This window comes from Electrophorus electricus, chromosome 8, assembly GCF_041902795.1.
Source record: "Electrophorus electricus isolate QZ-2024a chromosome 8, ASM4190279v1, whole genome shotgun sequence".
NCBI classification, from domain to species: domain Eukaryota; kingdom Metazoa; phylum Chordata; class Actinopteri; order Gymnotiformes; family Gymnotidae; genus Electrophorus; species Electrophorus electricus.
The window spans coordinates 22,394,086-22,533,407 of record NC_137504.1 but is presented as its reverse complement, the minus strand read 5'-3'; the positions used below and the strand labels follow the sequence as shown (position 1 = coordinate 22,533,407).

The following is a 139,322-nucleotide window of genomic DNA, read 5'->3' as shown; positions in this document are numbered from 1 at the left end:
TGCTGAGATGCCTTTATCCAACATGGCCGTCGGCTCTTCAGTTTCCGCACAAAAAAGTAGGCAGGAATGCAGCGTGGCCTGATAAGGCAGATAAGGGCAGACGGGCCTGCAGAGCTAATAGTTTCCACTGCAGGACAGGGGAGGGGAGGTTGGCTTTCTTCTTTTGTAACCGGTCAGCACAGGGGAGTCTGTAGCCCGTCAGGGCTCCCGGCCCGGGCGTCTATGACGTCCTCCCAGCATGGGGCTCGATCCCCATCTGACACCGTCCTGCGTTATGGCTCACAGCTGACGACTGGCGAGTTCGAGGAGATGCTACAACCACACACTGCCATTCGGGATGTCTGAAGAAAGTACAATATTCGAAATGAACAAATAAAGCTCAAGTGTAGCAGTGTGTCTGTATGTAGTTCAGAAAATGTTAAACAGTGCTGGGAACAGCAAAGGTTTTAATGGTTTCAGCCAAATGTTTAATGACCACGGCCATAAGCTGCCTGATATCTTCCTGCTGTTCCCCCTAAGTTATAGTACAGTCCTACTGAGATACAAGTTATAAAGACATTCTTTAGTAAATGCAATCCAGACAATACTAACTGCTTTGGAAGTTATGGTGTCGCCAAAGGTCTGTGTTGGCGACACGCAGAAAACAAAACACACAAATCAAAGGTGCTTTATTGTTAAGTTTTATATTATCAGCCAGGGCTTATATTTCCAGAGGCTACTGTAACTGAAGTGTAGGCACAGTATTTATAGTTAGAATATCCCCTCTCTCCAGATTGTGAAGTAACGAGACCTGCTTACCGTCCTGCTGCAACACCTTCAAAAGAGCAGCGGAGGTGACTGCACCAAGATAACAAACTGGCTGATGTATGTGATTGCTTATCTTATGCTGTTTCTGTCAAGCTGCAACAGTCCTGCATCTCATCCACTAAAGTGGGACTGTCGCATTTGTCATGCCATAGCTGAGTAATACTACGGCTACGCTACACGACGTCTAACACTCCATCGGTCATAAGGATCTTGTCCTAGCTAAAACAACATGTCCGTTCTTTGGTACTGGAGAAGTCGATCCTCCAGTCATTCATCTTCCAAAGTCCTGCAACAGTAGAATATTTCGCCAGTGGTGAACAAGGTGCGGTCTACAAAATTAAGTTTTAATGCTTTTTGGGATTTTTGTACATTTTGTGATCTGGTCTTTGGTGCGACATCTGTCTTTCCATAACCTCTGTGCACCTGAAGCAAGGCTCCAGCAGATGGGTGGAGCCGGCATGCCACGAGACCCATTTACCCCAGCTCGGCTCTCAGTGCAGTTTCGCTCTCTCCTGACCTGTTCCCTCCCACATGGCTTTACTCCAGATGTCTAGCAACACACACACCCTACATTCTGCATCTTAGCCAAGACACACAAAGGTGTCCATTGTTTGTGGGAAACCCTCCGTGCACTGACCAACGGAGAGCGCAGAGGCAAGCCCTAGATTTCTGCATTATCAACCGCCTCGTTATACATGCATGCACTTACTATTTGCTCGACCACTCACAGGTGGAGACACACACATACACGTAGGCATGCATGCACACATGCGTACGCACCTACACAAACCACTCTTAATCATTACCCCACTGAAACACGACCTTTGACCTGCAGTACATGCAAGGAAACACAGGGCTTCCTGGCAGGTGGGCCAAAATGAGTCTCAGAGGAAGGAGGTTGTAGTGCTTGTGCTGCAATGTACATGAGGTCATGCTGAGGCGGAGGCAGTGGTGCGAGTGAGTGGATCTGCAGGCTTACTTCACACCCTCTAACTTCCCCACATGGACGCCGCGACGCATCCCCTGCTCCAGCACATCCACTGCAGAGACACGACCGTTAAGGTCATGAGGGGTGGGGTGGGGTGGGGGTGGGGGGGTTGAGGGGTTTGGCTTCTCAGGTACAAGTTGCCCTCTGACACCAGCGTGAGACCGTCCTCCTGCGAATGGGACAGACCTGGCTAGGCACGTCTCAGAGCAGGAGGGAAAGGTCCCCACCCTGTGAAAGCTTGACTTTGCTCAGAGTCGGCTTCTTATTATTCACACATGGACAATCGCAGGAAAGGCTCTGCTCAGCAGCCCTTTCCTGGAATCTGATCAGCTCTGGGAAAAAAAAAATGTAGGAAGGAAGGAGAAAACAGGCTTATCAGAAAGCGCACCAAATAAGGACTGAGGCGAAACCATCTGCCGAGTGGTGTGAGGTATGCATGGGGGAGACCGAATGAAACCAGTCTTGTGAAGCCGGTCAAAGTTCAGCAAGTGTCTCTATGCACACACCTGTGTTTTGGACCAAACCATTTTTAATTCATAACAGGTAAGCAAAGCAGCATTTCCAGTGTTGTATTTTGCCACACTTTTTAAATATCCCCTCTGTCATCTACAACAGCACCAAGATAACATGAACTTTGCCCCCGCCCCATGATAACACTGCAGTCTCACTCTAAGTAGTTTTGACGTTTAATTTACAATAAATGTCAATTTAAGGCGGACTGAATACATTGGGGGTACATGATCGATATTTGACACAAGAGTCTCGACCCTTCTAAGTGGGAACACATAGTGGTTGCTATAATTACGCAAATTAGGGGTGACACATTGAAACTAATTGGCCCTGAGGCACTGAGCATAACTTAACTTACAAAGTGTTATTCATCTTCTTTGCCGCAAAAAAGGAATGTGTCAGACCGAGAAACTAGGCTTGTACCACAGGGAGAGGAGCGACATCTGCAACTTGGCAACTCCCAAAGACAAAAGGAAAATCAGATGAATGAACATAGAGCAGAGCTTTGACTGCTGTCACTGCAGCACATGGGTTACGTGGACATTCATACTGACCCTGCGTCTACAGGATGTCTGAGTCATTGTTCCTTGGCATTCGTGTGAAGCATGCGAGTCTGTGTGCAATAAGAGAATGAGGTACGGCAAACAAACATGAATGGAATTCGTGCCCACACATCAGAAGAATGTATGGCATTGGAACGTATGGCAACATGGAGCTTTTCACCTCAGCTTCACTATCAGGCCCAAAACTAGCTGCCAAAAGAAAAGAGAAGAGGTGCACATACATATTCACTGTTCTAGATACAGCATCAAAAAGCACGTGCACTGCACTCATTTTGTGTGCGCTGCATATCAATGAAGGTTTCTATGAATGCACATGGGTCCAAAGCTCATTTATTTATCTGTAAGGAACATTCGGAAAGATGGGTGCATGCTTTGAGTTTGTCCGACCCCTAAAATGATTTTTCGTGTAGATTTCATATTTCATATATTTTATGAATATATCACACTTAAAACTAAGAATTTTGCTTAACAGTTATCCCAAACCAGGAGACAATAAATCTCTTTGATCTTATTTATAGTGCTGGTTTTAGACTTGATTGTGAAATAATTTAATTGTGAAATAACTACTATTTAGGTTCGTGCATCACCTTAATACAAACAAAAAAAGGCCAAAATAGCAACAACAACAACAACAAAATAACCCACCTGCTGTCTCTGCAACTGTTTCATGTGTTGTATTTACACATTCCTGCATAGCAGCTATATTATGAGACCAGCTTGACCAGTTTGAGATCAAATCTGATTCAGTCTCAGTGTGAAACACTACTCAGTCAGCTACAGTTACAGTTATTTACTTAGTCTAATGAGAACTACTACATTCCCTCGTGTTGTGAATAAATTTGGCCTCAGTGACTCTGTTCTGACAGTGTTAGCTCACACTATGTTATTATTGTGTCATAATATTGGTGGATTATACACACTTGATATTGTTACCAGTGTTCTGGTGAGTTTAGATGAGCTAAAGTGAAACACATCCAGGAAACCTCATCAGTGTATTTACTAAAATGAACAACTGTCATTTCCACATGACCTGATTTTTTACATTGCCAGCATAGTTATTAAATTATGAATTATGAAATGAATTACCACTCATTGCAAATTATGTAATCCAATGTCATAAAATCACACAAGAGAGAATGGAAAGTTGTGAAGTAATATAGTGCACAGACTGCAGCAATCATTTAGGCATGTCACAGTCACTGATAAGTACAGAAGTGGACTGCAAACATTGGAAAATAATTAACCAGTTGCAGTTTTGGTTTGTGCCAGCTTATGAAAGTCTTTTGGTTGCTAGTTCAATTCCAAAGAAAGTGAAGCTGGCTAAACCACTCTTGGGTTCTCAGTGTTTGTGATTGTCTTTATTAAGGCACTTAGTTTCATCTTGAAACTCCCACCATTCTACAGTTCACTCTCAACAGCCCTGCCCTGTTTTCCCTCTCCCCGCCCTCTCTCTCTCTCTCTCTCTCTCTCTCTCTCCCTCCCTCCCTCCCTGTCTCCCTGTCTCTTAAGGCTCTGTCAGTCCTGGTTTAACTTGTTTGAGCCAGGCTGTACTCTCTCTCTCTCTCTCTCTCTCTCTCTCTGAAAGAAGGAGAGAGCTCTGCCAGCTTTTAATCAATAACTCGTGGAATTCAGAAATAGAAGTAGGTCCTGCCTGCTCCAGTCACACCGAACGCAATCTCTAGGGCTTTGGGCTTCTCCTCTTTCACATTCCGCTCCCTCTCTCTCTCACTTTCTCTCGCTTGCTCTATCGCTCTCTTTCTCTCTCTCCTGCCCTCACACAGAGGGACACTCTCACCCTTACTAACTCAGCCGTCTGGATACAGCAACACTTGTGCACTCTCGTGCGCCAGGCGACCATGGCCGAGCCCATGTCCCCGGATTACTTCACCTGCCATCTCTGCGCGAGCCTCCTGAGGGATCCAGTGGCGATCCCGTGTGGTCACAGCTTCTGCATGGACTGCATCAGCGGCTACTGGGATGAGGCGGACTACACGGGCATCTACATCTGCCCACAGTGCAGGATTACGTTCACCCAGAGGCCTGTGCTCAGGCCCAATGCCACCCTCACCAAAGTGGCAGAGAAGATCAAGAAGACGGGCCTGAACTTGGCACTGCCGACCAACGGAAGCCTCGCCGGCCCCTCGGACGTGCCGTGCGACTTCTGCTCGGGAAAGAAGCTCAAGGCAGTTAAGTCATGTCTGAACTGCCTGGCATCGTACTGTGAGAAGCACCTGAAGCCCCATTACGAGTCGGCCACCTTCAAGAGGCACAAACTGGTGGATGAACTGGGAAACCTGGACAGGAAGATCTGCCCGCAGCACCAGAAGAGCCTGGAACTCTTCTGCCGCACCGACCAGATGTGCATCTGTGCCATCTGCACAGTCAGCGAACACAAGGGCCATGACATTGTGTCGGCCGAGGCGGAGAGGAGCGAGAAGCAGGTGAGTAACGGTCGATTCTTCTGAATTGTTGTGATGGGAGCTGCCACTGAGAAGTTCAAGGGTGCTTTATTTACACGAGTGACAACTGAAGTGTGACAGAGGGCGGAAGGGAGGAGGTATTTTGGTTGAGATCTGTCAAAGTATCCATATGTCATTTAGGAGTCATCACACTAAGCAGTGCAGAAACTTTCCAGTATGGTTTATCTCAAATGTTGCTGTATCTCACGTTTTGTCTGAAGATCTGACAAAACTTGTTCTCAAACCAGTTCAGTGTTATCTAAAACAGGCTGGATGAGAATACTATGCCTGGGACAAAAATTATGAAAATGTTGCAGAGGAAAAGAAAGATATAAGATGTAATGGGGACAGACTTCATGGAACAACAATCTCTGAGACTCATAGCCAAGTAAAGTAATCACACCCTAGTGGTCAGCTTGACACAGGGAGTGCCTCTACAGTGTGCTAGCCAAAGGTTAAGTGACTCTGTGTGGGCTTCTCTCTAAAAATGTTTTTGGGGTTTGGTTTTTCCTCAGAAAAGAATAGCTTTCGTGTTGTCAGCGTAGCGAGGGAAGGGATAGAGGAGGGATGGTCAGGGCTCATGGTGTAGGGAGAGGCAGATCCCACGGATAAAGGAATGTGAGTGTAAGGAGAGGTAGCAAAAGCGTACACACCCCCCGCCCATACTATCAGATAGAGAGGAGAGTTTGTGCACTCTGACCTTCTCCTAAATGGCTAAAGCCATCATCCACCTCAACAGACACGTACACCTGAGAAACATTTGGATGGCCTACAATTAGCCTTTAAGAATTCTACACTATTAAACTGAAGCGGTCTCTTCACCATCTTGTGGAATTACCTACGGATCATAGGTTGTGCTGGAAGTTAGCTAGAAGTTCTAGCTTTGGAAAAGTGAGAGGAAGGGACCAAAAACTATAAATAGGATTTCTAACATTTCACAGAATATACACAGGATGAGCGGTGGCAATCTTAGTTTAAAAACTCAAATTGGTTGATATGTTTATTTATTTCCATTCTAACATTATGAAAGGCTGGGCTTCAGCATTGTTTTGGTACACCATGGAGCTGCTTTAATGTTTCTTGTGATCCTCTGCCAGAGAAGGAACCAGCAGGTACCAACTACGAAGGGGTTGTTTATTCAGTTGTGACTAGAGGGACCATTCCCTCAGCCTTATCCTAGATTTAAGAAGCTCTGTTTTTCATCTCTTGCTCTCTCTCTCTCTCTCTCTCTCTCTCTCTCTCTCTCTCTCACACACACACACACACACACACACTTTATTCACCCCTTCCCAGATTCTCCACATTCCTTTAAGCTTATCTTGAAGAATGGTTTGGTGGGTTCGCTGAAATGCTGCATTTAGGCCTCCCTCTCCATTCTGTGAGGGGCCGAGGGGCATGTGCACCTTGAAATGCCTCTCCACAGGGCAGGCTCTGCTAGTTTCGCATTCCTGTCATGACTGGCATTCTCGCACGCTTCTTTCTTTATTCTGTCTTTGGGGATAAAGAAACCCACATTAAACAGCATCACCTAATAATAATGATTACCAGTGAAGTAATGTTTACTCTACATGCAAAAGTTTTCATTTTACCAAACATTGCTTCAAGAGATAAATGTAGTGAAATACAGTAGAAAGGTCAAGGACACCATCTAACATGTAAATACTTTGTGTAATTCAACCAGTGTACAAGGAGTATTTTTTGTGGGTGTGTCCTTCTCTGACAGAAACTTCTTGGAGTGTCTCAAGCAGAGATCAAACAAAAATGCCAGCAGAGGACCAAAGAGCTGGAGGAACTAAAGACAGCTGTGGACTCCCTGAAAGTAGGTCACAATTTCAATGTATCAGTACAGAATGGCCCATGATTGCATCATTGACAAGCAAACTGTAACATATCACACTGGGCTACAAGGCCCAAGGGCATATCATTATCCAGCCCACGAGTGACAGTGACCTATGGTAGAACTCTTATCTCTTTTAGTAACTCTATAACTGCCTCGACTAAGGGAACACAAATAAACCTTGAGGCTTGGCCATAATTGTACTTTTAGATTGATCAAATAGAAATGGGCTGTTGATACATAGTGTCTGATATATGTTAGGTCATGACTTCAAAGGTCAGGTGAACGTATCCAAACTATACAGAGAAAACAAAAAAGTGTCAGATTGTGACACCAAACATGCTCTACAGTTTCTATCTTTTTATCAAAATGCTAATATGTTTTTAGAGTTCAGCCCAAAGGGCCATGGCCGAGAGCAAGAAGATGTTTGATGAGATGATCACCTCTATTGAGAGGATGAGGTCAGAGGTCACCAAGCTGATCAACATCAACGAGAAAGCTGCGTTTAGCCAGGCTGAGGGCCTAATGGAGCGGCTGGAGCAGGAGATTGAGGAGCTCAAGAAGAAAGAGACGGGTCTGAAGCAGCTCTACAGTACCGAGGACCACATTCACTTCTTACAGGTACAACCACAGATCATTGGTTCAATCCGTTACTCCAGCCATGTACTGGGACCACAAACTCAAAACACCATGTTGAAAAACATTTCCATGTTTATCATGCGATTTTATACTTTCACAAGTCTGTACCATGTCTGAAGAAGTAAGTCATTTAGTCTAACCCTGCACTCTTCATGAACTTGTTTAATCCCTTCCGAACAGAATTTCAACTATCTTTGCACACCGACCGACGACGGCTTCATCCCCAAAGTGTCTCTGAATCCTGACTTCTCATTCAGCGCCGCTAGGAAAGCTGTAGCTGAGATCAAAGAGAGGCTAGAGGAGTTGGGCCGAGAAGAACTGCTGAAGGTCTCAAAGACAGGTACGAACACATTTCTCACTTAACCAAACAGGGATTTAAAAAAAAATGTTTAAAAAATTTTAAAAGGCTTATTGCTGAGTGGTAAAATACTAGTGACAAACTTCAATTTTAGCAGTGAATTGTATGTTCTTTAACACTAACACCCGTAAAGGGGTCACTTGCGCCAGCTGTACACATGACTGCAGAGTACAAACGCCAATGGTGCAGTCATGTGATCGAAGAAGCCGGTTAAATTGTACATGAGGGCGCGACTGGTGTGTAGCACACAAAGGCCACAGCTCTGATTGGGCGAGGCGAGGTGTGTACACACGTCCTTTTATTCCCAGGTAACGTGTTACCTGTTAGGAATTGAAGCGCCACCTCCAGCCGCCTAGCTCTCACGAATTATACCGGTATATATCTTCGTGATACAAGTCGAGATTAAAAAAAAAAATCTAACCGGCATGCGCCGTACCGATCCAGGCGGCGATCGGTCGGCGCAGCGCCGCCATAAGTCGAACAAGCCTATATATAACGAAACTTCCTGTATTTCAGTTAATGAAGTGCCTGTTTACACTGTGGAGAATCGTACCTTTCGAGAGAAAAGCAGCCGAGGTGAGGCGCCATCGTGACGATTACTTCAAACTACGTTTCATTATTCAGACATTCAAACACGTGAACTCATTAAAAGACAAGAACACAAGTTGTATGAATAACATTTGTAAAGACATTTATTTCTGCTTCTGCAGTCAAAGAGATCCATACAGTAGACAGCGCCCCACCTCCCCACCCCAGGAGCAGGTCAGAGTTTGTGAAATGTAAGAACCCTGTCTAATCATTTCTGTGAATGCTTTCTCTAAGCTGAAGGACTCCATTTGTTCTCAGATAACATCCTGTCTTTTGTATACTTCCACACCGACTTCTTGACATCCTCTACCAGTAATATTCCAATACATATACAATAGGCATGAGCGGTATAGATACTGACATTTGGCCAGCTACAGCTACCAAAAGAAACCAGATTCCCTTGTCCCTGTTTGTAGACTTCTGCCAGCTCCGCCTGGATCCCAGCACAGCTTATAAGGAGCTCTACCTGTCCGAGGGGAACAAGAAGGTATCGCGGACCCGCAACCTGCAGCCGTATTCCGACAACCCAGAGCGCTTTGACAACTTTGCGCAGGTTCTATGTCGCGAAGCTTTGTCTGGTGGCCGCTTCTACTGGGAGATTGAGTGGAGCGGGGAGTTCTCTGTGGGCGTGGCCTACCGGGGCATTAGTCGCAAGGGCAAAGGCTCCCTGTGCTTGCTGGGGTACAATGATAAATCCTGGAGCCTCCTGTGCTCCGACTCAGGCTATTCCGCCTGGCACAACAAGGTGGACAAGCCCATCAGTGCACCTTACTCTCCCAGAATAGGGGTGTACCTGGATCACAGCGCAGGGGTGCTGTCCTTCTATACCATTGGTGAGACCATGACGTGCCTGCATCGCTTTGAGACGACCTTTACTGAGCCGCTCTACCCTGGGTTTGGTGTCGGAACATCTGTTAAGATCTGCCAACTGAAATGAACACTGAAATGAATGTTTTGCATTTTCACAAAGAGCCCAAAATGAAGGATTGAATATTCTCAGAAGTGTTTTTTTTTATTATTGATTTTCTATTTTTCTACATCATGTTTTGAATTTTATGTTGCTTTCAACTCTCATTGAAGCTATTGTGTGCAAAAACTAAATTTTTATTTCTAAATTGCTACAATTTATTTAGGTCTAATCCCACCCCCAAATGTTATTCAAACATGCCATTTTATGCTGTTCTTTGTCTATTAATATTGTTTTAAACACTAACCCTTGTATTTATCCAAACACTGCGTGCCACAGTCCTCTTTCTGATAAACAAAGTACACTATTTGTGAACAATGACCTATTAATATTCAAATTAAAGTTGTATTAATTTTCAAATGTGTGTTGTGCTTGTATAAATGGTACCATTTTACTGATGGACATCTTTATAAAACAGCATAATCTCATCTGAGAAATCTACTGGTGAATAAGTGCTGTCAATACAGAGTTTCTGATTGAGAATACATTGAGTACTAAAAAAATGAAAGAAAGAAAATACTATATACTCAAAATCAAGTTCATTTCTCTCAGATTTATATTATTTTCCAAAGAGTTTTTAATGTGTCTTTGTAAATGAAAATCACAGAAGCCATAGAACCAATTCTACATAGAACCATTTTCAAACAAAGCAAACCACCTCAGTCTGGCTTTTTGCCAATGCCTGTTCTTGCTTCCAAAGCCATTAGGAAGGAAACATGCTCCCAACCCCTTCCTTTACAGTAGGGAGAAAAAAAAACAGCACTACGGCTGACAAACTTCTTAAAAAGAAGTAACGATCTGAGTTGCAAGACAATTCGGACAAGCCTGAACAGTGCCAGAGTCAGGGATTTCAGGCACTATATATTTTTGTGTTTTCCAGACTCTTAAATTTGATTTAGATCGTGATGCCATTGATAATAAACTGAATTGGGTTTGTTCAAGCAAGGAAAGTGCAAAAGTGAAGCGGACATGAAGAGGCTGAGAATTGAGCAGCTCTGTTAAGGGTCCATCCTGCTCCTGATGGAGATCTATCCTTGTCTACCATCCAGCAGTTAAGTTACAGCTGTAGGCTGTCTTGAATAAACTGTTCTGATGGTCCTGAGAACTATGAGACGCTAGGACTGTTGGAACTGAAACTGGGGTCATGATCAAATAATATGGGGATACCCCGGAACACAGTTTAAAAACGAAGTGTTTGTGAACCCAAGTAAGTACGTAGTAAAACTAGACAGATTATATAGATATACAGATCTAGACTGATCTCTCGTGTGCCCTCTGTTGGCTATATTAACTTACTTGTTCAAGCCGTAGGTTGCACGTAAAAACGAAACATTTTATCCACTATATAAATACATATTCATTAGAGTTAATAGCTAATTACACATTTCGGGTACATAATGTATCACTCACATTCAGACAAATTCTACATTTAACTTTGTACACAGATACAAGTCAAAATTAGTGAATCTGTATCTGTGAAACACGAGATTCGTTTTCACACAAGCTAGCTACAGCGCCTTGACAACGAGATGTTTAGTTATCTAGCTAGCTTAGCTAGGTAAACGTTTCCTATTTCTAATACTGTGATGTTATTTTAAGTATAAAAGCAAGACCGGTATGCTTCTAAGACTTTCACGGGTTACATTTTAATGGCAGGTACCCCTACTCCCATAAGAGACCAGTAAGAGAGATCAAAAGAGACAGATAGCTAACCTAGCTAGCTCGCTGCCAAACCTCTGCAATAGCGTAATTTACCCATACTTTATAACCGATAACTAGCTTCCTAACCTAAGTTCTAAAAATGTTAAAAGCGAAAATACTGTTAATTGGACCTAGTGAGGTGAGCACGGTCTTAATTCTTACTAATATTAGCTGTTTAGTAGAGCGATCCAATTTGCTTTTGCTCGAACTGGCTTTAAATACTTTAATGTTGACAGTGTGGGAAGACGGTATTGGCAAATTTTCTCTCTGACACAGTGGAGACAATTGGGTCGGATTACAGGCCGACACAGGGTGTGAGGTAAGAATACTGAAAACGTAAAATCAAATAAAACTGCAGTTCAGTATAATCGTCATCGAATACTGTAGTATAGTTTTGCTCTTGTGGGTTGTTGTTTTTTTTTTGACAATTTGTTTATATGGTCCGTGTTAGGATACTTGAGTTTGAATCACAAAATCTGGGAAGTAGCACCAAAGACACTGCTTTTGAGGTGGAACTATGGGATTGTGCTGGAGATTTTAAGTGAGTTGCTTCCATCTTCATTCACGTTGCTCTTTTTCCACACTCGTATAGACCTTCTTTCAGTCATTTTCATGAGAATGTTCTGTTCATAAGTACTTTTTTCAAGTTGCAATTCTGGACAGTGACCCTTTCCATACTGATCACAGTGCTATGCATGTACATTGTATTGCAATGTATGAAGCATAAACACTTTGCTGAAAAAGTAGAATTACTGGCTAAACAGTCTCCTCTAGTGAGTCAAAATGTTCAAAGAAATTGAGTAATTGGTACTTTATTGATTTTCTTGATTTTTGTTATGATAGTGAAAGAGCGCTTTGTAAAGGTCTTTCCTCCAATAAAAAATAAATAGGGATTATAATTAAATACATTATCATATTTCTGTTCCTTAGTTTTCTCTATAATTTGTTTCTCTATAAAAGTGACTATAATTTCAAGAAAATTAAATTGAGTGAAAATATGAGACTGAAACTTTGAAAACTTGTCCTGTTTTCATTGTTTTTTCTAATTGGTAATGGTAACAGACTTACTTGTATTAAGCCTAGTCATTCATATCTTATCAGATATTAATGATTCAGGCATGTAGTTAATGCTATCTCAAATTTGCGCAACTGTTTTCAAATATGGTCTTATGTTGACTGCTTTGGTCATTGATATAGGTTTGAAGTATGCTGGCCAGCTATGATCAAAGACTCCAGTGGGGTAGTTATTGTATTTAACCCTGACACACCAAGCCATCTTAAAGAAATAGAAACCTGGCACTCCACATTCATCTCATCACAAGGCCTGCAAGTAGGCCAGTGCCTGCTCATAGCTCACCACAAGCCCGGGGATGGAGCAGATACATCACGTCCACAATTGGGTAAGACCGAAAAGCAAAAGCTTTGCAAACTTACGCCAGTATTACTATAGAACAGTAAATATTGGCAGCATGTACTATTCTATAGTAAACACTAAGTACTGGAAAACTGAGTGTGAAAAATCCATGTTTTGTTTTTTCTTTGTACAGCTCCTCAGTTAAATAAGATACCTCTCATTCATTCCAATCTGGAAGACGACCCTGAAGGGGTACGGCAGGGTTTCCGCAAATATTTGGGAAACATCGCACAGACTTTGTCAGAAAGTCAAGAGCGTGAAGAGATGTCCATTATAACATGACCTTTAAAATACTGCTTGTTTTTTTTTATATTCCATGTCCTCCAGGATAATTTGTAGCAGTGCTATTTAAAATTTCAAAACCTAAAATCAAAATTTCCAAACTTCAGAAATTTATTTTTAACCAGTATGGTCATATGAATGTGATTTAATAGTTTATTAAACAACTGCGCTATTGTAGTTTATTTACACTTGTATCAAATCAATGCTACCTTAATAGTAGCACAATTTGGCTCAATATCCCCAAAATTCACTTGCATCATAAACCTTTAAAGACTTCCATTATAGCTTGTTCTTTGTACTTGGTCTGCCATAGTTTCAAGTCCACAATCTGGATAACTTTTCACCATCAACATCAGTTAAAGCCAACAACGCACATTAGGTTTAACATTACAACAAAGTTTTAAAATAAAATATTCAGCATCAGTGTACATATTTCATGGTCAAAGGGGCTGACAAGAGAACCACAATGACAAGTGCTCAATATGGGACTTGGCATTTGAGAGATGATTTCTGATTGGACCCTATGAAAGTATGGCATAATTAATTGCATAAGTGAGATCTTTACATTAAATGCTCATTTTGCAACGTGCAAAAGCAAACAAGTAATTCTGTTTAATAATAGACATTTATTTAGTTCCTGGATTCCAAGAAGTTCAAAATGGAAAGCAACATCTTAGACAAAGGAAAGATGCAACAAGGACAGTCCACATTTATACATCATAACCCACAATGGCTCTCTTTCCAATAATCTCGCCAATGTAGAACCACATCAGAACTTCTGTGGCAACAAGACCATTCCTCAAAGCATCCTGTAAAAACATGGTTATGCAATTTTAGACTTTTAGAATGAATATTTTTACTTAAAGCAAAACAGCCTAGTGCCATGAAGTATACTTTACTAATTTGCTTAACAGAGGCAGAGCTGATGCGTCCTTAACACACTTTTGACTTCACCTGTGGTGTAGGGTTTTTGCCTGACTCGAGCATGACTTAAAAGAGTAAACCACAGTAGCTACATGTCGAACAACCTTTTTGATAAAGCGTACTCACCCTGACTGTCGTATGACCGAGACGTCCGGCTTGAAATCCTTTTATGAGCTCCTTGGCACTAGCAACTGCTTGGGGGATCTCGGCTGGGGAAGGTGGCACCAACTCGACACGGGCGTAATACCAGAATGTTGCTAGCCGAGGTCTCGAGTAGGTTACAGCGGCTGCAAAACCGGCAAATTGAGCCGTGATAAGTAGTTTAATAGTTGATTAGATCATAAGCACTAATGTAGCTAGACAAATAACTGTTATAGTTGCTGAACTAACCTACTGCATTTACGTTGACATTGGCGAGATGAAGAACAACGGGCCGAAAGTAGCTAGCTAACTAGCTAACCTACCTATATTCTAGCTCAGCAGATAACTAACATACTAGACGTGTAACCATAACGACACGAATAAAAGTATACAGTTTTCTAAGGCAAATAGCGCCGTGCTGGACAACAGTCAGCTATGCTATGAACTCCACGACGTACACATTGTTGCATCTTATTCATATAGCTTTCCCTAGATAGCTAGCGCTTAGCTTCCTTGCTAACTACCGATTGACTTTCTATGCTTGTCCACAAGCACAACCAGTAGCAGCTAGTTAGCATTAGCTAGCTAGCCCATCTAACAGTAGTAATTGGTTACTATATGCGTTTATCTTATATAGAAACACGAAATGTCTTACCGCTAACCAAAGTTGGTACTTTAGCAACCAGTTTCTGTACCGCCTGTGCCATTTCGTCTTGTTAAAAGAGTAATTTCGACTCCTCTGTGCAATCGACGCCCCTACAAATGAATGTCACCTACAGCAAAGGACCTCTACAACAAGACAAGGTTAACTAAATGCCTGACGCAAATTCAAAGAATGCTTTCAAAAGGCAAGAACAACTAGCTTGATGCACTGTCCATACACACAAAAATCCACTTATTACTTTTTTATTTTTATATATTATATTTTTTTTTACTATATTATTCAGTTGAAAATATGCGCTATGGAATCGACCGGTGGCGTATGCTTGGCCTACTATTATGGGAACGTAGACCCAGTACAGATCAAGCGCCTGTCACTAAAATAAAAGACGGCGGGTCGCGTATCTTTATGCAATCTTTGTTGGAGGATTTACGTTGTACGATTTATTGGTGCATTTGCATTTGTACCTTATTTTCAATATAAAATAACATAATTGTTATAATGCAATAGTAATATGAGCTTATCTGCAAATGTTTGAATCGAAACTTAGAGGAAAAATATGAGACGTTAAACAACTCGAAGGACATTTTAATACTCAGCCGTTTAACTGGAAGTTAAGGGTTTGCTCAGAGAAACAATTTTAAAGGAGCTTTGCTCAGATTATTTATTTGTTTATTGCACATTGACAAAAAAGTGAAACAAAATCTAAGCATAGTCCTAACAGGTTATTCAAGCTGATAATTACATTTGTAACACTGAGAATCTGTAAGATGGGGATGGGCTACAACACTGATACTGAAGCATCATTTAAAAAGCATGATTCTGAGCTTGTGATGTTGGAAAAAATAAATATAAAACAGTCTGTTAAGGAAGATAAATCTGTTATCCATCAGATATTACAATTAATATCTCATTATTTACATTTATCCAAAGCAACTTACAATTATGACTGAGCACAACTTGAGCAATTGAGGGTTAAGGGCTTTGGTCAGGGGCCCAGCAGTGATAACTTGGCAGTGGTGGGGCTTGAACCTTCCAATTACAAAGGTACCACTACCCTGTCAGCAGATATAACAATAGTGACAACAATACATCTTGTAACAAGTATAATTATGTTTCTTATGTTTGTTTGTTATGATGTTTTCTTTCATTTAGAACTGCAACAGTGATGCAAAGATGATTACAATTTTTACTTGTGTGTGGTCTAAACTCTTTGACAAATTCAGCCCAGCTAGAGAAAAGGTCATAAGCAGCTCAAAGTCTTTCTTCCCAAGAGACACAGGACAGCTTTGATTACACACCACTGCGCCGGAGTTGAACTAAAATCCCCTGCTTGTTCACAAAATGTTAGGCATTTCTCAGGTCAGCTGTCCTATGGATCCAGAAGCTTTTCACAAGTCTTCAGAAGCAGCCTTGCATTTTTAGGGATTAATGCATCTGCTGTGTGGACAATGGACTCCCATGTTCCTTTACCTGCCATAAATGAAATTGCTTAAATTTATTTATTTAGTTAGTTATTTTGTGTGTGTGTGCGCGCGAGCGCGAGCATGTGCACATGTGCATGTGCACGTGTTTGTGTGAATGCCTGAATATCACACCTCAGACGTCTTAACTACTGTTTCCGCCGTGATGGGCCTTGCATTCTTCTTCATCCACTCATAACCTGGTTTGTCGATCACCAACAAGGAAAGAGAATGTCCTTCTTTCTTCATGAGTAAAATCACATCTTCCATACACTCCTCCTCTACATTCTGTCCATTCACTTCCACCACCACATCACCCTGGAGGAGGCCAGAACTCTCTGCAGGACCACCTGCTGCCACCTACACATAGAATAGAATAGAATAGAATAGAATAGAATAGAATAGAATAGATATGAAATGAAGGTAAGTCAAATCATTACTTTCACAAAAAACAGTCTAAGGGTGTTCTGTTACCCATGTAATTATCAGTTAATAACATGCTGAATTTTATCTGTGTAAAAGTAATCACAGATGTTCCTGTGATTACCTTTTATACAATAAAGCCTTTATTATCATGTTCTAGGATCTAGTCATTAAAGGCCTATGAATTGCCTAGTCAAAGAGAGCCCGGAACCGGGAGCCTGTTCTGTACCTGGTTTATGATGGTGCCAGGTTTCTGTTGGCTGCAGTCCAAATGGAACCCGAAGCCCACAGAGCCTCTCTGTAGAAGACAGAGTCTAGGACTGGGCTCATCCCGCAGTTCTTCCTGGCTTTCAGCAGAGGGTGCTGGCAGCCTCAGAGCTGCTGGACTCTGGTCCTGTGGAGCAGGACTTTCGTGTTGCTCATTGCCAGAGAAAAGATCCTCACAGAAGAGCAGAGGGGATAGACCCAGCTGAGACAAATGTTAAAGAACAATTTTTTTGGACTATTAGTTGGAGACAAGTTAAAGGGATATTTCATCCAAACATGCTAATTTTACTAATCATGAATGGAAGCTGGCAGTGGCATGTTAGCATGACCTTCAGTGAACGATGCTAACCAGTCTCTGCTAGCTTCTGTTAGCAATGCCATCACTCATGGCTGAAGTATTCCTTTAAGCATGTAAGTGCATGTTGAGGCAGAGTGTATAGTTACATCTCATTTTAAGAAATGAATTCAAATGTATGATGAATTATTTACTGGTTTAACAGTTGAATAACTCTTATATCTGATTCTAAATTCTGATTCTGAGTCCCTGATTAATGCATCCACCTCACCCACCTGAGTGTACAAGTCTTGGCCGTGGACAGTCATAGTGGTGAGGGTGACATGCTTTCCGCTCTGTCTGATTTTGCTGACGACATCCTCGTGACCCAGGCTATCAGTGGACTCCCCATTAACCTCCAACAGGAGCTCTCCATCCTTAATTCCTGCTGCCTCCGCAGGGCTGCCTGCATCCACCTCCCGCAGCATATGAACTGCACACATACACACACACACAGTCATATCGATGGTGTGAAACATTATGAATGGCAGCCACCGCATGCTGAACTTAGGTGCCTTGGTTCTGCGACTTCATGTGTGACAAATTCAATGCCACAAAGCCTTCAAAAAAGAATCCCATAAAGTCCTTGAAGCCTCTAAATCTGCTACTCTTGGTGAGCCTTGTGAGACTCAGGCGTGATCACAAAGACCTGCACGCTTGCGTCCCACCTGGCCGCCCTGCTATGATCTTCTCCTGCCTGAGCAGGAAGCCGTAGCCTGAGTGGCCCTGCGCCAGTCGCAGTCTTCGGGGCCGGAGTGCCATGTTCTGGGGGTCAGCCAACACCGGCACGATGGGCATCCCCCTGCGGACGTAGCTCTTCTCACTCTCGCTGTCAATCACCAGCACGGTCATGTGATCGCTGCACTTCTTCACCTGAGAAGGTCAAAGGTAATCAGTATTGCTTCATATGCCTAAAGTTCTGATAATGCAAACATGGGTTAGGGTTGGAAATATGGTTAGATACATTAATTACTTTGTACCTAACATTCCATCAGATTAAATGAATACTATATGAAATGATAAATAATACATCTTTTATGGGGATTTGCTGAAACAGCCTTGCAGCCACCTTGCTACAGGCTACATGCTCTGCTTTGGAACTTTTGCAGTTTTTAGTATTATTGTTAATTTCAAAGCCTGTCGCTATAGCACCTATTCTGTCAGCTCCAGCAATGCCGGTCTGGGGCTTTACATACGCATATACTGTAAACATATGTGCCCACCATCTTGATAATAGCAGAATGCAGAAATTCACTAGCCATGGCACCATTGATCCAGACAAGCCGATCTCCTTTCCTCACTCCTGCCTTCTCCGCAGGTCCCCCACTTGCTGGACTTATAGTGAACTTCCCTTTCTCACCTACAGGGGGCACACATGGAACAAACCTCTACATCACCAAAGATTTTCACACGATGCTCATACGATACTCATACTCACAACTATGATAGGTGAGGGACAGAAGGCAGAAAAGCATTAATGACAAAACTGGCGGTTGATACACTGGCTGATACAAGGTGTGTGTGTCAGGTTTCTGATGGAACATAGAACCAGCTCATGGAACATAGAACCTGCTGATGGAACATAGAACCAGCTCATGGAACATAGAACCTGCTGATGGAATATAAAACCGCCTGATTCCCACCCTTCACAGGCAGGATGATGATGCCCAAGCCAGTCACGGGGTCTTTTGTGATGTGGCAGAGGCGTGGATGTCTCCAAGCGTCTCCCCGCTGGGCCCTGGCCACCTCTCGTAGGTTCCAGCCCTGAGCCATGGCCTGCTCATACTCCTCACTGCCCAGAACCAGGAGAAACAACTGGGACCCACTGACCAGGATCCTGCGGACAACCTGAGAGAGAGCCAAAGAGAAAGTAGAGTCTCGACTACAGAGCGGAAGGAGAATGGAAAGGCAAGCCATACAATTTGGCCATCAAACTATTGATGATATCATGTCCATGACAAAGAACATACGCACAAAAGGTTGTTTGTTTTGCAGAGTAGCCGTGTTCCAGACAGTGTTCTCAACAGGGACCTTGGGGCGTTCATTGGGAATGTTGACCTCTCACCTCCATGTGCTCCATGTCATCCACGAACAGCTCATTGACCTCTAGGAGGTGGTCCCCATCCCTCAGCCCGCTCCGCCCAGCCACGCCCAACAATTCCACCTGTCGGATCACGTGACCTGGACGCCCTCTCTCCACACGCAGGTGAAATCCAAAATGCTCCCCGTCCTCCCTCTTCAGTACACACACCCGGGGCAAGGGACTGGCCACACGTACTACAGATGAAGATTACTCTTAGAGACAACATGCTGCACTATTAACACTGTATATTTAATTGTTCTGCTGTCTTGTCTCCTGTCTTCAACTTACAATCAAAGGCAGGATCTAAATATCTCGACTCAGGAGCAAAGCTAATGTATATTTTATTTCATACTGTATAAGAAAATGTAATAGACTAGCCCGAAATAAGAAAAGATAATCAAGCGTGCATTACATACCTGAATCTTCAACATGGACCATGGCTGGATTATCTACTCCTTCCTTTGGATTGAAGACAAATCTGTTTAGTGCACATAAAAAGAAGAGACTGTCCACTTGATAAGATCTTGCGGTGTTCATATTAAGAGCCAATGAGGTGCAGCCCAGCACCCTAAAGCCATAAACCAGTTAGGTGTCATCAGAGGTTGATTGGACGTTGGACGGTAGACCATCTTTACAGATGTCTGTGCCCATGTGTTCTGACAGGAGCAGAGGGTGCAAAGTCTTGATGTTCATAGCCGAAGGGTTAGTTAGTGTGTGCGTGTGTGTGTGTGTGTGTGTGTGTGTGTGTGTTTGCCAGTAAAAAAAATAACAAAAGGAATTCAAGAAGTATCCAACTGGGTCAATACTTACTTATTCAATTCCATAGCGTTTCCTGGCACTGGAAAATATAAAAACAAACAATTAAGTGACTCAGAAGTGAAGTAGTGAAAAACACACAGGATTTTACTTTTACATTATTCAAACAAGGGACACTTTTAACATCTGATCAGAGATCAGACCTGTACTATTCATGGTCATATACTTGTCTAAGGCTTTTGCTTCAGAATACTGAACAAAAGTCAGTTTGAGCAAACCTTTATGTAAACTCCACAGCCCTAACCTGACATTCAACGTCCTCACTAATCGATCAGCCACGGAGCCGTCTTGTGTTGTTACTTAAAGGCCTAAAACCCCAACCTGCTAAAAATCCTGAAAATGTAAAATCGGATATTAGTATATGGTGTCTTTACACCTTAGTCTTGTCTGGCAGTAATTAACTATGCCATTCAAGAATGATAGGTGGGAGACTTTTATCTATGCTTTACAAATTCCCTAACAATGCAGGTTCATTGCTACACCTAACAGAGCATTCCAAGCAAAGAGAACAGTTTTGCTCAGAATTTTGGGTATGTTTGTGGACGTTAAAACAGTTATATTGGGTACAACAGCTACCTTGTGCTTTAAGTTTGACAGGACTTTCTTAGAAGCAAACAAAGTATATATGTAAGTATATAAGTATAGAAAATAATGGCTGTTTTCAGTTCATTGTAAACTGTATAATAGCAGGAACACAGAAATACACAGAGTTGCACAAATATATCTAAAGGTAACATTTAGAACTCAGCTCAGTAAAAACTAAGATGAGCAGCCAATCACTGAGCAGCTCCACAGATAAAACACATTGTGTGTGCCCAAAACAAAGGCCCTGTTCATAACAGAATGTTTCCAAAAGATTTACAGAGAATTCACTGCAATCTTATGAAACTTGGGAGCAAAAAAGACATTTTCCATGAGGCAAAAGAGTAACTCTCAGTTTGGTCCTCAATGACAAATTAGGGTTATGGTGTAAAGAATATGAAATGCTATTCTAAAAGTACATTCCTAAAATGTTTGAGCATCAAATTGTTATTGTTTTTGTTTTGGTTATAAAGCATTAAATCGAAATGACAAAGAACAAATTAATTTTGCAAGCTATCGCCTATCTAATCTACCTAGCTCTCTACCCTAACAACTGGACTGAATTTTAAAAGCCTGAAGAGAAACTTCTGGCATGAACACCAAACTACAATAAGCACAGTGTTATCAGTGAAAGCTGAATAGCGGCTTCACTTCTCTAACCACATAGCTTAGTAAAGTGAAGATGGGCTCATGGGAAATGGAGTTAATTAGAATATTATTACTGTTCTGATGACTACGGAACAATGGGCATCTGGGACAAGTGAACAGATGCTGAGGCATCTGAGCGTACACAGCCGACGTCGGCCTCTCACACATCGCCATTTACATCGTTTTTATTTTCCTTGTCAAATGTTCACAGTGATTTGCATATTGCAGATTTGATCATGCCAGCATAACAAATTACCTCAGATAAGTCTTTTACAACATAGCTATGTATCAGTCTATATAGTTCTGACTCTGTGTTACTGAAGGAGGGAGAACGTGTGGTATTTCAGCACATGAGAAAACAGAAGACTGAAGCAGTACTAATAAGACTGAGTCCTGTAACACAGAATCCTGAGAGGAGAGAAGGCAGGAGATGTGAGGTAGAGTGAGTGGACCACACAGTCTACCTCACAGCTCTCAAACTATGGCAAGGAAAGGAAGAATTAAGGAAGTTACCTGTGGAGTGCCGTAATCTCATAGTGGCGTGTGTGTGTGTGTGTGTCTGCGTGTGTGTCTGCATGTGTGTGTGTGTGTTTTATTTTGTGTATTCTGTCCCAGTCCAAGTGGAGGAGGTGTTAGAGATGAGTGCATACAGGTGCAGTGCAAAATTCATCTTCTTGAACTTAGATAATACACCTACTTTTTCTAGTTTTACAACAGCTCCATTTAATGGTTGATGTGTGTGTGTGTGTGTGTGTGTGTGTGTGTGTGTGTGTGTGTGTGTGTGTGTGTGTGTGTGTGTGTGTGTGTGTGTGTGTGTGTGTGCACATGTGTGTGCCTTTAATGAGAAAGGGGCACACATTAGTAACTTATGAACATGTCTACACATACATTCACACAACACAGACATGTATAGATAGTGCCTCATAATAAAAAGGTTTGCCCCCCTAAACCATTTATGTTTATATTAAGGATTTCTGCATAATTAAGAGAGCAAATTAAAGGTGGACTGAGATAGAATTAGATTCAGTAACATATAACATACAATATAGCTAGATCATACAATAATGTAGCTTAGCACAGACTGAAAACCTTTGCTTACCTTATGTATTATGCTACATTAGCACAGTTGTGTGTCCCAAAGTGTCTGGGACAGCAACAGAGAGGGAGAGCGATAGATATATATAGAGAGAGAGAGCTGGAGAGAGAGAGAGAGAGAGAGAGAGAGAGAGCTGGAGAGAGAGAGAGAGAGAGAGAGAGAGAGAGAGAGAGAGAGAGAGAGAGAGAGAGAGAGAGAGAGAGAGAGAGAAGAGGAAGAATTCTACTACATTCCATTAGTGATTCACTCCCATGGTCGCTGAAGGCCAACTATCACACTAAAGCTCCAGCTAAACCAACCACAGGAATGACACCTGACCTATGGTGGAGGAAAACCTCCCTTTATCCCAAAGTTGTCCTATTTCCCTTTCTTTGGTTCCACTTTCCCATTGTTCACTTTACTATGTTATGAGATGGCATGGAGGGAAAAATAAAACATGCCACAACTACTGTACGCATAATGAAGCACAAACAGAACATGAAAGTCCAAGCTAACGTGATCTTTGGTGTCCAAGAGCTCGTCTGCGTCTGCCTCTTGCTGTAGTTGCGAAAAGTTACCACAAGAGGTCTCTGTTAAAGCGAAAAAAAAACAAAACAACAAAAAAAAAAACAGGACTTATGTGCCCTAAAGAATTAGTTCAACTTACTCCAGACACAAGAGAGTGTATAAGGGTCCTACTGTACCATTTTGCAAAAGGTGCAGTATCAAAATTCTGTCTTGTACGTGAGCTTTGTTTATAGATCTGGGAAATGTCAAAGTGTATGTATCCATGAAGTGATCTGTCTTTGATGTGGTGTGAATGACCAAGCAGAAATACAATGGATCATTAATAATGCATTAGTCAAGGAATGTGCAGTGATGACAGAAATAAGCAACCAGGCTGGCATCTTTTTTTTGGGACATTTTATCGCACACAGTCTAATCACACACAGTATGACACCTTGGTACTTGAAATACGGTGTGACTGACAACCACTGGAAAGCCCATGAATAGTGGAGAATAAGATATAACACAGAACAATACCTTTGCTATTAGAAACAGGTATTACCCAACTCCCTACTCTAGAGGTTCTAAACATATCTTTAATCATTAATCTCTTAAAACCTACAGGCAGGGTTACATTTGTGGACTTTTGTGTTGCATTAAGTCCATCATCTGGTAAGACGTCACCATTGCACTGCAGCATTTCAGAGGCTGACTAACGTGAAAACAATTAGACGTGTGTAGTGTACGTGCTCATAATAGGCAGTGTATGTCCATTGAGGGGTTTGCAACAATCCATACTGTTAAGGAGGCACGAACTGTCCATCCAGCATTTTGCAGGGCAACTGGTAACAGACACAATGTTCCTGACAGCCCGGGTTTGCCCAAACAGTGGAGCTGACAGACAAAAAATGACACATGACTGGATTGCATGAACTCCACCTTAAGAGGGAGGAGCCTTGAACAGTCTCAAGTGAATCAGAGAGATATAGAACTAGAAGGAGTCCTGACCCCAGATGAACCCATACTGACTCGCCCACCAGAGGAAGCATTCGGTTAGTTCCTTCCCTGCGTCTGGAAAGGAAAGCTCAGCAGACAGTAGTTATTCTCCACATTTTGGATGACTGACTGACTTTCGTGTTCCTGAATTTACGAAAAAATTGCATACAGAATTTGTTGCACTGTATTGTAAAATTCTTAATTGTATTCCTGCAATCATATGAAAGACAGTACTGTGTTGCATGTCCAGATAAACTTGAGGAAATGTTTTTAAAAAATGGAAAATTCCTCAATATCTTTCATGCCTAAGAGGGTCAGGCAAAAATAATTTGAGGGGATTTATTCATGAGACAGATGGAGCTGTGAACAGCTAAAGAGTTAATCCAGGTTCCCCCTTCCCAGTTTGTCTATGTCCTCAGGTAAACAGATCATGTGATTCTACCCCTGTAGTATAATGGCCTATGTCAAGAGTGTGACTTGGGCAGTTTTATTTTGTCTAAGGCAAAAGACAATATGACTTAGGCAGTTTTAGGTGCTTTTCAAAATGGCAGCTGCTCTAAAAAGAACAAAACTCTACCTAGTCCATGAAGTTATTTCCCACATTCAGGACTCATCCCCTATTGGTAAGTGATGACATTGCCTATAAGATTGATAATACTATAAATATTGCATAATTATCTTTTTATTCAATCTCTTTAGCCAGAATTTTAGTTAGTAAACTAGCTAAATCCATGAAGCTAGCATTTAGCAGAGAATAGAAAGTCTCCAGAATCTGTGGCTGTGACATGTGATAGGCTTTCTGTTAACACTTTCTTTTCTGTATTTCATGCAAAGTAATAATATTTCTTTCCACATTAAATTTTATACATCTTGAACATAGTATTAGTAATTCTAAATAAATAATTACTAAAATAATTTGATCAGTATTACAGTACACCTGTTTTTACAGCTTGCAAGTATATTCTTGATATATCTTAACAGCAAATCTTTTAAAAATGCTTTTACATTTTTTTTGGAGAATTACTCGACACTGATCATGCCTCTTCCATGGAAGATGACAATGAGACTGTCATGGAAGGGATGAGGCAGCATGTACCAGGCCAAGAGTCTTTTTGAGATGGAGCAGAAACTGCCTTAAAGACTCCTACTGATATGGTTGAGAATGCCAAACAGACAAATCCACAACATGAAGAGGACATATCTGATGATGACGATGTCATCCGCGGTCCAGATTATACCCCATCCTGTGCTGAGTCTTCTGCGCCTAAACATGAAGACATCCTAACCATGGTGGCAACTTCTCTAGAACAGGAGAATGTTGATTTAAATTCAGCCAAAAGGAAAATAAATAAATGGCTTAGTCTGGGAATATGGAAGCAAAATGAATCCAAGAAGAAACGCCTCAAAGGAATGTCTTACAAGAGCAAAGGTGGCAAAGAAATATAATGCCGAGACTTTGGGTTCTCCCGACACCTCACAATTCTGTCAGCGAGTCTCAACTCGAGACTGCCAAGCCATTACAGAAGCGGCAGTACATATTTCAGAGGTTTTGGACAATGAATACCTGGAAAGAATGTCAATTATATGTTACAACAATGGTCACAAAGGTTAACACAAAGCAAAAGAAAGTTGCTGAGGGATCCAGATGCAGTTCTTCATTGTCCTACCAACTAAAGATCCAGGATGGAAGGAGTATTAGAGTGTGTTAGGCACTGTTTTCCTCTGCTCTTGGTCTCCCTGCAAGAACCGTTACACACTGGCTGAACAAACACTCCATCGTACATGAAGATCAAGCAGCAGCACCACCATCTAAATCTGGACCTCAGAGAGGCAAGCATGCAAAGCTTGAAACTGATGTCAAGGACTGGTTGAGGGACCTGCCAACTTTTGATTCCTACAAATACAAGAAGACCTACAAATACAAGAAGTTCCTTCACGCAGGCACAACCATCTCCCAGCTGCATGGGGAATATCAACAGACAGCTGCAACTGCTGGAGGGAGAGTCGTTGGAATACAATATTTCACAGATGTGTTCCATGAAGAGAATCTGTATTATTTCCACGAAAAGATCAGTGTGATATTTGTGTTTCATTCAAGCATGGGAATATCAGTAAGGCTGACTATGATGCCCATGTCACCCAGAAAGCTGAAGCAAGGCAAGAGAAATCCCATGACAAAGATTCTGCGAATAAGGAGGACCTGCAAGTCATGCTACTGTGCCCAAAGACCCAAGCCAGCAGCCTGTATTACAAAACAAAACTGCAGGTCCATAACTTTACACTCTTCAACTTGAGGTCAAAGGAAGCGTACAGCTACATTTGGCATGAAACAGAAGGCGACCTCAGTAGTGAAGTGTTTGCACACCGTCAATATAGCCAATTTGAATGTGTGATTAAAGACCATCCAGAACTGAAAGAGATCATAGTGTAAAGCGATGGTTGTGGTTATCAGAGCTGCAACGTATGTGTAGTCAATGCATTCTGTGAGCTTGCGAGGAAATATGGTGTAGTAATAACAGAAATACCTTGTTGCAGGGCACACACAAATGGAGTGTGACAGCATGTGTAGTACTATTGAACGCAAACTAGTTACTGATATCTTCACCCTGAGCAACTACCTCATCATACTCCAGAATGCAAGAATCAGGTCATCACCGTACCGCGTGAAAATGCTCGGACATGACGAGTTCCTGAAACTGAATGCATCTTACTTTATTAGCATCAGACCAGGCAAAAAAAATGGAGATCCAACTGTGCATGATTTGAGGGCACTTCGGTTTAGCAGTGAAGGCAAGGTCCATTTCAAGCTGTCACATGTTTCCATGTTTCCTCAGGATTATGCTTAGTTAGTTCATTAGTTACTCTTCATTGTTCACAAAGTTGAAAGTTTAAAATTGCTTGTCACAAAGGAATGTTCAGAAATTTGCCCAATTCATTTATTTCTCTTACGCTGCATAATTGACACATTCTTATAAGTATGTCAAAAGTCATCTATTGTTATACCCTGTTCAGTGAAAGAATGAATAAATATAGTATTTTCTATATTTTGTTCAGTTTTTTGTGTTTCCTGAAAAACCTGGAAAAAAAAAGACTTAGGCCATTATTTTAGGAAGGTGTCAATATGTACACTGTGGGAGGAAAACTGATTGTGGGTCCCTTGCTCAGAACTGACTATTGGTGTCGTAGACGTCCTCAGAGTAAGTCAAGGTGAGAAATGTGGTGCACAATCAAACACTTTGGCGTGTTTTGGGGACGCTGGAAAGACAAGCATTGGACCGAACAGACAAGCATGGGACTGCAGACATGCTGGTTTGAGTTTCCTACAGTCTGCCATATCTGGAGCAGGACAGTATAGTTACTCAGGGCAGCTGTGTCTGCTTGTGTAAAATCAGGAAAAAAATGTGCCAACTGAAAACTAAGATGCATTCAGAGTGGATTGAGAACAGTCAACTCCTGAACTGGGAAACACCCTTCTTTTATTTCATTGCGCAGGTACAGAAAACGCATTCCAAATGTACGCCTATTTAAATAGCACTTTTTAAAACCCAACACACAGCAGAACAGAGGTACAGAATACCACTGCAGACTGCCACAATAATTAATACCACCGTAATCCTGCTACAAAATGTACGTGCCAATGAGAAAGTATACCATTTCTTTACAGTATTACCACATTTACAGTATTACCATATTTTCCTCTAATAACAATGATGCTACTGAAGCTAATATTGTTGTGGCACTTACTAAAGTAACTTACTGTGATGATTTAGCAAAACGAAACATGCAAACTCGATGTATAGTGACTGACGTCTTTGTGTTCATTTGAAGAGGTTTTTGGACACTGTGGAGATGTCTAGGACACTGTGAGGGAAAATGCCTAATGCTTGCTTAAAAGGAGGAAGTAAGGAATATGTGACCTTTAAGTGACCTTTGCCCTCAACTTGACCAGTCTGCAAGAAAGGCGAATAGAGAAGTGATGGAGTATGACAGTTATCGCTTAACTGTTGCTGGGCAGGGGTGCAGCAGCAGGGAGTAACAACTTGCTTTTAGCAGGAAAGAACGTTCAAGGACAGTCGGGAGGCCTGGCACCTGGAGTCATGAGATTAGCTCATGAGAGAACAACGGGGAATGGTGGGGGTATATGAACTCATGTGAGAGAGAAGTTTGAGGCTTCTCTCCCTCGATGCATAACGGACAGAACCAATAAAGCTCGCTCATCTGCACATCTGGCTCGAGTCCTATTGATTTTTCCTCCACAATTTGGCGTTGTTGGCAGAATTGCACAGCTCCGTACCCAGCAACTGAGAATGAGACGTCCGTGAGGAAAAAAAAAAAAATCCTCATCTCCTAAACCCCATATCTGAAGGGAGAAAGGAGTTCCAGAGGCGGGATCCGGACTGCTGCAATTGACCGTAGAGTGAACCGAGGGTAAAGTGGATCCGGCGGCTGTTGTAGGGAGGTCTGGGACCTCGAGGGTCTGGGACCCGGCGCAGTGTGACGACACTCCAAAAGGTGGACTGTAAGGAAACAGTGGCACCGGAGTCCCCTCCTGTCGACGGACACGAGTGGTCAAGAGTCGACTCCGACGAGCTGCGATCAGGGCCACTCGGGAAAAGTTTGTTTTTGTATGGAGGACGACAGTGTCAGCATTGTGCAGATGACTGAAGCCAACTGATGTAGAGTAAGTAGTAAATAACTTTCCAATATTGGTATGAAATTGATTGTTTGATGCCTCTGATTGTGTAGGGAAAAAAAGAGAATAATAATATTATTATTCTGTAACACCAGCAGGTTAATAACACATTTTATTGATGTCTTGATTTTGATTTTATTATTGATGCAGTGATGGGTAACAATAAAAGTAAGACACAAAAAGCTGAAACAGCTGCACCATCAGGGTGTCAGCCTCGAAAATGGAAGTCGCAGTTATAGACAGACATGAGAATAAATATGGGCCGGACATAACGGCTCAAATAGCATTATGGAGTAAATGCGGGTTTCCACCGGGAGGTTGTATGGGAATAAATAAACTGACGTATACAGTGTAATCTGAGGGAGGTGGAAAAGAAAAGACTGATTACAGAGCATGGGAGAGTTGGATGGGAGAAGAGAGAGAGAGAGGAAAAAGCGGGAAGGGGATGTTAAAAACCGCATGTTTCGGATGCTTCAGTCTGTGCAGGTTTCCAAGGTCGACCCCGATACCGACTCCTGCCCACTAATGCCTCGCGCTCCCCCGGTAGCAGCAGCGCCTGTAGTGCCCGCCCCACCAGTTCAACCACCGGCCGAAGAGAAACAAGGGGCTGTTGGAGGAACTGCAGCATCGGGACCGAGCCAAGAGCCGAGGCAACTCAGGCAGAGGCCAAAGCAAGACACTCCGGCGATGGTGATGCAAGCCTATTCCGAAGTCTCTCCCCCAGCCTACCCAGGACGACCCAGCCCTTACAATGACGCCATTGCAGCCATGCACACGGCTGCTCTCCATAGTCAGCTGCGGACGTGCAACCATGGCATTCTCAATACGAGTTAACACTGCCATCATAGCTGGCTGGCTGCAGACAAGGGCCAGAGGAGAATGTAGCAGAATACTGTGGCAGACTCATAGAAGTCCACACTAGCCACTGTGGAATAGAAAGACCGGACAGGATGGCAGCGGGACCCGCTGAGGTCTCTGCATGGGAAGCCCACCTCCGCAATAGCTTCATGAACGGTCTGCGAGACCAAATCAGAAAAGAGGTATGCAAGCTATGCGTCAGGTGGGAAACGGCCCCCATGAGCACTAAGGAGCAATACGCCATTCACTCTAAAAAACAGCTGAGAACCATATCAGAGAAAAAACAAACGAGGAAAGAGAATGAGGCACATCAAGCAGCCCTCACAATGTATCAAGCTGCCGCAAGACAGAGAGGCAGAGGCCGTGGTCGAGGACGAGGCCGTGGAAGAGGAAGAGGAAGACGAGCAGGACGACGGCAAAAGAGATGACCGATGCTACACGTGTGGAAAGAAAGGGCACTTCGCAAGAGACTGTAAAACACAGAAGGAGAGGGGCTATGACGAGGAAGCAGGCTGATGGGCAGAGTCGGGGACGGGTCAACCGCAGCTACAGATAAGAGCACACACACATCATGCACACCGCACACTCCCAGCACACACGCACCACATTCTCTCTCCCTCGTATCTAAAGTATACCGCACCTCCTTACTCTTGCTTGACGCAACTATCCCTAACAGTGCAGGGTATACGTATGTCATTCCTGGTGGATTCAGGCACTGCTAAATCTGTAATTTAGGCTAAGGAATTAGACGTCCCATTATCTGGAAAAACATTGACTACGGTAGGGGCCACTGGACACACTACCCTAGAACGTTACTCACACCCTCTCCTTTGCCAAAGTGAAGGGGGTGAAAATTTCACCCATGCATTCTTAATGTGCACAGTGTGTCCAGTAAATCTGTTGGGATGAGATTTGATGCGCAGACTGTGCATCGTACCCGAGTCCAAACCCGAGGACCTAAAGGCATCACACCTCACTGCACAGCGATGGCTAAAATATCAAGCTGCATTGCTGGAAATGCTTAATGTAATGGTTCAGCGGTGTACAACGCTGAACCCAGCATCCCTCCTGCCTGCGCCGGAGGATGGGGAGCCACATGATTGTGTGACACTAACAAATCATCTCTGTTCCCCTAGGGTTGACCTCCAGGGCGAGCCCCTTGAGAATCCTGATTTAGTGCTGTGGGTAGATGGGAGTGCATCCAGAAACCCAGAGGCAGGGAAGCTAAAGGTCGGGTATGCAGTAGTCACTGCACATAGTACTGTTATGGAAGAACCACTCCCCTTACATTATTCAGCACAGGCAGCTGAACTGATCATGCTAATAGAGGCCTGTAAAATTGCTAAAGATAAAACCGTCACCATTTATACAGATAGTTGCTATGCCTTTGGTGTAATGCATGATTTTGGCATGATTTGGAAACAGCGAAAATCCTCACTAGTTCTGGGAAACATATCCAGCACCATCACCTTGTTGCGGCCCTGCTAGATGCGATCACCTTACCAACTGCTATAGCTGTGTGCAAGTGCACAGCCCATACTAAAGGCACAGACGAAGTGTCAAAAGGGAATCACCACGCTGACTTGGCAGCAAAAAGAGCCACGAGGCTTCCAGTGACACTGCAAGCCATGTCAGTTGCCATTAGTCCCACTCTTAAAATATCCCGAATGCAGAAGAGTGCCTCAGCAGAAGAAAAGGCCACCTGGAAAAGGGCTGGATGCACTCTCAGTGATAACATATGGTGTGGACCTGACGGCAAACCTTGCCTACCACGCTACATGTTTCCTTATATGGCTACCATTGCTCACGGGCGTACGCATGTGAGCAAAGGGGTGATGACAGAACAAATATTGAAACATTGGTATACAAAGGGGTTTACAACTTACTCTAAAAATTTTTGTAGCCACTGCATTATATGTGCACAGAATAATGTAGGACGAGGACAATCAGTGCTTCAGATGGCACACCCTCCACCACAAGAACCATTCCAACACCTACAAATGGACTTCATAGAATTAACACCGAGCAAAGGGAAAAAATACTGCCTTGTTATTGTGTGTATGTTTTCTAAATGGGTGGAAGTGTTTCCTACAGGGAAGCAGGACACTGAGGTGGTGGCAAAAGCTTTGTTGACCGAAATTATTCCCAGGTGGGGAATTCCCAACAGAATCTCCAGTGATAACGGTACCCCATTCGTGAATCAGGCATTAGACATGCTAAGCAAATACTACCACCCCACTAGTGGCGGAGCAGTGGAAAGGGAAAATGGCACACTCAAATCCAAATTGGCAAAAACATGTCAGGAGACGAGCCTGGCATGGACTAAGGCCCTCCCACTGGTGCTCATGAGCATGAGGATGGTGCCAAAGGCAAAACACGGTCTTAGCCTGTATGAGATTCTGTTCGGACACCCACCAAATGCAGGATTCGGGGGAATGGGAGCAATTAACCAGCTGGAAGGAGCCATATCTGACATCATGCTTTCTTACTGTATGACTGCATGCATCTCTTTCTCAGGTCTGGCTCCAGGTGAAGGCGAATCTTCCCGCAGAAGCAGATGGACCACTCCATGACCTGAAGCCCGGGTACTGGGTGGTGATTAAGGACCTTAGAAGAAGCCGGTGGAACAAACCACGGTGGCTGGGACCAGCGCAGGTTCTCCTGACTACTCACACTGCTGTTAAGACTCAAGGAAGGAAAACTTGGACGCACGCATTGCATTGTAAAAGAGCTCCTGATCCTGAGTGGTGATAAGGTAACTGACCTAAGGGGGGAGCAGGGAGGAAAAGGCCACATGCTGCCCGTCCTGAGGGAATCAAGATTGGTTAACCCTCACCCCCCAACAGGATGCTGCTCCTCTTGCTATTGAAACTGGCAAGTTTGGGCACAGAGATATTGGGAACATCCACCTCCCAATATATCCTCATTAATGGCACCAAAGGGGTCATCACTTGTGCCACTCCCTTAGGAAATGGGGAGCCAAATTATTTGTGTAGAGACCCATGTGATTGGAAAGATGTTGTGATGGTAGCGCCAGGTAATGGTTATGCTAAAGAGGCAGTAACCACCAACTGTCGGGAACCTCAGTGCAAGGCAACCAAGGCACCACAGAGACCGGGGGGGGGATACGGACCCATGACCTACACCTTCGATCCGGTCCTCCCCTTGGATGCGGATGTGTACTGGTGCGGTGTAGAAACGGCAGGGGCAGACAGATGGGTTAAAAGGTTCACCACACTGATCAGTTTTCCTCCACCAGAGGAGAGTCTGCAACTATCTACGACTGAAGAAATAGAACCAGAGTACGGGGATGACCTAAGGGCAGAGGAGTCTGACCTCGATGGTGAACATCCCCACACTCCAGGACTAGCCCAGCACACGCTAGCCAGATGCGATGGAAACGTAGCCTGTGCATTGGCACTCCTGCATCATAGTCAGCTGAATACCAGTGGTCCTTGCTGGATATGTCACCACATGGCATACAAATGGGCCAGCAAACTGTTGAAATGGGATCCCATGGTAAATGGCACCCTGGGAAAGAGTTACCTTCCACAAGGCATGAGACGACTCCTTCATGCCAGAGCATTAGTACGAAATGTCACCAACCCAAGCAGCTACACCTATCAAGGCAGGGCAAGAACAGGGCTGTACAAACCCCCCATAATCAGGGTTGAAATACCACAGAAAAGGGGTGAAACCTGCATCTGTAGAGTAGGCGGGATGAGGGTGGGGGTTAGCAACCGCCTTACAACGATAATATACAATGACACACAATGCACGTCAGATAGCATTTCATGGACATGCAACATTACTTTTCGAACTCTGCCCGGGGCTGCTTGGGCATGCGGATGGCATGCCTATCATATCATCCCACTAGATTGGGACGGGTGTTGCTTCCCTACTCTAGTATCCCCCACCGTCAGAGTCCTTATTCCATCAGAGAAAATTCAGGACAAAAGCTCAAGCAGGACAAAACGAGAAGTGACCATGCCTCACTGGTGGCGTGGGTATCATCTGTGGGACCCCTGGACAACCCCGGGGGCAACAATGGGTTGGGCCCTACTACCTGGTGGCAGCACTGCTGCTACCTTGCAAAAATTAAATGGGCTTGCATGGCAGACACAACTTTTAGCAAATGAAACTGTAGTGACTTTAGGAACAATAGACAGGGAGTCGTCTGCCATTCGCACCGCTGTGCTTCAACACAGGCTTGTTCTCGACACGATTTTAGCAAAGGAAGGGGGAGTGTGCAAAGTGTTGGGCACTGACTGTAGTTTTTACATTCCAGATGGTCATCCTAACTTAAGCGATTTAATTACGGCCATGAGAGATGGTCAACCTCCCTCTCCAGAAGCAGAATCTTGGTTATCTCAACTTCAGCAGCAGTGGAGACCATGGGGCCTGCTATTACTTCAAATTTTCATCCCCGTTATCTGTGTGATGTTATTGCTTTTGTGTTTTGCTCCGTGTGTGTTGTCCTGTTGTTCCAGGGTTGTAGCCCGACTAGTCGCTCCACAACTGTTGTCATTTCCCTACAATAATGGGAAATTAGATGCCCTGGAGCTGCAGGATGACTTCGACCCCGACGAGGAACCAGACTTAAACCCTCTTCCCGACTGGATGATGGATCCCGACGTTTAGAAATGCATTTATGAACTTTATTATTATGCATGTTACCCGTTTGAGGACTAGCTTCAAATGAGTTGAGTAAGCTTATTTACGAAATCATGTTAGGTAGTGATAATGTGTGATATTATCAAAGGGGGGAAATGTGAGGGAAAATGCTTAATGCTTGCTTAAAGGAGGAAGTAAGGAATATGTGACCTTTAAGTGACCTTTGCCCTCAACTTGACCAGTCTGCAAGAAAGGCAAATAGAGAAGTGATGGAGTATGACAGTTATCGCTTAACTGTTGCTGGGCAGGGGTGCAGCAGCAGGGAGTAACAACTTGTTTTTAGCAGGAAAGAATGTTCAAGGACAGTCGGGAGGCCTGGCACCTGGAGTCACGAGATTACCTCATGAGAGAACAACGGGGAATGGTGGGGGTATATGAACTCATGTGAGAGAGAAGTTTGAGGCTTCTCTCCCTCGATGCATAAGGGACAGAACCAATAAAGCTCGCTCATCTGCACATCTGGCTCGAGTCCTATTGATTTTTCCTCCACAGACACCTAGTGGCAAATATTGTGTAGCTAATTAGTAATTTCGTGTATATGCTCAAAACTGTTCAACTGTTAGTTAAGTCTCTGGTGAATCAGGAAATGTAGAGCATGACTTGAAATTAATTCTCCAGCATCAAAATACACATTATACACCCCAAAAATCAAAGGCATTTTTTGTTTTTTTGATATTTTCTTCTTTATTAGATGAGCTGAAATGGAACCTAAAGGATGGAAAAATCAGCCTGGATGTGATTGTATGTCTTATCCCAAGTGTCTACTTCAGTCTGAATGCTGGATGATCATTGTGCTATGTGTACGATTTCAGACAACTAGTGTTAAAGTGAACACGTACACATGCTGTGATTATATATTACATCCTATACACACAGAAGGCAAGAGTGAAAGGATAATATGCAATACTCAAACAGGTTCTCACATAACTGAAAATTATGTGTTGTTAATCTTGTTCTCGATTAATACATTATTCAGACAAGAATGAATAATTGTTCTGTTGACATACAAACAGTGCAACATCATCACCGTACCCCCGCCTCCAAAAAACAACCATATCGAAAATCTTACGAGAAGGGAATATTATTTGAGGTGTGGCCCCTGAAAAAGACCAATGCATGGCACCCCTGATGAATGCCAACAAATGCATTTTTATTATGAGTCTCAATCATTTTAGATGAAACTGGAAATTGCCCCACTTCACCCTGCTTTGATCTTTACCTCCCTGGAGGGTGTTCACTCTGAAAGAGAAACTTCATTTCTTTAAACCCTTTCCACACTATTGCAACTCAACATTTCTTCTTTGAGGAGCCGTCGGACTCTGCGCAGATCTACTTTGCTCTGTAAGCCACTCCTCCTCCTTATTCTCTTCTCCCAGGTGTTTTGTGGTCCCACATTGTCTTGCTTCCATGGCTCCCTTCTCTTCTTTAGTTCTCTGCTCTCTCTCTTTTTGCTGACGTTTCAGTTTCTTGTTCTCACATTTCTCGTTGTCCTTGAACAGCTTCTCCTGATGCTTCAGTTTTCTCCTCAGCTCTTTTCCTTTTTATGCCGCTCTTTCATTCTCTGTTCCTCAGACTTTTCCCTTTCCTTCCTCTCTTTCTCTAGGGTTTTTTCAGCAGTTCTCTCGTTCTCTGTACACTAAACTGCATGCTTTCAACCTTCTTAAAGTGGGAAATCCAGCCTCCCTGAGTGGACAAGATTAATAAGACTGCTTTAGAAACATAAGAGTCTCCTGGATACATTTCACCCACAGTCAAAATCCAGCTAGTCATAATGGCAAGAGCTTGACCATACTAAACCAAGTGAGAGTGCATCGCTTGGCATGTAGACCGGCATTTTTGATGCAACAGCACAACACTGAACTGCTATAAATGCTCTAAAAGTGTGTATGTGATTTAGATTCTCACCTGTGTATTTGGTGTTGGCCACATCTGAGTGACAGGAGAGGGGAGGCAGCAGTGGACGGCAAGGCCTGTAGGGTCTGGATGATGGGGCTTCTTGGAGCCAGTGGGGCTCACCAGGTGCAAATCTGGTAGGCTGTCTGAGGGAGAGTGAGGGAAACCTGTTGTCTCGTGGTTTGGGAGACTCCAGGGGGAAACTGGGCCTTGGGCTTTCCAACTGTGAAAAAGCATTTAATTAAGCATCACTGTTAAATACATGCATGTGCACACACTTTGATATACTGTCAAAAACATAATGTAAGTTAGACTGTGATATTGTAGTACCATAGGCAATCCATTTGTTGATTTGCCCTAACACATTTATGCCCACTATTTACCTGGGTTTTAATTATAGTTCCTTATTTAAATCTAAAACCATATCCTGTGTATAGCAGAACATTGCTTGTGCACTGCATTGTAACTAAGTGTTTCACTTTTCCTACTTCCTCAAACTCCTCAATGCAGCTTTGATCTCCACATTCTCCCTCTGTAGTTCTCGCACTGCTATTCTGAGGTCTGGACCTCCAAGCCATCGCCCCAAACATGCAGCCTTCCATCGGTTGCCTTCCCATGTCTTTCTCCGACATTCACCCAGGATCTCTTCTTTGGTCCACTCCTCCTCCACCTTATGGGTTCCCATTTGGAACATGCAGAGACATATGACCCAGTAATGTGTATTCGGTCCCTAGAGATCTTCAGCTGACAAAGATTCTATTATATATATTTAGTTATTCTGTTCTTCTCTGCGTTATTTCTTTCTTTTTCAATCTGAGATGCTGCAAAGCCCCATTCTAATCCCTAACAGGCAATCTCTATCTAAAAAGGGTCTCATATCAACATTTAAAGTGGTGTGTTAGTTGTAACAGTCGATAGCTGTGTTGGTAACTCACTCTACGATGCGCTGAGATGGTGGAATCTTCCAGCTGCTTACCGTCCTCCTACAAAACAGAAAGCTGCTTAAGACACTGATATGCAGCTCACCGGGAGGATGTCTTACAATGTAGGTTGGATCTAAAATGTGAGAACTTGCTGCGACAAACTTCCAGGGCTTGGACGCTCTTCCGCCAAAAATGCATGCCACTGTTGTAAGCGTGTCTTTCTGAAATGGTTGTACTACGGCTTGACTTCTGACTAGCAGTTTCATCTGACTAGCAGTTGCTATGACTCCACGCGACTAAAATGTTATACGTATGACGCCACATGGTTACAAGAGTCAAAGGATTACAGCTCGGGCGATATTGAATGGAGTTCAATTACGCTCATGAATGAGTTTAACAGACACCTGTTAATTTCAACACATGGGGAGAAATTACTCCACTCAGAGTTCAGAGAAAAATTCGTTGCTGCACTTTAAAACACTGAGCGTTTTTCTTAAAACACATAAACGGTGCAAGATCACGTGTTGTCGTGTTAGAGTGGCAGTTGTGGGTCTTGGTATTTTCTTGACCGTCATAAAGATGAGCATCCCAGTCGTAAAAAAGGGCTGAGTTGTAATGAATATGTTATGATCAGGAGTAGTTGGCCGTACTGCTGCGACATCCTGTCAAATCAACTGTCCTCTTAGAATCAGCGCAGTTTTATTTTTTGTAATCGCTGCATCTATAGACATAAACGGCGGCGAAACTGATGGTTTCTTTCTCGTCAACTTTATAGTCCATTAGACCTGCTCCTATAGATCGGGATCAAATCTCCATACCAAAACCTCTGTGCATTAACATGATGGAAATTTAGAGAGCGGTGGAACGCGCACGCAAATCCTTTACTGCTGAAACACCAAAAATTATGTAATTTTACACAGAGGAAAAAAAGCTCAGCGTTAAAAAATACTGTTAGTCTTGTGAGTCTTAATTTAAATATAGTAGGTTGAGGAATTGTAACGATGAGCGGTAAGGAGGCGGATGCAATTGCGGAGAAGAGCTATATTCATTATGTGCAAAGCCAGAGTACTTGTCGTTGTCACAGTCCAGGGTCAAATTACTAACATGGAGAGTCTGAGAATTCATGATAAACTAAACGAAACAAAAGTGCACGAAGACAGACCAGGGATGCAGGCTATAACAAAGGGGCGAGGATAAACATTCAGGCTTAGATTCACATGCATGCAGCGGCTGGAGTACAATAATCAGCAACATGACTAAACTAAAACAGGGCTTAAATACATGGTCAAAGCACAAGGCATAAGTGCAAATTATGAGGGATGGAGAAAACGAAACGAAGGAACGGAAGCACAACAAGGAAGTATATCAAAACAAAGCCACCAGACAGGGAAACCGAAGAGACATGGACGCTAGGAGGGTGGTCAGTGGTGACGGGAAGCTTGTTTCAGTCATGGATGTCTTTGGCAAAATGAATGCAACTAAAATGCTTCCTCGTGTGTCCTAATAATCAAATAATAACCAAGTTCGTCTTTATTTCTAAATAATATGCCTTTGGGAAATTGCATAACTGTTTTCTTCTGTATTGTTGTGTGTTATATTACTTTCTTTTATTCAGAAACACGGGAGACTCAGGTGAAAGGTGTGATGGAAATTATTCACTTATTATTATATCCTAAAACTTCTCTCACCTAATCGTAGTTATCAGTTGTTTAGATAAATGCATAACTATTTTTGTTATGCTTTTGTGTTTCACGTTTCATTCCTTTTCTTTTCTTTAAAAGCTACATTGAGAAAAATGCCTTAACGTAATCAAAAATTAGGATCGAAAAAAAGAATATTCATAGACAGGCCAGCTGAGCCCACTCCCTTCTTGTAATGCCCCCAGGTTAAATACCACATATTAAATACCACATATCAAACACATTAGAGAGCAGTGCCTGTTCTTCTTCTTCTGCCTCTTCCCCCCCAAAAAAGTCTTGAAACTTTCCCGGTCAGCAGTGTAGTCCAGAATCTCTTGAGAGAAGAAATAAAATGGTTTTATTTTAATTTGCCTGTCTCTCCAGGTAATTTTAATTTGTCTAAATTTATCTGATTTGCTCATTCACCATGTCATCACTTCAGTTATTTTACCCTTTTGGTGCTGATAGTTAAAACTAGTTCTGTTCGGCTGGCAGCAATTACTCTTAAGTCACCAACTGCAAAGGTACGAATCAGCATCAGAACAGCCTACGTTTGTGGCTCGACACGAGGCTAAACAACTGCAAGCATCTTTGAGACATTCCAGACGCCGCGCTAAACTCTGCTGATTCTGGGCAGTCCTGGACTAGGGCGTCATATTTGCACATCTACAGACAGTTCAGTACGCAGCTGGGTCATCGACGGTGCTAGAAAGGACACGCGGTTCCTTGAATTATGCTGCGTCATTTCCCCGCGCACCGGCAGGCAGACGACTGATTGGGCTAATATCTGCCAGCAGTAAAGTAAGGCCTCTTCTGTCATTCGCATGCCATGCTTCGGTGCCAAAGCCAATAGCCGACGTTGCTGTATTTACTCACTACAAGATTAATAATTCCGTTTGATTTAAGCATTAGACGTAGGTAACAGCTACTTTCATTGAGCTCTTGCAACGAAAAATATATATTTGTGTAATGAGTTCTTTTAGTTTTGATTTTGTACAACTTTTACATTAAAATTAAATTAAAATGCCAAATATGCATTATTTAGGCTTATCTTACTAAATTCACGTGGGCATTTCAAAATAAAACCTGCAATGATGCTTTATGTTATTGTTTTTATTTTGTAGAATACAGAGAAACAGTAAGTGGACTTGGTTTTTCACTGCAAGGGCAAAATTATTCCCACAGCAGACTTGGAGTCCTCACCCCTGCTAGCTTAAACATTAAGCATGAAGCCCGTTTGCCTGTTAGGAATTCTCTGGTAGGACTTTCCCTTATCAGCGCATTTCCATCTATTTTAATTTACAGTTTTACGTGAGTAACGTGCATTTTGAGGTAACTAAAAGCTTGCGTATTTTCTTACAAAGACATGAGCAAGCAGATAGATAACTTTACTAATATTATGTATACATTTTAAACATGTCACGCAGTTGCTTTGATGGTAATTGAATTTTCTATGAAAAAATCTGAAGTTATACTATACCGGAAGCATGTTTCTAAAGGCCATTTTCAAAGGACTGGTATGATTGTTGTGGAAATTTACCAAAAAAACATGGTGTATACAGCGTGGGATTTCTGGCGAACAGATGCAAGTACATGGCTAAAAATCGGTAAGCAGGTACTTATATTAGTCCTAAGAAATATGTTGATAAATGTACTGTACTTTAAAAATATTCGACACTATCAAGTAATTTATTTGAGCAGTCCAGTTTGGGCCCACCGGCGGGCCCGCTAGGGGGCGAGGTGTATCACATTTTCATTCAAATGTAGGCCTATTTAAATAACACTTTTAAAAACACGTTGTTACAAAGCACCTTTACATAAACAATACTGTATGCACAGCTATTCAGGCCCCTTAACGAGGAAGTCCACAGGTCCAAAGAAAACCCTTTTTCGAGAGAAAGAGAAAGAAACCTTGAGAGGAATCAAGGCTCAGAGGGGAAACCTATCCTCTGGTAGACACCATATGGGAAAGTAACATTACTAATAATCCATTACATTGCATTTAGTATGTTATTCAAATATTTTAACAAAGGATTTAGTTCTTGGTTAGCTAAGAGTGACTCCATAAATTAGTTTTTATGGAAGAATAGTCAATCCATGACTTATTTGTTCATGAGTGAGCTGCAAACAGTTATCAAGAGCATGAGTTACATTACACCTGCAAAGTGAAACAGACCAAAATGAGCAAAAAAAATTCAGACCCATTGAAACACACAAAGAACCATTTCAATATTTTTTTCTTCCCTGTTATTACAATATGTAAAAGTGTTGCCGGGAGGCATGTCACATGATGTAAACTCTTAATGTTACGGTCATGTCGAGGCAGTGGGATGTCGAAACAAGTCTCCTTAGCTAAACTAATCTATAATAACATGACAGACACAAACCAAAAATAACACGAACAGAGTAAGACTCACGAAACAGTAACTATGCAATGACCATCTACATTAACTGACACTTGTGTTAACTTACACTACGTGATAAACAATGGGTTAAACACTGACAGCAGACAGCAGAATAGTGGGGATTTAAGTAGATGTGTTAACAAGGAACATAACTACAAACAGGTGTGACACAGACAATTACTACAGCAGGGGCATGACGATGGACAGACACACACACAAATACGGGGAGGAGTTTTGACACTTTGGCAGTACCATGATCTTTTTCTGTAGCTAATTATTAATTATCTCCTATAAGAGGCTTCCATAGGGTAAGCTTTAAAAAATCAAAGTAAATACATATTTTAAAATGTAAATATTTTTATTTAAAATGTAAAAAAATACAAAGGGCACTGCAGTCATGAATGTGCTTACCCTGCCCATAAATACATCAATAAAAATAAAGTCTGTGCTAGAATTTATAAAGAAGCAGGGCTAGATTATGTGCTTGTCACAAATCAATGAAATTAAAGTATTGTAATGATTGTGAGCTTGAGGGCGAACCCAAACGCAGAGTACAATTGCCTCGTATGAGAGTACAGAAAGTCGGAGTCCGACATTTGAGATGATGCCATGACTAATGACAGGAGAGATGGACTGAAAAGGAGTGAGTTTAATAACAAATGGAAAACACAAAAAAGATTAGAATAATGGTTTGCAGAATAATATTATCTAAACAAGGAAACCAAACAGGAAAACGTCAATGACCAAATGAGAGACATAATGTAAAAAGAAATCCATGAGGAGCTAAGAAAGAACCTAACAGACTGACCAGCAAATGTAGGAGACAAACAAAGGGTTTTAAATAGGAAGGCTAATTGGATACATTAGAAAGAGCTGGAAAAAATAAATGGCAGAGAACAATCCAAACGAGAAAACATGGAAGTAAACCAGTTACTAGGGAGACAGGGGATGCTCAGGGACGGGAGTGTGACAAGTATATTCACAGGACATTCCCTTTAATGTAGTGCCTCGATGCTATTTATATTTGATCGTAAAGTATTATATCAAAGGATATTTTCACAATCCATAACATACCTATAAGTCAAACCTTCAAATGCCTCCATTTTCCACTGTTAGAGCTGTCACATTTTTTTTTATTGGTTTTTACCCAACTACCCAGCAATTAAATAGTATTATATTAATATTAACTACTAGTTGAATATCAAGACAAACTCAATTTAAGTTGTAGTATTCAACTTTAGAACACAACTTCAAAATTAACATAACAAATGAAGTCAAATGGACCTCAAAACTGAACACACATAAATGTAAAAACTTGCATACCAGATTAACCTTCACACTATTTACATTGCAATTTTCTAAATTTTCTATATTTTTAAAGCATGTTCATTTTTATTCTCATTTTTCCATTTGCATCGATAAATTGGGTTAATGTAGTGTAATAGATTGAAATTGTCATCCAGTCAACCACAAAGTTGTTACATTCTGCAAAACTAAGATATTCTGTACACTGTGTACTGTGTAACATACTTGTGTTCTCCATGGGCAGTCTTCATCTCCATAGTCATAGGTGATTTCTTCTCCTTCTTTAATGTCATTCAGGACACACAAACAAAGGTATGGGTTTCCATTAACATCAATCTTTTTCATCCCACAGTTCGGATGTCTGTCGTTGTCATTAACTAGCCGTCCAAATGATCCATCTTCTCTAGAGGCATCAATACTTAAAGACGGAAAGAAAAAATACCAACATATCAATATTACCACAAAATCATAGCTTCACTTCATATAATTTTACTAACTTATGTTCAGACACTTCAAAGCAAAGGAACTGCATACTTTCAAGCCTTCTCTCTCTCTCACCTCTTTAAAACAAATGTAAAGCAAAATGCGGAACCTAATACTGTGTGGTATTAAATAAATATTGTTGTAGTCTAAAACCTTATGGGGGTTGTTCACTTTGCAGGATGTAAATATGCATAACCTCTCTCTTTTCTGCACTCTGTCCAATTCTGTGTTGTACAGTCCATCTCCTGCCTTACTATGGCCAATGTTAAATTGTTCAGGGTTACTACCTATCCAATATAAAGGAAACGTCTGCCACAGAGAGGGAAAGCACGCAGATGCAGCATGGCTAATACACAAACAATGCTGTGCAATACCCTGCAGGTTATATTTACTTTACGTTTAAACTGTTTTACTAATTTTTTTGAGTACCTGGTTATTATGTTTATTCATGCATTCTTATTATTTTGAGTGTATTCTTTACTATCTTCACGTTTTTCTTTTAGTTACCTTATTTTTCCTGTAGCTCCGGTCCCCTTACAGCATTGATCCCTGTATTTCTACGGTATTTTAGATCATTGGTATCTTCGAGTCTAACCTACTCTACTGGCTAGGATGTATTGTATGAGTAAATGACAAAGCACTTTTGTAAGTCGCTCTGGATAAGAACGCATGCTAAATGCCCTAATGTAAATGTGCAGCCGCTGTCTTCTTTTAATATTTAGTATGAAACTTCTCACAAAGTCAAGCAGAATCTGGCATTACAGTTAGCTAATATTACCAGCGTTATGGATTGAACACTAACCTAGTTTTTGACGTGGATGTGACGAGTGCGCTAGCTAGCTAGCATTAGCTAGACAACAGTTTAGCGCCTATAACCAGCTAGACCAGCACGTCACCGGACAGCTAGAAATAATCTGAATATTACAAAAATCGCGAATGTACATTAGCGTTATTTAACAGAGTCCAGCTTCATGTAAATCAGCTGGTAAAATAAACAAACGACAAAACAGCTAATCTGGGAGGAACAGGACTCATTTTGTGCTATAAAAGCTTAGCCGGAGGTTTATATTAATATGGTGTAAAGAATACATTTCTTTATAACGCATAAAACTTGGGTTTCATTCTGTATATTTCACAGAAACACTGGGCACTTACCAGTTTTTTTTGCCAGTTTTTAGATGATAAGCCTAGTATACAATTTTAGCCTGATAATTATTGTGTTCCAATATGCCCTCACATTTGCTCAGTTGATGACCTTTGTATCAAAATTATCCCCAAAAGGGACATTTTCATAAAAGTAATATTTCATACTAAATACCATTTTATACTTTCAAGCTCTGTGCCCCTGTTAAAACAACTGCGGCTGACTCCCCTTCATCAACGAACTTGCTGCAGAGAGACTCCCACCAGGGTTTTGAGTTTTGAGTTTTGAGTTTTGAGGCCTCCATGCCACACACATTTTTATTTGGCTATTAAAGGGCAATATGACAAGAGCGCCTAACAAATACTGTGGTCTGAGGCAGGCACTTGTACGTTGAGATTTTTCAATGATTATATTTTAGAGACACGCATCTTACAAAAATGCCTTCAGCCAAGCACACCTGCATCTGCAAAGATAGAGCAAAACCCCTCCCCTCATGTTGTTCTCTGCCTGTTGCCGTCTGCCTGTTGTGTAGCTCCCTTTGCAAAATTATCATGATGACACTTTTACATACTCATTTCCCAGTGTAGACTGTAGAGAGGAGGAACAGAAAAACTCACCTGAGGATTCTGTGGAAGAAAAAGGCCTTGGAGGGCAGGCACATCCAGAAGGCCAGAGTATCCGGCTGCCGTGTGCTCCCGCACTCCAGAGGAGAGCTCCACACCAGCTCTGTCTGAGAGAAAAGAGCCCCTGCTGATCCCAGGGTACAGTGCGACTGAGTACATGCACATCTACCATTCTGTGGTGGACCCAATTCTCAAAACTGCAGATAGGAAGCAGCACACTTATTGTCTGAAACTGGGCCCCAAGACCAAGCAGCAGCTGGGGGAGAGGCTCATCTGCCCCATGGTAACCGATGCTCCAAAGCCTGATGGAGGTTATTCCAACATTGTGAGCTTCACCGCTTCTGGCTGCAGTGCTTCTCAAATCAATGTGGACCTTATTGGAAAGCCCATGCCTCTGCAAGCTAAAAAGAAGAGGGTCAGCCACTGAGATCTTTCTCTCCTTTTTTTTGTATAATTCTGTTTGTAAAATTACCAGGCTAAAATAGTATACTACCTTTATCATATTAATTACTGGCATTACGCATTCTCTCTTTCTGGGCATTTCTGCTTATGCTGTTAATTTACAATCAAAAATGGTTATTCTCAGCTTCACTGATAAATAAGTGTGTTTTCTACTATATTGTAGGCTGTTAACAGTTATAGAATTTAAAAACCTTTCTAGATTTGTTAAGTACTAAACACCAAATCTGATGCCCACTGAATTGCTGCCTGCATAGAAAAAATGCTCCTTGGAATGAATGACTGAAAAGTTAAATGGCAGTATGTTCATGTCTAAACCAGTCTATATTGTCAGCAGTTCTTCCTCAGTGTGCTTGTCATCTGGCAAACCCACCCTGCTCTCTGTTTGGAAAAGCCCCCTATTCCAGATCATCACAGATGTATACTTGACAGATGTCTTTATGGTAACTATTTTTGGAACCTAAAGCACATTTTTACAGACAGTCTACCCCCAGTTTGCAGGAGAACCCTTTATGCATAGGTTTCACCTGTCCATACACAGACACTTGGGACAAGAACCACCCAAACAACTCCACATAAACTTCAGCTAAAATAAGGTTCTTTCTTTCAATGATGTCCAAATGTATTGGCGATCAAATATTTTTTATGGAGTTTCGCCAAACAGTATCAAACGCATGTGCTACACTTTATCTGCTTACAACATGGAAACGCTGGTTGCCAGAACACACACCTTTAAACAGTATCTAAGCCTTCTCCCAGAGGTTTCCAAAAAATGTGTAGATATGTGAGTATGTTACAGAAAGACAGCTACCCCTCCTCATAGTCCAGGTAGATGCCCATATCCCTGGGTATTTGTGCCAGGGGTAGTGGGGTCTGAGGCTTAGTGCAGGCATACAACAGCCATGTGCTGCTCCAGAGCACACAGAAACCCTCACAGCAGGTTTCTCAACTTGCTCAGATTCAATTCTTGAATAGCTGAGCGATTCAAGAAAAAAACAAAAACATTTGATTCAATTGTTCCAGTATAAATATGATTAAACATGCTTTTAAAAATATACTAACATGGAGATGGTGGCCTACAGGGTAGTGGTGGAACAGTGTGTATAGGCCTAGACCTCTTCAGATGTAACTTGGAACCCCCAGCAACTTCTGTATGCATTTCTTTAGTTGTACGAAGTCCGCTGAAAGATCTGTGAGCTCCACCAGAGGACTCGATGAATAGTTGACAGAAGAGTATATTGGATTCACCTCTTCTGCCTCTGTGACAAATATTGCATATTTGTAAACATTTACAAACATATTGCATAAACTTTTAGAAATAAAGCAGTCTTTTAACATATCATAGACACACTCTAGAAAAGATTACCTTGTAACAATTCATTCAGTATTTGAACTGTTTTTTGTGTCCTTATATCTACAATTGAAAAGTAATAAAACATTTAAATGATTGATACATAAGCTACATAAAATGTATAAAAATAGTTCACAAATAAATTACCTTGGTCATCACTTTTCTCCACAGATTTAAGGAACTCATGAAAGTAGGAACCTATAGGAACATATAGTACACAATTATAGACTGATGTATGAGCAGAAAGATCACCTTGATGGTAGCCCTTATACCCAAAGCATTGATGTTATGTAAATAAACTGTGATCTTATTGGTTCAATATAAGTTAGTAGATTCACGTACTATGAAGTTAAAGTTTTTCACAAAAGCTTAGAACTGGTTGACTATACTTTGTCTTGTCTTGTTTAATAGAAAATGTAAACATTTATATCCAAAGTATTACATGATAGAAATCAAGACTAACCGCTCATGACCGTTAGATTGGGTAAGGTACTAAGAAATGAATGAGGACAGAGCCACCTGCCCAATAGTGAGACTTTTTTATACGTCATTACTACGCTGAAGAAAAAAAGGCCGCCAGATTTGTAGTTCCACAACGTGAAAAGGCGTCATTTTGTATGCCAACGAATGAATAAACACCATGCTGTGCCTTGAAAAAATTGCAGTCTATTTAGCTAGCCATGAGAATAAAAATAGCTGTATGAGTTACATAATCACAAATGTATTATATGTACATACGTCTACATTTCAGTCGATCAAAATGTTTCATGTACTTATAACCGGAACTTTATCAGAAATTTAATAATAATCATCAGAATATAGACATTTAACAGCTTTTTACAATAACCTTTCCTAGCTAGCTCGCAAATAATAATTACATTAGCTTGTAGCGGCACAGAATGTGTTGATACAAATAAAATTAAGTTACTTGATAGAAAACACAATAGGCGTAGATAACCAACCAGCTAATTCAGAAATAAATACCTCCGCAAATAACATTATCTAACACTAGTTTAGCTAATATGTGGGGATAAAAGGAGATGACTCACTGATGGATTTCACATTTTCATTTTCTAATACGATTAGTAATTTTCAGACCCTGCTAGGCTCCAAGAACACAGGCTGTGGACCTTGTATGCTTTATCTAGATCTGTAATTAATATTTACATTTATGGCATTTAGCTGACACTTTTATCCAAAGCAACTTCCAATTATGAGTGAGTACAACTTGAGCAATTGAGGGTTAAGGGTCTTGCTCAGGGGCCCAAAAATGGCAATTTGGCAGTGGTGGGGCTCGAACTAGCACCCTTCCCATTACAAGTCAAGTACCCTACCCACAGCTCTTGGACATTTTCCATATCGATGTGCGCTTCAGAAAGTACAGTTAACGAAAAGGAACAAAATCACTCGACATGGGTTTCAGCTCCTGAACTGAGAAACAAACCCTTCTCTTATTTCATTGTGCAGATACAGAAAACGCATTTGCCTCTTGTGCTCCTTCTCTCATCCACAGCACCGGTCTGATCAACCACCACATAATCAGCATCAAATACTTTTGAGCATATACATGAAATTACTAAGTAGCTACACAGTATTTTCCACTAGTTGTCCTAGACATCGCCACATTGTCCAAAAACCTCTTCAAAGGTTTATGTTCATAAGTTACTAATGTGTGCCCCTTTCTCATTAAAGGCACACACATGCACACACACACACACACACACACACACACACACACACACACACACACACACACACACACACATTAACCATTAAATGGAGCTATTGTAAAACCTAGAAAAAGTAGGTGTATTATCTAAGTTCAAGAAGATGAATTTTGCACTGCACCTACCTGTATGCACTCATCTCTAACACCTCCTCCACTCGGATTGGGACAGAATACACAAAATAAAACACACACACACACACGCAGACAGACACACACACACACACACACACACACACACACACACACACACACACACACACACACACACACACACACACACACACACACAGGCCACTATGAGATTACGGCAGTCCACAGGTAACCTCCTTAATTCTTCCTTTCCTTGCCATAGTTTGAGAGCTGTGAGGTAGACTGTGTGGTCCACTCACTCTACCTCACATCTCCTGCCTTCTCTCCTCTCAGGATTCTGTGTTACAGGACTCAGTCTTATTAGTACTGCTTCAGTCTTCTGATTTCTCTCATGTGCTGAAATACCACACATGTTCTCCCTCCTTCAGTAACACAGAGTCAGATGTTACCTTTAGATATATTTGTGCAACTCAGTGTATTTCTGTGTTCCTGCTATTTTACAGTTTCTATACTTAGATTTGGGACATATGTACCTTGTATGCTTCTAAGAAAGTCCTGTACAAAACCAAAAATGGGCCAGCCCCCCCATACATGAGGTCAACAATCAAAGCCCGATCTGTACCTTGAGTACTTTGAACCTCAAGTACCATGCTTCAAATCTCCTGGAAGACAAGCATCGAGACTGGCTCCTAGATGGTGGAATGAACTTCCGTATCTGTCTAGACAGCACAGTCCCTTGCAGTCTTCAAACGCAAACTGAAGACCCGTCTACTCGTGGAATATTTAAATGACCTATATTCACAAACTAAACTAGAACTTATTATACTGATGTTGTCTAACAAACTGGTAATTATTGTTCTTGCATTTATCATTGTCTAAGATAGAGTTTATTTATTTTGTACTTCTCTGCATCAGCACTGATCCCTGTATTTCTACAGTATTCTAGATCATTGGTATATTGGACTCTAACTTGCTGTACTGGCTAGGATGTATTCTATGAGTAAATGACAAAGCACTTTTGTAAGTTGCTCTGGGTAAGAGCGTCTGCTGAATGCCGTAAATGTAAATGCAAAATGTAAACTATAAGCACATATGCCTCCAAGAAAATCCTGTCAAACTTAAAGTACAGGGTAGATGTTGTACCCAATAAAATGAATGTCTTAATGTCCACAAAAATACCCAAAATTCTTAGCAAGTCTGTTCTCTTTGCTTGGAACACTCTGTTAGATGTAGCAATGAACCTGCATTGTCAGGGAATTTGTAAAGCACAGATCAAAGTCTTCCATTTGTCTTTCTTGGATGGTATAGTCAGTTACTGTCAGATGACTAAGGTGTAAGGACACCAAATACTAATATCTGATATTACATTTTTAGGATTTTTGGCGGGTTTGGGGTTTAGACTTTTTGGTAACAACACAAGACCGCTTCATGGTCAATTAGTGATGATGTTAAGTGTCAGGTTAGGTCTGTGGAGTTTACATAAAGGTTTGCTCAAACTGACTTTTGTTCAGCGTGCTGAAGCAGAAGCCTTAGACAAGTGTATGACCATGAATATTACAGGTCTGATCCCTGATCAGATGTTAAAAGTGTCCCTTGTTTGAATAATGTAAAAGTAAAATCATGTGGCTGGTACAGTGCTGTGTGCTTTTTATTACTTCACTGTTCTGAGTCACTTAAATGTTTATTTTTGTACCTTTTCCAGTGCCAGGAAACGCTATGATATTTATTAACTACCGACCTAGTTGGATGCTTCTTGCATGCCTTTATTATTTTTTTACTGGCCCACACACACACACACACACACACACACACGCACGCACGCACCCACACACACACACTCACACACACACACACACACACACACACACACACACACATACACACACACACGCTAACTAACCCTTCGGCTATGAACATCAAGACTTTGCACCCTCTGCTCCTGTCAGAGCACATGGGCACAGACATCTGTAAAGATGGTCTACCGTCCAACGTCCAATCAACCTCTGATGACACCTAACTGGTTTATGGCTTTAGGGTGCTGGGCTGCACCTCATTGGCTCTTAATATGAACACCACAAGATCTTATCAAGTGGACAGTCTCTTCTTTTTATGTGCACTAAGCAGATTTGTCTTCAATCCAATGGAAGGAGTAGATAATCCAGCCATGGTCCATGTTGAAGATTCAGGTATGTAATGGATAACTTGATTATCTTTGCTTATTTGGTTTTTATTCATTTTAATGTTTGGGGCCAGTGCATCAAGTGCCAGTTTTCTGCTTTTTGTCCCTCACCTATCACAACTATGAGTAGTATCATTTGAAAATCCTTTGTGATTTAGTGGTTTGTGCCTTGTGCGCCCCCTGTAGTTCACTATAAGTCCAGCAAGTGGGGGACCAGCACAGAATGCAGGAGTAAGGAAAGGAGATTGGCTTGTCTGGATCAATCCAGTGGAATGTTAGGTACAAAGTAATTAATATATCTAACCATATTCCTAACCCTAACTCATGTTCGCACTATCAGAACTTCAGGCATATGAAGCAGTGCTGATTACCTTTGACCTTCTCAGGTAAAGAGCAGCGATCACATGACCGTGCTGGTGATCGACAGCGAGAGCAAGAAGAGCTACATCTACAGGGGGGATGCCCATATGCCCATCGTGCCAGTGGTGGCTGACCTCCGGAACATGGTGCTCCAGCCCCGAAGCTGCAGCTTTCTGCTCAGGTAGGAGAAGAGCACAGCAGGGTGGCCAGGCTGGAATCAAGCGCACAGGCCTAGGTGATCATGCTTGAGTCTCGCAAGGCTCACTGAGATTTAGATGCTTTAGAGGCAGATTTAGAGGCTTCAAGGATTTATGGGGTTGAATTTGTGTCACATTAAATCGCAGAACCAAAGCATCCAAGACTAGCATGCAGAGGCTGGTATTCTTAATATTCCATACCATAGATATGTGTGTGTGTGTAGTGTGTGTGTGTGTGTGTGTGTGTGTGTGTGTGTGTGTGTGTGTGTGTGTGTGTGTGTGTGTGTGTGTGTGCTGCAGGAGGTGGATGCAGGCAGCCCTGGAATTAAGGATGGAGAGCTCCTGCTAGAGGTCAATGGGGAGTCCACTGATAGCCTGGGTCACGAGGATGTCGTCAGCAAAATCAGCAACGAGGAGGCTTGCACAGACGAGCCGTGTAACACACAACGATGTTTTTTGAAAAACAAATGTTTTTTGGAAAGACAAAAAACAACGTAGCGCTCAGGCTAACATGAGGTCAAACACAGACAACATCCACAATTAAACAAGAGACTTATATACATGTACAATAACGACACAAAATTAGGAGCAGGTGTGAAAAACGGGGAGGGCGTGGGCATACGAATGAATACACACACACACACACACACACACACACACACAGGGAGATGTCTGGGAGAAGGGGCCGTACCGTGACACAAGTTCTATTAGTGTTTAATACAGATTAAAGAGTTGCTTGTTTAGCTTCGCCTAATTATTAGGCTTGTTTAGCCTGTATAATTTAATTTCTGTTTAAATTAATCCAATTTTTTACATTTATATTTCATGACTTTTGACGTTTATTTGATCAATATTTTATTACTGAATACTGTTCATTAATTTCAGTGTAAAGCACCTTGATATTTTGGATTCTATAAGGAATATGCTATGTAAACAAGAATTATTCTAGGATTTTAGACACAAATAAACACCTTACCAAGACCAGTCTACAGAAGATTATTGCCAATAAGAGTGTAAGTGTAATGTTTACCAAAGAAAAGCAGGACGCATGTGAGATTCAAAGTGAATCTATTGACATTATCTGTGAGAGTCTGTAGTCATACAGTTGGGAGACAGAGAAACAAATCTGGAATGCATAGTCCAGGACAAATAGAAACAAAGAGAAACAAAACTAGGCTCACACATACCAAGCGAAACACATAAAAGAACACGAGGAGATCAGACAAGAGAACAGAAATATACAGGATGACTGAACAGAAATAAGAAAATAAAGTTTAATCAAGGGTTGGGAATTAATACATGAGACAGAAATGAAAACTAAAGCACATGGCGACATTGCCATGGGAACAGATTGAAACAAAGAAAAAACAAAAAATTAAGAAATCAAAAGCACATGGAACTCTGTGCCACAGAATCCACAACCAGAGTGGAGAAACATGACAGTAATATTTTTAAAAAGCTGCTAACAATATCTCGCAATCAGACTAAATGCCTAGAATAAAATGCCTTTTTACCATTACTTCACTTATATTAGGCTGTGAAGCATCTACCATTAGCAATAAAATGCTACAACAATGTGGAACAAGTTGGCTAACAATCTCATACATGGCAGCTATAACCTATAGTTTCACAGACTAAATTGCTACATACCATTTCTAATATCTGTCTAATGTAACCTCATCACTTGAAATATGGCTGCTGAATGTGGTCATAGACAATGATATTTTGGAAGTAGCTTGGCACCTGACAGTTCTACAACACACCTGGAAAGGAATGGGTGAGGGAGGCGTATTTAGGTGAATGGGTGAGAAAGGGGTATTCAGGTGAATGGGTGAGAGAGGGGTATTCAGGTGAATGGGTGAGAGAGGGGTATTTAGGTGAATGGGTGAGAGAGGGGTATTCAGGTGAATGGGTGAGAGAGGGGTATTTAGGTGAATGGGTGAGGGAGGCGTATTTAGGTGAATGGGTGAGGGAGGCGTATTTAGGTGAATGGGTGAGAGAGGGGTATTTAGGTGAATGGGTGAGAGAGGGGTATTCAGGTGAATGGGTGAGAGAGGGGTATTTAGGTGAATGGGTGAGAGAGGCGTATTTAGGTGAATGGGTGAGGGAGGCGTATTTAGGTGAATGGGTGAGAGAGGGGTATTTAGGTGAATGGGTGAGAGAGGCGTATTTAGGTGAATGGGTGAGGGAGGCGTATTCAGGTGAATGGGTGAGGGAGGCGTATTCAGGTGAATGGGTGAGGGAGGCGTATTTAGGTGAATGGGTGAGAGGGGTATTTAGGTGAATGGGTGAGAGGCGTATTCAGGTGAATGGGTGAGAGAGGGGTATTCAGGTGAATGGGTGAGGGAGGCGTATTCAGGTGAATGGGTGAGGGAGGCGTATTCAGGTGAATGGGTGAGGGAGGCGTATTCAGGTGAATGGGTGAGGGAGGCGTATTTAGGTGAATGGGTGAGAGAGGGGTATTTAGGTGAATGGGTGAGAGGCATATTCAGGTGAATGGGTGAGAGAGGGGTATTCAGGTGAATGGGTGAGAGAGGGGTATTTAGGTGAATGGGTGAGGGAGGGGTATTTAGGTGAATGGGTGAGAGAGGGGTATTTAGGTGAATGGGTGAGAGGCGTATTCAGGTGAATGGGTGAGAGAGGGGTATTTAGGTGAATGGGTGAGAGGCGTATTCAGGTGAATGGGTGAGAGAGGGGTATTTAGGTGAATGGGTGAGAGAGGGGTATTTAGGTGAATGGGTGAGAGAGGGGTATTCAGTTGGTTGTAACTTTACTCCTCCTTTATAGGGAATATATTTATTCAGCCCAGACCTCACTTTTATACATATCCCTAAAATTGGTAATAGGATTGCAAATAATTGTGTATATTTCAGAAAATCACAGCTAAATAATATAGATAATGTAATATCTAATCTGAAAGTCTGAGGTGGGAAAATATAATTTTCTGAAGCAGTCATTTTGATTAATACTTTGTCAAAAACACAAAGAATAAAATGAAAGCCGTTCACAGAAAATGTCAGTTAATACTTTAACCATTGCAGCAATAACTGAGGTGACAGGACAAGTGGTGTAATAATACTGTAATAATAATATTTTTCTACAGTAATAGTCACTCACTGGGTGTCTAGACAAAGATGTCTGTAAAGACGCTTTGTGATTCTGTGTGTTGTAACAAGCATAACCAAACTCCCCTGGAGAACGCGCATACATTTCATATTAGAATGAATATTGGAATCTTGGACTTGACAATATTTTACTGTAGTCTGGCTAGCTCATTTTTGGAGGGGAGTAAAACAAGTAACAGTTTTCAATAAAGTTTAAGTATCAAAACCTCAAACAGAAAAAGATAAAAGAGTTATAGCCCTTAGTTTTATAGATAATACGAAGCTGTTTGCTATACAATTATAACGGTTTGCTTTTTAAAAACTTCCTCAGTGCAGTCTCGGTAAGAAATAAATTGGACAGAATGGTGGAGATCACAAAAAAAGCTAGTTAAAAGATTGGTTTTTTTAAATGTATTTATTTGATACTATACATACTTACATTAATTACATTAATGGTAAGTGTTGTATTGTTTTAAGTTTTAATTTAATCTTGGTTAAGTTTTTCAAGTCGCCCAGTCTCAACGCTGACTGCTAAGGTGTTTCTGTCATCATGATTCAGGAGAGCCTGTGTGATTTTCAAGGATTAGTGGTGAAAAAACTTGAAGGCTAGGGTTCGATATCATGATATCATTAGGCTAATGTATTATCAAACTGTTCAACAGACATTTTGGTAATATGGCCATACCAAAATGTAGTGATGCAACTACATATAGGGACTAATTTTTTAAAATATCTTTAAAAATGCAAGAAAATCCTTAAAGTTGATAACGGTCAAGAACAGTGACAGATGAACGTACTCTCAAAACAATTCTGTGCATAATACTTTAGTTAACTATGACTCTTTTTAATTTTTTAGGTTACTTTGAGTCTGATTTTGGAGAAACTGAAACGTCATCACACACCTTCTTAGCCATATTTAAATGTGTATTGTTCATTCATTTGCATTATTAAAGCATTTGCATTTGTTGGGAGTCTATGTATACGCTCTCATTGCTGTGCTTTTTGGTGGATTCGTTTCTGGATTTTTTTTTTGCTCAGGTCCATGCAATGAATTTCTGCTAGTGTTACAGTGAGCTTTAGTAGGTGTTTAGTTTGACCTCTGTTGGGTGTTTTTGCTTTGTTTTTCAGATGCTGAGATTTGTGTTTTTTAATATGCCTTCAGCCAAGTATGTCTTTACAGAAGGGAGTTTAATGTCTGGTGTGCAATTTCATTTGTAATTTCATAAAGTGGGGTCCCTACATAATTGCTCCATTTTCTTTCTTTTTTTTTTTGTACTACTTCTGGGCTGAGGGCCTCACTTTGTTTGGGCAGAGTGGCTGTGGCCGAGATAATTTTGCCTGGCTGGTGTACGGTGCCTAAAGAGACTCGGTGTAGAGAGACTAGGTAGTTTGGTTTGTTAGTGGGAACTGCTGTGTGGTTTAACTCCATTCTTGGGGTGTTTCTTACCCCTGTTGTATTTGCCTTGTGTTCATTTATGGCTTCTGGTGTTAGGCAGTTTATTCAGACTCCATTTGAGGACTTGCTGGAACTTGTAAGCCATTATGATGTTGGGTTGTCTATTACTGACAAGCAGTAGGAAGAGACTTCTATTTGTGATCATTTACATAAATTTTGAGAGTGTGTATCAATTTTTGTATGTTGTTGTTCTACTGGAATTTCCTGCAATTTAACCTAGAGATATAACTACTATGGAGAGACCTGTGTCCAAATCAGTGTTTTTAACCACTAGCAGCAGTCCCTGTGTGGCTACACATTCTACTTGTTGAAACAACACATAAGGGTCAAGCTGCAGCAACATACAAGCAGACTTTGTTAATAAAATGAGAGATAAGATGATGGCTAACCCACTTCCACCTATAGGCTGCATATATTAATTATTTAGTCTATGCTTCAACCAAAAGAAAGCCTGCTTCTGGGTGTACACTGACCAGGAGTGGCCAAGTCTGGTCCCGATGGTATACCACCCTGCAGAACTTATTATAAGTCCCTCAGTAACATCTCCATATTAGAACCAGTGGTGCAGAAATAGGGTTGGAACTAAGCTCTAATGGGCGGTACACCTCCAGGACCGGACTTGGGCACCCCTGCTTTAGGGGAAATGGAATCTACTTCGCTTTCTAAGCTGCAATAACGGAAAATAGACACTACGTGGCACTGCGGATATGTTTTATAGAGCCTACATATAATATGATTAGCAAGGCAGCTAGCCATTTCACACTGTAAATAGTAGTTTTGACGGCTGACTCAACAGCAACACTTGGAAACTATGGCAGAAAGCGACTGGGATACAGTGACTGTCTTGAGGAAGAAGGGTCCTTCTTCAGCACAGGCTAAATCAAAGCAGGTCGGCGTCAGTGAATGTAACCAGGGTTTGATATCTTACTTATTTTCAGGGAAAGAACGAGGCCCCCATGTTCTTCACATTGCGTTAGCTCACCGTGTTAGAAACAAAGCACAACTGGCTAGCCAGCTAGCTATAAGCTAGCTAACTTAGTTCTGTTTACAGAGATGACTACCGTTAGCTAGTTAACTATTTACCCTAGCTAGCAAACTAGTATAAATATTTATTTAGCTAGTTAATAAAATGTATTTATCTAGAAATTTGCGACAGTGCCATTTTTAAATGTTATACTTTACGAATTTCGTAATTAGCAAACCTAGGAAATCGAACTCGTGTGTGGTGTTCTGTTTATCAGCGTTTCAGCTGTTACTCTACTGACATCCCTAACTAAATTCAACTTAATTTCCAGGCTGTCATCTCTGCCCAGAGACGTGGAGAAGAGGTGGAAACCTCCAAGAAATGTAAGGTTATTGTAAATAAATTAGTGTAAATATGTTCCATATGGATACATTGATATGGAGAAATTGAATGTGATTAACAACTTTACATCTTAAAACGTTAATTATGATATCAGTGGTAATGTAATGACTTGAACATGTTTTATTTGGACATAACCCTTGATGCAAGTGTATAAGTAGCTAGTTCGTACAACTACAGGGCATGGCGTTTTATCGATCTATTATGAATCTCATCCAAAAGCAGTAGCTGTAAACTTGGAAATTCTTGACCCTTTAGCTTAGTGATCCTTTGATTAGTCAGTATGAAAGATTCTGATAATACATGTTCCCATCTGGTAATATCCATTCATATCATTCCAAATTTTTAAGCTTTTCATGTTGCTGAGGTCATGTTGCAAAGACCTAGCTTTTGAGGGTGGATATGTTTGTTACACGGCCGTGTTTGGAAATGACTGAAAATACGCCTTTTACTGTATACCTGTTTGATTATGAAATGAGAAAGGAAACAAAAGTACAAATGTTCCTATCTGCCAGAAGCACACCTGCTACGGATTTTGATGGATGCTGTATTGATCACCAAAGAAGAAAACATGGCTCTAGGTTATATGAGCTAGGAAATGGGTAATGTAAGACATGCCACATACTGTTCACCCACTTAATAAGTAAAATGTAGGATCACCTAAGTAGAGGCATTTTTATTTGTCTTGAATAAGCGTTCATGTTTCCGTTCCATAAATTTGAGGCTGGTCTTTATCATCAGTTGAAAGTGCCCTGTGTAGATGTAAAGGAGATTCATCTAGAATGAAAATGTCCTTCGCTATAGGGGGTGTGGCACCTCATACTCATGTCACAGACTATCAGACTGTGAGTATGATGCCTGTGGTGGTGGGTTTTTTAAATTTATTTTGGACTCAGGGGCGGCAGGACAGAATAAGCAGCATTTGGTGACTAAGAACACAGCAAAACTGGACAGGGAGACGGAGGAGCTGCACCATGAAAGAGTGCCATTGGAGGTGGGCAAGGTGATCCAGCAAGGCCGACAGAACAAAGGAATGACTCAGAAAGACCTCGCTACTGTAAGTGAGCTTCGTTTAAATCAGGTCAGGAGAAAACTGAGACATGTATATTAACTGAGTGGCTCATGTCAAATTAAATAAATTGATCTTTATTACAGCATATATTAAAAAATGCATCACAAAATGAATTCAGCATATTAGTTAGGGAATGGTGTTTGATATTATATGCACTTTCTGAACAAATCGTTTACATGTGATATCAACTTCAGTTCGTGATCAGGCTCCTTTTGAGAAATAATGAGACTATTGTGTCCATTCACCAGAAAATTAACGAGAAGCCTCAGGTCATTGCTGACTACGAAAGTGGAAAAGCAATACCCAACAACCAGATTATGGGCAAGATAGAGAGAGCCATTGGTAAGGCATCTAGGTCTATGCGATACCCTGTGATTCTATAAGCAGTTTAACATGCAGCAAGCATTGACTGTTTAAGATCATATCCCTGTGATGCACATTATTTTAAAACCAAGAACATATGGATACAGATACACTTCTGAAATATTTTATGTAAACCTTTAAGCCCTTCAGAGACATTAAGACCTCAGCTAATTAGCAAATGGTTCTCTTTTTTAAAGGACTGAAACTGCGTGGTAAAGATATTGGAGAACCACTGGAGGCCAAATCCATGAAGAAATGAGAACAAAGCCTCGAAATCAGCCCCTCCCTGTTTCTCCTTAGTCAGTTGTCCCACACCCTGAGAACAGCCCCTCCCTGTTTCTTACTCCCTGCTCAGGTGTCCTACACCCCAAGGACCTGATTTATGCTTGTCCCACAAAACTTGAGTGTCGAGGCATATCACCTGAATTACATTAATGCAAACAGAAAACAAGTTGCATTTGCTATCACTTGGATGCAGCAATATTGTGTGTATGCAAGTTTCTGAAGCTCCACTGAGTGACATGTATATTAACTGCTGACAGTACCAGTGTAGGATAATGACTGATCACTTAGTAAATACAGAAACATTCTATTTGAAAGATGCTGAACAAGACTAAATTTACTGATGAATATTGTGCACTGCCTCCTGTTGTTTTGGAGTAGAAAGAGGCACCATGTATAATAACTAGCCTGAATACTTCAGGTGGCGTGCTTGCCATTAGAGAACCCAGGCCCTTGGTTGCGCAGAATGCATAAATCAGCCTTACCTGATTAAATAACTAACACTTTTGAACCCTTTGACCATCCCCTGCTCCACTTCCCTTTCCCTGGGCTGATCTCATTTGGGTCTTGCTTTAGGACCTGGTGCTTAACTGCTTTTAGAAGCTGCATTATTAAAATGTCAATCAGAACAGCTATTCAAAATAACAGAATGACACAGTTGCAAGACTTGATTCCTGAGTGCTGTAAGGCCTCTGGTAAGTTATTAGCATTAAACCTGGTTTTCTTTTGGAGGTGGTCATTAACAAATGTAATTTCGAATGATGTAATAAAGTTATGTAAAACAACATGTAATCTGATTTTGGTATTACTCCATTAAAGTGGTGTTATTTTAAGATGTTTTCCTTACTCTGGCAATGAAGAGCAAGTCATCTTGAGGCAGCAGGTTAAAATTGTTCAGTTGCCAGTTCGATGCACAATGTAGGGAGCACTACAAAAAAACAGCAGTTGTCTGCTACTGATTTGAAATTCCTTTGCCACAGAAGGATGTTTTAATATTTATTAAATACCTAAAAATCAAAAGTGGTACAGCTCTTTGCATGAGCAGTTTCAGATATAAAGTGACTTTTTTTCTTTTGAGAGAAATCTCAATGTCATATCAGAGGAAAAACTTCATTACTCCAAATTGCTGATTGAGGTTATGGCTAACATGTAAAAATAAACAAAATTGTATAGGCAATCTATTGATTTTCTTGTGATGAAGACAATTCAGCATGTTATGCAACATGGTATTGCCCTTTGTAGACCAGCCAATGAGACCTATAACAGGAAATACTCCCATGATATGCAAACCTAAATTTTAAGTACACCTTTGCTGAAACATTCATACCTAAGTCGTGAAAAATCAATTTTTTTAAAATCAAATATTTACAAACCCACAATTTGCACACATTTCAATATTAACAAGTAGAGGGATAAATGACAGCAGATCATAAAGTTCACAGTAAAAAAAAAAAAAAAAAGAAAAAACATCCCTAGCCAACAAAACAAGCATTTTGCCATATTAGGGCTTGAGTAAACAGCACCCTGAGAAACCATAGTGACCAATATCTAGCAAAAAGACTCCTTGAAGTTCAGGTTACCCTGATTATCATCTTATCACAACTGGTTTATGTATCAATATGGAGAGGACAAGAAAAGCACTCTGGTTTCAACTATTCACCACCGCTCAAAGAACACGCAATGGAAAGGGAACATACATACACCCTCTGGATCAGAACATCAGATCTTTTTTTGTTGTCGTCCTGCTGGGACCAAGGGGATGTCACCCTCATTAAATGTAGTGCTACAGCTACAGTATCTATACAGTATGTTTTCCATTAGTGAGGATTCTCCCTTTAATTCATGTGTCGCCCCCCCACCCCCCCACCCCCCCACCGGGGACTACAGTGACTTCTTCTGTATATTATTGCTTGATGCATGTACACTTATGTACAGATCGCATTGTTATTCCTGTATAAAAGTTCATCGTCAACTAATTTTTCATTTTTAAAAAGTGGATTTTAGCACTTTCACAGCAAAAGTGAATCCAGGCCAAACCAATTTAGGCTGCTAAACAGCTACCTTACATCTCATACTTCCATACTACCTTACATCTCATACTTCAGAACTTTGTAAAGTTCTTAGATACAGTAAGAGCACTGTGGCCCTCAAACTCTGATTCTACTTGACAGCTGGGTCTGTGCAGCAGAGGGCGGAAATCTAGAACCTGTTTTGCTTGTGCAATGTGAACGAAGGATGCAGCAGGCTGGAGTGTGTCACTGCAGCAAACACATCTCAGTAGTGAACTGGTCACGGTGCTCCCCTGGCCGCTCTGCATGCCTCTTGTCTGCCGTCTCTCCGTTCTCCTGTTCATGTGGCGAGGCAAGACTCTCTCTGATCTCCATCAACAAGTCTTTCCCTTCGCTGGGTGGAAGGTTGCCCAAGTAGTACTGAGGGGCAAATTCAACCAGCCTATATGAGAACACATACAAAAGAGCATGTCACAGGTTGTAGTTTACTTTATAATTCAATATTTTCACATACTGGACCATTTTGACTAATCAGATGATTGAGCCAGTGGTTTTCGATGTAGACCTGGGTGACGTCCAGGCAGTCCCCAATTTCAGCTGTTCCAGCTCCCCTCTGCACCTGAACCTCAGATGATCTTTTTTTTTTTAAGTGTCTTTATTGTCTTTTTGAAACACACGTGCAGAGGGATGCCTGTCTGAGGTGTGTTAGAAGCTGTATCAGATAAAAACCTGCTCTGAGTGAGGGCCCTGAGGACTACATAGGCAAGCTCTGGGCTAAAATGCCAATTTCCAGTCTGCAGTTGGATTTCAAAAGAATCAGCAATGCATACCACACTGCCACAGGCAGACAAGCAACAGCAGGCAACGACCCTGCAGACAGACTCACATGTGCGGGTGGACCTCCGAGGCGGTGCAGATGCAGTTGTCATGGGAGATGGTGAAGTCGTGATAGAGGACCCAGGCGGGAGGGCTGGGCCGAGGCTGGCGGCACATGTATGTGGAGAAGGGATGCATGTGTGCCACATGGCGGTGCGTCAACAGTAAGTAGTTCCCTAAGCCATCTACATCATGGGCGACCTAAAAGAGGACCAGCAACTATCAGGAAGGTTTCGGTGCTAATGGTGACTTGAGTTCAGAACAGTCTGAACATTCCAACAGGCTACCTTTAGGAAGAACCCTGAGATGAGAGCCCGCTTTATATTCAAGATGTTGTCCTGGCAACCAAAGGCAGGAGGTGAAACCGGCAACTCAATTCGCTGCATTACTTCCAGTAGCTCTGCCCTAATCACCACGGCCAACTGAAGCGCAGAGGCATTGAGGAAATTGGTGATGCACCACGCTTCGTCCTCGTTGTCTGTTGCGAGAAATGATGCAAACAACAATTTTCCATTATTTTTATACTTTCTTGTGTTTAGAGGAACTCTGAATTGCTGAAACATCTGCACACATTTATCTCTGCTGTGCTATTGCTTGGAGGTACTGAAGGCAGTCGTAGACATACTGTCACTGTCATAATGTACTGCCCTGCAATAGTTTTCTCTGCACAACACTAGTATCATCTGCATCAACAGCAAACTACATAGTAAGAAAAAACTGATTCGCTGTTAGCCCAATGTTCCCTTATTTTATCTATTTTTAATCAATTGTTTTATTTTCTTTTGTTGTTGTTCTTACATTGATTAAAAACAAAAAGATTTCATTATACCCCTCAAAATGTCTATACCAGTGTGCTAGTGCATGATGCTAATTCTTCATACTTATCAAATTTCACATCACAAAAATCTAAACACTGTAATATGATTATGTATCATTATATCGTTTTATGACATTTTTCCCCATATTGCCCATCCCTAGGTTTTGGTTAAACTCACTCTGTAGGTAGGCATTGTAGACATTGATGAGGGTGAGGTGGTCTCCCTCCGGGTGCATAAACAGCCGTCTGTGAGTTGCGGCTGTCTCCTCTTTGTTTGGTGGAGGCGTTGCAAAGCACGGCGAAGCTGTGAAAAGACCACACCAATTCACTTCCTTTAAATACAGGTCCAACAAACAAGCCTGGAGAATATCCAGACCAAATAGTTGTTACAATTTCAAGCAATACCTACTCCCATTTGTGTAAAAGAATAATTAAGACATGAACTGACCATGGAAGGCTAAATGATTTATACTTTGTGGACATCCTGTTTACCAGTGAGCATTGCAGCTATGGTGAGCAGCTCACTGACGCAGTCAAACTCGCAGGCGGCAATAAGGGCTTTGGCCAGCGGTGGCTCCAGGGGGAGCTCAGACATGATGATGCCCACTTCAGACAGATTGCCATCGTCATCCAGAGCAGCCAGATAGTCCAGGTCCTCCAGAGCCTGCATCAGAGCCTCTGGAGCTACAGACAGACAGAGAGAGAGAGAGAGAGAGATTTGACCACTTGTCTTGTTAGGACTAGAGCCTGACCCAACCTGTGTTCTGTCTAATTGGCTATAATGACTCCTGAAAGCCGACGACACTAGCTGAAATGTTCATTTTTGTCCTCCCTACTGATTTAATTTTTAACATTCATTTAAAGTAATTACTTTGAAGGTAATTTAAAGAGATATTTTAGCCAGTGTGTTTTTTTTTTTAATTACCTATTAAGCAATTAAGCATGTGATTGGGCAGATGACTGCCCAAAACGATGTAGTGTTCCCACCTGGCCGGTCCAGGAACTTGCACTGGCCCATGTCGGCTATGTCCAGCCTCTTGAGGAGGAGGACCAGGTGGCTGAGGTTGGCCTCAGCGACTCCGGGACAGCGAGCTTCAGGCATCCCCTCCTCATACAGGGACTGAGGGTACAGACGAAAACACACTCCTGCAACAGAGAGTGACCTACACTCAAACCTACTGTCAAACCAAACCAGAGATCACTGTACGTTTTCTACCCTCCAAGTGAGTTGAATCGGGTCAAAAAGTAATCAGTAATTATCAGATCCTTTGTTAGTGAAGTCTGATGCTTTGCAAAGACCACTAAAACAAATTCTGTATATTCTGAAGCATTATGTGCTGAATTTCTGAGGTCTACAGAGTTCAGCATACAAATCTTCAGTTTGGCCAGAATGCTCCTCTTCAGTTCAGTTTTATCTGACTAGCACTGTAATGGTGGGCTTCAAAGTGGAGCACTGTTCTGGGCCTGACCCTACTGAGAAGGAAGTTGGCAGAGTGGAAGGAGATAATCATTGCCAGGTTTCGAGAACTTTGTCATGGTACTAACGAGAAGGGCTCACCTGGCAAACTGCTGTTTACTCTCCGAGATCGTGTGTCTGCCTGGTGCTTGCTGATTGGTCGCTGAAGCTGAGAGTCTGCTCGGATTTGCGGGTTGTACACCTGGAATTCCAGAGAGGAACGAGCAAGTTGGGGGGCTTGCATAAGTGTTTCTGAATGTAGACTAGACTGTTTAATACACTGTTTATATAACATTTAATATATATCTTTTTTTTCCATTTGCAAATTAACCTGTTGACTAAACAATTGTTTTAGTAAACATGTTTAGTAAACATGTTTTACATTTGGCTAAAAGAGTTTGTGAACATTGCTTTGCCCTATCGATCAACTCACAGTTTTGAGCTGGAGGCCTGTGTCGATGACGTAGCGGATGCCGGGCAGAGAGAAGGAGGCCTCTCCAAGAGCGTCCGAAAGGATGACCCTCCGTCTCAAACCGGGTCCCTGTTCGCCGTCCAGGCTGCCCTGCTCCTCTTCTCCCGGCTTGGCCTGGCCCTCTGCCGTCTCCATGTCGTACACATGCTGCGCGTCCCCGCCGAGGCCGGCATGGAGTGGCAGCACCTGCAGCACCCCCAGCTGGGGACTCAGGGCCACAGCCTCCTTCTCCAGCAGGGACGCACACTCGCCGATGTCCTAAGAGCAATGCAGAGGTTGGCTGAGGGGCATGAAAATAAGGATGCAGAGTGCAGTACTGGCTTGTTGTAGATATTTTCCACGTGAACAGATAAGTAATCAAATCCAGTATTTTCCTCACATTGTGAACACTGAAGAAGGCTGTGTAACTCTGACATTCAGCAGGCCAACTCTTTTTTATAGCCTAAAATGTACTACATGTATATGCTGACATAGCTAGGTGGGGCAGTTAATTCAATAGCAATGCATATCACAGGCTGCATCCACATTCTCTACTTTAAATTGTGTGACATTTACATTTACAACATTTGGCAGACACTCTTATCCAGAGTGACTTACAAAAGTGCTTTGTTATTTACTCATAGAATACATCCTAGCCAGTAGAATAGGTTAGAGTCCAAGATACCAATGATCTAAAATGATGCTGAAATACAGGGATCAGTGCTGAAGCCTAGAAGTGCAAAATGCATAAGCTCTATCTCAGACAACAATCAGTGCAATAAACAATAAGTACTAGAGTTTCAGTTAGTCAACAGAGGAGCAGTCAACATCAGTGCAATAAACAATACCCTATAATAAGTACTAGAGTTTCAGTTAGTCAACATAGGAGCAGGGTCAGTGGTCATTTAAATATTCCACAAATAGATGGGTCTTCAGCCTGCGTTTGAAGACAGAAAGGGACTCTGCTGTTCAGACAGCAAGTGGAAGTTCATTCCACCATCTAGGATCCAAGACAGAGAATAGTCTCGATGCTTGTCTTCCATGAGAATTGAAGCATGGTGTTTCAAGCTGAGCCATATTTAAGATTTTAAATACTCAAGGTATGGATCAGGCTTTGACCACTGACATCAAGTATGGAGGGGCTGGTCCAAGCATAAAGGTTTTTAATCTGATGTGAGCAGCTACTAGAGGCCAATGAAGGGAGCGCAGCAGTGGAATGACGTGAACTTTGGAAGATTGAAGAGCAGTCATGCTGCTGCACTCTGGACAAGTTGTAGAGGGCTGATGGCTCTTAGTGGAAGACCATCAAGTAGCAAGTTGCAGTAGACTAGTTTTCAAATTACAAGAGACTGCACAAGTACCTGGGCAGCTTCCTGTGAGAGAAAGGGCAGAATCCTTCATGTGTTACAAAGGAGAAATCTGCAAGACCGGGTCAGATTTGAGTTGAGGACAACAACTTAGTTAAGCCCAGGCTATGATTAGGTGGTGATACCAGGGAGTTCATGAAGGAAAGTGTGAGGTCATGGTAAGGGCTGGGAGTTCCTGGGATGTACAGAAGTATGAGACTGTTATAAGACTGTTTCTCAAAACCTTCAGTTCAAAAACAAAATGTCTCTGTGTCATCACTTTCCATGACTTTACAGCCTCCAGAATTATTCCTTTTCTTTACTGAGCAGTTGCAAGTAGTGCCAAAGCAATATGCCATATGCATTGGTTCTGTAGTGATCTCATTGAAAAAGATCCCATTTTGCCCCCATTTTGATACCATTTTGTTTCAACACACTCTGGAACAGTAAAACATTTTCCGCTCAGCAAAATTCAGGCCACTTACTCTGCGATGCCTTAAATCCCTGCTTCATAGACAACTCAGGGCGGAAGTAATACTTAATATGTGCAGGTTGCTAAGAGCAGATGGTTTACTTGTTTTTGTTATCATATCACTGAAAATGAAAAAAAATAGTGTTGTAGAGCCTTAATGGGCTCTCAAAAACACAGTTCACCTATTTGTGACAGCTATCTCTGCTCTTCCATTACTGCACTAGGAGGCAGATAATGTATGTTGTGGGAACAGGTGAGGCTGTGCCAATATTGACAAAGGAGGAGTGGATCTGTGTATTTTGTGTGAGAGACAATTAGAATCAAATGCATTAGATGAATGTTTGTAAGACTGTTCATAAATATACTTCTATCAGATAAAACGTTATGTAGTGTTGTCCTTATTTACTAGATATTAACCTGATAAAAAAGGGTCATATATATACACACCTAAATTGTTGTTTGTACATGTGTTTTACAGTGATGAAGGGATCTGTCACTCGAGACCTGGCAAGATCCAACCAATTCATCCCCTTTGATGGGAGTAAACAATCTTAGTGGTGTCACACACCAGACACCCAATACTCCCCCCTCCCCGAGTCACAAGGCAGATAGAGTTCCACAGTGGTACAGAGAAGGAGAGAGAGAGGGAGAGAGAGGGTGCACGGTAGACGGACGCGGCTGAGATGAACATAGCCTACACGGAGATAAGCAGACGTTGAGAGTAATACGTGCGAAATAACAGTGGATTGGATAAACTAAGAATTCCACTAACATGTCAACCTTTTATTAGGCAGTTAGCCACCACTTCTGAATAAAACCCTCATGAGTACACGTTTAAGCTTCCAAATTTGTATTTTTGGTGGCCCTTTGATGTTCTCCCTGAGGGTATTATGAATACAGTTTCTGGGGTAATTATTAAATTTCCAACGCATTTATTTACCTCTTGTCAAAGATAACAATGGACCTAGAAGTATAAAATGTAATTCAAGATACCGAAACAGAAAACCAAGATAAGCCTGAGGGACAGAGATGAAGGGTCTTATTTTACTCATACTGGCACACAAAAACACTAATCTGAGCGTCACCTAGCATTAAAGGGGCACTCACCTACAACAATTCAGGACCCCGTTTCCCAAAAGCTTCATATTGTTAAGATCATCTTAAACAAGAGAGAGTGTTCAATGTAATACTTGTGCTACCATTTAAGGATGGTCTTTATGTTACGATGCTTTTGGGAAACCCAGCATAGGTCAGCAAAATTACGAAGCAATGGGATTAAACCATCCAGGGTTACATACGTGGACACTGGGGAGGAAGACCAACATGTCTCCCTCCTCTCCCCGCCGGTGGAGGTCTAGCACCATCTGGCACGAGACTGTGGCCAGGTCTCGGCTGGCGGGCGGATCCCGGTACACCGTCTCGACTGCAGGCTTTTGCGGCGGTGGGGGGACAGCTAGGTGCGGCACTCCCTCGCCCAGGAAGGTGGCGATGGTGGGGGCCGCCTGGGGGGCTGCGAGCACCACCACGCGAAGGTCACCGCGTTGCCGGCACACATCCCGCAGAAGGCCCAGGAGCACGTCTGTGGCCACCGTGCGCTCCTGGGCTTCATCCACCACCAGAATGCCGTACTGACGCAGCATCGGGTCTGACATCATCTCCTCCAGAAGCAGCGAGTCAGTCATGAAACTGGCCAGGGAAACATTCAGACACTGAGCTGGAGTAAGTGCACACTGAAAGGGTTTGGGTATGGGATTTCGATGCTGTATATTCACAATCATTTTAAGGCATGGAGCACCACGAAAGATGGGGCTTGCTTACCGCAGTAGAGTGTCTGGGGTGCAGCCATCATCGTGGGGGACTCTGTAGCCCACCTCAAGGCCCAGACTCAGGTCCATCTCATCTGCCACACGGATGGCCAAGCTACAGGCGGCTGCCATGTATGGCTGGGAGCAGCAAACAAGGCCCTGAGAAAACTGCAGGGATAGTGCATACTCCACACACCACTGAGGCACCTACACAAACCACACACAAACACATACACAGCCAAATACCATGGTCAATACACATGAGTGTGAAGCTTTTGTAATGTGCCTTAAAGTTTCTCTAATAATGGTCTAATTAAATGAACAACAAGCACAAACTTACTGAATACATTATAATTATAATTTCAATTTGCATATAGAAACTAGGCTGATGAAACCAAGACAAAGAGAAAGCGTGTTAATATTTAAGAGGTTCTAGATGTGTCCAAGTGTGTGTTAGTATGTGAGAGGGTCTAGATGCGTCCAAGCTTGTGTTAGTACGTGAGAGGGTTTAGAGGTGTCCAAGCGTGTGTTAGTACGTGAGAAGGTCTAGATGTGTGCTAGCGTGTGTTAGTATGTGAGAGGGTCTAGATGTGTGCTAGCGTGTGTTAGTACGTGAGAGGGTCTAGATGTGTCCTAGCGTGTGTTAGTACGTGAGAAGGTCTAGATGTGTGCTAGCGTGTGTTAGTACGTGAGAGGGTCTAGATGTGTGCTAGCGTGTGTTAGTATGTGAGAGGGTCTAGAGGTGTCCTAGCGTGTGTTACAGGGGGATAACGCCTTACTTGGGTGCTCTTGCCAGTGCCACCCTCTCCACTCAGCACCACCATGCTGTGGGTCTCTAGGTGCTCTAGCAGGCTGTACTTCAGGCTGCACACAAGCAGACTCCGCCGCTCCTCCAGCAGCGAGTAGTAACGCGAGGAGAAGGGCAGCCCGTCATACGGGTTCACTTCCAGGTCGGCCAGCTCACCCTCTCCTCCCTCTGCCCCTCCCTCCAGGTCCTCAGACAGCAGCGAGGACACAGAGAGGTTGTCCAAAGGAGGTAGGCTAGGGCTGGCCTTTCTGACTGCTGGGGACCACGACATGGCAGCAGAGAAGCAGAGAGGGCCAAAGACTGATACCTGAGGAGCTCAGGAAGTCACAATTACCTGTGGAGTGACAGAGATTTCTAAGATTCAAAAGCATACAAGAAAATTAGGCATTTCATGTAGAAAAAGGCCTTGTTACTGTGTAATATATTAGTAGTAATGTCTTCCATCAGGAAGCAGTTTTAAAAAGTCCTGATGTATGAGGACACTGGGTTTATTTTCATCTAACTTTTTAAAATGCTGACCTCATATGAGCTCACAGCATTTCAAGAGGTTAATTAGGAGCACAAGAATGAGCAGGGACAGTCTGGCTATGACAGTCTGATTAAAACAACTGTTTTTAATCACTGAGAAGTTTGGCAACTCTAGTAAGCTAGCAATTCTCTATGGCTGTGACACTCTACACATTTTAGGTATGTCAACATATGCCCTCTGGCCATTTGCACAAACGTTCCTCAGCTGATGTCCACACTGTGTTTGGCATAGGTTTTTTATAACACATACAGCTACAAATACAGCTGGCACACACAAGATCTGGATGAGCTATAAGAACATATGCAAAGATGACATCCATGCAAACTTCCTTGGCATAGCTTTCACTATGAAACACTCTCCATCTGTGTGCGTTTTTGTTTGTTTTTTTATTAAATGCTATGCTAGGGTGTAGTCAAACATAACTATTTATAAAACTAATTTGTACTATTAAAACAACATGTCACAAATTTAGATAAGAAAAACAGACTTCATATATTCAGAATTGGGTATAACTGGGGTAAATTCATAAGAACAGTTTTTGTTTTGTGTGTATCTGTAATTAACTGGCGTTCAGTTTAATTCCAACAGGACTTAAAAAAAAACAAAAAAAACAATTTAACGGTGGAAATGACTACCTGCAATCCTGTAGTGACACCAAAATGTTAATTTGACGACACAAAAAACTGTAGACTCAGGGGAGGTGCGGCTAAATGTAATGGCTAAAATGAGAGCATGTAGTACAAAGGATGAGCTGCAATGAGAGCATGTAGTACAAAGGATGAACTGCTACCACAGTTTAACAAAGCAGAGATAGTTCACTAAATGTCGTGAAACTAGTGTACACAATACTCACAACAGATTTACAGAATCTAAAATAAATAGCTACGATATGAACAGTAACCTGTGTCAGCAAAGGGCAACGGAATTAGCTAAAATGTACAAAGAGATTTGACAGAAAAAGTCAAAAATAGCCCTCTGGAACCTTTTCGTGGTGAAAAACAAGCCTGTCGAAGAAATGTGAATGTTGACCTAAGCAACAGCCGACGTGTCAACTGTCAAGTGTTGCAGAAGCAGAACGAACCGCTATGTTAAAGAATACAAGCCCGCATTTACACATTAGGACAGCACTAAAGCACGACAAAACAAATACACACAAAAAATAATGTTACTTTACCTTAAACACATGTCTCCAAAGGGCAACATTCAAACCCTTCGACTAGCACGCCTGGGCGAATATGTTACCGATGTTAATGCGCGGTCATATCGCTGTAACACTGGACTTTACGTCAACTACTGAAACGCAGGCTACCGCGTTGCCAACTACAGCATGCTATAATCCCATTAACAAAATATGAAATGGTATTATCTAAAGCTTAACTGTCCAGTTCTCAACAATTTCTGACTGTTGACGTTGGTCATCGGCCATTGAGTCCTAGCGAAACTCCGCCATCTTTGCTTTGCTCACCGTCTGCAGGTGGAGGTGGAGTCGAAGCACGAGGGAGGAGCTGGAACGATCGGACGGTATTTAAAAATCAAACCAAGTGCAGGTTACTAAGGACGAAAGGCTGTGCATGTTGATTTCAATATAAATACGCCAATATTCGTAAAATGAAGAATATACAACTTAAATGTTTGTATTTCCATTATTATTAGTAGTATTATTATTATTAGTAGTAGTAGTAATTTTAGATTTTATTTTAGGGTAATAATATCATTGTTTTATTAATTGTTTATGCCATTTATTATTTTATGATATGGTCCCATGGTTTCTTATTAACCCGCTTTTATGTTAAATACTAATTTTGCTAAAACACTTTGAGCTGCACTTTAATGGACACAATTTTAATATGTGTCTGAAAAAAAGAAAGAAAAAAAACAGCCTACATCACCTCACTTTGTTGTTAAGGTCAGGAGTTTGACATTGAAAAAAAAAATGTTAATAGCAATCATTTCATTTTGGCCTGGAGCAGGGGTTTTCTAATTAATTTAATTCTCCAGACACGTTCACTATTACAGCTTAATTAGAGATAAATGATTGAAAAGCAGAGGCGATGTGGCGGGTATGATAGTCACTGTTAGCAAGTGACCTCAATGACAATCTGCTTTTACATTTATTATACAATCTAAATTCTTCCCCTGCTATAATTAATTAATATTCTAGTTACTCATTTTAGTTAGACATTTAAGTACCCATGTAACCTGGACCAGAGACATGCAGGATACACTGTGTGATCCATCCAGTTAACAATGGAAAACCATAACTAACATAGCTAACGTACACTGCGACAAACAATCACCACCCAGTTTATTAGAAACATACATTACATAGAAACACCAGGTAAGTATGCAGTTGCAAGCTATAACCTTGGAATCTATAATATGACCATAATCTGTTACTATGATATTTATGATCACAATCAACCCTGCAGTAACAGTGACTAACATTTAAAAAAGATTACAGGATTTGGCCTATGTGTTTATCTAGAGCAACTTACACATATTTATCAGTATGATAGCACATGTCCTCCCTGGGCAACAAACTCATGCTCTTGGTTGATCACAACTTTACCTGCGCTATCAGGTGTGCTATAGGTCTATCAATTAATCCTATCCATCCTGTGGTCAATGGTCCTGTGGTCACAAACAAACCAGTAATGAGCAAAACCAAGGTGGCTGACAAATTGCATGGCTACATATGTTCTGTAGATAGTCATAAAATGTCCCTCTAAAATTAAAAAGTGACTAGTGAGTGGATTTTCTAATAATGTGGACGGTAAGTGTATAGCTAACATACATAACATATCTCCAAATATCATTGCTGACATTAGCACAAGGCAGAAGAGTGTCTTCTAGAAATGCTGAGTTTGTTCACACTTTCACACTTTTTGTCCAGTTTCATTCTAACAGCTAACAGATCCTTATGCAAGTTGGGTTTTTTTTGTTTTTTTTTTGCTGTATTTGCTTGCAGAGTTTTTGTAGCATTATCTGTGTTAAAAAAAAAAGTGTTTAGGCCAGAAATATCAGATCTTAACTTCATCTGCCTGATATTGTGCCTTGATCTTATGTATGATCACAAGCTGTATATTAATGACTCACATCCTCGTGCCTAGAACACACAGTGACCAGTCTTCTGCCCCAATCAGTTCACACAATTAATATGAGTCCAATTAAGGCTTTTTTGATTGAACTTAACAGGCAATGATGTGGTCAAGTCACGCTTTAAAGGAAACGTAGGGGTATAAAAAGGGACTTCTCATAGCTTGCAAATGAATATTATATACTACTGAACTGCTGTGTCATTTCCTATCATTGATCTTTCAAAGTAAGTATGGTATTTTGATGGGGTTTTGTTTTTGTTTTTTGTTTGTTTGTTTTTTTGGATTCAGGATATTTATTAGAATTATTTGGGCAGTCAGTACTGATGGTATAATTTAATGGTTTGATGGTATAATTTAATCCAGTACTTGGCTTTACTGTTTCTGGGAAACCACTATGTTGTAATTAATTATCAAATTACCACAGTGAATGGCTTAATTTCTACATTTACAGACTTTGTGGATTGCTGGCTAAGTTTTATCAGTGGATATTTTCATTTTTTCTGGTATCCTTTATGCTTCACTTCTACATTTCCCTCTGCCTTTCCCACAGAAATGTCTGGAACCCTGTTTACAGCCTTCTGCCTGCTGTGTCTACTGTCTGTTTGCACTGCTTGCTACATCTCCAACTGCCCCATCGGTGGAAAAAGAGCATTACAGGATGTTCCCTCTCGACAGGTTTTTACGTGATATTTTCCAGTATTTCCATACCATAACATCAGAAACAAAAACTTTAACGCAAAATGAAATAAACTCTGTACTGAGACTTGAATAGCTGTATCTAAATCACTAATGCATGGTAGGTTCAATAAAATAGAGGGTGAAAACAGCCAGCATTTGGGTTGACTGACATTATGTTTCGCGTACAAAGCTTTACGCTCATCTGTCCTTAGTGTATGGCGTGTGGTCCTGGAGACAAGGGCCGCTGCTTCGGCCCCAGCGTCTGCTGTGGGGAGGGAATAGGTTGTCTGCTGGGGAGTCCAGAGGCTATGCATTGCCTGGAAGAGGAGAACGTACCCTCTCCGTGTGAGGTTGGAGGGCGTCCTTGCGGCCCTGGCGTGGGTCGCTGCGCCGCCCCGGGAGTGTGCTGCCACTCAGGTCAGTTGCTGTTTTGTCTGTCCTCATGTAACTGGTATTATTTTCCTTGTTGATCACTAATATGTACAGTTTCAGCATCTGTACCTAGTTTATGCCAAAAAGTATGGTTAAATGTTATGTTTATATTAAAAACATTCATAAAACTCAGTACACTTTGGTAAAATATTTATGTGGCTAAAATATATTTGTATTACATGAAATACTCGATTGGTAGTGATTTTGGTTAATTGAATGTCTTTTCATTTCTATAATAACACAAACACGCCAGGATTTAAGCTCAGAGTTTTTATTTAACAAATGTTTTAGAGATTTGAGTTTGCTATTTAATATGAGCATCTTCACGAAACTTTGGACCATGACAAGAACCATTAATATTTGCATCTGATCTCATGATACGTCTGACATGCTGTTCTGTTCAATAGAGGGCTGCAGCATTGATCAGTCTTGTGTGGATGGAGAAAGTGACATCAGTCAACCAGCCACTAGCAAGGACCTCCTACTGAAACTTCTTCATTGGACGAATTACGCCCAGCCCTACAGGCTCTACCAATGAGATTTTAGTTGACATAATCTTTGTAGCGCAAACACCAGCCATGATGATTCTGAAAGACCATAGTCGAACTTTGTAAACAGATTTTGTAAATTTAAAAAATTGTAGATGCAAATCTAAAACGTGATCATAAAAGATGAACATAGTATTGCCTTTTGCTGACAGTATTGACCATAATTTTCTGCAACAATTAAAGTCAGAGACTTTCTGTTTTTGCATGCTTTACACTATATCAGATGATTCACTCAGTGTCTACAAATCAATAACATTGCATTTAAAATGTGAGTAACACATGACTATTGTGACATTGGCAAATCAAAAACCACATATGGAATATAGTCAGGCCCCACAGGTCAATATCACCCTTTACAGAGGAGAGGGTTAGGCTGCAATAGTGTCACAACTGATACCACAAGTAAAAATACCTCGTTTGGACAATGTTTAAAGGAAAACTGGGTAATAGTTAACTAAGAACACACATCTGCACTAAAAAACATAAAGCAATTTGCAGAGATGCTACTTTGCTCAAGCCATGGTGAACAGCCTTTTACAGTAAAAGGACAAGTGCTCACTGAGTGCCTGAGTCACTCAGTAGCATGGTGGCAAGCTCAACAAACAGGATCACAGTTACAGCAGTAGATTCATGTAGACAACATTCAGTGACCCTGCCTGAATCAAAGTCCAAAAGGTCAAATCCACAAGAGAACAAGCCACAAAGAGGCTTAGCAATAGAGATAGCCTGGGAGCATGCAAACACACACACACAGGCACACTCAGCGAGGTGCTGAAAATAGATTATGTATTGCAATTGGGAAATGTCCAGACAAAGAAGACAAGAGTGGGGAAAAAAACAGGATTCAGATAAAAGAAACCTGATTATGCAAAATATTTAATCAATATCTTTAATCAAAGATAATATAAAACAAAACCAGACAACAAGTCACTCAATGTTACTGACTTAACACTTACAACACATTTCCTCCATTTGTTCACATGATATTGTAAAGGTTTTCAGGGCAGCTGTAGAAACCTGCTGTGTTGGGACTTTAACGCTCAGCTTGCCTTGGCTAAGGAGTAGAAGAGTTCGCCGCGCTGTCTGGCAGAGCGCACAGCTTCCATGTGCTCTCTCAGAGTTGCCTCCCAGTTATCCCCCTGCTCCAGATCTTTAAAGCGGGTCTCCTTCGTCTCCAAGGCCCTCACCGCTTCGGGGAGGTCGAGGGTCAGGCCAGCCTTCAGAACCGCTCCCGCAAACTTGGCTGGGGAGGCCGTTGCCAGACAACACCTGGACACGGACCAGGAACAGTTTTAAACAGATGGCTTGGGATGCAAATGGAGTCACACTTGTTTCACTTGTATCTGCCACTGGTGTGACGCACTTGCATGAGAAATTGATACTGGCAAACAGACAGGGGGTGGTTTGTGTGTGTGTGCGTGTGCGCGCGCATGTGTGTGTGTGTGTGTGTGTGTGTGTGTGCGTGTGTGCGCGCGCGTCTGTTTGTCTGACCTATTTTCCCCAGGGCGGATAGGGCAGTGGTAGTGATGCCAAACCCCAACAGCTGTATGAGGACACACAAGATACTGATTCTCCTCCCAGCATTTCACCATGATCTCAATTATACCCTCATCAGATACAGAGCCTGAAGACAGTGCTGAGGATATCTACACAGACAGAGAGAGGGATAGATACGGGAACGTGGTTATATTTGTTAACAGTGTCTTCTTCTGAGAGACTTTCAAAACCCTTAACTGAAAAAAGGATGCATATGTCATGACTGGCCACTCCCTAGTGTCTTGGTTGTCATGATTTCCCTGTCTCATGTATTTGTTTTGCATCCGTGTTTCGTTTTCTCCGCCCATCATTTGTAGCGCCTGTGTCTTGTTAATTCTCATTACTACATGTACTTAAACCCTGTCCTGCTCCCTGTTTGCTTGGCTGGTCATTATGTTAATCATAGCCACTGTGTGTTATTCCAAGCCTTGTGTTTCTCTTCCTTTTTGTCATCACCTGTTAGTTATTTGTTCTTATCGTTGCTCGTGTCTTTGTTATAGCGTGCGTCCTCTTTTGTCATAGTGTGTTTTGTTCTGGTTTTGTCTATCATGTATTCCCATATGCTTTGTATTGGTTCTATGACCCTTGACTACTCTGAGGATTACGATTCTGGATTTGCCGATAATAAATCTCGCTCTTCTCTGCATATGCGTCTGCATCCTAACCGCTCAACATTATAACAGTATAACAGCACTGACCTCTTTGTGGAGTCTCTCAGGGAGAGAAAGTCTGTGGATCATCTGAAATTGTTCCATCATCTTCTTCACCAGTGCTCCATCTTTCCCCGATAACATCCAGAATATACGCTCCATGTTATAAGGATCCTAAACAGATGTCAGACTATTAGCATGCAGGCATTACGTAAACTGGATAAGCTACATTGACCACAGAGCTCAGAACACCTGGATGTCAATGGCTGGAGCCAAAGTTTGCTTGACGCTGTCTGCCATGGAGAAGTCTCCGCTCTGAACTGTGCGGTGCATTATGTCATTACAATTCACCATGGCGACAACTCGCAGAGGAACCCCCATCTGTTTCACAATGCATCCAGCTACAGCAAAGGGGGAACCCCACAATGCACACGCATGCACACACACACACACACATACAAACACACACACACACACATAAAAATGCAAAATGTGATACATACACCTTAATAATAACAATCAAAACCAAGCGTTACAAACCAAACCAAAATCCATTATCATCATCATCCAAAAGCCATTTGTGTGAAATACAGCCCAGTACCTGTTATACTGCCAGCCCCGCCTGTGGGCACCACCACCTCCAGCTCCGCTAGTTCATCTCCTTCAGTCTCCTGCACTCCACTCAGCTGCATGTAGGCATACAGGAAGGTGACCAGTTGCACCAGAATCCGTGACCAGTTCACCGAGTTCAGGCTCATCAGTCCATGGCACTTCACCAGCTCCTGATCCGCAAACAGCTTTCTCATGACCACATCGATATCGTCTGAACTTCCATCCGCTTTAATTATGGTTAATCGAGATGGGACAAGGGCGCAGGGTTAGCTGAACCAAACTGGGGTTAACATCTGTCTGAGTGAGCTCTCCAAACGCATGCAACAACGGCAGCTGTAATATGGCAGATACGTTTCATTAATAAATAATGTAATTACACAATATATGTATATTACACAATATATGTAATAAACCTTAACACTGTATACGCATTTTGGTTCCACTTAGCAATAATAAGGTAGCATCATTTTTTTTTCTTATTTGCCTTTCTGATGAGTCTTTGCTACTTGCCTGCAAACACATGGACATTGTCCTCCAGGTGGGTGGTCATCTGTCTCTCCTGCACCATGGTGATGCGTCCACGAGGGAAGACCACCACCACGTCCACTCTGCTCAGGCCTGACGTGCTGCTGATGGCTGAGCTTCCTGTGTCCCCGGACGTTCCTGTGTGCAGGTGGTGCAGAGACACAGGGTTACGCCTGCAGCCTCGTTTAAAAAGCCAGCCGGATTCGTTCTAGATACAAATCAGCCACATTACGACCGTCTGTTGGATACTCAGAAACCTGCTAGCACACAGTAGGTGGGAATGAAGTGTGGCTTGTTTGTCTGGTGGTGCAGCTTTCTAGTGACTATAGTTTCTCAGTCAAGTAGTGACTCAGCCATGGACAGGGCCAAAGCCTGTAGACCAGAGAAGCGCTTCTCAACCTAGCACTCAGGGTTCTCCATGCTGTCCGCTAGGCTCCCTCCCATCTCCAAACACACCTGAACCAAGCCAATAAGAAAAAGGCATAACACCTGCTACAGGTGTGAGCTGGGTGAAAGCAAATGTTGACCGGCAGGTGGGCCCTGAGGACTGGGATGAGAAACTGGCCTGGATCACCTATTTGGAGCATGAGTCTAACTCTTAGGAGTCACCAAGATGTGTTTTTAAACTGATCTCTGAAGTAGCATGGGATTCGCTTACCCACAAGAATGGTAGCACGCCTGTCCTCCTTGTGCAGAAAATACTCCAGAAAGTGGGCAGTGCACATCATGCTCAGATCTTTAAAAGCCAGTGTCTCTCCATGGAACAGCTCCAGGACAGACAAAGAGTTCTTTAGCCTGACCATCCTCACGGCATCTGGAACTGAGAACTTGGAAAGGGCACTTGAAATGAGAGCTGAAATTAGAAGAGGTGGAAAAAATGGAGAGATGTAGAGAGAATCAATCTGAATTCCAGGTTTGATAAAGACAGCTCAAACAGATTTCACGGTATCGGGCATCTACACTGGATATTTCAGAAAAATAAAGAGGCACTGCATGAATGGCAAAATTTTAAAACAACAAAGGAGGAGCATCTGTGTTACCTTCCAAATCATGTTTAGGGATCAGATCCTCAGGGATGAAGAGAGAACACACTTCAGTCACCAGCTGCTGGTAGGATAAAGAGCTCCAGGAGCGGAGAGTGGCAGGGGACACGATGGGAATCGTCTCAGGCATGAACATGCCCCCATCTGGGGCATAGCCTGAGAAGAGCACATCTCGAAACCCCCAGCCGTGGACCCCTCCACGCGTGCTGCAGTAGCGCATCTCGCCTCTATCGGCAGAGTCTGTTCTGAAGGTAGGAAAGGAAGCTGGGCAATTCACACGTAATCACTGGTCAAAGGTATGCAATGAAATAATGTAATAGATGTAAAAGAATAATGTAAAAGAAATGGAGAGACATTTGAAAACGGTTGTAAAATGATGTTAGTACTATGCAACTTTACTGGTTTCAATGAAGCTCTAAAAAATAAGATAGGCTAATTGAAAAAGATAAATATTAGAAAACTCCAAATTTTACATTCCGCTAAAAACTTAAAAGGTGAAGATTTTTCTAATAAGCCAATGATCCCATTTAGCACATAAGGAACAGTGGGCTTTAATAATATATTTATAAAGGGATAGAAAAAAGTGAAAATTAGCAAGATATTTATTTGACACCCATTATTGATCGTTGGAACAGTTTATGTCAATAGAACATAATAACAAATACACTAACTAGAAAAAAAGCATATTTGTATGGTAAAAAGCATATTTGTATAATACTATTAGTACCCAGAAGTTTGATAAAAATAGCCCTGTGACTTACAGCACCTAATTCAGTAGAGCGAGACCTCTCAGGGCGCCGGGGGGATATTAAACTAGGGAAACGCATTGCAGTGTAATACCAGCTCAAAGGGCAAAGTTACTATGTGCAGATAGCAGCTATTTTTGATACAAAGCTCTTAAAGGGACTGAGGTAGGGAAAAAAACGATTATTGGTCTTTGTTCCCTTGTAAATGTTTCGCTACATTTACTCTGTTTAAAAAAAAATGGCCTGCATACTTTTAACCGTTATCCTACAGTGCCACTGCAGAGCCAACAGGTAAAAATGTGTTTTCTCTCAGTCTGCATGGAATCCAACACAGATCCCTAGTAGCCGATGACAATAGAAACAGGAAGAGAGGACATGTCGGGTACAAATATCAGTGTGCAATCTGTGAACCAATATATCACACCAAACAAGATTTATGCCTGAAGAAATAAGATTATTGTAAATATTCAGAAGAGTTATTCAGATATATTCAGTGAAGATATTAATGAGACAATCTAGTGACTAATATTACTCCTTCTCTGGCCTATTGGTAAATAAGTGTAGATCTAACATTTTGAATGTCACAGTTTTCCAGATGAACACAAGATATTCTTTTTTCATTGTTATGCCAACAGGCTACAGTCGGGTCAAATCAAGCCAAATTTATTTATATAGCACTTTTTACAACAGATGTTGTCACAAAGCAACTTTACAAATGCCCAAGTCCAAGCCCAAATATAGGAGAACTATTTTTGCAAAAAGTTTACATTTTAAATTAAATGTAAATAAGAAATTTGGCCCATTAGTTACAGATTCACTGTTTCAGTTTTGCTGAATCAAGAATTGTGAAAAATAGTAATAAATGGGTTTTACATGAAAATATAAACCATCTATTAGTTAGAAAATCTACTACAGTTCTATTATATAGTTACAGATAGACATCTATTAGAGCTACATAAAATCCTGCTATGCTGTGTTACAAGAACTATAATAATGTACTGTAATACTTCTGTAATAATGTTAGAAGTAATGCCGAAGACTGGGATCTTTTGGATCCCGTATTGAGAAAGCAGTTTTAGCCCTCCTTGGTGAAATGACCAGCTGTCGGCTACGTGACCAGATGTAAGCTACATGAAGCTCTTGGGAATTTTATGAGGCTAAAGCTGAAAGGTATATATGCTGAATTTATTTAGCATTTTTTGAAACATAGTAAATGTAGAAGAACATTTGCGAGAAAACCCAAAACATGAATCATTTTTCCCTATGCCTTGTCCCTTTAAGGGCTCTGTACCATAGTAAAGAGCTCCATACTCTGGTGAGAATGAAAACATCATCTAGAATGTAGTTAGCACATTTTAAAAAGTTACTGGAAGGTGCAGTGGTATCGGCTGTGTTCCCCAACAGTATTTTTCTGTTGTAGACGACATGCGCTCCAAAAATCCGAGTTTTGTAGTATATAAACTCGTTTTTCTAACTTTAGTCTAGTTTATACCATTTTGGGTTATCAGCTGTCTTGTTTTTCCACAGTGATAAAAAGAATGACCTGACATACGCCAATCATTGTAAAACGAACCTTCGGAATAATTAATTCCTCATTCACTAGGCTCATGAGTTACATCGGAGAAAACACTGTTCCCATGTTTCATAGAAATTAGCTGAGGAGTTTGAAACAATCGATACCGTTAAGGAGGCACGAACTGTTAATCCATAATGTTAAGCAGGCACGAACCGTCCATCCAGCCTTTTTCGGGGCAACTGGTAACAGACACAATGTTCCTGACAGCCCGGGTTTGCCCCGATAGTGGAGCTGACAGACAAAAAACGACACATGACTGCATTGCATGAACTCCACCTTAAGATGGCGGAGGCTTGAACAGTCTCAAGTGAATATAAATAATAATAATAATTTGAGGGGATTTATCCATGGGACAGATGGAGCTGTGAACAGTTAGAGTTCATGCAGGATGCCCCTTCCCAGTTTGCCACTGACTGGATGAAAAGATTACAGGCAGTTCACATCAAGCACACTTGCTTTAGTTACATATATCACATGTAGACTGGGAGAAAAACGGATTGTGGGTCCCTTGCCCAGAAGTTACTATTGGTGTCGTAGACGTCCTCAGAGTAAGTCAAGGTGAGAAATGTGGTGCAAACAAACACCGTGGCGTGTTCTGGGGACGCTGGAAAGACAAGCATTGGACTGCAGACATGCTGGTTAGACTTTTCTCACAGTCTACCATATCCGCACCAGGGCAGTATAGTTACAACACAGGACAGCTGTGTCAGCTTGTGTAAAACTACTTTTCGAGCAGGCTTTTGTTGCATGCTCTACACTGGATGTAGTTGGTAACACTAAGAAACAGGCTTGCACTTCCCGACACTTCATCAATCATGATTTATTTTTGTTGCTCCCTGAATGACAAAAGTAGCCTATTAATCCTAACTACACTTAGCAGTTTAACCGTGACGGTATTTGTCTCTAGCAGTAAATGACTTGATCTTGTTTAGCCTATGCCTTTAATACCCAACAAGCAAGTGTGGCTTTGTTTTCTAATATTCGCGCTTTTTGATTACGTAGGCTAATTTGATTACGTAAGCTACCGGGTTTTCATGGTATAATGGCATTTTTATGATGGGACAAAGAATTATCGGCAAAAACGACTTCATGTTATAAGCAAATTCTGTGGCCTCTAACTCAAAAAAGAGATTAAATTTTTTGATAATTTATTGTAACACCATGAAAGGTAGCGACGAGCCCTTTTGGTCAGCTAGTACATTTAAAATCTAGACAGCCTGTGCATATATGTGGGTGTGCTTTCTATGCCTTCTTGTTAGGAATAAGGTAACAACTAGCAAAGAAAACGGCTCTCAGCAGACATTAGTGTTTTCTGCAACTTCCTTGCTGCCTTGCAGCTTGTTTTCTTAGAAACAAACATTTGACAGTGGGGTATCACTTTTTCCAATATGGGTTACCTCATAAAAAGTCTGGAGTTTAAAAGTACCTTGTTAATGGCTATTAATTAACAGTTTAAATGTGTAAAAAGGGTAACTGACCTGTTGCTTGCCATATGGGCTAGTTAGCTCACGTTCATATATACTACTAACCTGACATCTTGCTGGTTACTTACCTTAGTTTGCCTACTCCATCAGTCACCATTACGTGGGGTCAGATATTTGTTAGCTAATAAGTTACTTCCTTTTCCCCCCAACACATTCTACAGATTGACACATTCCGGCTGCCCTTTGTTTACTTAATTATTTTTTACATTGTTTATGACCTAATTATTAACTATTAATAAAATCAGTCTAAAACTTTCATAAACCTTTTATGTTCAAAGCAATAAGCTTTAACCTTTGGAACTAATGGTTTTGGGATATGCATACCCAGTTGCTTGCCTGTTGAAATTTGCCTGTAAAGGTGTGCTGACATTCTGATTGCTTACTTGCCTTTCATGTCTTTCATGAGTGTTTGTCTGCATAGTGTTAGTCTGCCATTCACATGTATAACTGTCTGCCTGCTGATCCTCAAGCCTGCCTGCTTACATGTTAGATTTCCGTGTGTCCACCAAACCGTAAAAATGATTTATGCTTTTGCCTTAATCTCGCCTTTTCAGAACAAAGTATTCCAAGAGAGTCCTAAGAAAACTTGGACCAGGACAAATAGAGAAACTGAAGGGTCTTTCTGGCAAGAAGATGTAAGGCCTTTGCACTACAACGTTAATATCTCATGTATCTCCACTCGGGTTGTGGATTCTGTGGCACAGTGTTCCATATGCTTTAGTTTTAATTTCTCTTTCATGTCTTAATTCCCCACCCTTGATTAAACTTTATTTTCTTATTTCTGTTTAGTCATCCTGTGTATTTCTGTTCTTTTGTGATCTCATTTTGTTTGTACCTAGTTTGGTTTCTATTTGTCCTGGACTATGCATTCCAGACTTGCTTCTGTCTCCCAACTGTATGACTACAGACTCTCACATATAATGACAATAGATTCACTCTCAGTAAACACTGTTTGACTTCACATGCGTCCTGCTTTCCTTTGGTAAACATTACACTTGCACTCTTATTGGCAATAATCTTCTATAGACTGGTATTGGTAAGGTGTTTTGGCCAAATAGGTACCAAAGAAATTCTACTGGTGGTAAACGCTGAGCTGTAACCAGCAAACAGCCATGCATGTGCGCTCTGTTGTTGGAGTCAGAGTACAGTAATGGAGAGCAATGACAACACCTGCTGATCTTAAGACACGTGGGACACTACTGTGCCAGGGATAGATTGAAGTTGTTTGTAAGCACTCCAGCCCACCCAGTGGCAGTCTAAGAACCATTCCTGGAACTTCATCCGGTCCACCTGCGTTCTGTAGGTTAAAACTGGGGTGTGCCTGCAACCACAGCAGTCTATGGTGAGTGGCTGGCTGCTGAAGGCTGGAGCAGTATGCATGAGTTTTTGTCCAAAAGAAATGGGAATTGGCACATTTTTGACACAGAAAATCTCACTGTATCCCCTCCATCCCTTGGATGTCTCATCATTGGACTCGCATACTCATTGACAAAAAGGAGTCATGAGAAGGATCCAGAAAGACACTGATGCTTAAAGCAGCACAAGAGCACAATTTGGGCCTTTTTTTCAGTGCTGCAAGTTACGGGTTTCATGTGCTGGCGAAGTCAGAAAAAGTGGAACCAATGGCTCAGTACACACAATGCTTTGCTGAAATATTTATGGTGCAAGGGTGCCATGCTAAATGGATGTCAGTTGCGATCAGTGATTTAGTGGGCTGATGACGTGATTGCAGATATACAGAAAGTTCTGCCTCTGAATCCCAGTTGGCATAATAGCATGTACAGTCTCAGTCTAACCACATATGAACAATGACATGGGCATAGCTGACCACCATGGTTCATGACAGGCAGTCAGGAAACCCTCAGGTTGATGCACATGGCATAGAACTGGTTACACAAAATCCACCACAGGAAGAAACCAAAGCACACTTGGTCATTAAATGTGGTTTTGGCTGCAATCACTTGAGCCAGTCATACAATGGCTAGGCTTTACAACCTTCACTCCATGGGTGACAGCAATTAACACAGCCATGAATGATGAGAGCCCTTTGTAATTCAGTGCAAGCAGACAGCATGATCAAGCAGAATAAACCTTTTCTAGTGTCCACTGTCCTAACTGAGGACAGGGAGACCATTTGTGCTTTACCCAAATTGGCTTTATAACCTGTGAGCCAAGGTGTGTAACCAATGTCAATAATTCAGCAGCATGCACCTCCCAACTGGGTTAAGCAAGTGTACTGCCATGTTGAACCAGAAGGGTTCATCAGCTACTTCTAAACCATTTGCACCATTACAGCTTCATCCCCAGTAATGAAATGGGGGGGGGGGGTGTTAGTAAATCAATTCATTTAACATCTTCCACCAGGGTAGAGGTTTAACTGTGTAGATCAAGTGTATTGATTAGTGTTAGTGCACCATTTATTTCAACACTAAAAGCATACACCTAATGAACCACACAAACAGGAAGTATGCTTAAAGCCCTTTATTAGAAGTGCATGAAAACCCATGTCAGGCATTTGCCTACAAACCTACGGAAATATAGACCCAGCTGATCTTTAGCATAGCTGTATGATTACTGGGAAGTCCTGGCAAATCTACTTTTCATAGCCATCACAGTGAAGAGCTCCACACTCCTGTAATAAAAACAAAGTCCTGCATTACAGCCATTGCCTCATGCACTTCTCAACATGCAAATCCATGGTCACAGATGGTTCAGGACTAGTCTTACAACTTTTGAAAAAGGGTCATGTTCATAAAGTCTTAAACTATTTTAGTCAAGTCTAGCCAACATGTTTGCATACATGGTCATTTAAAGCTAGATGCATTTGATTTAAAAAATCCTAACAAGTCTACGCAGATTGGAATCAGGGCAAGTTTGCTATGGTAGTAAAGCAAATCTACACACAGTCATTTGGACATTCAAGTAAGGAACTGCTAGCTAAACCCATATTACTTCACATAGTATGTCTCAACATGGTAGCTGGCATAAGAAACCAGCTCCATGGTGACGGGATACTGTTCCTCCCGTGATTACACACATGGGCACAAAATCCCACGAGTGCCAATATGAGGAGAGTGGAGTTCGTAACAGGCCTATATCCAACTCGGATTCTCCGCAGAAGGAAAGTGATACTTACAGGCTTGCACGCTTTCGTCTTTAACACTGAAAGGAAAGCCAAAAGACGTTAATCATAAATAGCCATGATAGCATTTCTTGACTTTGAACGTTTCCAGTAGTGCCATTTTATAAACTAGGTTAGGTGTAATTCGTGTACCAGCGATTGAGGATAGAACCAGCTGATGGGAACATGCCGGTACCGAAGACATAGCACTGGCGCTTCTATTCCTCCATACATATACGCACGAGTATGGGGAAACTACGTGCATACCAAGAAAAGGAGGGTTACCCGCAAAACCCAAGAGAGCAATCTGGATTTAAAACGCGCACAGCATGCAGATCACGACGGCAGACGTGTTTCAAACTTGGAAAATCAAATTCCTTTAAGTACTCAGATATTCAAAACAGGAGTAAGAATTATTAAGCGAACCAAACGAATAGCAAGAGCCAAAACGCCCCAAAACTTACGTGTTATAAGAGAAACACATAGCCATGCCTCCCTAACGAACACGAAAGAGAACAAGCCACGCCGCGTTTGCCAGTATTTATAGACGTATTTTCGTCATCAGCGTTTGGAATAAAATAACCAATCACCAAAAGACTTCTGGCAACACTCGATGTACGTCATTTTTAGGTCTGGCTATATTATACTAGCTGCGGATTCAGTCATTTGTTTTAAGTATTAGAAAATTTATTTGAATGAAATTGTGATAGAAACGGTTTTTTTTTATCTATGTTTCACTAAAACAAGTTTAAAGATGTAGTATCCCGAATGAACAATACATCTGATTATTTTAACTCTATCTCAAAGAGACAATTCGGAACACGTGACAAAATAAGGGGCAAAGTTCATACTTGGTAGACAATATGGCGCCATCCATGGACAGGTAGAATGAATATGATTGTATTTATAATATCTTTCAAGCCGTTACATTTTTAATTGAACTGTTTGCTTAAAATGCAATTTGATGTCGTTTCTTCGTAGCATCCGAAAAGGGCTATCCTAATTATACTGCTGAATACTCAGTGGGGATACCTTTAGCAGAGCTTTAAGCAGAGCCTTTGTTTAGCTAGCTGCCACGGTAATGGTCATTCAGTTGCGCCTTCTTTGTTTTTCGAACTGTCCGGTTATCTAGTCACTTGTTACTTTGTTTTATGTTATTTTGTTTTCTAGATTCCCCAAGGGTAAGTTAAGCAAACTAGATAGCTCACTGGCTCCTAGGTGTTTTGTCTTGATTATCATTTACATGTAACAAACACCTCTGCAAAAGTCGTGTCGTACAACTAAGCCTATCCGTTATTTAACAGTAATGATGTGTATTAGTAAATGTGTGTGGTTCTTGTCTTGGCAGTCGCTTCATCCTTACATATAATTTAGTCCCACTGTGTTACACTTTTTAGTAACGCTGTTTAGCACCAGAAATGCTTTATATGATTGACATTTGTAACGGCGTTATGTTTAAGACCTGTGTTGTATTCTAGAATGGTACCTGTGCTGGTGGCGCTGCTGTTTCTCTGTCTCTGTGCTGAGGCTGTGGACCGCAGCAACTTCAAAACATGCGATCAGAGTTCCTTTTGCAAGTCAGTAAAGAATGACATACAATTAATATCCTGGACAACAAAAATACTTTGCACTTCTACTTTTATTCTAGTGGCTTCAGAATAGTGCTCCCAGTTGACTGGGAGGTTCTAGTTTAATATTCTCACATTCTAACAATGGTTTACTAATGTATTTCATTTGTCCTGCTTCTAGCTGTGTTTTAACTCGTGTGTGTGTGTGTGTGTGTGTGTGTGTGTGTGTGTGTGTGTGTGTGTAGGCGTCAAAGGGAGCTGAAACCAGGTCAGTCTCCATACAGAGCTCTGCTAGATACCCTGGAGCTCAGTGACTCCAGGATCACCCTGCAGCTCATCAATGACATTAATAAGGTCAGAGGGTCATGCAGCACCCTCAGCTTCATGTTGTGCACATTATTCCTGTCTTTAGCAGGAACAACATACTAGCATAAAAGTATCCATGTTTGGTGTGTGTCTTCACAGGTTCGCCTGCTGCTGGAGCTGTATAGGCTGCAGGGCAACATGACGCGTGTTAAAATTAATGAGCTGAAACCTCTCAGACCTCGTTATGAGGTTCCTGATGTCCTCATCGCTGACCCCCCTGCTGAACCGTGAGTCCACGTCCATGAGTACATGGACACAGTACCCAACTGTATGACTAAATGCTGGTGCCAATGGGGAAACAACGGAGCTTTTCGTTCATGGAAGCCGCCTTATATTCTAAAAGTTCCATATTCGTGCTCTCGAAAGATCTTGGCATCACTCTGAGTGTAATTTGTCCAAAAATCATCTCTTTAGTTTAAAGCTATTGATAGACTATCTCAGTTAAGGCCCAATAATCTGCAGCGAAAGGAACTGTTTTTGAATTTTTGAACTGTTTTGAATCTGTTGTGACAGCATGGCGGTGGTGTCCCGGGACGAGAACGGCGTGGTGCTGTCACTTGGGCCAGATGAGCAGCGGCTCATTGTCAGTGCCCAGCCCTTCCGCCTTGACATCGTGGAGGGTCCCCAGGTGCTGCTCTCCCTTAACTCCCGTGGCCTGCTGTCCTTCGAGCACCTGCGTGTACGCAAGGACACGTGAGTTTCCCACCCCCACAATATACACACACACACACACACACACACATACACACATACACACACTCCTTATAACACGTATTGATGAAGTAGCCAAGTTGGTAATTTGAACCTAGATGACCAGTAGGGAATCCAGTTCTTGGGGAATCCAGGCCCTGAACTGGCAAATGAGGTCAGTCTTTAGGGGCATTCACCTGTCTATTTAATTCTGAGGGATTTCTTTTAGGCTCAGAAACACTAACATTGAGTCAGTTGTCATAGGGCAACCAGAAATATCAATATGTTCATATTCTTGCACAAACAGCAATACCTAATCATGGTAGGAGCAGTAGTACTGCATAGTGCTGAGCACTGTTTATGCAGATATGTCAGAACGACTGTGCTCATAAGTGCTCAGACATGTCAGAATGAGTGAGCTCATAAGTGCTCAGACATGTCAGAATGAGTGAGCTCATAAGTGCTCAGACATGTCAGAATGAGTGAGCTCATAAGTGCTCAGACATGTCAGAATGAGTGAGCTCATAAGTGCTCATAAGTGGCACTATGTATTCATCCCCAAGGACTGGAGTTGGGGCTGTTCTGTTGTCAGTTGCTTCCCTAGTGTTGTCCAATCAATGAACATTTCTATAGTAGATGACTTAAAGGTCAGTTGAGAGTTCACACAAGGAAAACAAATCATTGGTGTGAAAATGCCCTTTTCTACTGTGGATGGGAATACACAAGTGCATTACCATTTTCACCAAGCCAGTGGAAAAAACAGTATTCCTTTCCATGCAATTTACAAACCCCAAACCAGCAATCTCCACGTCATTCTCATTCTCTCAAATATTTTGTCCAAGGTAACTGCCAGATCCTTCGGTGTTTAGTGGATAGTAACATAGAACTTATCATTCTTGGTGGTGTTTTTAACTGTAATTGAATAAAGAATCAAAGGGTCCCAAGTTTCTGAGTGTTGGCAGGCTGCAAAAAGGGTTCTGGGTAATTGAAGATGGCTAATTGCTGTTAGGCCTTTGTGGGTTTTTATCCATGTTTCACTAATAAGTATCACTATCCCAACGGCGCATATGGGAGCGTGCTCTGTGGCCTTTGGGTTAATGGTACATTTTAACCTGTTGGATTAGTATATAAAAGCATGTTTTTAACGTATGCCAGCCTATATAACTGTTTTATGTAGTGTAGGTTTCTATCGTTGTGCAGTTGTTAAGTATTCCGGTACGTCTCACTCTTGGTCTTTAGCAGTGTGGCTCAGGGCACACATCCCACCAAACTGCTTTGCTGGAGCACTGAGCTCCTGTTGGTGCTGCTTGAGACTTCTTTCTGAATCGCCTCCAACCATTTGAGGCAGAGAGGACCAAGAGCACAGCTGTGGATTTGGGAGTGTGTGGAGGCTGCGTTATGAAGGCACGTGACGTGATATGTCGATTCAGTGCTGCTACTGCTGTCTTTGCTGTTTGTTATTGCCGGGTTACCGTGTGCGCCGCGTGGTCATCACACGCGAGGTTGTTTCACAAATGCCAAATGGATTCCCTCAGTGGAAAGTCAGTGGAAAATGATTCCCTTGAACACATTTGCTTCCCTACAACTTCTTGTTCATTAGCCACATTATCCTCCTGATCAAGTTAGTGTTTGCCAAAATGTTTGCGTAACAAACACTCATCATTTTGTCTTCTTGCTTCCCTTTTTTGGTTTTCTCTCCCTCCCCTTGTTCTTACCATTCCTGGACTCTCTCCTTTTCTCTCCCTGTCTACCCCCTTCCCCCCTCCCCAGCATCTCCCATAAAATAACTAGCACAGTCAGTAGCATGTGGGACTCGATCAAGAACGTTTTCTCTAGGTAACGTCCCTTTGGTCTGCTTCTTCATCGTGCGTGTGCGTGCGGGTGTGCCTGCATGTGTGAGCATGTGTCTGAATGATCCTGTCTGATTGTTTCTTCTGTAAAGTGCAATTAAAACTGTCGTGAGCTGTGTCAATAGTGGTTTCTAGTCAAGTTAATGGTAAATGTTAATGTTCAAAAGGAGGAGTGTTAAAGCATCACAAAGAGCATGAATAGGTTGGAATTATGGCATATTGCCTTATTCCTTTGGCACCTGCTGACTTTTCTAAAGCAGCTTTGCTTGGGGTAAGAGTTGGTGTTTAAACTGACCGCTCTGTCATGATTTTTGAGACAAGATGGGAAAAGCAGCAACAATAAACATCCAAAACATCAACTAATAATACATAAGTGCCCTGTGTTTTTCCAACACCTTTACCAGCATAGATAGATCATCGCTGTCACCATGATAAACACACAATTTAGTTTGTTATTAATAAAATATAAAACTTTTATTGTAGCATTTTTTTTTAAAGTATACAGAGTATGGAGCTACATGTTACATTTTGAATTTGGTTGCACATGTGATGTTATGTTTTTGCATGTCCAAAAAAACAAACAAAAAAACCCCAAACCCACATGCTGTGGAATTTGGCATGCATGGTTAATACAGTCCATCCTTCACATGAAAGAGCTTGGACTTCAGCCTGGGCAGATCTAAGCCTCAGTGGTCAGCCATGTTTTTAAATGGACATTTCACTCTGTAACATATGAGACAAGTTGTCGATGTGAAAGTAAAGACTTAAACTTCAGAGGAAATCAGTCTGTTAACTTTCCTGTTCTCTTACTAGTTATTTCAAATAAATGCATGGACACTGCAGGTGTAATAAGCAAGTCATAGTTGCGCGGAAGGCATGAAGCACAACTGCGGTTAAACGCAACATTCAACACCCGTGTATCCGAAGCAGAGCGTCATATTTCAGTCGCAGCGGTGGGGTGGCCAGAGGGGGTTATTCAGCATGATGCATGTGCCAGGTTGACTGAAGAAAAAAAAAAAGCATTTCAGAAACTAAGCCAAGATTTCATGACATGACATGACGTGTGTTTCAGCAAACATGAGCCCAACACAGAGGAAAACGGAAGGCCAGAGAATACAGAGAAGGTAGATGATAAGGTGTGTGTGGTGGTTTTATCTGGTGTCTGAATGTGTGTGTGTGTGTGTGTGTGTGTGTGTGTGTGGGGAGAAATGGGGGCTGATCCCATTTTAAGACCCTAGACCTATGTGAGCTCATGAGCTTACTCTTCCTTATGTTGCATGGGACTTGTGTTCATCTTCTATTTTTATATATATATATATATATATATATATATATATATACACACACACACTGATTCAGATATGTTTGTTTACTTTTCAAATTAAGCTTAATATAAATACCTTCTAAGAAATATGTATTACCACCCTACATGGTCTGTGTATCTCAGGATGGCCAGGAAGTGAGCGAGGAGGAAGATAAGCCTGGCATGTGGGAAGAGACGTTTAAAACCCACAGTGACTCAAAACCCAATGGTACACACACACACACACACACACACACACACACACACACACACACACGTGTTATCACAGAGGTTATTTATGCTGCAGACGCACTGAGTTGTATTAATACCTTCCATAATTAATTTTTGTCCTGTTTTATTCAGCCACTGTTCCTTCATTTTGCTTTCCAGGACCAACTTCCATCAGTTTAGATTTCTCTTTTCCTGGTGTGGAGCACGTGTACGGCATCCCGGAACATGCGGACACTCTTAAACTCAAGAACACAGAGTAAGATTTTTTTTTTTTTTAATTAATCGCGATTTGTAATTAACTAACCAGACACGCTTCAGTCAACAAGTAGCGCACATGTTGACTGCTGTGTGCCGGACACTTCCTGTGCTCTCAGTGGGGGTGACCCGTATCGCCTGTATAACTTGGACGTGTTCCAGTATGAGCTGCACAACCCCATGGCCCTGTATGGCGCCGTACCTGTCCTCGTATCCCACAATTCCCAGCGCACCATGGGCATCTTCTGGCTCAACGCAGCCGAGACCTGGGTGGACATTAGCTCCAACACAGCAGGCGAGGTGAGACACTGCCGCCTGGTGCCTTCCTCCTCCTCCTCCTCCTCCTCCTCCTCACTAGGGACTGTTTTCTTGTAATTATTGTTTGGTGGTGGTGGTGATTTGTCCATTGCTTTTATGTTGTGTTTCATACAGTATAACAATATAACAAATAATGTGCACCCTCATACGGTATTGCGATATTTTCTCTCTCTCTCTCTCTCTCTCTCTCTCTCTCTCTCTCTCTCTCTGGGTGGATGGGGGTGTGCTGCAGACAGGTTCAAGTGATGCCCCTCAGACAGACGTGCGCTGGGTTTCGGAGAGCGGCATTATCGACGTCTTCATTATGCTCGGACCCAGACCCAATGACGTCTTCGCACAGTATGCCTCATTGACAGGTGCACATGTGCAAATACACACAGAAAACACAGCTTAAGGAAATGTACTTACTGAAATGAGAACACACAAGCACTCACACATTGCACCTTACTAACTGAACATACAAATGTATGCACACATACTATTGGTCACCTGCTTAATCTATCGGCTGCTTAATTGGACAAATTAAGTTCCATCTTGCCAAAATCAGCATAATCTGGGTTTTTTTGGGGGGGGGGGGGGGAGGTTAGTGAATTTGTTTTCATTTTTAAAATACTTGTGGACATTTATCACATTTATTTAGTGGGTAAATTTTTTTTTTCCCAGGAAAAGTACACTGCAGACTGCAGATCAGATCTGCTTAAGCAAGCAAATAACAGACAATGACTGTTAAATAAATGTTCAAGTGTAGCAATTTTGTGTCTCATTTATTATAATGTAATTGTTTCATAACATGCAAGAAACATCAACTTTGATATCAGCATTATATATCGCTGCACTTTACATATCAGCATCAGCCTTTAGAAAGCTGTACTGGACACACACACTCTCTCACACACACACACACACTCTCACACACTCACACACACACTCTCGGACACACACACACACTCTCGGACACACACACACTCTCATACACACACACTCTCAGACACACACACACACTCTCTCACACACACACACACATACTCTCACTCTCACACACACACACACTCTCACACACACACAGAGAGGTGTACTGTGGTTCATTTGTTGCCTGTGTCCCTCCTCCCTCCGCTGGGCCAGGCACGCAGGCCTTCCCCCCACTCACCGCGCTCGGCTACCACCAGTGCCGCTGGAACTACAACAACCAGGAAGACGTGAAGGCCGTGGACCAGGGCTTCGATGAGCACGACATTCCCTACGACTTCATTTGGCTGGACATCGAGCATGCCGACGGCAAGCGCTACTTTACCTGGGACCCACAGAACTTCCCCCAGCCCAAAGAGATGCTGCAGGGACTCATGGACAAGAAACGGAAGGTGTGGGGGTGTGTGTGGAGGTGTAGGTGGGTGGGTGGGACTGCTTCTCCTTGCACTGCAGGCCAATTTAGATTTCAGATTTGCAGTTGTCTAGTAATAACATTGTTGGTATTTATTTAAGGTAAATTGTTCAAGTATCTAATTTTTTGTTTTTTGTTTACTAGTATTTACTAGTCATTTAAACTACCAATTTTTTCTCAGATGGTCACCATCGTCGATCCCCACATCAGAGTGGACAGTGGCTACAAGATTCACAACGAGCTCCGCTCCAAAAACCTTTATGCTAAGAACAAAGATGGTGCAGACTTTGAAGGCTGGTGCTGGCCAGGTTGATTAAGTCTATCGACTATCACGTACACAGCCTACTTAAGGTCTGTCTTGGTTCGCCATACGAGAAGCATGAAACCTACATGTTCTCTTCTCTTAAAAGGAAACTCTGGCTACCCTGACTTCACCAACCCTGAAATGAGAGAGTGGTGGGCGAGCAGGTTCTCCTACAACCAGTATGAGGTAGGGACCTCTTCACTGCTGAGCAACTGCTTCTGTCGGTGGCCGTTTTGCCTTTGGATAAGCTCTTCCTGCCTAAGCTCCAATTCGAGCCATTACCACAGAAAACCTTGAAAAAGGAGCTCCTGAATTTTTTAGAAGTATCCCAAACTAACCCTTGCCCCCAAACTAAGAACAAAAGTGCTTCCCCCGAGTTGGCCTCGAGCCCTGACCCCGTTCTTTTGCTCAGGGCTCCATGGAGAACCTGTACACGTGGAATGACATGAACGAGCCGTCGGTGTTCAACGGGCCAGAGGTGACCATGCACAAAGACGCGCTCCACGGCAGCTGGGAGCACCGAGACTTGCACAACATCTATGGCCTCTATGTGGTGAGCCAGCAGAGCGCGCTGGGCTACTGCTCGATGGTTCAGACAGGGCCTAGGGTAAACACTGGGGATGGATGGATGGATGGATGGATGGATGGATAAAGGGAGGAAGGAGGGAGAGAATAGGAGCACAAAGTTCACTTTAAGCTCTTTAAGCAGACAAGAATATGTGAAGGTATAGTGGGTATATATGCATGTGTAACTGGGCCTCCATATATAGGCAGAGGATCAGGGCTGCAGGACACAACTGTGGTTTCAGGGCTCTACGCTGTCTGTCTGCCAATGGCTTTGTTCTCCTTCTTTCAGCAAAAGGCAACCGCTGAAGGCCTGATCCAGCGCTCCGGCGGCGTGGAGAGGCCCTTCGTTCTCACCAGAGCCTTTTTCGCAGGATCTCAGCGCTACGGTCCGTCTCGGCCCTCAGTGTGTGGGTCTGAACGAGATTGCTCGAGTCACTTTATGCAAGCTTCTTTGCCTCTGCCCTCATGTTCCGCTCGGTTTCCAGGGGCGGTATGGACAGGTGATAACGCAGCCGAGTGGGGCCATCTGAAGATCTCCATACCCATGTGTCTGAGTCTGGGATTAGTAGGCATCTCCTTCTGTGGAGGTAATTCAGTGATTTCCAGCCCAACGATTCCCACCAAACGACAGGGTTAAAAACAAGGTGCCCAGTCTGATTTGTCCTCTCTCTCCTGCCCTGCTTCCTTGTTTAGCTGACATTGGGGGTTTCTTTAAGCACCCTGGCCCCGAGCTGCTGGTGCGCTGGTACCAGGCAGGAGCGTACCAGCCGTTCTTCCGAGGCCACGCCCACATGGACACCCCGCGGCGCGAGCCATGGCTGTTTGGCCCGGACAACACAGCCCTGATCCGCGAGGCCATTCGCCAGCGCTATGCCCTTCTGCCCTACTGGTACCAGCAGTTCTACAATGCACACCGCACCGGGCAACCAGTCATGAGGTGAGCCTCTCTGACATTAAACGGAGTAAATAAGATATAAAATACCATTGAATTGAGACCAGTAAAATCTTTATTTATTTTTAATAAACAATTTCTCTTACTCTGCCTCTCACACACACCCCTCCCTTGACCTTACCCAGGGCTTTGTGGGTAGAGTATCCTGAAGATCAAACCACTTTTGCCATTGAGGATGAATACTTAATTGGTGAGCAAAGATGGTAGACCCGTACTAATGGAGATTTTAGAGATGATTTTATATTATTGACCACCTTTCTTCTGAACAGGTAAAGATCTGCTGGTGCATCCGGTTACTGATGAAGGTGCCAAGGGAGTCACCGCCTACTTACCTGGGAAAGGAGAGGTGTGACAGAGCTCAGCAGTTAATTTTGTGTGTGTGTGTGTGTGTGTGTGTGCTTGTATATATTTTATATAAAAAATGTCAAACAGTGGAAAGTCAGTTATGTCTTTCCTGTACTATTGTGGGTACTATTAGAGTACTTTTTAGGCCTCTTATCTGCCATGTCATACTATAATAGTGCTGATATAATAGTGTAGATGGAGTAACTGCTTACAATCTGTTCTGTCCCGTTTTTCCAGATCTGGTATGATGTCCACACATTCCAGAAACACAAGGGGGCCCAGAACCTTTACATTCCAGTCACCATGAGCTCGGTAATTCAGGAGTGTTTCTGTCTATCTGTCTGTGTGTCTAAACTACCCTGTAACTCTTTCACTCCTGATTCTCATGGTAGATTCCAGTGTTCCAGCGCGGCGGCTCCATCATCAGTAGGAAAGGCCGCGTGAGGAGATCCTCCACCTGTATGGAGAATGACCCCTACACCCTCTACGTAGCCCTTAGCCCTGAGGTAAACCTACTGCAGGGGACACCACCGGTACGACCGTTTTCACTCTGGGTTGAACGACTGCACCGTTTATAACCAAAACAAAGCCATGTCCTAGTCTACTATTTTAAACAAAAGTTTCTAAGCCTCACCATCCTAACAGTGACGTTTGGCAGTGGCAGCACCTGGCCGTTGGGCGTTTTGTTAAAATGACGGAAGGATGGTGCTCAGTACTGTAGTGCAGGATGACCTGCTGAGGAGAAGCGTCACCTTTCAGCAGTACTATTCTAAAAATTATTCTTCAATCATCTAACCAACCAGAACTCCCTGCAGAACAAAAATCACTACTAAATGCAAACATGTTAATAACATGTCAATAAACACGTTAGGTGAAAAAATACTCTTGCTAGGGACTGTATGTTTAAGAGAACACTGAGTTCCCCCTAAGGCTACCTTAACTTAACATGGAGTTGGGGGTCTGGTTTTGCATTGTTGGTCTTAACTGCTTATACCTTACCTGCCAGACCTCACATGCCTGAATCATATTTATTCTGTAAAAGTGTCTAACATTGTTGTCCTGCCAGGGGACAGCTGAAGGAGAGCTCTACATCGATGACTTCCACACCTTCAACTATCACAAAGAGAAGCAGTTCATCTGTAGGCGGCTGCACTTTTCTGATAATGCACTTACTTCCAGGTGTGGGGCGCTGTCTTGTTGCTACACACACGCACTCATACACACTCACACAAACAAACAATGCTCATGTCCAGCACTTTTCAGGCAGTGGATCTCTCTGGTGTATATTATAGGAGGATTTATTAAAAATCAAATTGGCTCACGTGCAGAAAAACTGATGAGATTCATTTTAGAGTTCACTATCTAAATGGAATTTTTTATATGCAAGAATAATTGAATTGTCTAAAATAACTGAATATGTCTAAAAATTGAATGGACATATGCGGGGGTGGGGGTTTAGGGCGTTAAATGAGAAAAACCTTCAAAGTACAAGCATTTGTCATTTGGCTTTTCTCAGTGTGAAGTCTCTGGGAGTCTTTTAAATTTGTCATTGAAGTGCCCGATCCAACATCTGAATGACATGATTTTTGTATTGTGATCTAGTCAGCATCCAGTTTTGCTTTAGGCCATTTTCTCATCATACGGTACATCCCCCCCCCCCCCCCCTCAGTAATCTTGCCCCAGACTCAAAGTTCACAACCGCAGCATGGATAGAGAAGGTGTTCATTCTGGGAGCCCCTCGCCCTGCTTCTGTTTCTCTGACGACTGCAGGTCAGTGACTTCTTAGTCTATCTTTAATTCTCATACACACGCGTGTGGCCTGGACTAGGAGTGTTGACATATTGGTAACGGTGATAATTGAAATATTGATAATATGCTAATAATGCACGTGTAATAATATAAGTAATCCACTGCCAGTAACTAAGGCAGATTTTCGCATGGTAAACTTGGAAATTTACTAGGCTTGAATCACCATATGATTTTCAAGGTAGTGACAAGTGAGTCGTGTTGTGGTCTGAAATAATAAGGGAAAAGAGAACACAATAATATAATTTAGCATTATAGCTACGTTCATAGCCATGATGAACATGTAGTGAAAGTCTGATATACCAACCCTAGCCTTTCTCTTTAAAAAATGTACACAGAAGAAAGTTGTTGACACCTTTTCATTGTACAGTTTGTTTCATGTGTGTAGTGCAATGCATTTAATAGTTTGTCACACAATTTCCCAGTTAATAAAAATATGATACATTATTATTGAAATGTAGATGGAAAGGAGTCTGCTGTGGAGTTTGAGTTTGATTCTGCTGCATCAGTGTTAATTCTGCGCAAGCCTGGAGTCAACGCAGGGGCTGACTGGACTGTGCTGCTGCAGTAACCCCGAGGCGTATGCATCTGATCTCGCGCGCACACACAGTGACTACAGTACCAGAAGTGAGGGCACAAACTTTCTGACTAATACATTATCTTTTTGTCTCACACCCACCTACACATGGAGTGATTTGGCATTAGCAATGTGAGATATGAGATCATCCATTAAAGAGATTTAATCCATTAAAGAAATGGATGTAAATTCCTTTTGTATCATTGTCTTCACTGGGCTCTTTCAATTAACTGCTAGACAGTTAATTTATTTTAGCAAAATTTGCTTAAGTTTTAAACCAGAGAAGTAGCTATAGAGCTTGCTGGTAGTTTAATGGAGTTGTCTCCAATTACAAGTGAACAAATTTGACACTCAGATGCATAAAAATGACATTAAATATGAAACATGGAACCTTTTTATGCTGATACAATACATTTTCTGTCATAAAAGATGTTGCGATATTTTCCCCAAAATCATTGCTTAAATATTACATTGTTCAATTATTAATGTGAAGTAAATGGCCTCAAACATAACCCCTACATTATTTGAGATATTTACTAACCTCACCCTGGTTTACTCTTTTATATTATTTCTGTTCCACTGCTGAACTCCCAAAATAACTTTAATAGAATTGACTAGAGATACTTAATAGTAATTGACTAGAGATACATAATTCTTGTGCGTTTCCTGATTAGTCTGATTTGTATTTACCTTCTTGGACATCCTTCTGTTTTCATGTTTTCTGTTCACAGTTAAAGAACAGGTGTGGTTTTAGCTGCTTAAAATGCTGAAAGCACTGATCTCTCTGATCAACAAATTTATAGTTTCAGGATGCACACAGCTTCTCAGTCACTGAAAACTGCAGACATTTGATTAAACAGGATTACAATCGCTCAATTATGGTGGTGTTATGAATGGGTAAGAACAGCTCTGTAAATTCAGAAGTTTTATAATCACCTGACTTTGTGGAGTAACAGACAGGAATGAGTAATTTAGTTGCAGATACTATACACAAATCTTTAGTGACAAAATTGTTAGCATGCACCAGAATTACAAATTAAATGGTTTATGGAAAAAGTAGCATAACCAGGGATTTGATTATTGGTTATGTATGTTAAGATGTCATTTTAACATGTTCTTGTTGCATTGGTAAATCTGGCTCACTGTGTTAATGTCTGTTTCCTTGGCGAATGGATGAAATAAAGATGCTATGTCCCATCAGCTATGTGACTTTCATTTCATTAGAACACCTCTAATGGCTATATCTGCAAGATAACCAAAAAAAATGTGATTCTTTATAGGTGACTACACAGGTTCAATGCTTGGCAGCATAAAAAATTCTAATTTTGCATGTAATGCCTTTATATGATTATTATAAACTAGCTTAACACTGTTGTGATGATTATATGTTTCATCAAGTATACTATTAATTATAATATATATATATATATATATATATATATATATAATATATATATATAATGTATTTATATATATATATATAATGTATTTATATATATATATATATAATGTATTTATATATATATATATATAATGTATTTATATATATATATATATAATGTATTTATATATATATATATATAATGTATTTATATATATATATATAATGTATTTATATATATATATATATATATATAATGTATATATATATATATATATATATAATGTATATATATATATATATATATAATGTATATATATATATATATATATAATGTATATATATATATATATAATGTATATATATATATATATATATAATGTATATATATATATATATAATGTATTTATATATATATATATATATATAATGTATTTATATATATATATATAATGTATTTATATATATATATATATAATGTATTTTTATATATATATATATATATATATAATGTATTTATATATATATAATGTATTTATATATATATATATATAATGTATTTATATATATATATATATATATATAATGTATTTATATATATATATATATATAATGTATTTATATATATATATATATAATGTATTTATATATATATATATAATGTATTTATATATATATGTATATAAATAATATTTAGTTATATATATTTATATATATATATTTATTTATATTTATATATATTTATATTTATTTATATACATATATAATTTATTTATATATATAATATATGTATATAAATAATATTTAGTTATATATATTTATATTTTATATTTATATATATTTATTTATATTTATATATATTTATATTTATTTATATACATATATAATTTATTTATATATATAATATATGTATATAAATAATATTTAGTTATATATATTTATATTTTATATTTATATATATTTATTTATATTTATATATATTTATATTTATTTATATACATATATAATTTATTTATATATATTATATATAAGGCAGAAGCCAAACATTCAGCTTTACTACCACGCTCCGACAGAACAGTTAATCAACCATCATGAGGTTACTACGTTGGCAGTATGAGTAGATGCCTCCTGGGCATGCACACACCCTCGGGATCAGATCTCACCCCCTGTAGGTGGCGCAGTCATGCACTTCATCAGTATCTCATAGACGAGGAAGGTGATGGCGTTGACAGGGAAAGCTCGCAGGCTGTTCAGGAGGAGCCCCTTGAAGAACACCCGCACACCCTCTTCCCGCACACTGGTGGTGATGCAGTGCATGACCCCCATGTATGTTCGGCCGCCAGCCCCGGACATTTGGAGCCGAGCCTTTATTACGTCCATAGGCGTGGCACAACCCCATGTGATCACACCGGCGATTCCTCCGGCCATTAACACGGTAGGGGTACCTGGCATGAACACACGTGACCACAGGTGACCACCACCACAACACCTTCAGCCACGAAGGAACACTGCCTCCGAAGTGGCACTTGGCACAGCATAATTAAACCAGTCCGATTATATGTAGACGTTACACCAGCAGCTAAACAGTGACAAACAGAGGATGCTTCTGTCATTTCCCCCCCTGCCTCTGCACACTCACTGGGTTGCGTTCCTTCCTCGGTCAGCAGCCTGCAGGTGATCTCGTAGGGCAGGAAGTAAAGGCCAAAGCAGGGGACGTCACGCAGGATGAGAGCCCCTGCTCCCCTGAACAGGCCCCTGACCCCATCCTCTCTGAAGATGACAGCCAAGCAGTGCATAGGGCCACGGTACTTAGCCATGGCCCGCTCCGGGCGGCTTTCGGTTAGGTTCTGAAGACGCACCTTCACCAGGTCAACAGGCGCTGCGACCAGCACCTGGTTGCAGATGAGTGTGTGGCAGGAGAGTTTCATTTTTAATTAAATATAATTACATTTAATTTATTGAATGTTTTATCCTAAAATGTAAAATATAATTACTTCATTCATCTCACAAGTAATTTGTCTTAGGCATGAGAAATGCCACATAAATTGCACGGTCCACTAAAGCAGTCAGAAATTCAGTACCTTTACAAAGACATTTTTAATGTAAATGCATTTTTTAAAAAGAACAAAGTTTAGTAGTGCACAGGACATGTGTAACACCTTTGTAACAGGATTTAATAACGTGACAAACACCTGAGTCAATCCAGAGAAGCATCCAGCTATGTAGATGGTCAATATTGGTGCCTTGTTGCCTTGGATGCGTTCCCTGCGTTGTGATTGGGTGAGGTAATCCAAGGCATTGCTATAAGAACCAAAGGCCAGCGCGTTGCTTATGGCGATAGTGAGGACAGGGAAGGCCATACCCTTGTAGAAACCATGGAACTAAGCATGCAAAGATAAACAGGCCAGAATGAAGACAGGTTCATCATCATCAAGTCACTGATTAACTTTTATGCAACTTGGGTTGTAACAGATCGTTATGCTGTAATTCAGCCTGCCACGAGCAACGCAGGGAGATTTCTTTACACAGGCGTAATTAATGTTCAGTCATCTTCTGGAATTCACTAGAAGTTTACACAGTATAAATGCTGTGGTAAAATATTTGGCCTTTGATGTGTATAATGTGTAACAGATCAATGAAGGCAAATATTCTGTGATATTTGAAGCCACTGTCATCATGGCATATTTAATAATTGGAGACAATTCCTTGAGAAGCCCCACAAGGATCAGTGTAGCATCCTGCTCAGTCATGGCTGACGATGTGAAAAAAAGTGATCAAACTTTAGGGTCGTCGGGTTGCCGGCCACCAAGTGCTGTTTCTAGAGCTCTGATAATAAAGGGCGCAAATGTACATCCTTCAGCTTTATAACAAAGCAAAGCACAAGGTTAGCACTTTAGGACTGTAAAGGCACAGTGTGTACATTCAACCAAATGTGCCGAGTCCATACAAAAAGTCCAAATTCCAGTGATTTTGATACTCACCCCTTCATGTTTGTACGTCCGTACCACACAGTCAAATATCCCTTTGTAGGTGGATTGGGTTTGGAGGCGCACCTACATATAATGTATATAGTTAGGCTAAATGTTGATGAGCACAAATAAGGCACCTTAATGTGTAAAAAAAAAAAAAAAAAAAAAAAAAAAAAAATATATATATATATATATATATATATATATATATATATATATATATATATATATATATATATATATATATTTTTATTTTTTATTTTTTTATTATTTATTTATTTTTTTTTAAACTCCACCTTCACAGTGTCCATGGGATGTCCTACAGCCAGCCCTACTGCGCCTGAGACACAAACTAATTCAGTGCTTTCTGACAGACAACAGGCAGATTACTTGCCAACAATAATCCTACACGAAGGCCCTCATCTGCTATGTGGAAGTAACAGGCGAATTGTAAACCCACCTGAAATCCATCCTGCAATGAATTCCACAAACGGCATGGTACCTATCGAAGCCAATGAAACGATGTTTTCCCCCTCGGTTTGCAAAACTATACATTTGAACCAACTATTGTAGGCTATACGCATTGCAACACAATGTTTCAGTTAAGAGGTGCATGGAAATGAATAGCTCAACTAAAACAAATTAAAGATGATATATATAGACTGAAGTGCTTTTAGGGGAGATACATGTTTAGAGAAGATCAGTGATTTGTCGCTGGTGAACTAGCGTTAGGGACCCAAAAATATTGTGCTCTTACCTCATTTCAAGTAGTTGGAGAATGGTAGGTTAACGAAGTTAGGTCACAGTAGGATAATGTATCGTTTTCATATAAGAATAGCGCGGCTAAGGTCGCTTTCTCGCATATTAGTCCTTTACCTTAGTCCGAATCATGGTGAAATTGACACTTTTACTTGCTGCTACAGTAATTTAAGAATAGAAAATATGCCGAGGGGCGTACGAAAAGGGGAGGGCTGGGAAAATGTTTGAAAGCTTATTCATTGGACAGAAAACGTTGAAATTTATTAACATCTCTGTGTAACTATTGAACGCCGTTGTACCACATGAATCTGTTATATATATTGTGTACATCCTACGCATAAAGACGAAATTTCGCGTGATAAAGAATAGTATCAATGAAATCAATACCAATTAATACCCCAATACACGTTTCTGCGGTAAAAATAAAACAAAACAAAATCGGTAGGATATTTTTCGGATTTATGTTGTTGTGCAGATACAGCAGCCATACATCTAATACAAAGCACAACACAATTCAATGGCTATTTTGCATGTAAGTGGTGGAGACACCACGTAAATCTGTTTTCGGTCAAGTTAAGTACTCAGTAACTTATTAAGAGTACCCAGATAAAACTAACAGTGAAAAAAACATTAGAAAATAAGTAACATATAATTAAGTGAAAGAAACGTCTCCTCTTAAAGGTGCCATATAATACATTTATTCCGTATTTTACACGCCCGTTTACAACCATATGATTTTAACAGACTGACTAGATGTCCTGGCAAATGACAATTGTTCCACTTCAGTGGTGGAGAAGCTAATGTCATTTTCCATTGTCTCTTTACCCCTGAGAATCAAATAGGCTCTTTCTGTTTTGCACCTTTTGAGACAGATAGAAGTTAAGGAGCTCTGTTCTGATTGGCTGTTATGTACTGTGCCTCATTCTAAAGCACTCAGAACAGAAATATGCCGGAGAACTGCAATGTAAGTGGCGCTGTAGGCTGAATGGGGAAAGATAGGTAACAAACAAATAGGTAAATACGTTTGTTCTCGTGCCAGCAGAGAAACAGCAATTTCAAGATGGGCCGTTCTTGCATCTTAGGTTCCATATATGAATTGTATCGACTGGAGGAGTAAACACTGTTTTGAAACATTTGTGTGTTACTTCATTTTTTTTTTTAATTCAACAAAGTGAGGGAAATTCAGTTATCAATGATAATTGACAATGTAACATTTTTATGCAGACGTGTTTTGTGAAATATCAAGGTTATTAGGAGAACCCTTGTGAAGCTTGGTTACATTGGTGCAAGTATAGCTCAGAGAGAGCCAAAGATTGGTGGATTGAGAGTTGATTTGCCTGCCCCCTTCACTGGAGACAGGAGCCAAATTTTATGAGCTGGGTAAGGCAGCCTGAAGTTGCGGTCATGACACTCACTAGCGACGGGAGCGAGTATGACTATGAGCTGGTGAGAATTCTACCTACTCATTTGAGCAGAGCTGCATTTCTGTTATGGGACAGTCTTCCAGCACCTGTGCAGTCAGACTATGCGGCAGTCAGGGAACGGCTTAATGAGGCTTTTGGAGAGAAACAGTTTATGGACCACTTTAAAACCAGCCTTGCTGCCCGTCTGCGTGCACCCCACGAGAGCCTGGAAGTATATGCTGCTGATGTTAGCAGGCTGGTCTAGGAAGCATTCCCAGAGTATGGTGTAGTTGCACAAAGGGAGGAAAAGTTTCCTTTCTATATGAGCTCACATGCTGTAAATGGGCAATTGCTAGATACATTGGGCACTATGACTCTGGCTTTTAGGTTGGGGTCATTCATGTGGTAGTTCCATGTCCTTAGGAAAACCACTCAGGCTGTCCTCCTTGGTCTAGTGAAAAATCATACTATGGAAGTGGTTGTTCTACAGTTGGGGGACACCTACGTGTGAAATTGGTACCTGAGTGCTGTAATGTTTGTCTATTCCCTTCTTAGTGAGATACTAGTGCCAGTTAATGTGTACCCTCCCAGCACACATTAATCTGACCTCATTGAATTTTGACGATCACATGCAGTGAAGAGTGTCAGGAATGGTGTCGCAGTGGCCCGTGTTTTGAACCCTATTACGAGAGACGTAATGACAGCTTGATCACCTTGGAGAAACTGACCTTGCTCCACTTCCTCGGCCAGCTGATATTGCTATGGTGGCTTCACACTCTTATGCCCTACCTGTCACAGTGGATGAGTCTGCCATCACAACACAGTAGCAAGCGCAGCTAACTACACTCATACAAGAATTTTCAGGGGTTTTTAATGTAGCCAATAGAAATACTGGAATATGCAAGCTGATCAAGCACCTCATTGGGACTAGCAATCATATCCTCATTAAACAGTGTGCATGTGGCATGTCTCCGAGGAAACAAGCTGAAATCGAGTGTCAGGTGGTTTGTCTGTTGGCAGATGGCATCATCAAAGAGAGTTGCACCCCCTCCCTGGTGGTCCAATTAAGAAGAAAGGGGGCCAGTGGAGATTCTACGAGGATTACAGGCAACTTAATTCAGTCATGGTCAAAAATTATTATGCGCTGATTAGGAATATACTATCTTCACATGATGCAGCAAGGCTAGTCCATGCAATTATCACTTCCAGACTAGACAACTGTAATGCCTTACTATCTGGCTGTACCACTAATGCTTAAATACTTCCCATCTTATGTAAAGGTGTAGATTGGGGGGTTCACGTGCATTGACAATTATGGTAAACTGGGAAGTTGTGATGTTACTTCATGTATATTTGTCACTCAAATTGACTGCTGACTGAGAGCGGTGGAGTGCTGATGTTCCAGGGAGCCCTCATGCCTGTGTTTCATTCTGGCTCTATCCACTTAATTGTGCTGCCATAGCTAAATGTCTTCACATTGTAGTTCCCTAATTTACACACCTTTATACTTGGACATGCCTAATAATTTATTCTCTCTGTCATGTTTGCAGACCGGAGCTTCTCCTGTTTCTCTGGCTTCATGATCTCTTCCGTGTGTTCCAGTCCTTAGTTTTGTTTCCTGCACCCCTTCGTTCGTTTTCAACGCCTGTCATTACTTTCGCCTGCCCCTTGTTTATAGTCTCGTTAGCTTTGTATATTCAAACCGTGTCACTGCATCTTAGGTTTGTTGGTCATTTCTAATTCCATTTCTACGTATCTTAGATGTTCTGACTCTGCCTTGCTTATGGTTACACTGTACTCATACTCTGTGTTCCAAGTTATGTTACTCTTTCCATTTACTATTGTCATTCTCCTGTTAGGTTCCTACATGCGTTCTCTTGGTATTCTAGTGTATGTTGCCTTCTTTGTTGGTATTGCCTTCCCGGTTCACGTTTGTTAAGTTGATTCTGTTCTCCTGCCCACTGTATGTTATCTCTGTGTACTCGTTGCTTTGCTCCCTTTAGGTTTCTTTCCCCTTACTTAATTCATACCAGTGTTTGGTTGTCCTCGTATATCTGTTACCTGTAACTTAGTCTTGGTCATTGTTTACCTAGTTGAGTAACCCAGTTCTCTGTACTCCCCTTCCTTGCTTTTTACCCTGTTTGTCTGAGTTTTATGCTTCATTGTTTTCCCGTAGGTTCCCCCTTAATATTTAATCCCTTTTATAAGTTCAGTGCTCACCCTCACACTGAACTGGCCCCTTATCCTATTTGTTTGTTCCTGGAGTTTCTGTTATTAAATTAATCATTTATTTACTTTGTCCTGTTTATCGTTTTCACTGTGTCTTCCTCGGTTTTGGATTCTGCTTGTTCTCAAGTCCAAGGTGCTGGTACTTTCCATGTGTGTTCACCCTCGACCTCTCCCACGTTATACTCTCTTTCTGCAAAGGTACACTTACTCCTGATGTCATCTTGTTACTGAACGTCAACCTGTCTCAGGTGCTGTGGCTCATCCCACCATTCTTGTGCAAGATGGGCTTTGAACACACATGCACTCATTGAACCCAGACTAAGGGATCTACATAACTGGAATAAACATTCATTGCTTTTTTTTTTTTTTTTTGCTTTTTTTTTTTTACATTTTATTATTTATTTTTCCACAAATTGTTGCTATTGTGGTGTCCATTGTTCGGCCAGAGGAGGATGAGCCCCCCCCTTTTGAGTCTTGGTTCCTCTCAAGGTTTGTTCTTTCATGCTCCTTGCAGTTGATGTCTGTTATTGAACGGGAAAGAGGAATGAGGCACAGCTATGGCAAAAGTAAATTAGTATTGTTCTTGTTTACTGAATTTAGCATAATACATTTAGAATAATTTTCTTTATTCACATGTTGCAGTGCTTGTTTCTCTCCATTTTTTTTCTTCGTTTCTTCTGGTAATCTGTGATTCACATCTCAGATGTTTTGACAATGCAGCCGGGGCAATCCCAGAAGGCAACATTTCTTTTAGACTTAGTTGCACTCCTCGTGCTGCAGCTGGTGAGCTTTAGGAAGGAGTTACTGGCAGTAAACTTGCATATATCCCCAGACCTTGCGCTCCTAGCAACAACTTCACTTCCAAAATGACAGTAGTAGTAGTAGTAGTAGTAGTAGTAGTAGTAGTAACAGCATATGAAACGACAAATGGTAGTGTCGCAAAATCAACATAGACCCCCCCCCCCCCCCAATATTCTCTTGTTTATTCATGCTGCTTTAACCAGGTATCCTATTTTGGATTTCCCACTATGCCTGAATATTGACCTTCAGTACCAAGAGACTATAGTAAACCTATTCTGGCTGATCTGTTGTGGTGCTAGTCTTATTTACAGCTAAACACCAAACCAGTGTATCAATCCACTCTCTCTTGCGGTATGCCTGTGCATCTCAAAGTGACGCTTCAGGAAAATCCCCAGCATTTGACAAAAGTATGGAGAGCTACAGCACAAAGTTATCACCAGATATAATGTTTACAATTTTTTTAAATCAATGTGAACATTTACCTCCCTCTGGAGTAAATTGGTCTGAATAGAGCTTGGAACGGATCAGTAAAACAGAGGTGATTGTTACGCGGACCTGCTATAGTTAGTGTAGCAACCCAGTGGTCAAACAAATACATGATTGCTTGATAGCGTTTAGAAACTCGAAAGCTAACTTGCTCTTTGCATAGTGTAGCGATTTACGTGTTTTTTCCAAGATGTAGCGTGGAAAGTTGTTTTTTGTTGTTGTTTTGTTCTTTCTTGTTTTGTTCATTTGTCACCATCAGCTTTTAAACGACAAATTGTTTTAATGCGGAAAACAATCGCAGTAGGCCGAACATGGTGAGAGCCGTTTTTCTTATTAATTTTGTACTGGAGCTACGAGGGTAATTTAGGGTAAATTTGCATTACTAGTTCTAATCCTCTCCATTTTAAAACGGTCCTTGGCTTTGCGGAAGGCACTATGCATTGAATTTACTCTTCTTAGAAACCTTTTGTAAATACATGACCAAATTATAATCGCTACCTGCTTCAAATAAAATCGTTAAAACACACAATCACGTGTTTACAAAAACGATTCTGTAAAACAGCATAGATAAATAACATGTGTAACGTATTACCAAGTTGTGTAACTAACTACTAGCTAGCTAGTCGTAATCTGAAAATGACAGATTTCTGGTATAATTTAGATATACTCTATTCTTTTATAGAATAGAATATAGCTAATGCGCCGAAGCACTGCAGAAATGAGTGAGGTGACAGGTAACAATGTCGCTCGATAAATCGTTTTGTAAAGTATTTTAATGATGCTAAAAATGTGTTTATTGGTAGTAAGCTTGAATTACACAGCACTGTAGGCTCTCACTACTTTTGAGTGCTTTGCGATTGTTTGTTGTAAAAAGCACAGTACAAACAAACGTAACTGGACTGAGCTAAATAGCACGGACAGAGTTGATGATTCTCTCTCTCTCTCTCTCTCTCTCTCTCTCTCTCTCTCTCTCTCTCTCTCTCTCTCTCTCTCTCGCACGCACACACACACACACACACACACACACACACACACACACACCTACCTGAAAACACAAACAGGTGAGGATGTCGGCGTTAATGGTGTGGCTGCAGGTATTTTCTGTGCCACAGAGAGTGCGCTATACCGTGTTCTCTCTCCTGGTATGTGTGCTCCAGCTGGCTCTGCTCGTCTCTGACGCCATTATGGACTTCTTCATTCATGAATTCCCCCCCTGGAGAACCCACATACATTTCATATTGGTATGTTGGACTTGACAATATTTTACTATAGTCAGTCTAGCTCATTTTGGTTTGGCACTGCAACAAATAATAGGTTTTCAAGTAACAAAATTACAGCCAGAATGCAATTTTCTAACATCCTGCACCATACGTTCTCCTGATAGGCAATCTCAGGATCTGTTTGGCCCTATTTCCCAAACAGCTAATTAGGTTATATGTAACAAGCTTCTCGGCCTTTTGGCTAAGATCAAGTGTAGTATCTGTTCTTATCAGTTTTATTGGATTTTATGAACGGATTTTACAACTTGAAGAGGACGCCACTGCGCTTGCGCTTTTTTATAGTCTTAGCGAGTCCAGGGGGGATCCGTAGGTGCAGTGTCTGGAGGCTTGTCCTCCGGCACCGCATGTGAACCCTTGGGCTCTTTTAGTGTTTTATTTGTTTTTTAGTGTTTTTAGGGTGTTTTTTAGTTTTTTAATTTTATTTTAAGCCCCAGCTCATCCCGACAAGAGGACGTTGTACTCAATCCGGCCAGCAGAGGGAGGACCTCCCAGGACGGAAGAGGCTGCTGGCGTGGGGGACCAGCTGCAGCTCCGGCTCCAGGACCGGCCAGAGATGGCCCCGGCGGATAATGGGGCGGCTCCTCGCAGCACGGCGCAGGCAGCAGAGGCCCCGGCCGAGACCCCGACAGCCAGCAGGGCCTCCCTGGCGGGACTGGGCCTGAGGGCAGGCGGAGGCCTGCTCAATGTGGCCCGGTTCCGCTGGAGGGACCCGCAGGACGGGACCTGCTTTACTGAGCGGGTCCCCTTCATACGGGAGGTCCTGTTCGGCTGCTTCGGGCTCCACCCCGGGGCGCTCATTTGCGCTCAGCGCAATGGTGCGCTCAAGTATTGTGATGTTACGTTTGCGAGTGATGCCGTCTACAGGGAGGTCCTGGAGCTGGGGGATAGGATGGGTGGCCATCCGCTGGTGAGGCAGTACGTTCTTGAGCCCTTATGGGACGGTGACCGACGGATGGTCACCATCCACTTTTTCAACCCTCACGTTTCGGCGGCCGAGGTCCGTAGATTCTTGGCCATGTATGGGGAGGTCCTCCCAAGTGAACGGATGGTGCGGGATGAGCTGGGGATATGGAACGGGCGCCGCCAGTTCTTTATGAGGTTCCGAAAGGACTACGAGGGACAGGAGACGTACCCCCCCCCGCATATTTTACGTATGCGGGGAATAGGGGGTACTTGTTTTTTAGGGGGCAGCCTGCCTTCTGCAGGGGGTGCCAGCACTACGGACACTTGGCCGAGGGGTGTCAGGACTACATCTGCCGCAATTGCCTGGGGCCGGGACACCAGACTAAAGACTGTAAGAACCCCCGCCGGTGTAAGGCTTGCGGGGGGGGGAGGGACATATGGCGCACTCCTGCCCCGGACAAGTCAAGTCTTATGCCACTGTGTTGGCAGGGGGCGGGAGTGTGGCCTTCAAGGCCAGGAACCCCGGGGGGGAAGGACTGACAACAGACAATGAAACTGCCCCCCCGGGACAAGGAGAAGAGGACCTTGCCCCCCCCCCCCCCTGCCCTTATGACATCGTCACCAGCGGGGGAAGGGAACCCGGTCCCGGGCCAAGCCCCTCGGCCGTCGGAGGCACCCCCTGCGTCCTCAGGCAAGGCCAAGTGTAAGAGGGAGAGGGCCTTGCGGGACCAGGACAAGAGGATGAAGGCAGGCTCCCCCTTAACGGCGGCGCCTGTTGAGGAGCCCCCCCAGGCTCCAAACTCCTCCCTGGCCCCCAAGGCAGAGGATTTTAGTAGACTGGTGGAGGAGGATACGCCTCCACCACCGACAACATATGGGGGCAGGGAGGGGTCACCTAATGAGACTCCATTTTTAGAAGACACTGTGGACAATGTGGAGGGGGGGGCTCCTTCCCTTTTAGTTGATTTTTAGAATGTTTTACTGTTTTAACGTGCCTTCTCTTTTCTCTTTCTTATACTATGGCAGATTTTAGTATTTTAACTTCAAACGTCAGAGGGCTGCAGAATGCGAGAAAAAGGGCAGCTGTATTCCAGGACTTGGCATCGACCCCTTCAACAATCTATTGTTTGCAAGAATTTCACCCGAGGGACCAGAGGGACGAGGCTTTGTTCTCCCAACAATGGAATGAAGGTAAAGCCTACTGGAGCGTGGGTGGCGTCCACTCTTCGGGGGTGGGGATCCTGTTAGGGGATCGTACCTTCGAGAAGGCAAGCTCCTTCATCATCATCCCAGGAAGGGCGATGGGGGTGGATGTCACCTGGAGAGGCCAACACCTACGGGTACTTTGTGCCTATGCTCCGGTAGAGGCCTCGTCCCGAATTGCTTTTTTTGATGCATTGGTCCCGTCCTGTGTCACTAATCGACACCTTTTTCTGGCGGGTGATTTTAATGTTTTCTTGGAAGGGCGTGCGGATGTCAGCTCGAAACATTTCCGAAAGCTGCGTCACGATTTCAACCTGTCTGACGGTTTTAAGGTATGCTACCCCAGAGATCCGGGCCATACCTGGCATAACAGTCGAGGGGCATCAAGCCGCCTAGATTATATCTTGGCATCACCCTCCGTGACTTTTAAGAAAGCCTCCTTGACCCCACACTGGTTCTCTGACCACTTGGTGGTAGAGGCCAGTGCTTCCATTAATGCGCCTGCAGTGGGCAGGGGTTATTGGAAGCTTAACGTGCAGGTCTTGGAGGAAGCAGAGTTCCAATCTCTGATTAGAGACCACTTTGCAGCCTGGCGAGGCTGTAAAGATGGTTATGCCTCTCCTGCGGCATGGTGGGAGCACATGAAAGAGTGGACCCGTGCTTTGACTACCCACTATTGCCGCCGGCGCAAGGCCGAAAGGCTGGGTCGAGTCCGGGATGTGGAGAGGCAGCTTAAACAAGAATACGCTGATTGGAATAACGGAGGGGAGCTGGACCTCGCTAGAGTGCAGGCCCTTAAAGATGAACTCAGGGTTCTGCACAAGAGGTCGGCGGCAGCCCTCCTGTTTAATGCCAGGTTGCAGCTAGTGGAGGAGGACGAGTGCTGCACTGCATCTTTTTCTCAGAGGGTCCGGCAGGCTCGTGAGGAGCGATTCTTTTACATCGCTCAAAGCCTCGGAAGGCCACACCTGCTCGGATCCGGCCCGGATGATGGAGGTTGCACAAAATTTTTATTGTAATCTTTTTAATAAAAGAACTACAGACTTTGAAGTAGGGGAGCAGTTCCTGTCTTATCTTAAGGTTAGCCTTCCGAGCACTGCCCGGGACAGCTTAGAGGCCCCCTTTACTCTGGCAGAGTTGATGGGGGTACTTGGCAAGATGAACCGGCGTAAGGTCCCTGGCCTGGACGGACTACCAGTGGAGTTTTACTCTACATTCTGGAGATCGTGGAGGTAGCCGAGGTTGTGCACCGGCAGGGTTTGCTCACTGAGAGCATGCGGTCAGGGGCGCTCTCCTTGTTATACAAGAAGGGCGATCTGACGGATCTCGCCAACTGGAGGCCCCTGACCATGCTTTGCGTTGACGTAAAAATCTTCGCAAAGGCCCTGACCGAACGTCTGAAAAGAGCCATGTCATTCTTGGTTCATGGCAACCAGACCTGTGGGGTCCCAGGGAGATCGGCTACCTGGAACCTCCATTTAATCAGGGATGCCATCTCCTGGGTAGAGGACAGAAATGTCCCTCTGGCGCTGGTGAGCTTAGACCAGGAGAAGGCGTTTGACCGGGTGGACCACCGCTTCCTGGAGAGGGTGTTGATAAAGCTAGGGTTTGGGCCCTTCTTCTTGAGGTGGTACAAGAAATTGTACGCTGGGGTGGGAAGCTGTGTCTCCATCAACGGTCACCTCAGCGAACTAGTCCCGCAAGTGAGTGGAGTTCGACAGGGATGTCCTCTTTCTCCCCTCCTCTACGCGCTCTACATAGAGCTACTTGCGGCCGCCATAAGGGCCCACCCGGATATAGACGGTCTCCCCCTCCCGGGGGGCGGTGGTGCTGTGGTAAAGCTGGCCCAGTACGCGGACGACACTACGTTGTTCATGTGCTCGGACCAGTCGCTCAGGCATGCCTTGGACATGGTGCGGTCATTCGGAAAAGCTTCCGGTGCTGCATTAAACCTCGGCAAGTCGGTTGCCAAGTACTTCGGCTGCTGGAGGCACAGGAGGGACGTCGCCGGAGGGCTCACCCTCAACGATGGACCCCTGAAGATTTTGGGGGTCCACTTCACATCGGAAGGGCCTGCCCAGGTAAACTGGGCAGAGTGTTTGGCTCTTGCCCGGAAAAAGTTGGGGCTGTGGAAGTCCAGGTCCCTGTCCTTCCTCGGTAAGGTATTAGCATTGAAGGCCGATGTGTTTCCCTCACTGCTCTACTTGGCCCACGTGTACCCTATGCCCCGCTCTATGCGGCGGGGCTTAACAAAAGACGTTTTTAATCTCGTCTGGGGTGGCAGGTATGAGTATGTTAAGAGGGAAGTCATGTACCTCGGAAAGGACAAGGGTGGGAGGGATGTCCCTGACTTCCCTCTCAAGTTGGACTGCCTGTTCTTCGCACAGCTCTGTGCACGGTTGGCTGCTCCCCTCGAGCACCCCCATCAATATTTTATTCGGTTGTGGCTGTCCTGGCCATTACGTAAGGTTGTTCGCACGTGGTCTAACTCCGGCCCCAAGGCTGAGACGCTGCCGGAGCACTTTGACCATATGGTGCGATGGAGCAAGTCGCTTTCAGCGGGTCTGCGGCCCGAGTCCCTTGCCAAGCACAGGTTACTGTACAAGACTGTGCTTGAGGCACGGGGGACTCGCGCAGTTGTGGGCCTGGAGGAGGACACATGGTGCAGAGTACAGCCCAAAGGTTTAGACAACCGGCTGCAGGACCTGAATTGGTGGTGTGTACATGGTAAGCTGCCAGTCAGGGATGTCCTGTACAGGCACGGGCTTACCAGGCACCCTCGCTGCCCAAGGCCCAACTGTGCCGAGGAGGAAACTCTTCCGCATGTATTTTGGGACTGTGGGTATGCGCGGACTGTCTGGGGTAAGGTAGCCGACCTGTACAGGACATTAGACCCGCAGTTCCAGCTGACCTATGATAAGGTCACATGGGGGTGGCCCCAGGATACCAGGCCATCCTTCGCGTCCCGGATGTGGGAGCTGGTGAGCATTACCAAGAAACAGCTTTGGAATGTGAGGACCAGCCTCATCCAGAAAGGGACGCGCCTGGATACCTGGGGGTTGTATAAAAAGGTTTGTGGTGATTTAAAATTCAGGATGGAGCATGATGTCATCCGGTGGGGCTACCACACAGCGAAGGAGAGGTGGAAGGGCCTCTTCGAGCTGTAGGCCCCCCAGAGTCTTTATAGGGTTTTAGTTGAAAAAGGTTTTAACTTAGCTGAGACTCTGCTCCATCCGGTGATCCCAACGGACCATCGTGTTTTATTGTTTTAAACCACCATGGTAGACTTAGTTAGATAGAAACATTGTTTTAGGTAGAATTGTATGTCTTGTTTTTAACTAATAAGTGTGTGTTTTTTGTGTATTTTAAAGCACTTAATTAACAAAAAACTAACAATGTCTTTTAGCACTTATTGTTTTAGTGTGGGTTTTTATTGTTTGTGTTTTAACCCTGTTTTAACTAACCTAAGGCATACATTTTATCTTAGACATTGTTTTATTTCTACCATGGTGGCAGTATCTTAGGCCTGTTCTTATTTCTGTCTTATAGAGAGGCCGTTTTAACAGTTTTATTGTTGTTTTACTCAGTTGCCCAGGCCGAGGAGCAATCTTTTATGGGACATTTTACCACGGACTTTTATACGGACCTTTAAAGTATATGCCCCCCGTGTAATTGGTACACGGGGAGCCATGGTATTTTAAATGTCCTTGATTTTTAAATGTTGAATTTTATGTATAATGTTGAATTTTATTATTAATGGTGTTTTTTTATTGTATTGTTGTTTGATTTATTGAATTAAATAAATCTTGAAAAAAAAAATGTAACAAGCAAAGCTCAAGTGCCACTGAAGTCTTTAGGGCTCTATTCTCGTACCGTTAGAAACTCCCAGTGCCTGTATATTTTCTGTTCTACCTACATCAGAGTGGTTCCTGTCACGACTTGAGCTAACATTTTGACATAATCTATTAAAATTTCTTTTGTGAAGTTTCTGGTATTATATCATTCATATAATGAATGATCAGATGGCATACAAATGTTGTCCACCCAGCAGTAATAGCACACATGCAAAATATGAAGCCAAAATTAATTCCAATTTTGATTCAAACTTAGAACTACAATATATCTCCCTGCAAATTGTTGCCAACTATTGCCACAGACATTCAAAGAAAATATAAAATGGAACATATACTTAAACTATATAAACCATATGCAAAAAACTATATAAAACCCTAACAATAAACTTGGCATTTTTACAACTCTCTATACATACGTCAAAAGGAACAAGGTTCGAAAACAAGAAGCATAGATGCGTCTGCAAGAATGTGAAGAAGACAAGAAATGCATTAACCATAGAACATGACATCTGTGATAGGTGATTTACGCACACGAGTAAGCTCTCCCCACGGTTTATGTGGCTATCTCTTACAGTGGGCCCCCACCCCCACCACTTCTTTGGACCTAAAAGCACTTCAGAAACATGAGCGATTATCTTTGCCTTAACTCCATGGTTAGGTGCTACAGGTGGTGAGCTTCTACTGGTCTGTGCTGGGCTCAGTGTATGCGCTGCTGGTACAGGACAACAAAGCAGCCTACATCGCACTGCTGTCTGTCTGTGAGTCTTTGTTCTTGCATCTTTCTCACACTGAATCTGAGGAAATACTATTCTATTGCATCAGAGTTTGGTTTCACTTTTTCTTTTTTTTTCCGTTGTGTTTTTCACCTTTATTTTTTTTGTACCTTTATTTCCTTGCGAATTATTTTCCAAGACAGTGGAAATTTGTTACTGAACTTATCAGCACGTTCTTTGTTAAATCCACCATAAATTGATAAAAATAAATAAACAAAATACTGTGCTTTTCAGTGAGTATATAGTGGTAAAGAACTTCAGGAATATTCACCAGCCATTTGTTAGTCTGCTGTGAATGCTGCTTAATGCTCAAACCTAAAGTCTCTGTGGCTTTACAGCACTGAACTTGGGCTCCTTCATCTCCCGGTTCTGCTATGAGATCATGAGGATGAGAAGGAGATGAGTTCTAGAAGATTTTCTCCGTTTACCCCCACTGGATTACAGATTATTTCCTTGTCTCCCGACTACTCAACCTTGGACTGTAGTATGGATTACGATTTGGGATTTGCTCAAAATAAACGTTGCACACGTATGTGTTTGTGTTGTGCCTTGCCTATTTATTACAACAATATTCACATGCTTTGCTAGAGGTACTTTCAAAGTATTTTATTTTCTTATACCTCACCAAATATTTTGTAACTCTTAGTAAACTGTTTTAGGTTGAAGGGCTTGTGTAAAGTCATGCTCTAGCTCTAGTAGCCTTTTTTTTTACAGCTGATTAAAGGTGTTTGTTAGCTGTTACCAGGGTTTGCTATTACACTACAGCGAGGCCAGTTCAGTTGGGACTGCCTTTAAAGAGGAATCTCCATAATCTGGCAAAACAGACAGTAATTCATTCTGGAATTGTTACTTTTGCAGATTGGTGTACTGGCCTAACATCACAGATCTTGTTAGTAAGCACTGAAATGATAGGACCTACCCAGTTAAGGTGAATCTAACTCAAGTTAAACAATTGAACCCATTTGTCTGGAGCTGCACTGTTCTCCTTTGCAATGGTATTCACAAAACCTACTGTTTTAGGTTGATCTTTGTCATGTTGCTTCTTTTCCTGCCATTAGAATGTGGATTTTAAAGCAAAATATTCAGTAGCAACATGGACCAATTTCTGGCAGTAAAAACCTTCTACAGATGCTGAATTACGAGGATTACAAGGAACAGTCATAAAAAGATTACGAGGAACAATCATACGAGGATTACGAGGAATGGTCATACGAGGCTGACCTGTAGACTACAATTGATCCAGGCACATTGCATTTGGTTTAGAAGTAAAAAACATTTTTTTAGGTTATGACAAACTTGTCAGCCCTCACAGCGTCCTGAACTTTGCTTTCATTCAAATATACAGTGACACATTCAGGAAAATAATTCTCAAAATCCGCCAATAAAAGTAGCTGTTACAATGACCCCCCGAATAGTCACTTTACTTGCGGTAATCCTACTTTTAAAGAAGAGACTCATCTCTAGCAAATTCAACATATACCTGTATACCATTTAAGTACAAAGTTGATGAAATTCAGTGATTCTTTTATAAAGTTCATAATTTAATAGAGATTGACATGAACACAGTGAAATCCTGTTAGTTCAAAACAAATATCTTTCAGAGCTGAATACTAAACAAACACACTACAGCTCTCTGCCACAGGATGTCCAGGGACTTTTGTAATATTCATACTGTATAGTATTTGCCTTTACAAATCTAGAACCTTTTCAAAGTAAAGAAAAGCAGACCTAGAAATATGGAAACTAGACTGAGTGGGCAAAGTGCAAACAGGAGTGTAGTGTAACAAGCAGAGATTTTATCAATAGTTTTCAATCAGATTTAAAAAAAAAAATCCAAATAAACAAATCTCAAATAGCAAAAGCCACATGCCAACTGTTTTGTGTTATGAGCTCAAGCAGAGTTTCCATTAAAGTTTTTTGGTTAATCTAATCTGAAAATAAACATTGAAAATACATGAATAATTTGGAATACTCTCAGATTACACATGTAGATGAATTAAATGAGTCATGTAAGGATTCTTTCCATGTACAGAACAAAATTCTTTATGAACTTGATCTATACATGCACACACCTTTGTCTCCCTAATCTTGCAGCTACTGGGAATTGCAGAAATCAGATTTGGTAACAGACACCATAGTGAATGGAATATTCAACTGAAAATATCTAAATTATAATGCCTTTTAAAGCAGTATGTTAATTAGCTGTATTGCTATTTGAAAAAAAGTCACGAGCCCCCCACCAAGGATAAACAGACAACTGTGTTCAAGGACACATGAAAGCATCACGAAGAATTAAAGAGGGTCTAATAAAAGTTTCACCCATTCTTGTTTTTTTAGGGTGGAAATTCCAACAGAACTCAGAAGATTGCAGCAGTCACCTCACAGGTACAAGACTTTTGCTCCTGCTAGCAGTCAGAAAGGTGGAGGGGAGGCATTTCCTCCGGCTGCCCCCCCCCCACCCACGCAGGCAGAAAAAGCTCTTGATCCCCTTCATTTCCCCAGAAGAGGCAGGTACTCGCTGGTCCCAACACTCTGAACTCCAGAGCAGTCCAATTAAGCTGCCATTCCTGCCTCCGTTTTGTTCTACCCAAGATGGATTTTGCAGCGAAGCACCACACTGGTCCAGAGGAAGAAGCAGCTCATTCACATGTTGCCCACCCTGATGTTGGGGTTCAGCATGGGGTCCAGGTTGGGGTCTTCGTCGGCTGAGGCCCGGCCTAGTTTGGCCATGATGATAATGAGAGTGAAGAAGCCAATGACTCCCACCAGTAGCAGTATAAGGATCTTCTGCTTCAGTGTGAGGGGTTTTCTCTTGGTGCCCAAGCGGTTCCTATCAGGAAGAACAAAAAGACAATTTACTCTCAAACATCTGATAATAATACAAAATACTCAAAGTCCATGAAAGGAAATTTAGAGATTGGTTTGGTAAACATAATATATATGTTAGAAATTAATTACAAAAAAATATCAGAAAAGGATTATGAACTTTGTAGTAGTATGAAATTGTGAAGCACAATTTGTGGGGTTGGACCATAAAACTGTGTTTCATAATTTGTGTTTTCAGCATTTTCGGACAGGCCTGAAATCATGCTCGACGACGCACTGGAACCATGCTTAACGTAACCCCACCCATAACTCCATAACATTATAAAAAGCACAGCACTTTGGCGTCAGTGGCTCTCTCTCACCTAATCATGAGTTAGTATCTACATCTAGTTTACTAGCTAGCTCTACCTTCAATCCAAAAATGCATCTTGCGGGACTCTTTATTTAAATTTCCTATGAACAATGCAATGAAGAAAAGATGGGACCGATTAGTCCACAGTAACTTCACATAATTTTGTGAATTGGAGGTGCAACCCCCAATCTAACTAACGGGATTTCACATGGTGTAGCCTAGCATCATTTTCATGTAATGTTAGCTAGCAAGCTAACTTATGTTAGGGCATGTAATTTTATACTGCCATTTCTCCCTGAGTAGAAACAACATTTTAAATGGCGGTGTGTGGAAGGTAGCTGATTGTATCGTCAAAGATCAAACTGACAAATTAAAGTTTACAATAAAGTGAGAATGTCTTGTCTTGTGTCATTTATTGATAGCTGAACTCTATTTGGCTAGGTTATGACAGTAATACCTACTAATAGGTTGCAATAATGGGGGAAACAAATACCATTCTGTTATAGACTGAGAGGAATGAGGTTGATTCTCGGATAAGTCAGTGTCCTCTGGCTCCGAACTGGATTCTGGCACAATCAGATTCTGGATTGTGGCAGTCACACTTATGGCTGTACAAATCTGATAAAGCTGCTAGATGGAGCATACATTTATCAGGCCGTTAGTGGTAACTGACACCTGAAAGCCGCCGCACCCATTCTGCAAATGGGCATTAGTGTCTGCTTTCAGCAGATACGCCCCCAGCATTTCAGAGCAGAAAATACAGAGATTTTTTTTAATACGTATATATATTTTTTAACCTTTCACTTTAATGTGGTTGGTTAACTCTACATTTTTTCCAAGACTCCATATTTATTACTGCTTTACACAATCTTGCAGGCAGATCATGATTTTTAGACTCAGCACTGCTAGTAGATTGATGTTCTACACAAGTCATACACTGCACATAATATTGTAAAGTTTTTCTGCATAACAATTATTCCATAGTCATTTCTGAACTAGGCCAACTGGATGTGAACAAAATGGTTATACCTAGCATGTAATTAGAAGGCGCCAACCTCAGAACAAGACAAAGCTTAAACTTGGTGGAGGAAACTCACTTCAGGATCTGCGCAAACCAGCTGAGGGCTGGCCGCCGGCGATACTTGTCATCGTCAAAGTCGATCTGGGTCACCGAAGCATTCCCGGATTCACGCGTGTCATACAACTTCCTAGGTGATGATGCTGGGAAAAGACGTGCAATTTATGTCAACATGCACTTAAAGCCACATCCAGGAACTGCTGCGATTGGTGGGGAAGATCTGGATCATTTCAGACACCATGAACAGCCATGCTGTTCGCACTTGCTCAAATGTACCAATAAGCAGCCTAGATTTTACTATGCTATTTCTTAGTGAATGCAGTTAATCTTGCAGTATTGTGCCAGCAGTTCAGAACCAAAACCTATAGATGCAACAACATGCTTTTCTGGCTTGAATTTATAGTGATACAAAATCAGGTCACACCTTTGCTAATGGTGATGGTGTCTGGTGCTGTGGCTGTGATCATGTTGATGACAGAGTGCTCCTGGACCCCCAGGCCTCCGTTGTTTTGCGGGCTGTGGCTGAGACCCATGTGCTGATGAGGAGGAGTTGGACCAATAGCTGGATCCAAAGCATAGGCGAGGGCAGAGGACGAGACAGATGGCTCCATGGTAGAGGCTGTGTGGGGGAGACACGTCAGAGGAAAAAGAAGTGGAAATGACCTGAGCCAAGTAGGACAATGTGATACAATAGCTTGGCTAAGCTGAACAGAAAGAACTGGTTTATTTATGAAGTAGGCCAGACTCACTGTCAAAAGTCCAGTCTGTGTAATCGGTAACATCATGGGTTGCGCTCTCTTCAACCTCAAGTTTGTCTTCAACCTTGATAGAACACAAATGAAATGACACACGTGCCTAAATAGTAAGTTCTGTTACATTCTACTGAGTTCAAGGCTTGTATTTACCCCATCTTTACCATATAATCGTCATGCTGATTTGTCACTACCTCCCAATAATATCTAAATTATAGTCTATCCTATTATCCTAGTCAGTTAAAAATAAATATGCCAATATCGCATTTAAGTATCAGGACTGATCTTTCTCATCCTCACCAGTGGAAGCCCCAATCCTGCTCTGGCCCAGTTGACTGAGGACAGCTGCGATCTCAGCATGTCAGCCACGGGGCTGGCCAGATTGGGGGGAGGGAAGACAGGGCCCTGGCATGTTGGGCACTGGTAACCCGCTGGGGCTGTGTACAGGGGCTGGCGTGAGGCCAAGTCATTCAGACAGGACCAGTGGAATAGATCTGAGATGGAATATGGCAAGATTTAATGAAGAGGAAAGAACAAAAAAAAGTGTAGGCCACTGTAGCTTTGCAGGTCATTTGTTTGTATATACTTTGTAATTTCCTTGCTTATTTGCCTCTCTTACATTACAGCACTGTTGCACTGTAGGCCTTAATTAACAGATCCAGCTGTGTTTGTAATTAGCACTTTTCGGTGGGTTTATCACACTAAACTCTGGCATTTAAAATAATACTGACTACATTACTTACCTGTGTCTATGTCTGATAGTGAGTTGACTGTAAAATAATACAAATAGCATATTATTTAGAGTGACTCACCATAGCACACCAATCTCACAGTGTCCTGGGAACTTAAAGGCTGACTACATAAACTGCAGTTGGGGTTGTAATCACTGTCCTGAAGCCATTGCAGGTAGGATTGCACAATACACTATACAAGAGACAAGCAAAATAACATCAGTGAAAATCTAGCTTTAGAATTTACTGAAACAAACCAGATCAACATCTGCAAGATTTATATTTACCTAAGTAAACAAGTGATTTAAATAATTAGATCACAAACCTTATTGTGGTTGGATACCAAGCAATGTTCACAAACGTTTACACGATGTTCAAAGCAGAAGAGGTTCGTAACCTTCCGCTTCGGACACTTGCACAGACCCATGGTCTGCCTGTCAAACTACACAGGAACACACCCATGTCACTAAGGTGAAGTCTTTACGTATTAAGATGTTGGCCAAAATGGCAATGACTTAAGAATAAATAAGAGAAAGCTTCGAAGCAGCCTTGTTAGTTACTGGTGAAACTAAGTAGCGAGAGGAGAAAATATAGTAACATCATACCCGCAATTTTAAGTCATAGACCGAGCCAGCTAGTAGGTAGTGATCCGTTAATTAAACAGCTACCTAGCTAGCTAACCTAGGTAGTAAACGTAATTAGATAGACAGCAAAATTATTGATACTCACTGCGAATGAGCTAAGTCAGTACAGCCCAATGTTTAGCTCCAACTACTCAAACGACGTAAACTTAAACAATGTAAATGTAAACGTTTATTGATTCACATTCACTTTTGGAAGCATTTTTCCAGGAAGGACATTTTTGCCACGTCTCTTCCGCTATAGTCGCAGAATAATGACGTCTCATATTGACAAAGTTTCTGGACGCTCGCTTAGGTTACAAATACCGCCCTCTAGCCAACCGGAGACTAAATTAGGACGCCGATATAGTCAGTAGGTGTATTCTAGTTAGTTTTTGTTTTAAACTGACGTATTTAATTTAACTGGTTGTCTTTTAGACTATACTTTCATTTAAAACTGCATTGAGGACGACAGCATCAGTATGTGAACGTCAGTGACTTTTATCCGAGAAAAGCTCCTCCTCTCGCTCCGCCATTTCTGGTACGATAAGGCGGGCAATTTTGAAACACTGTCAGGGTTCTGAAATGTGTCCAGATAAATACTATTAGAAAGCATTTTGTACGAAGTTATTTCGTCCACCGCGGGTAGCTACCTAGAAGGCACACATTTATACAATATTTAGTGTCTGCTGAGCTAGTTAGCTAGCGGCTAGCTACTTCAACTTTGCAAAATGAGCAGTAGGACACCGCGACTCTCGTCGACTGGTCAAGTGAACAAGAACAACAAAATTAGAAGTAAGTAAACGCTAAATACTTTCTAGCATACAGGCTAGCCCTATAACATTACCGACAATGTTAAACGAGTCAAATAAGGTAATTTGTGGCCAGTTAGCTATCTTAACTAAACAAGCTCGCTATCTGACATCGTTGTTTCGTTTCAGTAATCTAACGTAACCTCTGCCAGCTAACGAGCTGAATTACCAAGGATATCTAGCGTTAGTTAGCGTTTTTTCACAAGGTGAAATTTCACAAAGGTTTAATAGCTAATGTTCTGTCCCTTTGATTTCGTAGAGTCAGATGGAAGCCCACCACGAAGGAGATCTGCGAGGCTATCGGCGAATGAAGAAAATGTACCTCCTAAATCTGAGGTGAGAGGATGTTTGTGGATTACTGCTTGAGATGTGTGCTGAGGGAAGGTTGTTTGTTAGCTTGTGTCTCTAGTTGTAACTAACTAGATAATTTCCCTTTGTCAAATCTGTCTTGTTCTGTCTTTTTCTTAAGGCTTTGCTTGTTAAACGTTCCATCTCTGTGAGGAAAATTGCTCCAAGGAAAACGCAGGTCAGTGTAACAGTATGAACAGAATTTGTCCTCTTTCCTGTATTCAGTTTTCATTACACAATTGCTTTTCCCTCATACACTAAAATATTTTCACAGGTCCCATCAGTGCCCAACAAGTTAAATGTGGACATATTGTCTAGTGCTACTAGGAAGAGATCTGAAATTTCAAGTCCAGCCCAAGCTGATGCACATCTGCCCAAGTCCAAAATCATCTCCCCCATCCAGACCCCTGCTTCTCCCCCTCCCAAGAATAGAGAACCAGATCAGAATTCTGTGTGGTCCCACAAAGTACGTCGTTCCTACAGCCGCTTAAGCATGCGGGACCGGTCCGTTGAGAGTCCTGAACCCCTGTCTGCCTCATCCCCCACTCGCCGTGAGACCCTGTTTGGGTTTGAGAGGCTCCAGACCCCGGAGGTGATGCGTAAGGCCAATGTGTCGAGGGGAGCCCTCCAAAGCACCGCCTCCCTTTGCGGGGGATCGTTCAACCTTTCGGCAGCTGAGGACACCGTGTACAACCACCCAGAGCCAGACCTGAACATCCCGGGAGTGTGCCTGGTAAAGAAGAACACTCGGAGGAAGAGAGTCCAACAGATAAAGGTGAGTTGTGTGCTTCGTTAAATGTTAGTAAATTTGATATGAAGTTAAAATTTTATCTCAATAGTTCTTTGTAAGTGATACTTTCCTTTTTTAATATAGTTCCTAACTTGATTTAATCTTTGATCCCCTTTCTTAGTTGTCAGAGCTGGATATTCTGGCTGCAAAAATGAATGCTGAATTTGAAGAGGCAGAGTGTTTTGAGCTGGTGGTGGAGTGAAGTCTTAGGACAGCCTTTGAAGACAGTTAATGCCACTGGAACAGTTGAAAACCCCAGACCAGAATGAAAAGGAACAGAATTCTTCGTTCAGTTTATCACATTTAAAGACTAAACAGATTACATCTGTATGGGCACTCATTACTGTGCACAAATCAGTCAAACTGTTAAGATAAAATTCTGTCAGAATGGCACAAGTCATTTCTTTTGAGGCTATTTTTGTTCTTTAACAGCATCTGTTATTTAATCTTCCATCAACCAGGCCTGCAGGATTGCTTATTTTATTTGGTCTTTTTTGTATTGTTTTTGTTATACTTTACAAGTAAAACGAAACAAGGAATTGTATATGGACATAGTGTTTTACTATTTCAGGGGCCAATGTTAATGGAATTTCTTTTCTCTCCCTCCCTCCAACAAGGCATTGTTAAAAGTAGCAATTTATTACTCTTACGTTAGCGAAACCTGGTCATTATTAGTGATTACGGTGTCCCAGTATTTCATCCACGTTGCCAATAGATGCTGATGAGGCTTGGTTTGCATTGTGCAATGAATTAATTCCTCAACCAGCTTGTTATTCACTATCCACAATCCCCAAGTTTCATATCATAGTGCATCAGTTTGCTTGCGGATTTATATAGTGTATTTACTGGGAGATCTCAGTATCTACACACTGTGTGCTACCATTGCACTTCATGTAATTTGCCTCTAGAGGGGGCAGTTTGTTGCAGCAAGTAGCTGTTTTGAAATCAGCAGCTGTCTGTAATGCAATCTTTATACTGTTTACCATTTTCCTCACTTTGCCCTCATGTTTACCTTACTGGATATGATCTTATTAAAAGCCCATATCCAATAATTTGCCTTCAATATCTACTTGTATAAGCAGCCCTGATTATACCTAATAGACACTTCACTGAGGTTCCACAGTTTTCTGTCTAAAGCTTTGTATGTCCTATGCAGCAAGACAAGCGTATGTTAACTCGGCCTTAATAAATTGTTTGATGCGATTATTTCCCACAGTATGTTTGTTTCTCTCTACTTCTCCACATTCAGAACTATTGTGTTTTAGCCTGTTTCTTCAATTTTGTATGGGGAAAATGGATTTTAAATGAGATTTTTAATTGTATTCAGATTAGATGTTGATTGAAATTTGCAGCGGCAAGTTATTCAAAGCATGTTATACGTGCCAAAAAAAAGGAACATGCTACATGTGAAATTAGCTTTGCCGTTAATGAAGTTTGATCACAATCTGTCAAGTTGAATGGCATGTGACAAAGATTGTACAGGCTTGCTTTACAGATTGTAGGAAAGGTAACGTGGCCATGCAGTTAGCTTGTGCATGGCAATACTGAGACAATTCATGCTGCGGCTTCCTCTGTGTCCTTCCATTTCATTTGCTGGAGGGTCACTGTGATGCTGTCACTGTGGAGGTACGGTCTGTATTACACAATGCAACATTGATACTGAAAGGACTAGAAGGGACACAGACCTAGAGAATCCGATATCAACATGGCTTAGCTCATAGACATGCAACTATACTAAGTGTTAGTGATTCTATCAAATCCAGTTTCATAATGTCCCATTTTCATAATGCTGATGAGGAAATTAAGAATTAAATCTTTTTCCATTGAAGATTAATGAGAGTGTATTGGCCTCTTGGTGTCATATTTATCTTGTCTTGTTCAGTGGCTTCTTGGAAAGGTTGTATTGATGTTTTGATATTTATGATGCCATTTTGCATGCCATAGAGTAAAATTTGGCATGGGTATTTATTGATGAGGATTAACTGTCATTGTTGTAATTCAAATTGAGTCCCAATGATTCCATCTCCAGTGTAGTTCACCAACCCCATTGCAATGGTATAGTATGGTGATCAATAACGAACAGTGACACATTGCCATTGGGCAAGCCAACCCTTGAAGCATGGAAAACTAGACATTGTTCATCTGTAAGATAAAACGTGCATTTACCAATAGTGTATTTATGTGCTAAGTCCTGAGTAACGAGTGGATAAGAGAATGAGAAAACAATTATTAAAAACTGCAATTTACCTTGTTTTAGATACAGCTACACTTAAATCGCCAACAGAGGAATGATCAGCTTAATACTAATTTAGTTTTTTCCCCTTTGATAATACACATAGAGAACAACTCAGTTTAAAAATGCTGGGTGCAACTGAAGCAGTCAAACCAAAAAATGATTGGCATAGAAATGGGATTGTGGAAGAGAGGGAAGTGGATTGTGCAGTGAAATGTTCTGAGAATTCCAGTTTTCTTCTCATTTGTCCTGATCCTCCCAACAATGCTGCATTGTTAGGTTAGGGGCAGCTCATTACAAGTCTTCATGGACTAGATGTATTTAGGACTTCAATTATATACCACAAAAGTATATACCTTTTTTTCTTGGAGATGGGACATGTATTTTTCCTTCTTTCACCATTTTGTTTAAGGTAAGTTTGGTCATGCTGTTTATTTAATATAACATAATTTTATGATTCAATACAGTAATAGCATCAATGCTTTTTCTATAAATAGAATTTAATTTTATTAATTTATTTTACTTTTATATATATATAAAATATATATAAAAGTTTCTTTAAGTTTTTTGTCAATATTAGATTTGTTCATTAGATTTAGATGATGAATTCCATTTTGTCTGTATATTTATTCATCCCCTTGTCAGTAATAGATTTACTATTTTACTGTTGTCTAAAATTTAATTAATCATATTTGAAAATGTAAACATTTCTGATTCATAATCAAAAGATCATATCATGCAATGAAAAACTAATGTAATTGACATTGTTATTCCTACAGCAATTATAAAACCTTGCACCATCAGTTCAGACAGAGCATACAGTGTTATCAGTCTAAACTGTAGCCCGACACAATTTGTCTGTTGGAAAAACCAGGACAACACATTTTCATCTGAAGTTCACAAGTGTGAGGAGAAAAAAATGGCCCATCATCAAGTACACCATGATTGTTACTTACCTCATCACTATTGCAAACCTTTCCTGCTGCATGAATTACACTTAACTGAAGGGTGTGAGAATCGGGCTAAATTTTCATAGGCACATCAGAGTAGAGGTAATGACCTACAATCTTATTTTGTGTCTCTGAACAAGGGAGGAATTTGAATAATCCTACTCTGACAAATTTGAAACACAACTATACGCCAAACGTTGATTTAATAATAATTATTGTTGATCGTTTTGCTTATTTGCAGTTGCAGTCCTTCAGAGGGCAGCAATGTTCATGATCACCACCATAGTGTTCACCATAAAAAAATCCCATAGTCCTCACTCTGATGACCACCATCTGCAGCAGCATCAGAAAAAGCATCAGGTCCGTTCTTCAGCAGTCATTCTTATGCTAATACCTAATCTTCATCCTCTGCAGCTTCTTCTTCCTCATTCTCTTCCTCTGGTTCATTTTCTTTCTTATCCTCTGAAAGCTGCCTGGGAAATGCCAAATTTTCTTCTAAATCCAAAACGGGCGGTTGCCATCCACAGCATTCTCAATCCTGTAATGATAGCTCCAGGAGAAGGAGAGCCTTTGAGGATAAGAAAATTGAAGAAGATACTGTACCCTTACTGGACAATGATAGCCAAGTCCCCAAGACTGCAAGCTTGAGAAAGAGCTTCTCCACCAAGAGAAAGACCAAAGGCACACTGACAAGTGGGCAAAGTCACCCCCGGAACTGTCTGAAGAAGGCAGACTGCAAAAGAAAAAGTGTCAGACTAAACATTTTCAAAAGGCAAAGACTATGGAGGTGCTGCCCAGGCAGGTAGATCCATTTGAAGAAAGGGAATTAGATGAGAAAGAAATTAAGAAAAGTAAAGAGGAGGCCAGTAATATTATGAAAGAAAAGATTAAGCTTTCTGCCTTCCTAGTGGCATCACCAGGCAGGTACTAAGGTCCTCCAGACTTCGGACTCTTCGGCTAAAGGAAGCTCACAGGACCAAAGGCCCCAACCCAACACATATGAAATCTTCAACCTCTAAGTACAAAATGGATACGAGACCAAAATGTTCTGCCAGCCAACCTGAAAGTGTCAACTCTGTGGCATCCAGTATACCATTCCACAGCAGCAAGCGTTCTCATTCAATCAAGCGCACTGGTCAACATTCTTATATGAGAAAGGTTTTCCATTCAAGCAAACAATCAAGCAGGCACCATGTTCAACAACAGCACCATCATCACCACCAGGCTTTTGGGAATTCCAAGCATTTTCATCATAGTATAAGCTGTCACACAAATATCAGCAATGGTCCAGCTAAAAGAAATTCAGAACATGGTCAAAAGTGACACAATGTTAAGTCCAGTATTCATCAACACCCTATAGGAGCTCAACATAGTTTACCATCACACCATCATGAAGCTCACCAATGCCTATCCCCTTATCAATATTTTTCCCATGCAGAAATTCATTATTCCCATTTGGAATCTCACCACCATTATTCTCACGTGAAATCACATCACCCCAGTTTCTCCTTTGAGTTTCATCAGCCTCATTCCTCATCCCAACTGCAACACCACTATTATGAATACCATCCATCTTTACATATTTGTTATCCATTCTTGGAAACTCACTATCATTCCCAAGCAGAATCCCATTACCATCATTTGCCATTGCACCACCACCATCATCAAAAAGGTTGCCAAAGTCTGTCCTGGTGTCATCATTATCCACCTTCAGAAACTCATCACTCCAATTCAGAATCTCATTATCATCTTTCAGAAACACACCATCATGCCTCCCTTTCAGACATTCATGAACAATCTTCTCAACCGGAATCCCACCACCACCACTATTCCACTCATGAAGAATTTCAGTACCCCCACAAATCTCACTCTCCTTCACAACATCCTGATAACTCACACAAGTGTCACTCCTTTCAGCCCTAACAAGAGTGCCATCATTCAGTTTATGATTCCAGTCATGATACCCATAAACATCCTCTGTCATTTCCTCCTAATGTTCTCCTTCATTCTTATTACCATTCTGATGACCATCATTGGTCCTATCCACACTTTCAACACTCTGATGATGATTACCATCCCTGCTATCCCAATGTTCGATCACATTCTGAGGGTAATCCGAATAGACGGACTATTCAGGAATCTCCTCAGTGCTATTCTGTTACTCTCAATCGCTGCCACTCTCTTAGTCCAACTCCCTCAGAGGGATGGCACCAACGTTTTTGTCATGCTGACATTTGTGGTCACCATCATTCTGGGCACCCAAAAGCGCCAACTCACTGTGAGGAACATCATCAGTAAGATGACTCAGGATCCAGTCAACTTTTGCATTTTGAATCTCACCACTATTCAAATCCAAAATCTCATAATCATCATTCACATTCTGAGTTCCACCATCATCCAGAGCATCCAGAATCCCATCAACATTCCCATTCTAATTCTCATTCTCATCACAATTCTCAAGGGGAAACTTATCATCACTCCAATTTACAATCTCTCTGTGATCACTCTCATATTGAGGCCCTCCGTGAGCATCTTCAAAATCATGCAGAATCTCACCTTCATCATTATCATGCCGAAGTACATTACTGTTGTGTGAATCCTCCCGATCCTCTTCACCACTTTTTGAGTGGCCAGCGAGCCTCCTTCCCTCATTATAGAAAGTCAGATGCCTGCAGAAACACCATAAGCTCTACAAGCCTTGATGATCATTCAACCATGAGTTACAGGAGAAGACAAGTAAGGAGGTCTCTTTGACCTCTTTGACGATGGGCTGTTTTTGTATTTAACATTATACAATAACATTATACAATAATAGAATAAGATAAATGTTACACTTTAAGGACCTCATGTTTCCTTGACTTTTGAAAATATGATCACAGAATTATGATTAAGTTCAATTATGTAATTGTCTTTGCATGACACATCTGCACTCTGTATTGTGTAATAGGCAATAGGCAGTGGCACAGGTGACCTTTGAGTAAATGTATATTAATCAAACTAATTAACAATTTATTTATATTGATTATTCAATAGTCTTCCCTGAAGCTGCATAGTCAAGAGTTGTTTTACTTAATGCCTTTTCCATCTATAACCTTTGAAAATCAATTTCTATTTCAATGTTGGACAGGAAAATGGCCCTGAATTTGAAAGCATTGTATGAGTTTAATTATTAATTGCATTCATATTATGTATATTATTCAGAATATACATATATATTGCATATATATCGTTACATGCTCTCTCTCTCTCTCTCTCTCTCTCTCTCTCTCTCTCTCTCTCTCTCTCTCTCTCTCTATATATATATATATATATATATATATATATATATATATATATATATATATATATATAAAAAAAATCTAAAATTCTTTCTTTCTTGCTCTAGAATGCATCAGAAACAGAATAAAGAGCTCCACAGCACTTTGTGGCAGAGACACATGTGTATAGGAAGCTTTGGAGCTGATTTTATGACTGGACATCTCCTACTGGAGTCTACAGAGGACCCATGAGGAGTTTAGTGACATGATGGACAAGTTGACAAGGTCAGGTCACACAGGAGCAATATTTGATTCTGTTCTACTGTAAGAAAGTACAGGTGCACACAAAGTATTATTTATATCGCAAAACATCCACAACTGGATCTTACTGTTCAGAGTGCACAGAATTCTTTTAACTATGTCATTTCTTTTCTCTGATCATTCATTTTAGGCTTCAGGTTAACTATTCATCCACTCAAGAAACCAATGAACTCCTAGAGATAAAGGATCATCGTCTGAACCAAAAATAGGCCTGAAATCCACTGTTTTTTTCCCTTTTAAGGAATTGATGATGACTGAGTGGACTAAACTGAAAGTACCAGTCATAAGATAACCATTGTTTACTGACATTTTATTTGTAGGGATTAAGTTTCTGAAGATATTTACCCTTGTTCAAAATATTTACCCTTGTTCAAAAATATTTATTTAATTCTAAACAATTATTCTTCAAATAATATATATAAGTGTTTTTCTGTGCTTTTCTGATCTCCTGTTATCTGCCTTCAGGCCGAAAGTCAGGATGGGGAATGTGACAGATTGAAGCAGCAAATTTCAACAGAGCAGCTGTCAGCTGCCAAGACAACCATTCATAGCCTGGAGACAATTAATGTGAGAGCTTGCTGACAGGAAGATGACAGAGAGCATCTCAAACCAGACAGGCTGAATACAGAGAGACATTATGGATGTGCACATATAGCTCATATATATCATATAGTTACATTTCTCAATTCCCTCCAGTTAAACACAGAATTTAAAAACTTGCATGTAGACTGAAGTTTTGTGTAATACTCAATTAAATTTCTCTTCTCTCATTTTTCCCATAGGTGACTTCAGTGCTCCAGGATACTCTGATAATGCTTTTCAAGTCAGATGATACCATCAAGCCATTCGGGCTTCCAGATGCATTTCCTCCAGTTCCATTTACAAACAATGACAAATTCTCAGTGACTGGGGATCAGCCTCTGGATTCTCAAATGGAAGAGGAATCAGACTGGTCAGAAATGGGAGAGGAAGCAAAACACTGTGGAAGCAAAAATTTGGTGGGAAGTGACTATGGTGGTGTGGGTTTTTCGCCATGGCAACAGAGGCATAGTTGGTGGGTAAGGGAGGATCAGAACAGAAGGGGAGATGGACATACTGAGAGCGAATCCGAAGGTGAAGAGGTGGCCAGAGGTCTGCAAGTACCCCAGTTCACCATACACTGTGAGACCAGACTCCAGCCGGAGTCTGTGCGGCTTTGAGGGGGAAAGTTCCACGTCCCTGCTGGGCAGTGTTTGGGCTTTTCCATTCGTATACTCTCAGCCTGCAAGGAATCAACTCATGAGCAGCACAGCCTGCAACTTCATACGCAGCACAGTCAGTTAAAGTGCACCGAAGCCATGATGGACCTTCACCAGCCACATGGAGGTGGTGCAAAAGATCTGGATAAAGATGAGCTCATCTGGCCAAGGGCAAATTGCCAGATGGTGGGAAAAATGCTAGGGAAGGGTGTTTTGGATCTTATGGATAATCTGGTGAGTCCAGGTTCAACATAATGGAAGATCAGCCAGTCCATGCAAGAGGGAGAGAGAACACATCTATGAAATACAGGGTTGATAAGAGTGTTAGTCTTTATTACATTTATGAATGGCAACCGTGTGTTTGGTTTTGCAATTAATCAAATGGTTTTAAGAGAATTTGATGGTTGTCTGGTAAATTCCACAAGTTTCATTGTAAAATACAATACACTGTGAATAGGTTAATGTATCACTGTTAATGTGTCAGTTTGGGCTGGTACTGTAATCATAAATATTGTAAATGTCAAACTGTGTGTGGTTGTACAGTTTTTGATGAATAATGCAGCACCATCTAATGTGACTTCTATAATGCAGACAGGTGACCAAAGCACACTAAATAGGATTAGATAACACATATTTCTTAAGTATATATTGAAAACACATATTGTTTAAGTATATATTGATATATATTGATAGTATGTATTATGAAATCACTACCTTATTGTAAGGTATTACCCAATGAGATGGTCGTGTGCCTTCAGTCTGCCTCTAGGAACTGGAATTAATTTTTTTGAATTTTGGTAGTATTGAATTTCAAATTAGGCTTTTCAATTCATAATCAATGATATGTCTGTCCAAGGGCCTTTCAAAGCCCCACTGAGGGAGCCTCTTTGATGTCCTCAAGAGGCAACATCAAATAAAACTGTGGCATCTTTATTTTACACATGTAAGACCCAACTGCCCTTAGAAAATGCCCTTAGAAAGCTACTTCTGCTAGCAAATGCACATGTACACAGAGAAAAAAAAATGTAAAGGTTGGTATGAACCTTTTTTTTTTTTTTAATCAGAGACAAAAAACTATAACTCAGCTCTTGGGACTTAGTAGTTTTAAAGCAATTGTTGACCTACAGATAAATACAAACCATTTCACTGCGAGTTATACTGTGTATGACTATGTATGTGACAAATAAACCAAACTTGAAACTTGAAATATTTCATAGCGGGGTAAAACAAGAGTTTCATTGAATTTGTTTGTTTGTTTTTCATTTTAAGTGCTCAATGAAGATTTCTGATCCTAGAAATGTTTTGAATGATTAGGAAGTGAATGTGTTAATGCTGGTTAATCTGATATGGAAGTTGTTGCTTGAAAACAGAACTTGGTTCCATGCTGCACATGCAGTAACACTTTAATTTTGTTACTTTAACCAATATTCATTTATAATGTTTTCCTGTTTTGTTTTGTTTTTTTTGTATTTTGAAAGTTTATAGAGTAAAAGATATTTAAGTGCTTATTCCTTAATTCCTTATTCCTTGCAAGCTTTATTGAATATTTTATATTTAAGTATGTGTATAAGTAGGTTTATGAATATCTTATATTTAAGTATGTGTATAAGTAGGTTTATGAATATCTTATATTTAAGTATGTGTATAAGTAGGTTTATTAATATCTTATATTTAAGTATGTGTATAAGTAGGTTTATGAATATCTTATATTTAAGTATGTGTATAAGTAGGTTTATGAATATCTTATATTTAAGTATGTGTATAAGTAGGTTTATGAATAGCTTATATATAAGTATGTGTATAAGTAAGTTTTGGTACATGCCTATTTTCCAAAGCATATTAAAAATATTATTCTTGTCCAGTCATGTTCATGCTTTGTGGCTCTACATGCTTCTGTGGCGTTATTCACACAACAGGCCTGCATTTTGTGCATGTTTGATGCACCTGTGTACATTAAATTCAGGGACTATTCAATATATTCCTCCTTACTAATGTCTTTTAGCATGTAAATCCCAAGTGGAACTCAAAACAAGGTGCTCAAGCTGTGAACATTCATTTCAGTCACTGCAATAAAAGCAGAGCAGAAATCAGCACAGAATCATTTTGTGAATTCAGCTGAAAGTCCATTCAGTTAGTGGTCAGGCTAGTTCTTATGTTATTTATAGTATATGGAACATTTGAAATATCACCTTGTTTTCATTTACATTTTAAGCATGTGTTTTATGTCACTCATTTTTAAGCAAAAGACCAGATCTAAAGCCGGTAAAAAGAACTTAGTCAGTAATATACCTTGTTACGTCTAAAGGAAGCACAGTAAATAAAACTGCATTTTCTTTTCCAGAACACATATGCGATTTGTCACTGTATCTACCAAGCGAGAAATAATACAATATGAAGTGTCCCTCATCGGGGCATAGGCTGTGATTCTCCAAGCTGCTTGGTGTGACATCACAAGCATTCAATGCCAACATTCTGCCCAATAATATAAACTCTCCCGCTCTGTGGTGATAATTTAAATTTACTGCAGAGATCTCCACCATTGCACATCGTCCACTCTGCCCCAGATTAAAGCAGCCTGTAAGAGAAGTGGTCATTAGCATAAAAAATCAGTGGCCAGATAATGTTGTTCTTAACTGTGGAGGAATTAAAAGTGTAGAACAAATTCTGAATTATGGTGGGTGGTTTGTACTCTTTATATATGTGTATGTAAGAGCATAAGGAACAGTGTTACTCTGAGAAAAAAAGGGTAAACCATTTATTGGGCAAATGAAGTGATGATAAATCTTTGCAATGATAAAATGATAAGAAGTTTAAAACTGTGGAAAACTGCACATGATTCTAAGATGCATCATCTGTAACATGTGGGAAGATGTATAATTCCTACCATTCCAGGCATCCCCTGGACATAATGCACTAATCTTTATTCATAATTTCACTAAAGATGGCAACACCATATTGATTTCAGAAGAGCACATAGTCGTTATTCATTGCTTGCATTAGGCAGTGGTTGCACTTAAGATTTTCAAAATAAAAACAAAAATGTTCTTCACAAATAAGTGATGGTATTAGTATGTGACAGATGGAAGAATTTGGTCTGTGATCTAATTGGGCTCTCCTTCTGTTGCATTCCAAATATTCATAGATATTGACTGGGAGGCTTTGCTTGCTTCTACCTATTGAAGTCAAAGGCAAACTTCAGGGGCAGGCAAAAATCAGTGCAGCGATGTGAGTCAGGCCTAACATGCCTAAAGCCCCTAACAGGCACAGGACTGTAAGACACAGCTGTAAGACACATCTGATTTAACCAAGAATATCCAAACATTCACGTTCCTCTACATTCTGTATTTATTTTCCACTCAGTCTTTCCGAGAAAGACTTCTATGTAGTCTTTGCCATGCTCGTGCTTACAGGAAGTTATCATTATATTATATCCCTTTTGGTATGCTCTAACACTAAAAATATCAGTTGGAAATGTTAATGATTGCCCTGTGATCCATTCTAATCCATGTAAATTAAGACTGAGCATGCCTGTGTCCAGCAGTCAAACATTCTGCGGTCTGTAGTCCTGAAGAGTCTGCATTAGCTCAAAGTTTCATAAGACTGTTGCCACAGCGTGGCAACATGGCTGCATCTGTTCATGTCCAGCTGCAATCTCAATCTTTGCTGAGCAGACAGTTCCCTGGATTCCCACGGAATAGCACCATGGTAATAGGATAGGTAAAGGATTACAGGTAAGACACCCCAGCCCTTTGGCTTTGGCCAAACCCAGTTTCAACCAAGCATGGACACAGAGATGTACATGTGCTATTCTGTCCATTGAGTGGATATCTGGACATCTCAACTGATTTTAGCATTTCGACTGGGGAGATCCCTGCACCAAAAACTCCAGACAGCCCACTATATACGGAGTTAGTAACCACCTGAACTGTGTGGCCAAAACTGATTTGACCCACACTTAAAGAGACACAAGTGGATTCAACCTTGGACTTTGAATTACAAGATTATTTTAATAATTTTAGCTCTCTTTTTGAAGCATTGTCCTTATCAAACTATCACATTTTAAACATCTTGAGAACCATTCATACTCAACTTTGGCATTCCAAGTGATACTCGATAGTCAGTGTCTACAGTCATTTCGAACCTCCGTCGTTTCCGATTGCCCTTTTACCTCGGTCTTCTTTTTCAGACCTGAAGAGCATCCTTGCATTTTTCTCTGAAGGGTGTCATTCCTCCGCTGTCATCATGGTTTGGGCTAAGATGAAGTTCCCATTTGAAAAAAGGGTAAAGCTGGCTCAGGGGTTGTGGCTCCTCTCCTGGCTGGCTATTGTAGGTGGAGCACTCAACTTCTGTTTCGGGTGCTTCCTGAAGACAGAAATACGACGGAGAACAGAGGTATATAAACACATCCTTCTGTACCACACTTCAAATGTACTCTTTATTTGTACTGATACCTTTCGAAACTTGAAACATATTTTCTTAGTAAGGTTTAGTAGTAGGCATCATTTGATCTTAGGCCAGAATATGATGTAATCTTAAAACCTACAGAGAACATACTAGTGGAACTACATAGACCGTGATCATGTACACTGAAACTGGGTTTATGGACATAAAGAGAAAACACCCCCATTTACAATTATGTTAATAGTTAGGATCCATTCATTGCTACTGTTATTGAGCATTGATATTCTTTAGAAGGATGAAAAAGGCAGCTGCTAATTTGTAGTGCGTGTATGCATGAAACAGTACAAAGCACTACAGCAGACATTCTGATTGAAATGTCTGCAGAGGATTAACCTATACGAATATAAATATTACTTAAGCTGGTTACAATAGGCTTAGGAAACTGTCGACTTCAATGAGCTGTCCAATGCATGGTGACTAGTTCAGGTCACACTACAGAATCATCCAGTGTACCAAACCTGGAAAACTTGTCCCATTAGAGATTGTTTTGCTCACTTATATGAATTATAAAGGTGATACTGCTTTTAAAACGACTTTGATGTCTGTTTGCATTGAACTTTGAAAACTCATTTCATAATTTAATGACAGCTGTGTTTCTGCCTATTTGTACACAAAACATGAAGAACTGTTGTAGTTCACTGTTATACTACAACACTAATTCAAAAGTATAAAAATGTGTCAGCCACTGAAATAATTGGATCTGAATCAGGGCTAGCGTGATACGCTCAAAGGCCTAAGTCCTGTGGCAAAAGAAAGCAATGCAGTCAGAAATGCCCTCAAGGACCTTAAATTCTTGATTTTCTGCAACCAGATGCTTGTAAAAGGCTGTACCAGCTAAGCACTTTAGCATATAATAAAGCTATGCAAATAAATGACTAAAATCTTAAGAGATGTAGGCTGAATAGGGCTCACAGGCCCTCATTAGTACCAGCAAAAAAGAGTCAGTTTATTCATTGCAACACTGTACATACTGTACAAATAGAATCCACTCTGTAATGCCATATACGGGAAATATGAACAACAGATGATCAGAAATGAACCCCCCCCCCCCCCCCCATAACCTGGGAACTGAGTCATAACAAAAGTTCAGTAACTCCAATTCTGTCCTCTAGGTGATGGACAACAGCAATATTCACATTGTCCCGAACACCCTGATAGTATCGGGGCTGGCTGCCATTGGCATCAACTACTTTGCGGGGCAGATCTGCCAGGATGCCCTGGATGTGGGGCGCTTCCCTCGCTGGAAGACCTTCCTGAAGCCCTACTGCTGCTGCGCCATCATCTTCACCAGCCTCACGCTGATCGGCGTCATCCTCAGCTTCACCATGAGGAGCAGCCTGGAGGGCTCCCTGCAGGTCGGCCTGAGGAATGCCCTGCGTTTCTACAAGGACACGGACACGCCGGGCCGCTGCTTCCAGAAACAGACCATCGACCACCTGCAGATGGAGTTCCGTTGCTGTGGCAACAACGACTACAGGGACTGGTTTGAGGTGCAGTGGATCAGCAACCGCTACCTGGACTTCAGCTCCAAGGAGGTTAAGGAGTGAGTTCTGGGAGAGGTGGAGGCAGAGGAAAGGGGATGATGGGAGTGGGGGTTACATGGGGAAAGAAGGGTCCAAAAAATAAAACACCAAAAAATACATCTGTGATTTGTGGCTGGTGTCACTGGGTAGTCAGAGGCCAAGCTCAGCAATGCACTAAAAATAAGTCTAAATGGGTTATCTGATATAGGCAAATCTGTTCTGGTATTGATTGAAACATCAAGCATTATGAATCTGGGTGAAACCGATGACCATTTTTTTGCTCTGATAACTTGAAGGCATCAAAGCGGTACATATCATCCATCACATTATGTCTAGGTTTAAACTGCTGGGTAAAAAACCCCAAACACGTGTCCTTTATTCTCACCTCACCTCTCAACAAATGTGTGGGTTCAGCAAAACAACCTACAGAAGTTTCATTCTCCATTCTCACGCTGTCCTGTCCCTGCTTGAATATCTTTTCTCCATCCATATCCTCCGCTCACGCAGCCGCATCAAAAGCAATGTGGACGGGCGTTACCTGCTGGACGGGGTCCCCTTCAGCTGCTGCAACCCCAGCTCCGCCAGGCCTTGTATTCAGTACAAGCTCACCAACAACTCCGCTCACTACAACTATGAGCACCAGACTGAGGAGCTCAACATCTTTGTCCGCGGCTGCAGGGAGGCTTTGCTCAGCTACTATACAGCCCTAATGAACAGCATCGGGGCCGGAGTGCTGCTCCTCTTCCTGCTTCAGGTACCACACTGTAGTCACCACTGGAGGATTATGCTCACTTGATCGATTGGTGATGGTGTAGGCTCTGTCTTAGAAGAAGCAGATCCCAGATGCATCCCAGACGCAGTGAACTACAGGAATCCAAAGAAATAATGGAAGTATGAAAAAATAGAATGAGCTTTTTTTTGAGTACCTGAACACTCTCATATGTTTACAGTTTCTTTATTCATTTTTGCGTACCATCAGTTTTGCAGGGCTTAAATCTGTTAATTATTTCCTACATGGAGATAAAAATACTCATTTATGTGCATTTATATGCAGAGGTGAATGATCTGATTCATATGATCTCCACGCCTTTCTACTTTCCATATCTCCTTCCATCACCTATGTCTGTAATGTTTTATACCTTT

The 139,322-nt window shown here is 41.6% G+C and overlaps 13 protein-coding genes, 3 long non-coding RNA genes, 1 other non-coding gene and 1 pseudogene across 35 annotated transcripts in view; 10 read left to right on the top strand and 8 right to left on the bottom strand.

Annotated features, from left to right (window-relative positions):
• The first annotated feature begins 4,385 nt into the window (after positions 1-4,385).
• ftr82 (finTRIM family, member 82) lies at positions 4,386-10,076 on the top strand. Its single transcript, XM_026998532.3, has 7 exons — positions 4,386-5,309; positions 7,051-7,146; positions 7,552-7,785; positions 7,984-8,143; positions 8,678-8,737; positions 8,872-8,940; positions 9,166-10,076. The coding sequence occupies exons 1-7, from the start codon at positions 4,725-4,727 to the stop codon at positions 9,684-9,686; spliced, it is 1,725 nt and encodes a 574-aa protein (XP_026854333.1). The 5' UTR covers positions 4,386-4,724; the 3' UTR covers positions 9,687-10,076.
• Positions 10,077-11,208: 1,132 nt separating this feature from the next.
• ift22 (intraflagellar transport 22 homolog (Chlamydomonas)) lies at positions 11,209-14,268 on the top strand. Of its 2 annotated transcripts, none has more exons than XM_026998537.3 (5): positions 11,209-11,556; positions 11,694-11,736; positions 11,869-11,958; positions 12,615-12,817; positions 12,965-14,268. In XM_026998537.3, the coding sequence occupies exons 4-5, from the start codon at positions 12,637-12,639 to the stop codon at positions 13,111-13,113; spliced, it is 330 nt and encodes a 109-aa protein (XP_026854338.1). In that variant the 5' UTR covers positions 11,209-11,556; positions 11,694-11,736; positions 11,869-11,958; positions 12,615-12,636; the 3' UTR covers positions 13,114-14,268. The 2 variants fall into 2 exon arrangements, with proteins under 2 accessions (XP_026854338.1, XP_026854336.1); XM_026998535.3 differs by having other exon boundaries at positions 11,654-11,736.
• Positions 13,720-14,993, bottom strand: atp5l (ATP synthase, H+ transporting, mitochondrial F0 complex, subunit g). The gene is made up of 3 exons (XM_026998538.3): positions 14,834-14,993; positions 14,164-14,324; positions 13,720-13,922 (listed from the first exon to the last, which is right to left on the bottom strand). The coding sequence occupies exons 1-3, from the start codon at positions 14,883-14,885 to the stop codon at positions 13,824-13,826; spliced, it is 312 nt and encodes a 103-aa protein (XP_026854339.2). The 5' UTR covers positions 14,886-14,993; the 3' UTR covers positions 13,720-13,823.
• Positions 14,994-15,955: 962 nt separating this feature from the next.
• On the bottom strand, positions 15,956-22,589 carry nherf4b (NHERF family PDZ scaffold protein 4b). The gene is made up of 11 exons (XM_035527521.2): positions 22,555-22,589; positions 20,220-20,247; positions 19,826-20,065; positions 19,392-19,603; positions 18,970-19,174; positions 18,550-18,686; positions 17,995-18,199; positions 17,563-17,759; positions 16,955-17,194; positions 16,438-16,662; positions 15,956-16,312 (listed from the first exon to the last, which is right to left on the bottom strand). Exons 3-11 carry the CDS (start codon positions 19,944-19,946, stop codon positions 16,268-16,270), a joined length of 1,587 nt encoding a protein of 528 aa, XP_035383414.2. The 5' UTR covers positions 19,947-20,065; positions 20,220-20,247; positions 22,555-22,589; the 3' UTR covers positions 15,956-16,267.
• A 27,745-nt stretch (positions 22,590-50,334) lies between these two features.
• Positions 50,335-52,041, top strand: LOC113591871 (uncharacterized). The gene is made up of 4 exons (XR_003412250.3): positions 50,335-50,528; positions 50,708-50,800; positions 50,908-51,062; positions 51,379-52,041. It is a non-coding gene; the product is annotated as an uncharacterized LOC113591871 (long non-coding RNA).
• Positions 52,042-56,345: 4,304 nt separating this feature from the next.
• On the top strand, positions 56,346-59,505 carry LOC113591873 (endothelial differentiation-related factor 1 homolog). Of its 2 annotated transcripts, none has more exons than XM_081719466.1 (5): positions 56,346-56,527; positions 56,934-56,985; positions 57,898-58,082; positions 58,322-58,415; positions 58,634-59,505. In XM_081719466.1, exons 1-5 carry the CDS (start codon positions 56,450-56,452, stop codon positions 58,693-58,695), a joined length of 471 nt encoding a protein of 156 aa, XP_081575592.1. In that variant the 5' UTR covers positions 56,346-56,449; the 3' UTR covers positions 58,696-59,505. The 2 variants fall into 2 exon arrangements, with proteins under 2 accessions (XP_081575592.1, XP_026888356.1); XM_027032555.3 differs by having other exon boundaries at positions 56,357-56,527; positions 57,898-58,058.
• Positions 59,506-59,701: 196 nt separating this feature from the next.
• On the bottom strand, positions 59,702-70,752 carry dqx1 (DEAQ box RNA-dependent ATPase 1). The gene is made up of 12 exons (XM_027032552.3): positions 70,462-70,752; positions 68,730-69,092; positions 67,964-68,157; positions 67,444-67,831; positions 64,310-64,606; positions 63,979-64,078; positions 63,408-63,566; positions 62,913-63,104; positions 62,599-62,724; positions 61,891-62,081; positions 61,614-61,804; positions 59,702-61,169 (listed from the first exon to the last, which is right to left on the bottom strand). The coding sequence occupies exons 2-12, from the start codon at positions 69,027-69,029 to the stop codon at positions 60,974-60,976; spliced, it is 2,334 nt and encodes a 777-aa protein (XP_026888353.2). The 5' UTR covers positions 69,030-69,092; positions 70,462-70,752; the 3' UTR covers positions 59,702-60,973.
• Positions 70,753-72,561: 1,809 nt separating this feature from the next.
• Positions 72,562-74,040, top strand: oxt (oxytocin). Its single transcript, XM_027032565.3, has 4 exons — positions 72,562-72,609; positions 72,936-73,060; positions 73,276-73,480; positions 73,903-74,040. Exons 2-4 carry the CDS (start codon positions 72,938-72,940, stop codon positions 74,031-74,033), a joined length of 459 nt encoding a protein of 152 aa, XP_026888366.2. The 5' UTR covers positions 72,562-72,609; positions 72,936-72,937; the 3' UTR covers positions 74,034-74,040.
• Positions 74,041-74,892: 852 nt separating this feature from the next.
• Positions 74,893-80,976, bottom strand: thnsl2 (threonine synthase-like 2). Of its 12 annotated transcripts, none has more exons than XM_081719889.1 (9): positions 80,885-80,975; positions 78,407-78,654; positions 78,025-78,219; positions 77,352-77,504; positions 76,831-77,067; positions 76,482-76,630; positions 76,278-76,385; positions 75,535-75,689; positions 74,893-75,312 (listed from the first exon to the last, which is right to left on the bottom strand). In XM_081719889.1, exons 2-9 carry the CDS (start codon positions 78,627-78,629, stop codon positions 75,084-75,086), a joined length of 1,449 nt encoding a protein of 482 aa, XP_081576015.1. In that variant the 5' UTR covers positions 78,630-78,654; positions 80,885-80,975; the 3' UTR covers positions 74,893-75,083. The 12 variants fall into 12 exon arrangements, with proteins under 12 accessions (XP_081576015.1, XP_081576017.1, XP_026888361.1 ...); XM_081719891.1 differs by having other exon boundaries at positions 76,278-76,403; positions 80,729-80,974; XM_027032560.3 differs by having other exon boundaries at positions 76,278-76,403; positions 78,407-78,673; positions 80,836-80,974.
• LOC113591879 (uncharacterized) lies at positions 78,533-83,176 on the top strand. The gene is made up of 2 exons (XR_003412252.3): positions 78,533-78,660; positions 82,770-83,176. It is a non-coding gene; the product is annotated as an uncharacterized LOC113591879 (long non-coding RNA).
• Positions 83,177-84,681: 1,505 nt separating this feature from the next.
• On the bottom strand, positions 84,682-85,897 carry LOC113591876 (uncharacterized). Its single transcript, XR_003412251.3, has 4 exons — positions 85,801-85,897; positions 85,490-85,591; positions 85,352-85,377; positions 84,682-84,847 (listed from the first exon to the last, which is right to left on the bottom strand). It is a non-coding gene; the product is annotated as an uncharacterized LOC113591876 (long non-coding RNA).
• LOC113591881 (small nucleolar RNA SNORA57) lies at positions 85,482-85,616 on the bottom strand. Its single transcript, XR_003412253.1, has one exon. It is a non-coding gene; the product is annotated as a small nucleolar RNA SNORA57 (small nucleolar RNA).
• Positions 85,898-86,083: 186 nt separating the features above from the next.
• On the top strand, positions 86,084-99,046 carry ganaba (glucosidase II alpha subunit a). Of its 6 annotated transcripts, none has more exons than XM_035527403.2 (25): positions 86,084-86,219; positions 86,815-86,913; positions 87,150-87,258; positions 87,370-87,497; positions 87,784-87,963; positions 89,731-89,796; positions 90,883-90,946; positions 91,258-91,342; positions 91,504-91,600; positions 91,719-91,899; positions 92,150-92,273; positions 93,040-93,275; positions 93,477-93,603; positions 93,706-93,785; positions 94,012-94,152; positions 94,456-94,552; positions 94,652-94,753; positions 94,860-95,103; positions 95,244-95,308; positions 95,388-95,464; positions 95,701-95,775; positions 95,856-95,969; positions 96,530-96,642; positions 97,133-97,233; positions 97,731-99,046. In XM_035527403.2, exons 1-25 carry the CDS (start codon positions 86,200-86,202, stop codon positions 97,838-97,840), a joined length of 2,835 nt encoding a protein of 944 aa, XP_035383296.1. In that variant the 5' UTR covers positions 86,084-86,199; the 3' UTR covers positions 97,841-99,046. The 6 variants fall into 6 exon arrangements, with proteins under 6 accessions (XP_035383296.1, XP_026888358.2, XP_035383298.1 ...); XM_027032556.3 differs by having other exon boundaries at positions 86,085-86,219; positions 90,883-90,934; XM_027032557.3 differs by lacking the exon at positions 89,731-89,796 and having other exon boundaries at positions 90,883-90,934.
• slc25a45 (solute carrier family 25 member 45) lies at positions 98,953-103,129 on the bottom strand. The gene is made up of 8 exons (XM_035527406.2): positions 102,954-103,129; positions 102,657-102,698; positions 102,493-102,536; positions 102,209-102,280; positions 101,420-101,608; positions 100,867-101,119; positions 100,391-100,672; positions 98,953-99,090 (listed from the first exon to the last, which is right to left on the bottom strand). Exons 2-8 carry the CDS (start codon positions 102,691-102,693, stop codon positions 99,059-99,061), a joined length of 909 nt encoding a protein of 302 aa, XP_035383299.1. The 5' UTR covers positions 102,694-102,698; positions 102,954-103,129; the 3' UTR covers positions 98,953-99,058.
• Positions 103,130-109,315: 6,186 nt separating this feature from the next.
• Positions 109,316-109,523, top strand: LOC113591880 (U2 spliceosomal RNA; annotated as a pseudogene).
• A 7,884-nt stretch (positions 109,524-117,407) lies between these two features.
• On the bottom strand, positions 117,408-122,511 carry zfpl1 (zinc finger protein-like 1). The gene is made up of 8 exons (XM_027017746.3): positions 122,356-122,511; positions 121,952-122,068; positions 121,708-121,819; positions 121,196-121,389; positions 120,893-120,965; positions 120,568-120,762; positions 120,163-120,286; positions 117,408-118,717 (listed from the first exon to the last, which is right to left on the bottom strand). Exons 2-8 carry the CDS (start codon positions 122,051-122,053, stop codon positions 118,531-118,533), a joined length of 987 nt encoding a protein of 328 aa, XP_026873547.2. The 5' UTR covers positions 122,054-122,068; positions 122,356-122,511; the 3' UTR covers positions 117,408-118,530.
• Positions 122,512-122,616: 105 nt separating this feature from the next.
• cdca5 (cell division cycle associated 5) lies at positions 122,617-125,399 on the top strand. The gene is made up of 5 exons (XM_027017747.3): positions 122,617-123,041; positions 123,318-123,394; positions 123,528-123,584; positions 123,681-124,181; positions 124,318-125,399. Exons 1-5 carry the CDS (start codon positions 122,978-122,980, stop codon positions 124,396-124,398), a joined length of 780 nt encoding a protein of 259 aa, XP_026873548.3. The 5' UTR covers positions 122,617-122,977; the 3' UTR covers positions 124,399-125,399.
• Positions 125,400-135,965: 10,566 nt separating this feature from the next.
• rom1a (retinal outer segment membrane protein 1a) overlaps positions 135,966-139,322 on the top strand; it is a 4,435-nt gene continuing 1,078 nt past the window's right edge. The window contains exons 1-3 of the mRNA XM_027017750.3: positions 135,966-136,587; positions 137,769-138,199; positions 138,687-138,933. Of these exons, the coding sequence (XP_026873551.3) occupies positions 136,438-136,587; positions 137,769-138,199; positions 138,687-138,933 (828 nt within the window). The 5' untranslated portion in view covers positions 135,966-136,437. The remainder of the gene's footprint in view (positions 136,588-137,768; positions 138,200-138,686; positions 138,934-139,322) is intronic.

Coding starts and splice junctions, on each gene's coding strand:
- slc25a45 (XM_035527406.2), bottom strand. CDS start 102,693: ATGCCGTTTGTGGAATTCATTGCAGGATGGATTTCAG. Junction 102,537..102,656: donor CATTGCAGGATGGATTTCAG/GTGGGTTTACAA, acceptor TTTGTGTCTCAG/GCGCAGTAGGGCTGGCTGTA. Junction 100,673..100,866: donor CGAGGAAGGAACGCAACCCA/GTGAGTGTGCAG, acceptor TGTTCATGCCAG/GTACCCCTACCGTGTTAATG.
- ganaba (XM_035527403.2), top strand. CDS start 86,200: ATGGCGCCATCCATGGACAG. Junction 92,274..93,039: donor ACAGTATGCCTCATTGACAG/GTGCACATGTGC, acceptor CCGCTGGGCCAG/GCACGCAGGCCTTCCCCCCA. Junction 93,276..93,476: donor TCATGGACAAGAAACGGAAG/GTGTGGGGGTGT, acceptor ATTTTTTCTCAG/ATGGTCACCATCGTCGATCC.
- oxt (XM_027032565.3), top strand. CDS start 72,938: ATGTCTGGAACCCTGTTTACAGCCTTCTGCCTGCTGTGTCTACTGTCT. Junction 73,061..73,275: donor AGGATGTTCCCTCTCGACAG/GTTTTTACGTGA, acceptor ATCTGTCCTTAG/TGTATGGCGTGTGGTCCTGG. Junction 73,481..73,902: donor GGGAGTGTGCTGCCACTCAG/GTCAGTTGCTGT, acceptor TCTGTTCAATAG/AGGGCTGCAGCATTGATCAG.
- thnsl2 (XM_081719890.1), bottom strand. Junction 78,220..78,406: donor CCCTAAACATGATTTGGAAG/GTAACACAGATG, acceptor TTCTAATTTCAG/CTCTCATTTCAAGTGCCCTT. Junction 77,505..78,024: donor GCGTGCTACCATTCTTGTGG/GTAAGCGAATCC, acceptor ACCTGCACACAG/GAACGTCCGGGGACACAGGA.
- ftr82 (XM_026998532.3), top strand. CDS start 4,725: ATGGCCGAGCCCATGTCCCCGGATTACTTCACCTGCCATCTCTGCGCG. Junction 7,786..7,983: donor ACCACATTCACTTCTTACAG/GTACAACCACAG, acceptor CCTTCCGAACAG/AATTTCAACTATCTTTGCAC. Junction 8,738..8,871: donor TCGAGAGAAAAGCAGCCGAG/GTGAGGCGCCAT, acceptor CTGCTTCTGCAG/TCAAAGAGATCCATACAGTA.
- dqx1 (XM_027032552.3), bottom strand. CDS start 69,029: ATGTCGTGGTCCCCAGCAGTCAGAAAGGCCAGCCCTAGCCTACCTCCT. Junction 63,567..63,978: donor AGTAAACAGCAGTTTGCCAG/GTGAGCCCTTCT, acceptor TCTCTGTTGCAG/GAGTGTGTTTTCGTCTGTAC. Junction 61,170..61,613: donor TCGGAGGTCCACCCGCACAT/GTGAGTCTGTCT, acceptor GTTCTCATATAG/GCTGGTTGAATTTGCCCCTC.
- cdca5 (XM_027017747.3), top strand. CDS start 122,978: ATGAGCAGTAGGACACCGCGACTCTCGTCGACTGGTCAAGTGAACAAG. Junction 123,042..123,317: donor CAAGAACAACAAAATTAGAA/GTAAGTAAACGC, acceptor TTGATTTCGTAG/AGTCAGATGGAAGCCCACCA. Junction 123,585..123,680: donor TTGCTCCAAGGAAAACGCAG/GTCAGTGTAACA, acceptor ATATTTTCACAG/GTCCCATCAGTGCCCAACAA.
- atp5l (XM_026998538.3), bottom strand. CDS start 14,885: ATGGCACAGGCGGTACAGAAACTGGTTGCTAAAGTACCAACTTTGGTT. Junction 14,325..14,833: donor AGTACCAACTTTGGTTAGCG/GTAAGACATTTC, acceptor CCGGTTTTGCAG/CCGCTGTAACCTACTCGAGA. Junction 13,923..14,163: donor TCGGTCATACGACAGTCAGG/GTGAGTACGCTT, acceptor ATGTTTTTACAG/GATGCTTTGAGGAATGGTCT.
- LOC113591873 (XM_081719466.1), top strand. CDS start 56,450: ATGGCAGAAAGCGACTGGGATACAGTGACTGTCTTGAGGAAGAAGGGT. Junction 56,986..57,897: donor GGTGGAAACCTCCAAGAAAT/GTAAGGTTATTG, acceptor TTTTGGACTCAG/GGGCGGCAGGACAGAATAAG. Junction 58,083..58,321: donor GTGAGCTTCGTTTAAATCAG/GTCAGGAGAAAA, acceptor TCCATTCACCAG/AAAATTAACGAGAAGCCTCA.
- ift22 (XM_026998535.3), top strand. CDS start 11,518: ATGTTAAAAGCGAAAATACTGTTAATTGGACCTAGTGAG. Junction 11,557..11,653: donor TGTTAATTGGACCTAGTGAG/GTGAGCACGGTC, acceptor TAATGTTGACAG/TGTGGGAAGACGGTATTGGC. Junction 11,737..11,868: donor AGGCCGACACAGGGTGTGAG/GTAAGAATACTG, acceptor GGTCCGTGTTAG/GATACTTGAGTTTGAATCAC.
- zfpl1 (XM_027017746.3), bottom strand. CDS start 122,053: ATGGGTCTGTGCAAGTGTCCGAAGCGGAAGGTTACGAACCTCTTCTGC. Junction 120,966..121,195: donor CAGGATTGGGGCTTCCACTG/GTGAGGATGAGA, acceptor TGTTCTATCAAG/GTTGAAGACAAACTTGAGGT. Junction 120,287..120,567: donor CACCATCACCATTAGCAAAG/GTGTGACCTGAT, acceptor GTCTTTTCCCAG/CATCATCACCTAGGAAGTTG.
- nherf4b (XM_035527521.2), bottom strand. CDS start 19,946: ATGAACACCGCAAGATCTTATCAAGTGGACAGTCTCTTCTTTTTATGT. Junction 19,604..19,825: donor GGTCCATGTTGAAGATTCAG/GTATGTAATGCA, acceptor CTTCATCTGTAG/TACGTGTGGCCAGTCCCTTG. Junction 18,687..18,969: donor CATCATCCTGCCTGTGAAGG/GTGGGAATCAGG, acceptor TGCCCCCTGTAG/GTGAGAAAGGGAAGTTCACT.